General features: G+C 40.7%; 2 protein-coding genes across 4 annotated transcripts; both read right to left on the bottom strand.

Moving 5' to 3' along the window:
- Positions 1-32,698: 32,698 nt before the first annotated feature.
- On the bottom strand, positions 32,699-105,108 carry LOC124863508 (leucine-rich repeat-containing protein 4B-like). Of its 2 annotated transcripts, none has more exons than XM_047357899.1 (3): positions 104,838-105,108; positions 50,412-50,946; positions 32,699-35,746 (listed from the first exon to the last, which is right to left on the bottom strand). In XM_047357899.1, exons 2-3 carry the CDS (start codon positions 50,661-50,663, stop codon positions 33,812-33,814), a joined length of 2,187 nt encoding a protein of 728 aa, XP_047213855.1. In that variant the 5' UTR covers positions 50,664-50,946; positions 104,838-105,108; the 3' UTR covers positions 32,699-33,811. The 2 variants fall into 2 exon arrangements, with proteins under 2 accessions (XP_047213855.1, XP_047213857.1); XM_047357901.1 differs by lacking the exon at positions 104,838-105,108 and adding an exon at positions 83,890-84,144.
- Positions 105,109-110,857: 5,749 nt separating this feature from the next.
- On the bottom strand, positions 110,858-141,656 carry LOC124863507 (mediator of RNA polymerase II transcription subunit 25-like). 2 transcript variants are annotated; one of them, XM_047357897.1, is made up of 20 exons: positions 141,499-141,656; positions 139,155-139,326; positions 139,025-139,070; positions 138,788-138,912; positions 138,622-138,720; positions 138,403-138,523; positions 137,119-137,275; positions 135,948-136,069; positions 135,722-135,797; positions 133,777-134,027; positions 132,007-132,108; positions 128,797-128,879; positions 128,379-128,436; positions 128,168-128,275; positions 124,656-124,832; positions 115,074-115,187; positions 114,856-114,927; positions 113,190-113,351; positions 112,969-113,089; positions 110,858-112,321 (listed from the first exon to the last, which is right to left on the bottom strand). In XM_047357897.1, exons 2-20 carry the CDS (start codon positions 139,295-139,297, stop codon positions 112,218-112,220), a joined length of 2,241 nt encoding a protein of 746 aa, XP_047213853.1. In that variant the 5' UTR covers positions 139,298-139,326; positions 141,499-141,656; the 3' UTR covers positions 110,858-112,217. The 2 variants fall into 2 exon arrangements, with proteins under 2 accessions (XP_047213853.1, XP_047213854.1); XM_047357898.1 differs by lacking the exon at positions 114,856-114,927.
- Between the last annotated feature and the right edge of the window lie 2,523 nt (positions 141,657-144,179).

Genomic DNA, 144,179 nt, shown 5'->3' with positions numbered 1-144,179 from the left:
TGCCGGTCTCATTTCCAATGAGAAACAAACTTCTTGGTTAAAGTAAACAATTTTAAATCTACATTTGCCTTTAGTTTAATAAATTTTGGTTTATCATACAAAAAGTTGATGCAAGATTGCAGCTTAAAACACCAAGACAAAATACGTGACTCATTATATAGTGAATTATGCTGTAAATACAGCTATTGTTTAATAAATTAAGATACAAACCAGGGGTCACCTACAACCCTGAACTTTTCTTAGCAGCATTGATTAACCTGTTAACTGTTTATAAAATTAACCCCTTAAATGAACCCAGAATTATCGGTCCCATTATTTGCAGACCGCTGGTGGATGTGTAGAACAGGAACCTGAGGGGATAAATGGTGGGATCGGAGGTCAATCAGCAAGCAAGCAGTAGCTGGAGCACCCAACAGTCAGTCAACAGAGTGACTGACGTTAACCAGACACAGAGGGTACCTCCAGACACATTAGACAGCATGACCAGCAATCTGACAGTGGTTGACTGGGGTCGGATTTTTGATTACCATGAAAGGGGTTGAATTTCCCAGAATGTGGGGCATAAATTAAAAATCTCTGTGCCAGATGGTGTCTGTGGATGCCCTCATGTACCTGAGGGTTGAAGGTACATACTTAGGAACAAACATGGAAAAACAACAACGTCACGTCTGCTTTGGGTCAGATTTACCTTTCACTAATTTGTACCCGTTTTGTTCTCTCACATGTTGCCATTTTTTGTATCCATAGTTAGTTTCATACCCATCCTTTATCATTGTGTATTTATTTTTAATGGTTAAGTATTTTTAATTATACTGTAAAAATATTGGAATCTGACATACAGTTGAAGCTGGATGTTCACTGTCTGACATAAATCAGACTAAATCTTTCTCTGTTTTCGGTTAGCAACATTATTTCTATTTTATTACTTTCTCGAAAGTCAGAAGTTTACATACACGTCCTTACTATTTAGTGTCTTTAAACAGTATGGGTCAAATATACACTGCTCAAAAAAGTAAAGGGAACACTCAAATAACACATCCTAGATCTGAATGAATGAAATATTCTCATTGAATACTTTGTTCTGTACAAAGTTGAATGTGCTGACAACAAAATCACACAAAATCATCTATGGAAATCACATTTATTAACCAATGGAGGCCTGGATTTGGAGTCACACACAGAATTAAAGTGGAAAAACACACTACAGGCTGATCCAACTTTGATGTAATGTCCTTAGAACAAGTCAAAATGAGGCTCAGCATTGTGTGTGGCCTCCATGTGCCTGTATGACCTCCCTACAAAGCCTGGGCATGCTCCTGATGAGACGACGGATGATCTCCTGAGGGATCTCCTCCCAGACCTGGACTAAAGCATCCACCAACTCCTGGACAGTCTGTGGTGCAACGTGACGTTGGTGGATGGAGCGAGACATGATGTCCCAGATGTGCTCAATCGGATTCAGGTCTGGGGAACGGGCCAGTCCATAGCTTCAATGTCTTCATCTTGCAGGAACTGCTGACACACTCCAGCCACATGAGGTCTAGCATCGTCCTGCTTTAGGAGGAACCCAGGGCCAACCGCACCAGCATATGGTCTCACAAAGGGTCTGAGGATCTCATCTTGGTACCTAATAGCAGTCAGGCTACCTCTGGCGAGCACATGGAGGGCCATGCAGTCCTCCAAAGGAATGCCACCCCACACCATTACTGACCCACTGCCAAAGCGGTCATGAAGGATGTTGCAGGCAGCAGATCGCTCTCCATGGTGTCTCCAGACTCTGTCACGTCTGTCACATGTGCTCAGTGTGAACCTGCTTTCATCTGTGAAGACCACAGGGTGCCAGTGGCGAATTTACCAATCCTGGTGTTCTCTGGCAAATGCCAAGCGTCCTGCACGGTGTTGGGCTGTGAGCACAACCCCCATTTGTGGACATCGGGCCCTCATACCATCTTCATGGAGTCGGTTTCTAACCGTTTGTGCAGACACATGCACATTTGTGGCCTGCTGGAGGTTATTTTGCAGGGCTCTGGCAGTGCTCCTCCTGTTCCTCCTTGCACAAAGGTGGAGGTAGCGGTCCTGCTGCTGGGTTGTTGCCCTCCTACGGCCTCCTCCACATTTCCTGGTGTACTGGCCTGTCTCCTGGTAGCGCCTCCAGGCTTTGGACATTACGCTGACAGACACAGCATACCTTCTTGCCACAGCTCGCATTGATGTGTCATCCTGGATGAGCTGCACTACCTGAGCCACTTGTGTGGGTTGTAGAGTCCGTCTCATGCTACCACGAGTGTGAAAGCACTACCAACATTCAAAAGTGACCAAAACATCATCCAGAAAGCATAGGTACTGAGAAGTGGTCTGTGGTCCCCACCTGCAGAACCACTCCTTTATTGAGTGTGTCTTGCTAATCACCAAAGATTTCCCCCTGTTGTCTTTTCCATTTGTACAACAGGATGTGAAATTAATTGTCAATCAATGTTGCTTCCTATGTGGACAGTTTGATTTCACAGAAGTTTGATTTACTTGGAGTTATATTGTGTTGTTTAAGTGTTCCCTTTATTTTTTTGAGCAGTGTATTTGTATTTTCCACTCTGCCCACGGATTGCCATCAGGGTTTTGCAGCATTGGCTTTTTTTGTCTTAAAGCATATTACTTTGGCTTTAATGTGCTGGGTGATTCGGTTCTTACTGCATGATATCCTCTATCCTATGAAGTTCACCAGTCCCTAATGCAGGAAAACACCTCAAGAACCTGATGCTGTCACCCCTGTACTTCACAATAGGGATGGTGTTCTTCAGCGTGTTCAGGACATGTCCTAAACATAAAGATCTTTGTTTCTGTGTACATTTGCTGGTTTTTATGTTCCTTTGGGAATAACGGCTTCTTTCTTGCAGAGTGACCTTTCAGCCCACATTGGACCAGGATAATGATGCTTTCTTAAGACCTTCAGCCAGCATGTTCACAAAGTTTTTTGCTGGCTAAATTTGCATCTTTGAGGCCAAAGCACGTACATCTCTTGGACACAGAACCCGTCTCTTCCTGAACAGTATGATGGCAGGACCTTCCCAAGCTCAATTAAATATGTGGCACCTGTGGGCATCTGCAGATTGGACGCACAGATGAAGACAACGCTCTTTCTGATATCTTGTCAGATTTTTATTGATTGATGTCACAGGAAGCAGTGTGTTGCCATTCATATACACCGACAGGTTTACCTCAATTTAACTCAGATGTTGAAATCAGAAGCTCAGAAAACCAGGACATTTTGGGGATTCACAATGTAAACCAAAAAATCCCTAAAAGTCCTGGTCTCTTACTATTCTGGCATAAAGAAAATAGAAATAATTTTGGTTATCCTACTTGACCTAAAACGTGTAAAGTTTGGTCTGGTTTGTGGACATAAGTTATAGTTATTTTCATTATATCCAATTTGTTTTACTCCCCATTTGGAGTCACATTACCAAACTTCCCTAGAGTATGAGGAGAAGATAGAAAATTGTTTCAAATCCTTGGTTGTCAGAGCGGGTCGTCTGGGCACGAACTGATCTATGGTCAGTTTGAAATGTCCTGCAGCTGAAGGCTCCATATCACACCTGGAAAAGTTGGGTCTGAGATGACCAAAACTGACCCAAAGGAGAGAAAAGACCTCAAATTTTGTCAAGATTAGAAAGGAAAAAAAGGTTGAGATACTGAAATACAACATATTATCCAGCTGTTTGTTCAACAGGTAATCTACTTACTTCTATGTGGCCACCTTGTTTTCATGCCTGAGTCCAGCTTGATTAATTATGAATAAAAAAGCTCAGTCAGCTTCTGAGGTAGGTCTTCCTTCCTCCCTACCCTCCTATCCTTCCTTCCTCCTGCCCTCTGTCTCTGTCCATCTCTACGCGTCCACCTCTCTGTCCGTCTGTCTGTCTCACTCTCTCTCTGAAGGACAGAGGTATTCCCACCTTTCTCGGTCACCATGGCAATGCTGCAGCAATAGAAGAAAGATGGGCCGCAGGAGGAAAAGAGGTGGTGGGTAGATGGGGGCGGTTAGGTTGGGGCGTGTGAACAATGCTAATGCTACTTCACCGAACATCGACTGTGTGTTCCTCCATCCCTCCTTTCCCACTTTTATTTTTATTTTTCATTCGTATCACTTTCCTGCCTTACTCATTACTACTACTCTTTTGCTGGCGTCCTTTTCCCTGAGGTTTTAAAATCTCAACGTCCACACAGTGCTGTCATTATTATTATTAGTACTGGGTCATTTAACAGGCAGCACTGGGATCCCACTGAAAACCGGAGTAGTGCCACTGGTTCCTTGGTGAATATACACCAGCATCCATCAATAACCCAGTGCCTCATTATCAGTCTAATGGAGAGGTTGCTGCTGTCACACCGGTCTATACATAATGTTTACTTATTAGGCCCCGCCACCATGTGTCCATGTGTAAACAGGGTTGTAAAGAGGGTCTGCTCCAGTGTCTGCCGTCTGCATGCACACACACACACGATCCTGCAGGACTGCAGCTGCTACTGCGCCTAATTGATGGAGTGAAGATGCTGGTGGGACTTACAGGAAACGGATTCACCTCAATATCACATTCCCTGCATCTACAATGCCAAGCAAAGGTATTCATAAACCTTGAACTTTGTCACATTTCATGAATACATTTTTGCATGGCACTGTAGCTGCAGCGAATGTGTGATGCAAGAATGCAACATCGAGGTTAGAGGTGGAGGAAAACATATTTTGGGGGGAGATTTATGTTATAAACCAACACAAAATGCACACAGCAATGAAGTGGAAGAAAATAAATATATTGTTCTCAAATCTGATTCAGACACTTTGTTCTGATGTCCCTACTTAAAATTCCAGTAGAATCAGTTCGCCTCAGAAGTCACCCAACCTGTCTGTAAATTAATCTCTGTAAAAGTGCAGCTATTCTCTGAAGGCTTTATAGGTTTGCTAGTGAACATTGTTGAATAAACAGCATCAGGGAGACAGCTCTGAAGACGTTTGAAGCAAGGTTAGGTTATAAAACAATATCCCAGGCATTGAACATCTCACTGTTCTGTTCAATCAGTCATCAAATTAGAAAGAGTGTAGCTGCAAATTACAAACCTACCACACCATAGCCGTGCACCTAAACCGACAAGCCGACTAATGAAAGCATTAATCAGAAACTCTAGAGGAGCTGCAAAGATCCACAGCTCAGGTGGTAGAATCTGCCACCAGGGAAAGTATCAGTCATACACTTCATGTAGAGTGAGAGACTCCACATTACAAAGGATATTCATAAGTAGACAGGTTCACAATCCATATTGAAATAAACCAGGTTTCCTATATTCAGTTAGAGGTCAAAACACCAGAAGGTACAAAATTTACATTTACAAATGCAGTGGTCCTTTCTGCAGTTTGCTGCAGGCCCAGTAGGGGACACAGCAAACATGTGGAAGAAGCTAATCTGCAGATTAGACCAAAATGTTCCTTTTTGGTCAATATACAAAACACTTTAGATCACTCTGAACACCTTCTCTTTGAGACATGGTGCTGGTAGCATCATGCTGTCTGATGCTATCCTTATTAAAAACAGGGAAGCTAGTCAGAGTTAATGGGAACACGGATCAAGCTAAATCCTGGAAAAGAAAACTGTTAGAAACAGACTTAAGATTGTGTCAGAACTTCCAGCAGGACAACTACCATAAAATACATCCAGAGCTACAGTGGAATCTTTTAGATCAAAGCATATTCACGCGTTAGAATGACCTAGTCAAAGTCCAGACCTAAGTCCAATTATCACAGACCCTCTCCATCCAATATCACTGAGCCTGAGTTTATTTGCAAGAATAAAGCAGAGAAAATGTGGTCTGGAGATATGCAAAACTGATGGAGACATACAGCACCCCACAATGGTTTCTTTTGTTTTGGTGTTTGGTGCTGCAGCATTTTCTCAGAGCTGCAGGTTGCAGAGTACATGTGTTAGAAAATGTAAAAGCACACATCTTAGGAAGCTCCATATGTAACAAGGGGACATGCAGAAAAGAGTCAGAGCACCTCTTCCCTGTAGTGGCCATGACAGTCATCTCTAATGTGGAAAAAAGCCCTGAGAACACTTCTTTCTGCAGAGCTGTGCAACAAGGCATGGAATGCTGATTGCCTGTCTGCAGGATAATAATACACCCTTAATTGCGTCACGTTTCTATAGATTCTCTCCCGTTTACTCTACATAAGCCTGAAATGCTGAATATAACAGATAATTATCCAACGTTGGAGCCTCTGATCCGATCAGCTGAAACACTCTCATCTCTTTCTGTCGGGAGGCCTGTTAGGTGTCATAAATTGTGGGGAGTAGTTTGAGGACTCAAGCCCATTTCCGAACTGGAACCTATGATGGTGTGTCATCTCACATCAACCTGCGGGAGCTACAGCCTCCTATAAAGAGCTGCTTTTAATGCACACACAGTCACACACGGCGGCAGGCAGGCTTGTTTTATGTTGATGCTTCTGCCGGTGTCTGACAGAACATATGCTCGCTCTCCGGGGGGAGAAAAAACAACATCTCTTCATGGATAGCTGTGCATGAAATACCGTCTCTCGGTGAATCCTTGATATAAATTACGTCTTGTGTTCTTTGCTGATTTTTTTGACCTTTTCTTGGGAAAACATATTCTCTGCTCGATCTTACTGCAGAGTGCTTCAGTTCTACCTGCTCTGCAAGCATGTGGCTCAGAGTGTTTATGTGTTTTCATTATGATATGAGGTGTTTAACTGGGAGTTTAATTGAAAATAGCTTGTATCAGGGTTCCCGGGCAGGGTGGAAAACTTAGGAATTTGATTTCACTGCTCCAGGTTTGATAAATATGGAAAAAGTAAAAAAGAGTAAGAAAGTAAACTTGATTTTCCAGACTTTATTACTTACCTCATGGTCTAAAAGTTGTTTTCCTTTTTTTTTTCCTGCTTTTTCTGTCCCACCTTGAAGTCTTCCTTTCTTCCTTGTGCCCTTGTCTGTCCTTACTTCTGTGTTTTTATCCTTGTATCAAAGCTCTCTTCTTACTGTAGGTCTTCCTTCACTGTGTCTTTGTCCAGTATTTTACAGCAGCTCACAACTATACAAAGCTGCTCAGAATTAAATATTTCTCTTTTTGAAATAACATTTTAGTTTGGAAAACATCCACTGAGGACCTTAAAAATGTGTTTAAATAATTATGAAAATCACCTGTAACTGTTTTGTTGCTCTGTGCTTGTGTTAATGAAATGTTTGCCTAGTTTGCTCTCACATTTTGGGTACTTTATATCCACCAAGTGTCAATACATAAGGGATCAGGAGACACTGGGAAATTTTAGCCATGTTGTTGCTCTCATGCACAGTGAAAGGTTTAAAATCTCACATAATTTGTTGAAAATGTGCTTTGAAGGAAGCAAGTTTGTGTATCATGTGATCTTGATCAACAAGGTTTTCTGGAAGTCTTTGAAACGTTTTGCTGCTTTTTGTATCAATTTCACTCACTTATGGTGTCTGATCATCATAGTGTCTTGTGCAGCATTCCTGAAGAAAGTTACTTGAAGCTGATACCTAAAACTGAGAGAGGCATCATACTTCAGTACATCAACTCTTGGTGCTGAAATACAGTTTATGGGCATTGGAAGGATTTTCCCATGCCGCTTTCCCAGTCTGCTTTTTGCAGAGAAACACAGGCCAATAAGGCTCATTTTAACTGGTCAATTAGTAGAATTAGCAAAGGAGAGGCTGCAGTCAGGTGCTCAACAGACATGCCATTCTTGTTTGAACAGCATTACCTTGATAACTACTATACTAATTGGTTTATCTAGTAATCAAAAGGAAAAATGTGGCAGTCTTCTTTCAGCCAACTGACCAGCAGTGTATAGCAATAGTTGGGTGAGGGAGAGCGTTGCTTTAGTCTATGATCATAACACTGGAAGGACTCCTTTTCAGATATCTCATTAAAAGGGCTTTAAACTGTAGGATTATGATAGTACAGTAATAATAAAGAAACTATTGACAACAGTAGAGTAATCTAAAACCAATTTAAATACAAAAGCATGGAAAAATTGCACAATACTTGAACGTAAAATCAAGATGACTGAAGCTTCAAATAGAGACCAGTCTGTGCCTACAGTGCTGTAAAAAAGGACTTACCGCCTTGCAGATTTAAACATTTTGGTTTCTTATCATCATTATACACATTTTTGAATTACACAACCTGAGTAAATACAAAACCAGATGATCATTTCAATAAATGGTAACAATGGTAAATGGACTGAACCTACAGTTTAGAGTGTCTCTCCAGTCATACCGACCACTCAAAGCGCTTTACATTAGAGCCACATTCACCCACTCGCATTCACTAACACACACACACATTCATACACCGATACCCAGTTTGGTAGGCAACGTGAATTAAGTTAAGTGCCTTGCCCAGGGGCACACCCACAACTTTCGGATTACAAGATAACTACTCTTCCCACTGAGCCATTAACAAAGGAAAAACACAGACCAAACCAACCTGGACCTATGTCAAAAACTAATTCATGAATTAGCTGTAATTAACCACATTTCTTTTCAATTTCACAAGCCATCCACTTGATTACTGCCAAGTAGAACCTGCCTGACAACATGAAGTAGGCAAAAAGATCTCAATGGTGTCCCAGTTTAAAGATATCCAGCAACATCAGTTTTGAAAGTTTTACAGACATTTAGAATACTCGTACTCGTCGTCTTCCGCTTTATCAGGTCGCGGGGGCAGCAGACTCAGCAGAGACGCCCAGACGTCCCTCTTCCCAGACACCTCCTCCAGCTCCTCCGGGGGGAGCCCAAGGTGTTCCTAGGCCAGCCGAGAGACATAGTCCCTCCAGCGTGTCCTGGGTCATCCCCTGGGCCTCCTCCCGGCGGGACGTGCCTGGAACGCATCCCGAGGAAGGCGTCCAGGAGGCATCCGGTATAGATGCCCGAGCCACCTCAACTGGCTCCTCTCGATGTGCAGGAGCAACATTTAGAATATTTTAAATATAAAGCATTCCATGAAGATGTTGGAACATGACCTTAAACAGGCCTTTTATGTTGGAAATGTGGCTGAATTTCAACAATTCAGCAAAGGAGAGTGGGTCAGAGTTTCTCCACAGAGATGGTAAAGACTTATTGCCAGTTTTTGCTGCCAAGGGTGGTACAATCACTTTAACCCTTTTCACATAGATCCAGGTTAGTTTAAAGAGCTTTTTTCTCCTAATAAATGAAATCATAATTTCAAATGTACTTCTTTGTAATTACTCAGGTTATCTTTGTCTGATAATAAAAATGCTGTAATGATCTGAAACATTTAAATGTGATACAAAAGCAAAAACAAGAAATCTGCAAAGTGGTAACTAGTTTTTTACACCACAATAGTAATTTACATATCCTGTCACTGGCAAGGTTCAGTTATGCATTCACTTCGGTCAGCATTAGAAATGGTCCTCTGGCTCACCTCCTCCATCACTGAGTGCATCAATAATAATTTTTCTCCATTTAAAAACAGCAGACTATGGAAAAGCAGTTCCAGTGATAATGACAAGTGTTTCTGTGTCTTTATAGCTTGCACAAACACTGACCGCCTGCAGGAAAAGCATCTAGGGAACATGTGGAAACTGCAGCGTCTGCCATTGGTGTGAGTGTTTGCCGATTAGGGGATGAATGTAAATTTTTGCCCTAACCTGGGTTACATGGTCCCCAAGCTGGTAGGCACCATTCTACTTTATCTTTACAGTGCAAGCATAGGGAGGGATGCATGGCCTTTATCCTCTGAGGAGAGAAAAACAAGTTGTTTTCAACACCTCAGAACAACCTAAGAAGAGATTTTTAGGATACTATTACAGGAATAATATTTTTGAACTATGCACCATGTCACAGTTAATTATGCATGTATGTAGCTGTATGCATTTTGCACATATTGGTTCTGTGCAGGTATGGAGCCTTTATACAATATGCAGGATGTGTCATAGGCTGTACGTGTCCTCCTGTCTTATTTCTCTTTCTCTCTCTAAGTCGAATTACCTTGCTCCTGCAACCTGCTTTCTAATCAATAACTCATCTTTTGATGTCGATCCCCTTCTACCCCCAAAGGAAAACAAATGTCCTTCCACAGGACAAACAAAAAGAGCGGACGAAAATGAGAGTTTAAGAGCTAAGGAGATTTTTGAGAAAATACTGTAAACCCAGCGAAATACCTAAACATCCTTCTGCAGAGAAGAGTCGGGAGGTGGGAGGCGGAGAGGTGGTGGGGAACGGATTAAAGGGGTGGGAAGGGGATGGATGATTAACCCCTGTCTCCAAGGTTACACTTTACAACAACTGTATCTGTGCAGAGCGGGACAGTGGCAGCGGTGCCGCCGGGGTGACACGGCCCGTTCATCACCTGAGACCGTATTAAAGACGACAGACACCTTTTTCTGCCTCTGACCTTCACATCCAGCACTGATGACAGCCTTGACCTCCAGACAGAGCTCACCATGCCATTGGAAGACCAGAACAGAAAACCTGAGATGAATGGCTCAGAGGAGAAGCAGGAAGAGGAGGACGTGGAGGAGAGTGACGTCCAGTGGATTGCCAAAGTGTAACAAGAGACCATGAGACCATGATAAATTATTTTGAACTTTTTCCACATAAGTGACACATCCTGTAACGCTCAACTGAGAAATAAAGAAATCTGTTAGAGGGAAACATCTAAACAAGAAAAAAAGCTACAACAACCTGGTTGCATGAGTGTGAATCAACATTTTATTGTGGCGCATTTTGATTTAGAAATGATTCTTCCTGTGATCACACTTGCCACCAGTCATAGATCTGATTAACCTGAAATTAAGTTCTGCTTTCAAAGTAGGAATTTCTGTTTTCCTTTCCACTGTCACCATAGGCTGGGTGATATGATGCAAGCTGGGTCTATTTGGATAAAAACATTTAATTGGCAACATAAATGAACTTAACAGCTTATATAATTGACTTTGAATATGTCTATATGAACGGAATGAATGGACATTTTATGTCTGTATATCCATAAATTGGATGTAAATGACATGGAACTTGTACTTAAACAATCTTTATTTATTTAAATTTGTTGACTTCTATTTTTTAACTAAAGCCATGATTCAAAAAGAGGTTCAAATGGGTCAAAAGCATCTCATTGTAAAAAGGCATCAACCAGAAGAAGGGTCAAAACTACACAACATTATAAAAGTTGATTGAAAGACGAGATGGAAACTGGCCAGGGGATACTGAGAGAGGTCGACTGCAACAGTGAATTAGCTAGAGAAATTTCTGCTCATTGCTTGTGTTTCACATGTGATGGAACTCCTCTGCGTTCTCCGTGTGTCCTGAATTTTGGGCTGCAAAAACAAAAAGACCACCTTAACCAAAGTAAAACATGGTGGTGGCAGCATAATGCTCTGGGCCGTCCCAGATCCCAACTCCAAATCAACATCTACATGAGAGGAAAATGAAAGGTTTGGAATGACCTGAATCCTGAACTAAATCTGTGGGATCACCTGAAGGTTTGGAGGGTTTACCTCAAATAGGAATATATTACCAAGTCACTCCTACTAAAGAAAACTGCTGTAGTTGCTTGTAGTGCTTCAACAAAGCATTGGTTTAAGGGTTTGCACACCTGTACAACTAGGTTAAAGCACATTTTAATTTTCTCCAATGAGATTTGTTTGTTTTGCAGTTAAATTATACAAGGTATTTCAAATAAAAGATGTAAAATGGCTTGCAAAATATTTATTTTATATCACAAAAGCCTTAAAGCATTTTAACAAGTACCAATTCCTTGAAACACCTTTCCTACTTAGCTGCACATTTCAATTAATCTGAGTGTGCTATTTTTAAGAATTGTGCAATATTTTTTCTTATGCCATACATTTTCCCTTAATGTACAGTGTCTTTTTCTTATTTTTTATGTTTTTTACCTTTGTGTGTATATGCATGCTCCCATTTGCCTTCCATTTTACAGCTGATACCCCTGAATTTCCCCACTGAGGGACAATAAAGGATTTTTCTATTCTAGTCTTAAAAGCATGCTACTTCCTTCTCATAAAGGAATGAGGTGCAAACATTTGTTTCACTTTTCTTTGCTTTTCTTCCTCCCCTCAAAGTTTGCACTCCATCCCTTCCCGCCTGTTTGACCCAAACCGGAGTGGTCCGACAGAGTCTCCAGTCTCACTGTTTTGTCACATTTTAGTAGCCTGGATTTCTTGACGTCTCTTCTCATCTTACAGGTACTTCCCTCTCCACCCTTGGATCACGTTGAAATGAGAGTCGGTGAGGTGAAAATGAGAACTGCAAAGGGACTTTGCATAATCCACTCAGTGAGACTGTGGACTGCACCCTTGACAGCGTTCATGCAGTGGAGGTATTGTCGCATCAGCATTTTGAAGTTTCCACAAAATTGCTTCTGGAGAAAGGAGCACTTGCATTTGTTGATAATTTTCTGTCAAATCTCATGCTCAGCCTTTTCTTGGAGCTACATGCATGTGCGATTTAAATCTATGGGCTTTAACATGGACCGTGCACAAATATAATGTGAAACAGGACACTGTTTCACATGATATCTGGGGGGCAAAGCCATGATGTTTCAGTTTCTTTTCGCTGTTTCTAATGCATGCTCCCACACAAAAGATGGAGGAGTAATACATAACTTGTAGCTGGATTACAATAATCTGATTAGGGAATTTACAGAATGTTTGGCAAAAGAGAGAAAAGCCTAAACCTTACAACTTCTGGCTATGGAAAATTTAATATATCACTCCTGGTTTCCATGTAAAAGCAATTTTGAGGGAAAAAGTTGGTCTGAAAAGAAGACTTGACCCTATAGATGGTTTAAAATAGATCATGACCAAAAGAACAGGGCCACTTTGTTAAAAATAGTTCACTGTTAGCAAACACTATGGCAGCTGTGAGTTGTAACCAGGAAAGCCTTGTTAAGGTTGCTCTACAGTGAAATGTCCACAATAATTATAATTGTTTATTATCAAACCAAAAGGATTAATCTGAATTATCATTGTTTTTCATCCTAGACCTTTTCCCAGCAACATAATGAGGCGCAATGTTGTTTCAACGTGAGCATTTCCATCACAAAGGCAACAGAGCAAATATCATAGAGCTAAATCTTAACATTTGTTAGGTGGAAAAAAAACATTAAACCCAAGAAATAGAGACTAAAGTCAAATCTTTGATTTTAAACATAAAACAGGAAACAAATGGTTTATACTGTAGCTTTTCTTTCTGTCATTTTCAGACTTTAGTGAAGTTCCTTTTTTTTATTTATCTAAGATTTGTTTTTCATCCTCAAATCTTTTTATTTATATATTTTATTTGACCACTTTGGTGCCAATAGGTCATGGGAGAGGACTTTTCTTAGTTTTGTCCCAAAAATATATTTTTATGCCTAAATCTAATGAAGGAAACAAGACAAAGAAAACATAGAATACATATAGTTAACTGAAAATGGGAAAATAGGAAGGTTAAAGAAAAATGCAAAGTAAGGCAGAGGGTTGGGTTCTATGATTATAAATCCGGCAAATTCCCCAAAACCTCTCTTTTACTGTAAGGACTTACATCGGCTGGAAGAAATGAAGCTGATCCAGATTCATTTATATGCTGTCTCAGATTCTGCTCAGATGAAGTGACTTTTATTTCCAAACCAGACATTGGAGCACAGGGTAAATTGGACTGAACCGATTCAGAGGTGAAGGAGGATGGCACTAAAATTAAGCACTTATCTGTTTTTAGTTTGCATGCTTAAACACTTTTACTATTAATTAACAGATTGCAGAAGATGATACCATTTTTGTTCTTGGTCAAAGAGTGGGGGAACAGAAACGTACATTTGACCCCCTAGTTTTAAAACTGGGGAATCAGTTGCTGTGTTTGCTCCATTTGAAGGTTTGAATGGATCCGGTGTTCCACTACCAGCAGGAAAAACCTCGTTCCTTCTCCTGGATCCAACATTTAACTGGCCTGGCTTGAAGCACCTTCTTGCGGTGTTAGACTGACTGATGTTTGCACCAAGGTGCCAGAGAGGGGGTTGAAGTCAGCGGTTGGTTTTTGTAATGATAAACTAGGACTGGGCCCATAAGTGCTGATGAGTCCTAAGCAACGCCTTAGGCTCAGCCAAGAAAATACATACAGGGGTGTGCACACATTTTATATCCACTGTAAGACTCCCTTTTTTAATAAAAGGACCAAATCAATATAGCATAGCTGATTGAACCAAAACAGCTCAGGTAACTCAACCACCTTAATGAACTGAGATCTCAGCCAGCAGCTGCAACTGTTTCATTTTTTGACTTTGCGACATCAGGTGATTGTATAGGCAGGTCATCAGTGTTCTCGCTGACTAAAGCTTATATTATAAAAACATATTAGTTCGGTTGAGATGATCCCTCAAAGTGCTTCTTCCAGAATCCTCAGCTGAGGATGAAAAGCTCCCCATGCTGACTTTAAATGATGAAGATTTCTCTGCCCGAGGTGTACGGCAGCAAAAATCTCCTCTGAGTTAATTAAAAGTCCTGTTCTTCATCAAAATCCTACATCAGGGGTTTCGCTTCTTTAACTGTGCTCTCCTTGGCCTGACAATACCTGCTGAGTCCCACAAGCAGATTCTTTAGCTCAGTGAATGATTTGCTCCTCAAATCTTAAAATGTGAGGCCAGAAGGGAATCATTTTAACCCCAGTCCTTTCTCTTTTACAAACACACACATTGTAAGACTGATAAAAGTAACCTGGAGTCAGAAGCATAAAGAAGCTGACCTCATGGCAAACCCCGCAGCCGGCATGAGCTAAGTGATCATCGCAGGCTACAGCAACAGCCCACAAACACAGCACTCTCTCAGACAGACTACACACCCACATGCACAGGCAGATTCAGGGTGCAGGCGTAGGTCAGCGGCTCGGGTCGCAATCACATCCTGCAGCCAGATGATCCACGCCCGCCGCAAAATGGGTTTCCTTTGAGAAACACTCTCACACACGCATCAACACAACGACTGCAAAACTGACACGAAAACAGCGGAAAGAAGAGGACAAGCAAGACAACTCAATTTGAAATTTGTGAAAAAATGTTTTTTATTTCATAAATTTCTCAGTATGGCACATGAACAGAGATTGAATGTTCTGAAAAAGATTTGGCACAGAACCTTAAAGCAGAACAAACCCGTCCCCCCATCTCCAAAAACACACACACCTACTCACACAAACAGAAAAACAGACACTCACCCCTTTTAACATGTTGCTCCAGTGTTAATATGCACATCTGTGGTTATAACAGGTTAAAACACAGTTTTAAGAAACAAACACGGAAACAACCATAGTCAATATTGCAGAAGAAAAACCAAAGTGAAACAAAGAAGCAGATGGAGGCCATGTTTAATTGAACAGAGGGAAGGAAATATCAGAGGCCTTGCTTTGTTATCCGTTTTCCTGAGAGGATCGCATTGGTGCAGGAGGGGGCTAATGGGAGCATGGGAGCGCGCCTGCGTGTGTTTGTGGGGATGAAAAGCATAACTCGACATCTAGCTGCAGGGGGGTGGAGGTGGGGGTTGAAAAATGGCAGAAGGAGGTAGCATGAGGTAGATAGAGCAGGGCGGAGGAGGAGAACAGAAGCTCGAGAGGGAGGAAAAGCAGGATAATGCGAGACGTTCCCCTGCGAGCAAAAGAGTATATGAGTGTGTGACTCAGACGGAGAGGGAGAGAGGCCGCGACTGAGGCTTTAGCTACATTTTGGAGGGGCAAGAAGGAGAAGGAAAAACATAAAGCGGATGAGCAAGAGTAGTGAGCCTCGCTCCTCCTCTAAATCCCCCAGGTTGGGGACAGAGAGGAATAATTTCCCTTCTGGCTCTGGGTGACATATAAGCACAGCAGCAGCCCTTCCTCCGTCATGTCTTCATATGAGCCGTGCTCAGACACACCAACATGGATACTGTGCAACAACCAAACGCATATGCAAACATCTGCCACTCAAAAAAACTAAGAAATACACAAATATCCACCAAGAACAAAGAGGTGGGGCATGTTTGGAGGCTTTCCCTCCAAACCAGTGCTAGAACATGACTGGCACCAGTCCTCTGAGTTTTCACATGGTTGTGATCTCCTTCTTTAGTTAGTTAATGCTTCAACATTAACGAAAAGTTGGAAAAACATGAGCTCCCTGGTTGTCTTCACGCTACTTATGGTGAAATCAGCTGTCATGAAGCTCAAGACGTCGTTGCACCGCAGGCTGCTGCAGTTACAGCCCATAATTTCTGCTGAATCCATGTATACTATATCCAACCATTTTCCTAAGCGCTGTATTTAGCTGCTCCTTCAAGTGTTGCAAGGTAACAATATGATCAGAGATCTGCTTGTTGGGATTTTGAAACGGTCACAAAAACCTCCTTTTGCATAAAACAGCGGAAATAAATCAAGTCGATGATATTAGTGCCTCCGTTTGTGAAGACACTAAGATAAATGATATAATCTGTGTGGTTAAGCTGTCTCCATGTGCTGTGATCTTCCTCAGCAACTCCGAATAAAACTTGTAGGTTGCAGAAAACCGCGAACTGGTCAAAGTGAATCGAGAAGCAGAATTTTCAAGTCTTGCTACGGATTCTCAATTGGATTTAAGTCTGAACTTTCTACCAGACAACAAGATCTGGAATCTGCTAGTCAGGGTAGTGAAACGTTCAAAAACACCAATTATTATAAATTAAGCTAACGATATTATGGCATCAGTTTGTGGCCGTATTGACAAATAATACAATTTGCGTAGTTAAACTGTCTCTGTGTGCTTTGATCCTCCACAGAAAATCTGAATAAAACTGACAGATCAACTATACATTGTGGATGAGTTTATGGGGTTCATAGTGAGGTAATGATGCAGCTCAGAGTTGGCTCTGCAGACTGAAAGACAACATTAGTTTTTAAGTCATTGGATTAAATCTCTTTCAGATTTAGGTTGGAACTTTGATTAGGCCATTTAATCACATGAATATGCTTTGATATTAAACATCAATTCCAGCACTGACTACATTTAAGGTCGTTTTCTTGCTGGAAGGTGAATCTCCACCCCAAGCAGGGTTTCTGCAGGTTTTACCATGTCAAATTTAAGACTTTTTAACACCTTTTTGAGACCATTATGAATTAAATTTAAGACTCATATCCCAACATAAAAAAGTAAAGAGGAAACAATTCCCCGATATCCTCATTTGTACTGTAGGATTGGTGCCTAGTCACCGTGTGAAGCACCCAGAGCACCTCCGCTCTTAATGTTGGCTCTGACCCAAAAGCGACATGGAGATCGCTTACCGGACTTGCGGTGTTGCTGTGTGAGTCTCGCCTGGGCAGTGTGGAGATAGTGCTGGGCCCGGGGCTGGATAGTTGGCAGAACTGGCTGATGGCTGCCGTTTGCTGGAGACCCTTCACAGCACTTAAATGCTTTTCACTCTTTGAATGCGACTCTAACGCCCGTAAACCCATCGTTCCAAGTTTAATTACTTTTTTGCATAAGAAGCAGCAAGCATCAAATACGTTGTCTGAAATTGGTTTTAACCAAGCCTTAAATTCATGTTTTTACAGCCAAGAATGGCTAAACTTACACTTCCCCATAGCCGACAAAGTTGTATGTCTGTGGTATAATCCCAACGAGACTCGTGCCAATTTAACGAAAGCTGCATGTTGGTCTTTGTAGTTGTAATACAGCAAAATTATATGTGGAGTAGCGAAAGAAAGAACTACAACTCCACGGGGAGCAAAAACAAAATCTATAGCACCGCGAGAGCTCTTTAGCGAGCAATGCAGGTAGCGTTACATGGATGTAGGAAAATGAAGACCTGTTTAAACATTACTTAAGACCTAGAACACAAACTTCAGTGAATATCTGACTTTTTAAGGCCTTACATTTCGGTTTTAAAATTTAACACTTTTTAAGACCCCACGCATACCCTGCCCAGTCTCAAGTCTAGCTCAGCCTCTAACAGGTTTTCTTCAATGATTGCCCTGCATTTAGCTCCATCCATCTTCCCATCAACTCTGACCGGCATGCCTGCCTCTGCTGAAGAAAATCATTCCAACACTATGAAACTGCCATGTTTCTAATAGGGATGGTGTTTTCAGAATGTTGTGCAGTGCTCTGTTCGCAGTGATCCTCCACAGGGAGAATTTTAAACATTTCCTGAATGAGACATTGACAATAACATAATGACCTGGTTCCGAGTTGGCTGTAAGGTTCTAGAAAACCAAACAGCTCAAAATGGACGGCGGTCAATCTCAATGTCACCCCATCTTCCCACTAGCTGTGATAAGTTTCCCTGTCCCTGCATTCCCACAGCATGATACTGCCACCACCATGTTAAACTGAGTGTTTTGTGGGTTATGTGTATCGTTAGTTTTCTGTCATACTGAAACAAATGTTATAATTTCTGTTGCTAAACTGCTTTCATGCTCCGTAATCCTCCACAAAAAGTCTTATTAGAACAGACACAGGATCAAACATTTACTGGACATTTACAGGGAAGTAATGATGTAGTTCCAAGTTAGCGCTCAAATTGTGTAAATCCAAACCACAACTTATACAGAACCAGATAAGAACTAGTGCTTGTCCTGCTTTTGGGGGGAAAAGCCTAATTGTCCACGAGTTTAGACCCATGCATGCAAATTTATAAAAATAGAGAGTGACAGGATGTCCTCCAGAATCATCTTTCACTCCTGCTGCCATCCCCGTCTTTTCTCTTTCCCTATTTGTGTCTGCCCTGTTCTGCATTGTCCCTCATTTACTTCTGGGCTTGGAGAGAGGGGAAGCCTGAGGCGACAGAGGCTGTTGCTTGGTAGCCAGACTCCCGGTAAATGTGGCTTGACCAAGACGAGGGGCCGTGGAAAATAAAAACAGCTCAAAAGCAGCTCGATGCAACAGAGATCTGTGCCATGCCAACTAAACATTGCTCGTGGCGATTCATGAGCATCCGGGGTGAGAACGTGAGTCTGTGTCTCTTAGACTGTAAAGAGAAATGAGAATGACCATGAAATGAGGCTAGCAAGGGCCAGAGCAGATAAATAAATAAGCACCAGGGAGGGAAGTCGTTTCCCTTACCGGTCGACACAAAAAAAGGAGACAAAAAAAAAAAAGACAGGTAAAGAAAAATCCATATTGCCAGTAGAAGTTTGGATGGTGGTTCATGAATGTTTCTGTCTGCGTCTCAGAAACCTGTTCACCAAGAGGAGACTGTAGCTCTGATTCAGAGCTCTGCTGGGAAAGCTTATCTGGGTCAAAGATGATTTTGCTCCAGTTTCACCTTTCAGAGACTAGACAGCCTCTGAATTGTGCAGATGACAGCAAGTGGAGGTTTGACCTTATGTCCTTCAAGGCCTCTGCCACACTGAGGGACAAGTAAGGATCAAACAGTTCTATTATCAAACCACCAGCCTATATGGGTTAGAATCCCAGTATGGAGTTTGCATGATCTCCACATGTAAGTGTGGGCTTTCTCTGGGTACTCTGGTATCCACTGTCCGAAAACATGACCTGTTAGGTTTGTCTCCACCAGAGACTCAGTCATTTGCCCATCCTTCTTTGCAAAACAGCTTAAACTCAGATGGATGGGAAGTACCCGAGCATCAATGGTCTAGTTATTTGATCTAAAACTGTTCTATTAAAGCTTTGGCTGTATATTTAGGGCTGTTGTCCTGCTGGAAGGTGAACCTCCGCCTAGTATGAAGCCTTTTGCAGCCTCTAACAGGTTTTCTTTCAGGATTGTTTGTCTTTAGCTCCATCCTTGTTCCCAACAACTCTGACCAGCTTCCCTGTCTCTGCTAAAGAAAAAGAAAAACCCACTGCATAAATGCTGCCTCCACCATGTATCACATTGTAAATGGTGTATTCAGGATAATGTGTAGAGTTTTTCACCACACATATGGGAACATTCAAGAACTGCTTTTGGCTTTATTTCTGCCTTATTCACAAAGTGGATGGCAGTAAATACACGCAGAGGAAACCTATCCACCAAGCCCAGGAGATTATTCTCTTTTTAATCACAAAAACAATGCTGTGAGATAGAGAAAAATGTTTTGACATTTTCTAATAATTTTAATTAACCCCCCAGGGTTTGTGTTTTTGAAATATTATCTTTGCAAAAATTTGGCTTTGTTGATGCAAATGGCATAACATTTGGCCAGATGTGTGTTTTGGGGTGAAAATGAATTTTTCAAGTTTTTATTTCTTCACTCCTTTAGATACCTTTTAGAGCAGCCTTGTGTCCATTCAGCAAACTTTCTTGTCCTACCAGCTCCCATTCAAAAAGGCATTTTTTTGAAAACACTACATATGCTCATATATATTAGTTTTATCTTAAAAATATCAATTTCGTGTCTAAGGGATTACAGATAGTTAAGAGCCAACTCCAAGCCCTGACCTGATGAGGCATTCCTCAAAACTTAAGAACAGAAAATCACACTGAATTAATGTTTAATGTTTGTTAAACAGCAGAATGATGAATCCTATTAAACTGACTCATTTAGAATAAAAAACACGAATTGAAGCTAAAAATGTCTCAGTTGAAAAATATATGTAACAACTTTCATAATTATATCAGAATAAACTACTAAACTGTACATCCTTTTAATTTTCCCTTAATAAATTAAAATGGGGTCTTTGATTTCCAGCCACCTTTGAGACAGCCGAGAGGGGCAGAGACGAAGGGGACGGATCTTCTTTACAAACTTAATTTATTTGGAATCAGTTTAATAAACTCTGCATGTAAGGCCTTTCAGCCTTGAGGTTTGCATTGTGAATTTAAAAAAAATAACATGATTATGTTAAACAAGACAAGTTATTTAAATAAAAAATGATTTGCAAAAACAATCAGGATCAATTAACCTGATTTTTTATGCCAGCAGCTCAACTGTCACTTGTTTCTTTCCTTCTTCTATTGTGCCAAAATTACATCCAACCTTTTCCAGCACTTATATTTTTGTTGCCTTCTGCCTAAATCAAATGTTTTGGTTTTGGAGAAAGAGGAGCTACAGACCTGACAATGAGTTACTTGCATATACATAAATATTAGGGTTTTCCCCTGAATGCATGCATTATACCTCATTGAAATATATGAAAATGGTGTTGGTACAAAGAGACACTGTTTGCTCTTTTTTAGAAACAGATCTGCTTTACTTTTACTTTCAGAATCGGATGCATGTGCACACTAAGGGTTGCAAACATATAGCATCCGCAAATGGCTTTGTGCATCTACTCCATGTAGACAAAACAGTTCACATTTGGTCTCATCTGACCAGAACTTCTTCTTCCACATGTGTCCCTTACAGGACTTGCTTTCTTCTTGGCACTACTCTAAAAATGCCAGATTTGTGGAGCATAAACCTAATATTTGTTGTAAATTACTAATTCTCTCTCCTGAGCTGAGGATCTCTGAAGCTCCTCCAAAGATACCATTGTCCTCTTGACTGCTTCTCTAATCAATGCTCTCTGGCCTTGGCCGGTCTGTTCAGGTGGAACCATGTCTTGGTAGGTCTGCTGTTGGTCCGTCCTCTCTCCATGTTCAGATGATGGATTGAACAGAGCTCTATGAGATGTTGTCTTATAACCTAACCCTGCTTTAAAATTTTCCAGACCTTCCTCCCTGACCTGTCTGCTGTGGTGTTTGGTCTTCATGATGCTGTTTGTTCACTGATGCTCTTTTTTGCAAGGCACTTTAGGGGATTAAATTAGAATTAAATGAGAATGAAACCTTTATACTTTGATGTTTATCCTAGACTTGTAGAAACAATGTAGAGACAATTTTTTTAAGTTTTGGGGGATGGGTGGTACCTCAAGTGAATGGATATGAAAAAGAAACAAATGTTCATCTCGTTTCTCATATTCTTTTGTGATTTCACACCAAAAGGTTTCTATTGAATAGCAAAAAATGAATGGGCCTTGCAGTTCCATCAGTTCTGGTCACTTTCTCCACAACCTTGTCCATGTTTCTCCACTCCAAAGCATTGAAAACTTTAACCCGCGTCCACCTTCTAACAAGGATCAAACACAGCAGAGCGTAATTATGATACAGAGAGAAGAAGAAACCGAGGAACATCACGGATGGATGGCGAGAAACAGGAAGCCTGTCGTCTGAGAGAAGCACAGCTGCTGGATCAGCACGTATCTAATAGTTCAGGCTGCTTCAGAACCTTCTAGTAAAAGTCCAGAAATCCACACACACGCATACCAGAATACAAGCTTTCCGCAGCTCTGAGGTGCGTTTTCCCCATCCCAACAACAGCTGAACCAACAGGGATTATTTTCCAAAAACAAGAGTGGATTTAATCTGCTCCTTGGGAGAAAAATGGGCTCCAAATGTTTCCGGACCTAAGAAAAAACACAGTCTTTTGAACATGCCAAGATCAGCTTTTTTCCCCCAGTGGATTTACAAGTTTCAGCAACACAAAGGCTGCCGGGTCTCAGCAAAAGAGATTAAAGATAACCGTAGTCTAACGTCACTTTCCAATTTAATCACTGTTTTGGTAGAAAATATGTTTTGACATTGCAAGTAGGTGCAGCAGAGGATCGCACTGTCGTGTTGCAGCAAGAGAGCCCTGGGTTTGAATCCCAGCCTTGAGACTTTCTGCATGTTCTCTTGTATGTTCTCTCCGTGTGTGCGTGGATTCCCTCCAGGTACTCCATCTTTCTCCCATAATCTAAAAACTTTTCATGTAAGGGTAACTGGCCTCTTTTAAGTTACCATGGCTAAAGGTGTGTGAGTGAGTGCATGGTTGTTTGTCTCTGTGTTGTCGTGTAATAGACTGCTGACCTGTTCAGGGTGCATCCCGCCTCTCGCTCAATGACTGTCCCTATAGAAATAGGAGCACCAGCCCCCAATCTGTTTAACTCTGTCACTGTGTTCAATATAATAACAATGTGGAGGTCAATCAGGACGAAGGCAGCAAGTGTTTCACATCCTGGTAACAACACATTCATCTCTGAAAATTTGAGCATGCTAGGTCATTCCGGACAATGCTCAGAAGAGCGGTTTAGTTTTAGAAAATGACTAGAGACAGAGCAACTAGTCCACAAAATGAAAAGCTCTGCTATAATGCTAGTGAAAGCTTTAAAAACCACCATTCTAGTTGACTGAAGAAGACTCAACCAATGATCAACTCCAAGGTGATTAAAGAACTCAACAGTTAGCTGTGAGTACTGTAACAACTAGGAGATGTCTATGTGAAGCCAAACTATCAATTAGACACCCCACAAAGTCCTCTTGTTAAAATGTGCGGAAGAGGTTACAGTTTGCCCAAGAACCTATTGACTGGCCTATAGAGAACTGAGACAAACAAGCTGTTTCTGATGCAAAACCAAGAAATCCTGAGGAACCGTGGAATGTAGTCCAATCAATTTTGGCTGGAAGACCTGCTCAGCCAGAAGCTGGTTGACGCTTTGCAACTCGGATGTAAAGAGAGATGAAAATGATCACCCCCAGGTGGCCAAATTAATGAACTAGTGGGTAGTTTTGGTTTAACCCACAAGACAGAATAGCAGTGTTCAATTTCCAACTGACCAGTTGGGGGCAGTAATGCACCTGAGTTCCCGTTCTGCTTATTTAACGCGATCTCTCCGACAGCCGAGCGGAAGAGAGCTGAGCACACTGCAGCATGCTGCTGTCACACTTGACATTCGTTCAAAGCAACGCTCGGTTTATGAAGCAGGAGGAAGTGTCTTCCTGAAAGTTGTCTCTGTGCACTTGAGCTGCAAAGCAAACAAGTTACGAGACAAATGATCAAAACTGAGGGGAAGGAAGCTTTTCCTGGCCTGCTGTTTCTGTAGACTCCTCCCAGTGAGAGGCAGGATGCGTGATTACTAAAGATATATTGGTAACACACTAATTTCCAACAGAATTGGGTCAGCCTTTCACATCTTGTAACTTAAGTGTTCCAATCACCTCTATGGCAACAGGTGTGTAAAATCTCTCATCTAGGCATGCATACTGCTTCTACAAGCTGGGGAGAATAATCCACAGAGGTCATTAACCTTCTGTGGCTGCCACAGCCCTCCAAACATTATGTGGCCTTCTGATGAACACATAAACAGTGATTCAGAGAGCTCCGTGGAACAGGTTTCCATGGTTGAACAGCTGCTTCCAAGTCTAACATTACTGATTGTAATGTAAAGCGTCAGATGCTCTGGGGTGAAGCATGCTGCCACAGGACTCTAGAGCAGTCTGGCTTATGCAGACTACAACAATAATAATATACTAGAACAAATGTAGTTTGAATTGTAAGTTCATATGCTGGGAGTGTTTCTTAACTTCAATAAGAATTAAATTATTAAATATCCCAATAAATGTGGATTCTTTTTCTGTTGAAATGTCGAAATTTCATACATTAAACACATAATTATACGAACTATTGAGGTAAATGAAGTAAAACAAGAGATTCAGCAAAATCAAGAACAGAAGAACTGATTCTGGACAAAAACCTTTGGGAATTTGGAAAAATAAAATGTAAAAACCACAAAAATAAAAAAATGTCATAAAAAGGTACCAATTTTCTATGGGCCTAAAGTACACATAATTGGTATATTGTTACAATCTTTCATATTACTTTTTGGTGGACTTAAAGAGAAATGACTGAATAAAACTGATTATCTAATGAACAGATTTAGCTTAATAGATTTGTTATATAACCAATACAAATAAAAAACAACAAATGGCTGAAACAAAAGGTGGCTTCTAAAGACTTTGAGTGACTGGTAAAGTTTTTCCATTGGCCTCCGTATCTGGTAACTAAAATTTAAATTTTCCCTCCTTGATGAGAAGCAGTTCTCGGAAACATACGTCTAAATATTTCTTCAGTGACTTTTAGGAAAGCATACTTAGGTTTATACAGTCAAATGTTTAGTTTATGAAGATAAATGCAAATACTTTTTTTGAACAGCGTAATATTCATTTTTCCTCACTTTCTGAAGAGTAATAACCAGATCCAATATTTTTTTCCTCGTGTTTTCATGTGGAATAAAAAATGCAGTGTTCCTACAGCATAGGAGTGTTTGGAAATAAAAGCTTCAAATAATTTCAAACAATACTGCGATTCACTATCTCCACTAAGCAGTATTTGACAAAATCAAGCTCCGTGAGCATGTCCCATTTTACTATTTTAGATTTTGCAGCTGGCTACTATTTTGCAGCTCAGATGCCCTTTGACCCAGACAGGAGAAACTCTTCTGGAATGAGGCGGCACTCATCCCGGCCCGCCAACGGCCACTCGAAGCTCACAAGGTAACAAACATGGACGTCTTGTGACCAGAGGCATGGTTTCCAAGGCGACAAGGAAATAAGCCATGCGCCAATGTCTTGGCCATTCTCAAATTAAGGACACCTTCACAGGGCGTAAAGCACGCACCACGTGAGGTGAAACACAAAGACAGCAGCAGCAGCTGAGAAGTTTGCATTAATCTCCTCTGCACTCGGCTGCAAATCGTTGGAGAACACTCGATCAATAAATCACTCACTCATTCCCTGTCAGAGAGAAAAATGCGTGTGTTTGCAGTTCTCACATGCATGGTAGGCCGGCGGTTTAGGCCAGAATTTTCACTTTCACGGTGACAACACAGAAACAAACGTTCGTGTCTGACAACTTTATTTTACATGATGTGACTGAGCAGAATGACTGGGGCACAAAAAAGAAACTGGTGTCATCAAATCAGCATCAAACCAGTATGACGGTGATAAAACCGGGCTCTGACACCCGCAGCAGAGTCCATAACGACCACAGTGAGGCAGGACTATCGCTGATGACGGTGCTAACTGGGGAGGGATGGCTTGGTGACACAGTGGCACAGAAACACTTCTGCACCTCTTAGAATCACAGCAGCCGTCATGTGAGAAGACAAGCTGCAACATTTGGCTTCCAACAAGCATCCTGATGGCCCTGTGAAAAATAATAGCAATAATGATGCATATAAATTACAGACGGTTTGATGCTCTTGGCCTCTGCAACGTGGAGAAAATTAGCACTGGTGCCTCAGCACATGCATCATTGACACCATATGTATCAATAATGCATTAAGCTCTGCTATCGCTTCACTGCTATTTTGAAAGAGGAGGGTGTTGACGGAAAGAAATTAAGTTGTGCAGGGCTCACACAGGGCTCATAGAGCTGAGGTTAACGTGTTCAGTGCAGCCCTCAGGGACCGGCTCAGCTTGGGTTTGTGCCGCTGCTGGCCACAGCGAGCGGCAGGACGGACCTGGAACGCTATCACATCTCAGATTACCTCACCCGCCATAAGGGAGCAGCTTTAAATCATTTTCAAATGTAATGTTATGTCAATGTTATGACTAAACACTCACATTACTGTCAACACAATTACAGAACGAGTCACAACAATCTCAGTTTGGTGAATCAAGGAGGAAATCCTAATGGACGAGTCAAGCTAACAGCTACGGAGACTGAGCTCAAATCCTGGGCAGATTTTAATAAACATCAAACTCCAGAAAATGTAAAGTAGTTTAAAGTAGTTTCCCCTTTTTGGGAAAAATTGTTCATGCCTTAAAATCTCCAATATGGTAGTTCATGCATTTTTTGTAGATAATGTCTCAAAAGTCTCTAGGACAAATTTATAAAATTATTTGCATTTGCTAAATATGTGCAAACCTGTGTTTGCCCATCCTTCCAATTCTGAACCTGGATTCAAAGACAGATCTGCTCCTAAAGCAGCTCTACCAAGCAAATAAAAGCTCTCTTTGCCTGCATTCAGTTTTGGTATTATGCATGAATGTAGCAGAAAACCCATTTAAATTTATGTTTATTCATGTGAAGTAAAGTCAGAACACATACATGCTCAAAGATCAGAGCTCTTTGCCTTCGCTGGTTGTGTGGGAAAACATACCACCTGCTGAAAGCTGGTCTTAATTTACAGGCTTGAGAAGTGAAAATAAACAACCAACACTGCTGCTGGTTTTATGATAATAAACAGGTCAGAGATATCACAAAAGGCAGAATTTCTCCTCTCTTCTATTGAGGTGTGCCGGGTTTTTCCAAATAATAAAATCATGCTGAATCTTTTCTAAATAGTTAGATGAGTTAGATGAGGGACAACAGTAGTTGGTCAAGGTAATAAAGTGTATTTGTATAAACTAAATGAATTGTTTTATGTAAGCTTTGCTTCTTTGCAATCTGCAGCATCACTTATTGATTTGGAAACACTATTCCAATGGGATTTCTTGTGTCAGATTCTGAAAGCTTTGAGGAGTGTCTTTAGTAGTCAGCATCTGGAGTTCATTTTTAATGTGAATAATAATGACAATAAAACTACACATTCTGTATTTCTTTAATCCTTGTACTGTATCTGATGTGTTTGTGGTTACAGAAAGGACAACTGCTTTCTGAAACTAAAATAAATGCAATTTTCACCTGTCTGTCGTTTGCTGTATTTAGTCTGATCTGCTTCCTGAATCTTCTGCAGAAATAAAGCAAATGGCGTGCACAAAACTGCTGCAAAAAGTAGAAGGTTGCATGTCCCCCAGGCTGTCTTTACAATAAAAATATTGTTTAAATATTTTTTTCTGTTTCTTCACAAAACAAAAGAACAACTTGGACTAATATACATCCCTTTAATTTGAGCTCAATTTAAATATAATCCAGATTTTTTGGGGGGACATAAGCTGACCAAAGTTGGACTCAAGCAACAGAAATATAGTTGGTGCCGTTATCACTGGCACCCATGCTGGTCAGAAAAATAAGTCATAAGATGCAGAATATAGATGCTGGATACCGATGTATAACTGCCTGACCTGTGGTCTCGCACACAGTGGACAACCAGTTTCTGTCCTAAACGTTAAATAATCGGGAGTTTTTCTTGCATAAAGTAGCTAAGATTTGCCGCTGCTCGCTCCTACATACAAGACTTTTTAATGTTGCCCCGATAAATTGGTAAACATCAGCCTGTTTTAGTTAAAAGCTACCAGAAAATATTAGCACCACCCATAAACTAAACAATTTGTACAGTTTTGCAGATAATACTATCTGATGCAGATAAATCCACATCACTTGTATCAGTAGCACAACCTACATTGCAACACATTTTCTGTTTGAAAAGTGCAGGCAATGAGCTTGTGTTGCTTGTTTTAAGCAGGTAAGATGCTGACTACTTATTAGTACTCTACAGAAACAAAATATTACCAAATTATCCCTTTAACTGCAATTAAACTGACTAATAAGCACATAAGCTTCACCAACAGGTGTTTCTTTGTTATAAACAATAACACATATACTACACAATCCACAATATATGGCGAGATTAAGAAAACCTTTAATCAGTTTTCCTAATATGCAGAGGGAGAGAGTGAGCAGCAGCTTAAGCAGTAAAAAAATATCCTGTTTTTACTTAAAACGTCAGTGAGAGGATCATAAAAATTAGCCTGAAGCAAAGAGTGAGAGCTGGTTTAAATGAGGGATCTAAAATGGAGGTCTAACCGCCCCTCCTCCCTCTTAATGTCCTTACAGAACCGAGCCAGCAGAAGCCCACCTGAAAACTCACACAGTGGGCTGTTCTGCATCACCCTGGTATAACATCTATGTTGTATACAGCTCCAAACGTCCAGATTTCTAAGTCTTACACAACAGCACAACAAGTTTGTTTTTAACCCGAAGCTGCATCTGCAACAAACGCTCTCTCTCACACAGCTAAATTCTGGTGATTCTTCACCTTTTCCCTGAACGAGCGGGCCCCTTCCTGCACGGTAAACACAGCACTTCCATTAGATTGTTTGGAGCGTGTTCAGTGCTCCGTGACTCAGACACTGCAGCAATGTGACTGCGTGTCTCCAGCCTCAATAACATGGCCTCTGGTTTGTGCCACTTCAGAGGTGCCTGTGGGGCTGCCTGACGCTTTCAGACGCGATGAGCTACTGCCGGCGTTAGGGCAGGAATTTAGGGGTAAATAGCTTTTGTAACAGTCCTTGCTTTTAGTCTGTGATGTGCACAAATACTGACAGAAAACCACACACACACACACACACACACACACACACACACACTCCTACCCACAAGCATGCTCACATGATAATTTCTGTTATTTGCACACAGCCAGATGAATATGGAAATAACTTTGGGGCACGGGGGGCTAGTATCTCCTGTGCTGGGAGAAGGAAATGTTAATAGCTTGTGCAGGGAATGAGTGTTAATCAAAAGTGTAAGGTGCATAAATTTGTTTAGCAATGGTGCGGAGCTCATGCTAATTAAAGGGATGGGGCTCTGTGTAGAAGTTTGGCGTAGACAGCATCTCACCTGCACTCTGAGTTGTCTTGGTTATGATAAACAGGAAGAAATGTGGATAGTAACTGGAGAGAGCACAGCCTAACCCAATAATTTCAGAGCAAGGCTGATCTTCACACCACTGTCACTTTTGCCTTAAACGGTTATTTACACGGAAGTGAAAAAAGATTACCAACTACAAGTTTCCACAACTTTTCCTACTCCAAATTTGGACTTTTGCCATATTCCTATTTTTTTTATTTCACATTTGGAAAAATGTCACATTATTGATGTAGGTACAACTATTTAATGTAGATGAAAAGCACAGACTATAAAACTTGACGAGTCTAGTAGAAAAAACTAAATAAAACTGAATATGACTTTTATTAATAAAACTATGTCCTACTTCAGAGTACAACAGAAAACAAATGGCACATCTCTTATAGGACTGAATTAATGGGCAACTTTTTAATGATATACAAATGATGCACATATGTTACAAATAGAAAAATGGTCTCCACTTGTTTTCTACTTTTACAAAAACCTAAATTCCTTCACTAAGTGTTAATGAGCAAAAAGTATAAATGGAAATATTTTACACAAAATACATTTAAGTTTGTTCCTTTTTCCTATTCTGGTCCAGAAATGGAAAATACTAAAGCTAATTCCACTTTTTTCCAGACTAAACGTTCCGAAAACAAAACATGTTAAGCTTAAGAATCTTAAATAACTGTGGTGCAAAGTAATGTAGCGTAAGCCTTAATGCCTGATGTCTGGAAAATGTAAAAGTAGAGGTGGAGGCAGATCTTTTGGTTATCAGGGTGCTCTCCTGTGGAACCAGCTCCTACTTCTTGTCTATGAGGCAGACCCGTGTCTACATTTAGGACATGGCTAAAACTTGGATTCTGATAAAGCGTACATCTTTACGTAGGCGTCTACAGACCTAGACTGATGCATAATTTCTCTTGGCAAATATTCTTTGTCAACAGCAACGGTGTTTGTTTCCAGTTCCTGCCCCCTCAAACCACAATAAGTGCAGATGGCCACTCACACTGAGCCTGGTTCTGCTGGAGGTTTGGTCAAGTTAAAAAGGAGTGGTTCCTCCCCACTGTCGCCCCCATGCTTGCTCAGGATGGGGGATTGCAGAAAAATCTATATTTTGTACATCCTGTTTGCTTTTCCTTTAATATTATGCTTTTTGGGAAACCACAAGTACTGGGAGGGACTGGAGTATTTGGACTGGATTATTGTGACTGAAATAAACTGATTGAAACTGGATTTGAATCAAACATGTAAAGTGCCCTGAGATTACTTTTTATTATCGTTTTGTACTACAGTCCCTGTAAAAAGGCCAATTGTAGAGTTAAACATATAAATGATCATCAGTAAGTGTGATGACCACCTCTAAAAAAGCAGGAGGTTTGGCAGTTTGTTGGTCTGGAGCACACACAATGCCAGGAAGGAAAGACATCAGCAGTAACCCATCAACCTGAGGAGGGTTTTAGTACTATCCTGAAGTACACTGCTCGGCAAGAAAGATTATTCACAGGTGGAAAACAGTTAATCAGAGCAGCTTAAGTCAACACTTTTTGTATTTTTCATAGCATTACTGTTGCATTGTGCTTAACATGTCCCGTACTCTAATAGGTGTTCCTTAGGGAATGTTACTGGTAAGTGTTTTATTGTAAATAACTTTAACATCTATGAAAATAAATGTCTGATCCTCGAGTGACAGCAGCGTAAAGATTTAAAGGATAGTGTTCCTATGAACTAGCATGATTTCTTTGTCTAGATCGAAGCTGTTTTAGGATGGGAGAAATCTGAGTTAGGCCGTAAGCTCGAGCATCTTTCAGTTAATTCAACCTGGGTGTGACTTTACGGCAGGTAAAAACTGCTCAACAGAACCTCATTTAATAGATTTTACAGTACAGCGTCGACATAATTCACTGGCTTGTAAAAAAATAGATCTTTGGGTGTAAAATGGTGATCATTATGGTGGATAAAAAAACATGATGTTCTGAGCTGTCTGGTCTCATCTGTTTAGCATTCAAAACCCAAATCAAGATGCTGTCGCAGCAGCAACAGTTGCCAAGGAAACCTGATAGCAGGATGCTGAGGGTCGGGGTGGAGGATAAGGAGAAAGAGAGGGAGGAAGAGGAGGAGTTGAGCACAGAGGGGTATGTTTAATATGAGGACACGGTTCTAATGCTTAGGTTGATTTGCTGCCACTGAAGGAACACCGGCCGACTCCTCGAGATGCGGCACCTTTAGAGCAGCATGCCGAACAAGCATGTGGGTGTGGGCGGGGTTGACCCCGCTTGGTGCATTAGTGAATTGTCATGGCAACGAGGCGTTGACATAGCAGAATCACACTCTGAGCACTATGGTCAACGATGACATTCACAAATGTACACAGCGAGCCTTTTCCCATCCCCCTGTGCAGAAATAAAATGTTAAAAAAATAAATAGACCCGGTGCCGCTGACCGCTTCACATTCGCTACGTCTCATCAAGAGGAGCCAAAGAAATACAAACAGGGATACAACAATTAAAGTTGATCAGATCATAAACCAAATTAATAATCAAAAGCAACAGCCAACCAGATTTCACAGACTTCAACTGCCTTTTTTATGTGCCAAGTGTTTTTTTTTTATTTTCAAAGTGACCTCTGCTAACAGAACATCTCTCATAATTATAACCAGCGTAATCAGCTAATAATAATAACAATATTACAATAAAGTTAACACGTGATTTAAAAAAAGGAAACTAGATAAAAAACAAAAATGAAAAACACTTATAATAATTTTGCTTCATTTTTTTTGAAAAGAGATCTATAAGATTCTATATTTTTTCATTTAGTTGTCCTTTTTCTTTAGAAAAAAATTCACCCACCACTGAATACTGCACTAAATGCCACATCCTCCTTCACAGAACAAGCATCTCTTACCTTTTAAAAAAGGGTTCGTCCATTTTTGCCCCCTGCTGCCATCAAATCCACTCCTTACACTGAGATACAGTTGGGAAATAATCCTCTGCAAAAAGGTGCAGTCTTCCTCCTTAATGTCAGATAGCATGAGGGTCCCATCAGATGGAGTCAATGAGGGTGAAGCCGTTTTATGGGCCAGGTCATTTCCTGTTGACGCTTACAGAGGTCATTTTGTGGCATGTTGAATCTGCCCAATGAAATCAGCGTCATGTACAAATGAAAAAAGTCACTTCTCAGTTATTTGTGGGCACTAGCAGTAACAATAACAGTAATAATGATAGCATAATAACATTAATGTCATTTCATATCTTTAAGATCTGAAATTATTTGTTATTCAATGTCCTAGGATTTTTTCTTTATTATCTGAAACACCATTTTAGATGCAGAGTAATGCATGGATGACAAATATAGCTAAATTTGTTATCATTATTACTGTCATGATTATTACTAATACCAGAGTGCCACTATATGAATAAAACATTAAAAGCTCCTGTTGTGTTTCATGGTTTTGCAGCAGAGAGTAAAAGATCTCCCATCTCAAAGGACCCTGTTTCTGGGGAAAACAGTTGTGGCTACAAAAAAATTCAAGACCAAAATAATTTCTTTTTCATCACTTTGTCAGGTTTGCTTTGTAGCTCCGCTCTTTCACGTGTATCCAGAAGAAGAGCAGTCAGTCGCCTTTCTTTTCGGAAGTTCGGAAAAGTTGTGACAGGACTTGGGCTAGTTTTCAAAATTGTTTATATATATATATATATATATATATATATATATATATATATATATATATAGATATATATATATATATATATATATTCTTCAGTTGTCGTAGTGGTCACTCATTAGCTTCATAATTATTTATTTGAATGAAAATATATTTACGGTATATATAATATGCGTCTTCAGTTCTTTTTATATATCTCTCTAATTCTTGTCCTTTATTTCTTCACGATATTTCCACTCTTCCAAAGAAGACAGTAACCAGTAAAGTGTAAAATAAAAAAAACTGATAAAGAGAGGAGCAAAATCACTTTTTGTTGTTCCGATATTCCAATCAGTCTGGCTGCTCTGCTCTTATTTCGCCTCATCCGTGTTTTCCTGAAAACCTGGGAAAGCTCCACTTCGCTCACACAAATCATTGTTTGTTATTCTCTGCCTTTGCCAAACACTAATCTGACAACATGTTCAATGGCCAATATTATGTCTCCCTCCAAATATATACACTGAATGCATCTGGAAATATATGAAGCAATCTGTATACATCCTTGAAGGGTTCACTGCACGTGTGCATTGTTCATCTCTGTCCGCTGAGAGAAAAGGCTTAATCTTGAGCTTTGGCAAAGACCATATCAAGCTGCACACAATGAGTAATTCTGACATCTGGGACTGTGCGAATGCTGTTGGTGGGATTGGTCTACTGTCTCCTTTTGTCTTACTATCTGGTAGCAAAGGGCCACCACAAAATAAAGGTTATGTATATCCTTTCTGAAATTTGTCCATAAGGACATTGGGCTACAATCACTTTCAAATAGTCACTTGCTCATTCTCTTTAGCATCGACTCTGTCTTTCTTCAGACGTCTACCTTTTTTTAGATTTGAGTCTCTTGCACATTTTCCTTTGAGCCACTCTTAAAAAGTAGTGGCTCGTTCTGGCCTTTTCCCATCAGGCCTTTCAGAGAACTGTGTAGACCCAATTGAGGCAAGCCTACGGTGGAGGGCAGAGTGCCACCAGTGGACATCCCTCCACCAGTGCTGGGTGGAACCTGGGAGCAGGATATGCTCTGTGACTGAGAGCACGGCGAGGGGTTGTTGTTGTTGAGGCCCACACCTGACCCTGTGCCCATTCCCAGGCCCATCATGTTGCTGTTGAAGTGATGTGTTTTGTAGTAGTGGTTGAGGTGCTCTGATCGAGCCAGGTTGGGTAGGTTCACAATCTCTGGATGGTGCAACCTGAGACTCTGGCCCCCTCCCATTCCACTTCCTGCGCTTTGTGTTACAGTGGAACCTCCGGATATTCCACTGCCCCGCCCACTGGCCCCGGGCCCTAGTTCATCCTCCACATTGATGATCTCAATGGCACGTGCAGGACCATGATGTTTGTGCAGCTGATGCTGCTTCCTCAGCTTGTAGAACACCACCAGCATCACTGCTGCCATAAAGGTGATAGCTACGAAGCAGCCAATGATGATCTTGGTGGTCTTCATCACGTCATCCAGGCCAGAGAAGCCTGGCTCCGTGAACGGCACAGTGAAAGTAGGTAGGGTTGCTAGTGCAGAGGAGGATGAACAGCCAAGAGTCCGAGGGGATTCGGTGGTAGGAACTACTTCTGACAACAGGTCAGACGGAATGGGAATGGTGGTCTCATCAATGGCAACCTGTGCATAATCATTAGCTCCTCCATTATCGGTTTCCACAGTAACAGTTGTAAAAAAGGTGTAGTTGACACTGGCATCAGCAGCAGTAACATTGAGGACAGCAGTAGCAGTGGTGTTTCCAGCAGCATTAGTAACCATGCAGGTGTACTGGCCTGTATCTCTCAAGGTGACATTTGTGAAGTTCAGTGTGCCATCATGCAGAACAGATATCCGCACCCGGTAAGACCCATGGGTCATTAGCGTGCCGTTGGGCGTAATCCAGTTAACGGAGGTTGTAGAAGTACTTGTGCGACACTTCAGCTCAGCAGCCATCCCTTCAGTGACGTTGAGGTCAGTAGGAGGCTCCACAATGACAGGAGCAAAGCAGGTGAAATGACTCTGGTCAAGTTCTCCGATGTACTTGCCCTTCAGGACTGGAGGAGCATGGCAGCGGGCACAGCAGGTGGTGTTGCTGGGTACCGTTTCCTTCAACCACCAACTAAGCCAAAGTACATCACAGTTGCAGACCCAAGGATTATGATTGAGGTGCACCCTCTCCAGCTGGTGAAGGGGTGTGAAAAGATCATGAGGCAGGGAATGCAGGGAATTATGGGACAGATTGAGCTCCTCCAGGCTTTTTAGGTCATCAAAAGCATTGCGCTCAATGACAGAAACCTGTGAGTGCATTAGCCACAGCTTCCGAAGAGACACCAGTCCTTGGAAGGATCCAGGACGAATAATCTCCAAACGGTTCCCTGACAACTCCAGTTCTTCCAAGCGCAGAAGGGGAGTCAGTTTGGGAATGTCTTTGAGCCCACACATACCCAGATTCAGGTACCGTAGATTGACGAGGCCAACAAAGGCTGCATCAGAGATGTATTCCAACTTTTTGAGCTCCCCCAGGTCCAAGCGACGCAGGGAGGGCACACGGTTGAAGGCATAACTCGGGAGGGTCTCAATGGGGTTGTTGCGCAGCCACAGCTCTCGTAGCTTGCTGAGGTAATCAAAGGCCTGTGTTGGCACCAACGTGAGCCGGTTGTCAAAGAGCTCCAGCGTGTTGAGGTTGGGGAGGCCATTGAATGCTCCGATTTCAATCTGTCGTATCTGATTCTTGGAAAGCTGGAGGATTTCAAGGTGTCTCAGCTGCTTGAAGGTGTCAGATCTGATGACCTGGAGGGGTAGATGAGATGAGAATTACTGGAAAATATATGGGTGGGTCCATGTAATTTACAAAGATAGTTATCAAAAATTATAAAAATCAATGTTTTTGGTTGCCAAACAAGACAACTGAGTAAATTATTATTTAACATAAACAGAAACATGGTGGAATTTGCTGTATGTGGGTTTGTATACTTGAGGTTAGATTTAAATAATTTTAGAACCTGGTGAAGACCATCCATCCCTCCCTCCCTCCCTCCCTCCCGATGTCCAATCCGAGAAGTAAACATGGTTCAGTATTAACGTCTCTGTCTGCACAACTTGAGGGAAAAAAAAGAAAGCTCATGTGATGAGGAAGCATGGATCTGAAAAGTCATCAACTTTGTCCACAGCATTGAAACTGATTCAAAGTAAGCTAACATGTAGCATGAGGTCTTTGGAAGAAGCTGCTTTGTCTATTTTGCATCTTTCTGTATTCTATATAATAACAAACCAAGAGAAGGAGGTCCGGGGTTCTTACATCTGTTGCACTCATATCCTGTTCTCAGAAAAGCAGCAAAAAACAGATGCATAAAAGACTGTTTAAATGGGCTGTGTTATTATTAGTGTTAGCTGTACAAGAATCTGTTCTCTATGATGAACATGAACAAAACAGCACACCGAAGTGATATATTAGCAACTTTCCAACATTAGCAGCAGCTGCAGTAAAGGGGTTTGTTTTAGGACTTGATCATATGTAATGAGCTGTATTTTGTTTAGCAAAATCTCTTTTTTTTTAGTCTGTCACAATAATCATACACATGCAAACATGTCCTTTCAAAGCTTGAATATGTTCAAACATGACCACTTTGGTCATGGCTCCACTATTAGACGAAGCTTAACGTGTGGATGCAGCTAGTGTGTGTTTAACATGGAATTACTTACCAACAGACAGGGAATTAAGACAAATGTGGCTGAAAAATCAAATTTTTTAAGCGAAGGCCTGACTGCCTTCTCAACCAAAAACAGAACATTCTTACCTAAGAATAGTGAAATACACAACTACGTGCTCTCAATGATTTAAAAGCATAAAAATGCCACATCCAGATCAAATTAAACCATATTATTCCCCCCATAAATATACGTAATAAACATACGTAAAAAGAGGATATTTCTTCAGGTCATCTGCCCAATCTTTGCTTTTTGAGAGATAGATGTCTCACATGTAAAAATGTTACCCACTAACAGAGTACATGTGACGCATGGGGTTGAGGCATTAAGGGGATTTATAAAAAAGTTATTTTTTACTTTTATGAAGGAACATCAGTCCAGTTTAGTCTGCAAGGAATTTCATGCTTTAGTTTTCACTAAATTAATCTGTTTATCCCATATTGTGCTTTAGTTTTTCTACTCCTTTGTGTTTACTGGTGGAAAACTATTTCAGCATGTGCTGTTAGAACAACCAGTTTTAGCTGACTTTAAATGTATCTCACTATTTATGACAGAAGTTTAATTCTTGATTTTTCTCCACATTTTTTTCCCTATTTAGACAATAAAACCTACTGTTTTCATTTTCTTTACACAAGTTAAAAATGTTTCCTCTCTGAAATATATGGACTTGTGTTTTTTTATTTCATGTGTGCCTCTGGACAGTAACTGAACCCCCGCTGACCGGCTTCATCGTAACTCGTGCCCAGCCAGGCGACCCATTTGTCAGGCAGCTGCCACCACACACAAACTTGACCTTTGTGTAGTGCATGTGCAAAAGGTCAGGCATTGCTCAGTGCTCACACAGCAACAACGTCATCATGGATAAACTTCACAAGCCTTCGCCTGAGGAGGAATCAACATAAGAGTACTTAAGCAGAATATGCAAAACTGCATCGCTACAAAGATTAAATCTAAAGTTTTGATTGTGATTCATGAATTTAAAGAAAATGTCCTCTTTACATAATTATATAAGCAAAGCAGGTTTCTTTGTTTTTTATATTTATCTTTGATATGTGACTAAGAAGCTAGAAACTTAAACATTTGTACTGTTTTTCGTTTGATTTTCAACTTCTTAAACAATATTGTTTTAGCTTCAGTCCAATAAGGAGAACCTTTATGGAGCTAAATTGGGGCCATAAAGTTTGTTCAAAAGAAAAAAAATTTGAACCCGAAAAATAAAAGTTTGTTCAAAAGAAAAAAATTTGAACTTGAAAAATTATTTTGAACCTCCCCCCCAAAAAAATTTGAAAACTGGAAAAAAAGTTTTGCAACTGAAAAAAAACAAAACAGATGTGAAACTGGAAAAAAAAAGTTCAAAACTACTTTTCAGATTCAAGTTTTTTTTCGAACTTGCAGATTTTTTTTTTCGACTTCAAACTTTTGGCCCTGTTTTGGCATGGGGGGTGAGGAATCATCAGCTCAACACAGCAGCTGAACAACATATTCCCAGCTGTTGCATTCAGGGACCGTGGGAACTGGAAATGTCTGTAATACATCATTGATATTCTATATATATGTGATTGGTTTTGAAAGATAACATGCTTCACCGATAGAAGCAGCTTACATGAATACACGACGCGCATCTCAGAGGAGAAAATATGATCTTGACAGATTTGCACAGCATTTTAAGTCCGTGTTGGATATTTCCCATGCTCTCAACATAAAGTAAAAGAACCGCCAGACTAAGCAGCAGGAATGAAGCCAGATGCAAAACGAGCCAGTATTTTCCGAATATCCTTGCATAATTAAGCCTGGACTTGTTTTCACATGGACTGGACTTGGGGTGCATTTTTGATTAAAACGCGTTTGGTCTCCATTTAGTGAAGTGACTCACAGGCAGGGTCAAACTGGCATACGGGGCAACCGAGGAAATCCCCAGTGGACCGCTGGCTTAGGCATTTCTTATTTTGTGAATGTTTAGTTTTTAATAACCGCCTTTCACAGACGCAGGGTGCTGGGCCGGTGATTCAGCTCGTGGGCTGCACAGACGCAGGGCGAGCGCGGCATCAAGTACGGAAGAGGCAACAGTTTCTGCGGCGCTGATATTTTTCTGGACCATTGTGTCCTAAACTATGCCATATCAACCTGTTAGGGAAAACCTTTATTTATATGACTCATAGCAGTTTTTCCCATTTATACCATAATGATATAAAGCATAAGTTCTAATGTTTCCTTTTTGTTACAATAGGACAAGAATGCTCCTCGACACACATTACAAGGATAAATGGCCCAAGGTTTGTCATGAATGACCTGTGGCCGGGGCACTGGGTTTGATGGTGGAGCAGGCTGTAACTGGTTTGATTAGAATGCAGCAGCACACTTAGATTAAGGATGGACACCCACTATTAAACAACTTACCAGATAGACACACCAATGGTGACACATAGTCTACTGATAAACACTGAGGGAGGGCACATCCATTGCATCGGAGTGCCAGATATAAAACTACATGTGACCTTCTATCGAGGCTCTTCCTCATCCTTTCACAGACGCTACAGTCCAAGACGAACCTCGGCGCTGATCTCTGTAATCATTCCTCTGCCTAATTTAGATTAGAGGAACTGAAAGTTAGAAACTGTTTGAGAGTCATTTGTTTAAGAGTCAGTGTTAGATAGAGTGTGATCGCTTCTAGGGACCAAAGATCGGAGAAACTCCGAGAGGTCTGACCGCCAACAGGGTGCGGTAGCTCAGACAAACCTCTCCTCTGCTCCAGTCAGGCAGATCAGCTCTGCTGCGCACTGGCGAACAGCTGATCTGTAACACATGACCATGTGCTGCAGGGCGGCCAGCTGAGCTGACAATGAAGGGCAGAGATCAGAAAAAAAAAAGCCCGGGCTAATAAAACAAGCAGTGGCACTATATATATATATATATATATATATATATATATATATACCACTAAGCCAGCGGTCCACTGGGGATTTCTCCGGTTGCCCCGTATGCCAGTTTGCCTGGCTGTGAGTCACTTCACTAAATGGAGACCAAGAGCGTTTTAATCAAAAATGCACCAGAAACCGAAACCCGAGTCCAGTCCATATGAAAACAAGTCCAGGCTCAGTTATGCAAGGATATTCAGGAAAATACTGGCTCGTTTTGCATCTGGTTTCATGGTTTCATACCGTCGCTTAGTCTGGTGGTTCTTTTGCTTCATGTTGAGAGCATGGGAAATCTCCAACACGGACTTAAAATGCTGTGCAAATCTGTCAAGATCATATTTTCTCCTCTGAGATGCGTATTCATGTAAGCTGCTTCTATCGGTGAAGCATGTTATCTTTCAAAACCAATCACATATATATAGAATATCGATGACGTATTACAGATATTTCCAGCTCCCACGGTCTTTGAATGCAACAGCTGGGAATATGTTGTTCAGCCAGTGTGTTGAGCTGTCAGTCATGACTCAGCATCCCGTGATCTGAAGCCCCGCCCCCCACGCCAAAACAGAGACAAAAGTTTGAAGTCGAAAAAAAACTTGAAAAGTAGTTTTGATCTTGTTTTTTTACAGTTCCACATCTGTTTTTTTTTTTTTCAGTTGCAAAACTTTTTTTTCCAGTTTTCAAATTTTTTGGGGGAGGTCCAAAATAATTTTTCAGGTTCAAATATTTTTCTTTTGAACAAACTTTTATTTTTTAGGTACAAATTGTTTTCTTCTGAACACACTTTTATTCTTCAGGTTTAAATTTTTTTTGTTTGAACAAACTTATTTTTCTGGTTCAAATATTTTTCTTTTGAACAAACTTTTATTTTTTATGTCCAAATTGTTTTCTTCTGAACAAACTTTTATTTTTCAGGTTTAAATTTTTTTTGTGTGAACAAACTTTATGGCCCCAATTTAGCTCCATAAACCTTTGTTGAACATGAATAAAGTAGCTTGCAGAGGGTTTTTATTAATCTTCTTAATGCTGATGAATAATGAGGCAATAAAATCCAAATCAATACAATCTCGCTTCAAAAGAGCACTTCACCTTGTTTTAAAGATTACAGACAAATTAAGTTTCATTATTTGCTTTTCTCGCATTAAAACTGTACTTAGACACAGTAAATCAGACCTCCTAGCATGTCAGCTGAAGAGGAGTGACAGTGACCATGTCAGCCCTTCCTCCCCTCAGCCCACACATGGGTTAATTGTGGCCATTAATTTACACTGAGTAGGTGTGTCCAAACCTTTGCAGGTTCAGAAAAAACAAAACAAACTTTGAGCTACAAATAGAAAACTGAGGGCGAAGAAGTCAGCAGTCTCAAAATAAACACAGCATCACATTGCAGTCAATAAGAGAAAGGACCAAACAAACCTTTAAAACTCGATATTTTGGTTTTAAATAAGATTCTTTATAAAGCTTACTCTGCCTGAACTTTTTCACATGTTGTCACGATACAGTATAACCAGAAACTGCAGTGGATTTTATTGGAATTTTATGAGAGACCACCACAAAGTTATGACATGGATGGGAAATACAGTAAATAATCTAAAAAGTGCGGACTGAATTTGCATTCAGTCCCCCTGACTCAATACTGTGATGAACCCCTTCTTCACTGCAGTTACAGCTGCAAGTCATTTGGGGAATGTCTTTACAAGCTTTGCACTTCTAGTGACTGAAATCTGCCAAGTTTAAGCTTTGCAAAAAGCTCAGACTTTCAGTTTTTATGTTTTTTAGGATTTAGGTCTGGGCCATTTTAATACGTGAATGTGTCTAAATCATTCTATTGTAGCTCTGGATGAAAGTTTACGGATGTTTTTCTGACATTTCTATCACAGTTTAAAGTCTTCTGCAGCCTCCAACACGTTTTCTTCCACCCTGTATTTAGCTTCATCCATCTTCCCAGAAACTCTGACCAGCTTCCCTAATTCTGTAAAAGAAACCCCCAGAGCATGATGCCAACTCTACCATGTTTCACAGTGTTTACAGTTCAGGCTGATCTGAAGTGTTAGTTTTTCTCTGCACACATATTTTTGCATGTAAAAAAAATTTTTATTTTGGTCTCATCTGACCTGTGAACCTTCTTCTACATGACTTGTGGCAGTTGCGTGCATAACTAATATATTTCGTGTCGACAAATTTTCCCCCCTGAGCTGTTAATTTTTGCAGCTCCTCCGTGGTTGCCTATATAGCAAACATTCTAATTGCCAGGCCTGTGAGTTTAGGTGGACATCCATGTGTTGTAGGTCTGCAGCTGGTCCACCCTCTGTCCATGTTCAGATGATGGATTGAACAGAGTTCTGTGAGATGTTCGGTGCTTGGGGCATTGTTTTTGGGCCTGACTCTGCTTTATACACAACTTTCTCCCTGTCCTGTCTGCTATGTTCCTTGGTCTTCATTATGCTGCTTCTTCACAAATGTTCTCTAACAAACCTCTGACACCAGAACCAGAACAGCTGGACTTTTACTGAGATTAAATTACAAACAGTTAGATTTGATGAACATATTTCATTTAGGAGTATCAGTGTTAAATACAACTGAAAGCCACACTTTTCAGATTTTGATGTGTAAAATACAGATTTTACTATTTTCTATTCACTTTATAGTTTAAGTCCCAATAAAATACAAGGAGGTCTGCAGTTGTAACATGAAATGGGGGGAAAAAAAGAGTGTGAATACATTTGCAAGGCACAGTACATTGATATTCTGCCACACAGTGAAAATAAATCGCTGAAGAATATCTAAAACCTGGAGTCCACTTTATTGTAAATCTAACAATGACAGAAATATTTAGTTGCTCAGTTGACAAACAGTCTCATTAAAACCACTTGTTCAGTGGACAGAACACGTAGAGGAATACCAGTTAGCTGTGTTTCTTCCTAGATGGAGGCCATTAAGATATGTTAAATTCTTAAATAACATCAGTCTGACCAAGATAATCTTTTCAAGTTTATTAAATTTTTTCCATTTAACTGGGGCTCAGTTTCACTGAAACTGTGTTTCTCAAACTGACTTTCCTTGACACGTTCTATCCTTTAGTAAAGCAAAACCTCTTCCTTCTCTGTCTGGTCGAAAAATGAACTTTACCGTCGATGCTTTTCATTCCTCATAGTCCTGTCATACGCTGGTGGAAAGGTATGGAGTAAATGGACTCACTGTATCAGAATCTGTTGCCTTAGCAACAATATTGGTTTGATTGAGTTACATAGAACGCTTTAAGGTCTAGGGCCCTGTTCACGCTAACACAGATGTTTCAATTTCTTGCTGAGTTTGCATCTTGCATCCATGTGAAAACAGAGCAAATCATATGTCTCTGCAGTGACAAAGTTTGCCCACATTTATGGCATTATGCATGCCTTTAGACAAAAGTTTGCTCAGATTTACTTATATTTATATAAATACAGCCAGCATAAAACATTCTAAAAGAACAGAGCTGTTTGCTCAATTTTGTGCAGTTAATAAAACAAATTACCTATCAGGCTTTCTGTAACAAAGCAGAATGATTACCTTAATAAATACTTAAAGGTTTTAATTTTTTATTTGTTATTATTCTCTGATGCTGTGCTAAATCACACATAAAAACACAATAACTTAGCTGTGATGAGAATTTGAAAGAGATAGAAAAAATAACCTAAAAATAATGAGTCATGTAAATAATGCACATTGGTCTATGAGGTTAAATTACATATTCAACCTGCCTGCCATAAACCTCATTTGGGCAAGTTCCAGTTTAGGTCTATATGTAACCCTGATTTAGATATTCTGTCTGTTCAGACCAAATTTAGACTGAATAGTTTTACTCTTAGAAACTTCTAAGAGTAAAACTATTCAGAAAAAAAGAAATCCCAAGGAATCAATAAAAATTTATGATTTTGTTTATGTAGATATGCTGTGTCAATAAACTTCCTCTCCACCACCAAGGCAGATCAGGAGTTTAGTAATTAATTAATCCATTAATTCATAAAATTATTTTAAAGAGCCTATTGTAAAGGAATTACTTAAATGTGTTGCACACCAATAATTTGAGTCATGCAGCTCAACTGGTTAAAACAGAATATGCATTTTGACAACAGGACATGTCATATTGGACACACAGGACACTGTTCAAATACCGAACTACATACAATAGCTTGGAAAACTATTTGCACAATTAACCCCTATTCAAAGTCCTTAGTCACCTTTTATTCTTTATAAGCAGCCAACTCTATGATATTTATAGTTTAATAATAATAATAATAATAATAATAATAATAATAATGATAATAATACATTATTGTTCTTCTTCTTATTATTATCCTCATTATTATTATTATTATTATTATTATTATATAATTTTCATTAGAATAAATTATAATATTCATATTATAATAATGTATTGGTGCACTTTTAATAATGTACTCATATATTACTGTTTTATTGTATATGCCATTATCATTACTATTATAACTTGTTATTAGGAGAATTATATTATTGTTATTATTGGTTATATAATTCTCATAAATAGGTACTTAACATTTAACACACTGTTTTTTAAAGGGTTTCACATTTACCCCTTAAATATTCCTTTATGGCAAATTAAACTGCAGTTATTATCATTAGAACTAAATGTAAATAAGTGGTTTGATTTATTTTTAAAGGTATCAAAATGAATTTTGTACTGGGTGTGCTCTCTCTTAATTTTTGTCTTAGTAATGACCAATATTAAAAACAAAAATGGACAGGTATTATTATGAATGAAAACTATTCAGCAAAATCAACTGTATATAAATATTGGTGCTTCTTTGATCCAGAAACGTTAAACTAAACTAGGCATACATGTATTTTTCACCTGTCCAGGTGCGCATGTGCACACAGATGGCGTTCTCTGTCCGTCTGCTGTGTTCAATTCTTGCGTATTTTAGTCCTTCAGCAGGAAGCTTGTGATAGCGCACCCAAACGTAACAAATGGAGCAATGTCATCAGTAATTGCGGGGAGCAGTGTGGAGCAACAAAGCTCACGTGCGATCAGAGAAATTAATGAAGAAGAAGAAGACAATGACAGACATGGCGGAACTTCTTCTTCCACATCCTAGGTTGCATTTAATGGTCTCTCTTTGACCATCTCAGTCTACGGTGGGGCCTGTTTTATGCCTCTGTCTGAGAATGTACATTATAACGACATCCTCCAACATCGTCATGTTTGCTATTATCTGAAACTTGCCTCTGAATTTGGAAGCTAACTCAGACCTGCCCTCTAGTGGCTACGTTGCCTAATGGTGCGTTCACACCGAAAGTGGATTCTGCGATAGGAGCGGCCAATTTACATGTTATCCCTATGTAGAGGCGCGTTCAGGAGCGGAGCGGCGCGAGGCGGTGCGAAGGAGACAAAGGACGCGGTGCGAAAGGCGCGCCGAGCGCAGCGGGAGCCGAGCGAGAGCGATGGACGAGTAGAAAAATCTGAACTTTTTCCTAAATTTGCGTCGCGTCAACCAATCAGGAACTGGATGTGGCTATAACGTAGGGTGAAAGACCGCAGCGGAGAAGAAGCGGTTTTCAGTGAAGATGGAGGACCAGATCATAGTGGCGGTGTGCAGCAAGCCAGAGTTGTATGACTCAACTAAATACTTTTACTGAGACAAGTACAGAAAGGACCTGGCCTGGTTATGTTTAGGCACAAATGTCTTATATTTAGGAGATGTGGACATTAAAAATCGGCTGTTTTTTTATTGAGCTGAGATTTATTTACTCACCGAAGACAGACGGACAGGCGTTCAGCAGCGGAGATTCAGCGCCGGTAGTTGGTGTCCCGGAGGCCGATTCGTCTCCTAACGCGGGAGAGCAGATCTTCGAACTGGTCCCTGGATAGACGGAAGTACCGCTGAAATCGACCGTCATCCAGATGCAGCTCCTGGAGTAGGTGGTAGTAATCTCTGAACTGTTTCCGTCCCTGAAGAATCTGGTGAACCCAAGGACGTCAATGTTTTTCGGCTCTCCACAGGTAAATACCGTAATTAGGTCCATGAAATCCATGTCCGCCATGTTCAGTTGAAACCAGCAAGCAGCAGATGGAAGCTCCTCCTATTTGATGACGTGACGAAGCATTGCCGCTTGTTGCCAAATGGCAACGTGGAGTTCACGCGGAATGTCAAGCAGGCAAAAGCACACAAATGACACGAAATATTCGCAGTGCCTTCACACCGAACGCGGATTCTGCGATAGGAGCAGCCGAATAACATGTTATCCCTATGTAGAGGCGCGTTCAGGAGCGAAGCGGCGCGAGGCGGTGCGAAGGAGACGGAGGACGCGGTGCGGAAGGCACGCCGAGCAAAGCGGAGCGATGGACGAGTAGAAAAATCTGAACTTTTTCCTAAATTTGCGTCGCGCCAACCAATCAGGGACCGGATGTGGCTGTGATGTAGGGTGAAAGACCGCAGCGGAGAAGAAGCGGTTGTCAGTGAAGATGGAGGACCAGATCATAGTGGCGGTGTGCAGCAAGCCAGAGTTGTATGACTCAACTAATTACTCTTACTGAGACAAGTACAGAAAGGACCTGGCCTGGTTATGTTTAGGCACAAATGTCTTATATTTAGGAGATGTGGACATTAAAAATCGGCTGTTTTTTTATTGAGCTGAGATTTATTTACTCACCGAAGACAGACGGACAGGCGTTCAGCAGCGGGGATACAGCGCCGGTAGTTGGTGTCTCGGAGGCCGATTCATCTCCTAACACGGGACAGCAGATCTTCGAACTGGTTCCTGGATAGACGGAAGTACCGCTGAAATCGACCGTCATCCAGATGCAGCTCCTGGAGTAGGTAGTGGTACTCTCCAAACTTTTCCCGTCCCTGAAGAATCTGGTGAACCCAGGGACGTCGACGTTTGTCGGCTCTCCACAGGTAAAACACCGTAATTAGGTCCGTGAAATCCATGTCCGCCATGTTCAGTTGAAACCAGCAAGCAGCAAATAGAAGCTCCTCCTATTTGATGACGCGGCTAAGCGTTGCCGCTTGTTGCCATTTGGCAACCCGGAGTTCACGTGGAATGTGAAGCGAGCAACAGCACACAAATGACGCGAAATATTCGCAGAATCCACGTTCGGTGTGAATGCACCATAACAACCAATGCTACCTTAATAAACGCATTGAAAGCAGGAGGGCAGGCACAATGTTAGAAACAGCCCTACCAATTAGGGTGTGTAAAGGGAGCAGAAACGGCCCTTCAACTGCAGCCAACACTTTAGAACATTGCACAAAATCACTGCACAATTAAAAACGTATATAACATTTTAAATCTTTTTAAATCTTTAAAAAATCATCTGACTTATTTATGTTTTTTTTTCCTCATTAAATAAAAGTTAAATTGTGAATATCATTTCTTTTGCTTTCTGGAAAGCACTGAAGAGCATTTGTTGAGATCCAGCTGGAACACAGTAAGTTAGTGGAATTAAAAGTGCCTGAAGATGTGTGGCCTGAACCTCTCTGTAAAACACTCTTGGAGTCAGAGCTCTGCATTTTCTGTATGTAGAGCAGAAGAATGGGGAGCGGGTGGGAGGGTGACAGGCAGCAAGAAGAGAAGGCGAAGAAGAAGGAGGGGTGAGGATGTTAAGAGGGGGTGGAAGCTGTCAAGGCTTTACTCTCAGGGTACTCAGTGGAGGAAAAAATAAGCCACAGAATCTAGGATGCCTTCAGGTGTTAAAACATTTTTAGATTTTTAATCATTTCAAGTGGAGCTGCAGGATACAGTGAACCGAATCAAATTTTCTGGGCTGAAAACAAGATGCAATAAATACAGTTATTATTTCTTTCTGAACCCCCCCACCCCCTCCTTGTTAACAGCTTCCCTTTAAACCTCACATTCTAAATCAAGTGGTGTGATGTCCCATTTATGCTCTGCTGACATCACATAATGTTTAATAAGATTTGGAGCACATTGCTAGAGATGCTCTGGAAAATTTTTAGCTATCTCAAGGATATTTGTGGCTTTTTATTAGAGAAGATAAAATGTAGTGGAAACTCATCTAAAATCACCAAAGAACAAAGCACTGTCACAAACATGAGGATGGATACAATTACACCCAAAAAACTGCAAAAGAAACATCCCACATTGTGCACAAATTCAGTTTTCTTACACACACACACATATAGATAGATAGATAGATAGATAGATAGATAGATAGATAGATAGATAGATAGATAGATAGATAGATAGATAGATAGATAGATAGATAGATAGATAGATAGATAGATAGATAGATAGATAGATAGATAGATAGATAGATAGATAGATAGATAGATAGATAGATAGATAGATAGATAGATAGATAGATAGATAGATAGATAGATAGATTAGATAGATAGATAGATAGATAGATAGATAGATAGATAGATAGATAGATAGATAGATAGATAGATAGATAGATAGATAGATAGATAGATAGATAGATAGATAGATAGATAGATAGATAGATAGATAGATATACCACTGCTCAAAAAAGTAAAGGGAACACTCAAATAACACATCCTAGATCTGAATGAATGAAATATTCTCATTGAATACTTTGTTCTGTACAAAGTTGAATGTGCTGACAACAAAATCACAAAAATCATCAATGGAAATCAAATTTATGAACCAATGGAGGCCTGGATTTGGAGTCACACTCAAAATTAAAGTGGAAAAACACACTACAGGCTGATCCAACTTTGATGTAATGTCCTTAAAACAAGTCAAAATGAGGCTCAGTATTGTGTGTGGCCTCCACGTGTCTGTATGACCTCCCTACAACGCCTGGACATGCTCCTGATGAGACGGTGGATGGTCTCCTGAGGGATCTCCTCCCAGACCTGGACTAAAGCATCCACCAACTCCTGGACAGTCTGTGGTGCAACGTGACGTTGGTGGATGGAGCGAGACATGATGTCCCAGATGTGCTCAATCAGATTCAGGTCTGGGGAACGGGTGGGCCAGTCCATAGCTTCAATGTCTTCATCTTGCAGGAACTGCTGACACACTCCAGCCACATGAAGTCTAGCATTGTCCTGCATTAGGAGGAACCCAGGGCCAACCGCACCAGCATATGGTCTCACAAGGGGTCTGAGAATCTCATCTCGGTACCTAATGGCAGTCAGGTTACCTCTGGCGAACACATGGAGGGCCGTGCAACCCTCCAAAGAAATGCCACCCCACACCATTACTGACCCACTGCCAAACCGGTCATGCTGAAGGATGTTGCAGGCAGCAGATCGCTCTCCACGGTGTCTCCAGACTCTGTCACATCTGTCACATGTGCTCAGTGTGAACCTGCTTTCATCTGTGAAGAGCACAGGGCGCCAGTGGTGAATTTGCCAATCCTGGTGTTCTCTGGCAAATGCGTCCTGCACGGTGTTGGGCTGTGAGCACAACCCCCATTTGTGGACATCGGGCCCTCATACCATCCTCATGGAGTCGGTTTCTAACCGTTTGTGCAGACACATACACATTTGTGGCCTGCTGGAGGTCATTTTGCAGGGCTCTGGCAGTGCTCCTCCTGTTCCTCCTTCCACAAAGGTGGAGGTAGCGCTCCTGCTGCTGGGTTGTTGCCGTCCTACAGCCTCCTCCAAGTCTCCTGGTTTACTGGCCTGTCTCCTGGTAGCGCCTCCAGGCTCTGGACACTACGCTTACAGACACAGCAAACCTTCTTGCCACAGCTCGCATTGATGTGCCATCCTGGATGAGCTGCACTACCTGAGCCACTTGTGTGGGTTGTAGAGTCTGTCTCATGCTACCACGAGTGTGAAAGCACCACCAACATTAAAAAGTGACCCTTCGTGTTCATCATATGACCCTTAAGACCTTGTCAAGACCCTGCAAAGACCATTCAAGTTCAGATTTTTTTAAACTGTTGGCCTAATCTTGCTGATAAATTTATTAGCTTCCTTTTTGTAACCTTATTAAGATGTTAGGACAGACTATCTAATTGATTAAAATAGGAAAGAAGAACCTGCCAAATTAATGTCCCACAAGGCTCTGTTCTTGGACCAGTCTAGTTTAGACTTTATATGAATAAGATTACACAAATGTTAATGTTTAAATGGAAGCAAACACTTGGATTTTTCCCACATGCAAAAAAGTCCAAAAAAGCATCTTTGATTTTCACGTCATCTTTGAAACGAGGAAATATTTGATTTATTGAATGCAAAAAAAAAAAAAAAAAAACTGTGTATGATGTTTTCTAAACAACCAGAAGTTAAATCACACCCCTTTCAAAAGAGGTAAGACAAGGTAAATTTCTGTTATTCTGGATTCCACTTTATCTTTCAAAAAGCATGGTTAAAACATTTCTAAAACTGTTACATTTCATCTTAAAATCTTTAAACAGAAAAGACCATATGTAACAGTTAGTGCTGCTAGGATGTCTCTTCAGATTATAGGAAAGGCTTGGTATGGATGGTCTGCACCTCTTATTAAACGGAGGACGTGAAAGAGCGCGAGCAACAACTGCTGTGCTGTTGGCAAAATGTCCTAAATATTGAAAAAGTTTACTATAAAATGTATTGCTATTATCTAAGGCTCACTTTAAACCTATTGACTAAATCTGGCAGTTACAGAGTAAATTTGTAACAACCAAAGACAGAAAAAACAAGTAGCTGGCTGCTATGGTGATTCCTGCCTTTTCTAAGGAGCAGCGAAGGGGGGGAGCATATATTGTCTCTTTTTTCATCACTAATAATAACTTGTGGCTCTAATATTCCGCCACTGTGCGGAAATGATAAGTCACATGGAAAAGAAAAGTAAGCGTTGAACCTAACAAATGACTTCATCTCAGCAGTATTTACCTGTATCGAATTTTCCTGCAGGTTGAGGTATCGTGTGTTGACTGATATGCTTTCAGGCACCTGATCCAGGTTCTGCCTGGTGCAGATGACTCGGCTGGCCTGGTTGGAGCACGTGCAGAGGGAAGGGCAGGTGGAGGAGGCTCCCGCTAACTCCGGCCCGTGGAGGATGAGAAGGAGCCGCAGGAGCAGATGGACCAATAAAAAGAGGAAGGGGGAAGGGCCGGGAAGGCAGGTCAACGTGGCGTTGCGCATGGCAACTGGGACATGACCCTGCTCTTTAATCCGAAGATACAGGTGAGGTGACTCCACACTGGTGGATTTGTGGTTTATTTCCCCTTCGGTCCTCCAGTATCAATTTGTTTCCTCTAATTCCACATCCTCTGAGATCTCATTTGTCCTCTGTCAGTCTCTGTTTTCTCCTCTTGTTTCTTGAACATAGAAGTTTGCAGATAAACAGATGTTATTCTCTTTTTTTCTTGGGCTGTCAGGAGATTTGAGTGAGGCGTTTTGTGAAGTGAGAAGAGCCCAGGAGTTACTGTGATGAGCAAAACAAAGAGAGAGAGAGAGAAAGAGAGAAGCAGATATTAGAGACAAAACTCAAACTGCACTTTGTGTCTTCACCAACACACATTGAACAAAACAAACAATAGCGAGACGTCTACAGTACAGCTTATCAGGGGAGGGATTGTCAAAAAAATCTGTCAGAAGTATTAGAACTTCTGTGGCGCTGCTCACATCAAATCCCACATAATCCCTGAACAGATATTCTGCCAGTAATCAAATCCCTTTGCGCAGTAACACAGGATTCTGGTGTTTCTAATTGTTAAAAGGTTTAGACTACAAAAAATGCCAAGTAAATAGAAAACGTGTGGTTTTCTGACTGAGGTAAACATTAGAGAGACACCATTTTGAAGCGTATGTGAAATGCATCATTAATTCAACCTGAACTATTAAAGCAGATAAAAATGACTTGTGCAGTCCCAGCCTAGACTGGTTGTCTGCTTTGTTTTCTGAGAAAGAGAAACGTCTGAGTATTTCCACCTGATAAACAATTACAAGGTTTTGGCAAAACTTTCCAATTTAAATGTCCGGATTTCTTATATGAACTTTTTAATTTTGAATTACAAGGATATAAAGATAAAAGGTGTTTTATTTTCAGATATATAGGAACTTTTTTGGGCTACACACCTCTGTATAAGTTTACATCATTGACATGAATGTCACTTCAATTTTGTTCTTTTAACCATTTTTTATACAAGTGAAATAAATATACTAAATAAAACACCAACTTTTAAAGGAATTGAACTCACAAGTTTTCAGTTTTTTTCACATAGGGACAAAATTATACATACACAATTTTAAATGCATAAATATCTACTAATATTTTATTAAATATATCCTTTTAAAAGGATACTTGGGATATTCTAACTCAACCACAAACTGGAAATACTGCTTTAAATTTTCAGTATGGTTAAGGTCTGGACTAGAACCTTAATGTTTGCTGCTTTATCCACTCTGTAACCCGGTTAGATTGTTGCTTGGTTTGCGATCCTTGTCCTGGGAGAGCATCCAGCGATGTGCAAGCTTCAACCAACCAGCCATGGATTTGAGATGAAGGTGAAGAATTTGGAGGTAGTCCTCATTAATTATTCCACCCCACGATAAGACGGTGCCACCACCATGCTTGAGAACTGGTTTGGTATTCTTAGCCTTCTCCAAGCATACATAATGTCATTGGACCCAATCAGCACAGTCTTTGTCTAGTGTGATCATAAAACCCCTCTTTAGAAAGCATTTAGCTTGTCCATGTGGGCAGCTGTAAATCTCAGGAGTTTGGTTGTTTTCCCCATGCATATGTGGGTTCTCTCTGGGTACGCCAGCTTCCTCCCACAGTCTGAAAATATTCATGTTAGGTTATTTGGTCACGGTGAAATGCCATTAGGTGTGAGTGTGTGTTCTGTAATAGACTGGAAACCCAGATCTTCACTGCAGTTTATGGACTAGCCCTTTATTTTGAAAATTGTTCAAACCAGTGAGTGCTGTCCAATAAATCCTTTTTTCGCTGGCAAACAGAAACTACCATGTAATTATGATCAATGAGAAACATTAGGCCTTGGTCTTGTTGACTAAAGACATTTTTAAATATTTAGCACCTTTTATTAAAAGATTTAGTTGAAAGTATACTGTATGTGGCACGAAAGTAAGGACGTCGGTGTTTGGTTGATTCCAGTGCTTCTCGGTAATAAATCTTAAATCATTGGTAGGCCTGTTTATCTCCCCCTTAATGGTGCCACATGTGTAAGACTAATGCGTTAGTAGGTTGAGAAGCAGAGCCGGGTATGTTGGTTATGCACATGAAACACTTGCCAAATCCTAGTCTGGCAATGGAAACATTAGATGGATGTAGTATGATAGTTTGGGATGGTGCCTCCCTTGAAGGAAAACATGGCTTATTATGACTGGAGATAATCTCAATGCAGAGAGACATCAAGATGAGATAATTGAATCAAATTGAGTCCTATCTCTCCACTCATAGGGACCAAACTCTGTCCTCCAAGATGATAAACCCCTCAGAGTGACAGGAGTGGAGAGGATGGAGAGACCTGTCTCCAGTTTGGACTTCAACCTAAGTTAAAACCTGTAGGATTAACTTGGGTGTGTTGTTTTTGACCGGGGTGACCAACCCAAACAAAATGGCTGATCTGTGACAGAATGCTGGTTGAGGAATGGGATGTCATCCTACAGCACTGTGTGACCAAGCTGGTGAGCAACATGAGGAGGAGCTACCAGGCTGTTGCGGTTGTGTGTGGTTCTCTCACACACTGCTGAAGCCCCTGTTTGCTAAATGAATCCATCTTTAAATTCCTTGCATGTTGTGGCTCTTCAAACCTCAATAAAAACATCACCCACAAAAGTCAACAGCAGAATAAGCTGTTTGGCAGAGGACATCTGGTAAGGTTCAGATAGGTCCAGCTCACATCCTTAACTTCCCTGCTCAATCCCAAAATGCTTTTTCCTTGCAAATCAGACATCATGTGATGGAAAATAGACAAGATTTCCAATGGTTTAAGACTTCTTGCCAGGAAACACTGTTACAACATAGAAATTGTTGATTAAATACAAATTCTCTTACTTTCTGAACCAAGTTTATCCATATATGTTAATCATGTATAGATTAGGAAATTCCACAAATAATCTATTGTGTTTTATATAGTTACTCCATTCTGGGAAGAAATGATCAAATTAATCAGTAGAAGTCCCAATAAAATGACATTCACGCCCTTGATTTCTAGTTTATGTGTAAAATAAAAATAAATAAATTCAAAATGCCAAGTTTCTTATAGTAACTGCATTACAAGAAACAGTAGGTGTTGAGAAACCCACTGAACAATGTTCTGCATCAATCAGAAATTTAGTTTTACAATGCAGGATTTTAAAGGAAATCTGCTGTCCTTACTCAACAAAAAATAAAAATAAAAATGACGTAGTGAACAAAATGAAAACACAAAATCAGTGCCCATTAATTAAAAAAGGCAAACACAACTCTGTTGACAGGGAGCAATGGGGTTGCTGAGACATTTGGTCCTAACTCTGAGAACCATTAATAACATCACTAGCGTGAGGTAGAGACTTTCAGTCATCTCTGCCACGGTCTCATTTGTTAACACTAATTATACCAAGGTATAACAATTAATACGACAATGATAGATTGATGTTCGAACCTGCCACACTTATCAGCTGCAATTAAACTCAGACTCATTAAAGGTCCAAACCCTGAAAACAAAAAGCCCACCCAATCCCGTGGCATTTCCCTGCAGCAGACACAGAGCTGGGACCAAAATGCTAATTTAATTCTTGCGCCGAGCACGACATTTTATGCTCCTGGGGCCGCAGAATGGTGGTGAATAGTGCGCTCCACATTACTGCTAATAGATGACCAGTCAAGTCCGACTCCAGCAGCCCTGAGAAAAAGAAGGAAGAATCTGCTCCCCCCCCCCTGCAGGTTATTTAGACCTGAAGAACCCCAAATAAGGGCATCCAGCAATCTGGATCCGGCTATTAACGATGATGGCTATAATGATGGCACCTCGACACGCTAACCCATTTGACACGCTGAGCATCCTTAAGAAAGAAGACGTGGGTTGGGAAGCGGGAAGGGGATGAGAGAATGTGAAGAAGAGAAGGATTATTAATCTGATAGATGACTGTATGGCTGCAGGCAGAGGAGGGAATTATCAACACTACAGTAATAGATGAATACTGAACAGCTGCGGAGAGAGAGGGCAGGAGAAAGAAATGGAGATGGAGACAGATGGAGGGAAGGCTGGGTGAAAGGGATAGAGGTATAAATAGTGGAAGGAGCAGAAAGGAGATCAGTAGTAGAAAAAAAGAGGAAAGGAGAAGAGAAGAGGTATTAATATTAAAAATCTGAGGGAGAAAGAGGAGAGGAGTGAGCAAGGCTCAACAGAAAGATGAATATAAAACAGGCAGAGATGGAGGGAGGGGGACGACAACACAGAGGGGCACATAAAAAAAAAGAGACAGAGGTATAAGACAACACACAGGGATGAATATGAAACAGGTGGAGTTTTCTTACGTGTGCCGGGGGGGACTTGGAGGACAGGTGGGCTCGGATTGGTGGGGCACAACTGATCAATAATGCGTACGCTGAAGTTCAGTGACATTAAAACACACACAAGGACACGGCGATAAATCACACAGGCGACATCATCTCTGTAGAAGGGGAGCTGGACGGCTGTAGCTGCAGTGGTGGGACTGCAAGCGCAGAGCCGGGCTGCGCCGCAGCAGTCAGCGGGGACGGCGGCTGCTGCAACATCTGTATCCTGACATGCACTCCTGCATCCGCCACCACTGCCACCGCCGCTGATGGAAAAAGTGTTGCTCTGTGTAATTTTTGGACCACTTCTTTCACATGTTTAATTTCCAGACACCGTTTTCTCCCTGTCTCTCTCTCTCTCTCTCTCTGCAGCAAGGTCTAAGTGTCAGAGCTATTTCAGGTAGACATCATCTGAGTGGAAAGGTGTAAAAAAAGAAAACCGAGGATAAGATGGTGGCTTAGATGTTGGGAGGAGTGAGTCCATCGCTGAGAATGAGGCTAGTTGGTGCTGACAGCACGTTAGAGATTGGCTGATTGCTGTCACGTTATAAACAGTAAACACTTTTACTCCACATCTTTTCTCTTCCTTTTCTCCATTCAATGCTGAGAAAAAGCGTTTTCTCTCATAGATTTACTAGTCTTTCATTTTCCTTTCTTTTATTTAAATGTTTAAATGTTTCTGATCATAAAACTAATTTTAAAATCAAACAAAGATGAGCAGAGTGAACACAATTTGATCTGTTAAGGGAAAAAGCTATCCAAACCAACATGGCCCTGTGTAAGAAAGTAATTTCCACCTAAACCTTATAACTAGTTGTGCCATCCTCTGAGGCAACAGTTGGCATCAAGCATTTATGATAACTGCTAATTACTGTGTTACATCATTGTGGAAGAACGTTTTACATTGTGCAACACTAGAGAGTTTTCAAGCACCAAAAGGTCGGATCTGAGTCCTGACTTTGACTAGGCCACTCCTAAACCTTTGTCGTTTTTATTAGCCATTTACAGATATACTTGCTGTTATTGCTCGGATCATTTTCCTGCTGCATATCCCAAGAGCAACTGGGATTAAAGGGTTAGTTTGGATCTTTTAAAATGAGGATCTGTGAAGTTATTGTGCGTAACCTGTTGTAGAAGAACCACTCTGAGTAGTGGAAGCTAACAGGTTAGTGTGATGGATATCATGTCTTTTAGCTGACTTTAAACAAGTCAAACTTAAAATGTTTATATCAGTGGGACAAAATATTGTGTTAGCAAAAATTAACACAATTTTACAACAGATCGTCATAACATTTGGTGCTGTTTAGTTCAGCTGAACAATGTCCATGCTCCTATGTAGAGTTACCTTGGTCGCGCTTGTTCGTTATATCAATCCGCCACATGAGCTGCAACACAGTCCGCCTAAGCTCTGCCAACAATGGAGTAAACTTTGAGATTTTGTGTCAGGCTGTCAGTTGTGCAGATGGTATGCTCTTCTGTTTAGATCTGCTTGTTATTTAAGAAATTATCCCAGCGGCCGCACAATCAGCTGATGAGGCATATTTGTGTGGCGTATATCTGCTTAGCTTTTAAGCTTTCCGCCTCTCTAAGGATGTACTTACTCTTCCGACAAGCTTGTGGTGATATGACATCTTTCTGCTACAGTTAAAGAAACTGTTCCTGAAACTTTAGAGAACCTCGCTTCCAAAAATACAAACTAATCATTTCCGGTCCCAGCCAGATGGCCAAATATCCTCCGGCAGTGAATGAGCCCCAGGCCATCACACTACCACCACCATGTTTTACTACCTGACTGTTGTGTCAGTTAGTAAAACATTGTGTCCCGGGTGACTGATGTCACCCGGGACACAACCATGTTTTACGTTTGTCTAATCAGTCCAGTGAATATTTTCCCAAAGGTCTTGTCGATCATGAAGATGTTGGTGAATATGAGGTGAATACTTTATCAGGATTCCAAACAGCAGTCAGCTGTGTTGTGTATGATGTAATTCTGACCCAAACAGAGGTGCTGAGCCTCCTATGATAGGTTATTGATGTAAAAAGACTATCTAAATAACAGAACAAAGCAAACTGGCCAGCAGGGACAAGATTAACCCGGGGCAGAGATGAAGTAATGTTTCATCTCTACGAAGGGGAGTCTGAAGTCTAACCCACTGATTCCACTCCCTACCTTTTATAACCAATCAGCCTGACCAACAGATTCCAACCTCCCAACGTTTCCATCACCAACCATTGTAATTTTGAGTGAGTGTTGAAACAGGGAGACATCTGCAGGACACCGGCCCTGGAGGACTGACATCAGACTGCTTTCTTGATTGTACAGGTCTAGTAGTAATCAGGTCTGGGTGTGGAAAATGAAATTGAACCAAAAATGGGGTTAATCATAGTTAATTTGGGATTTAACAAAGTTCACACTTTGACATAAGGTCAGGTTGGTTGGGATTTATAAAACCAAAGCCAAATTCCTTGCTTGTGTGCACAAACATGGCCACATAAAGCCGATTTGGATAACTTTTTTACCATTTAAGAAAATACTCATTTAGAAAACTGTTTTTTGTATTTACTTAAGTCTGCCTTATATTAAAATTAGTTTGGTGACCTAAAATATTTAAGTACGACAAAGAAAGAGAAGAAATCTGTTTTGGTGGACCTACTTTTTTCACAGCACTGTATAGACAGGACAGAACACGCTCCGTCTCTCCAAACTCATTCTCCCCTCCCTTTCCAGCAGCCTCACAAATCCTTTCCCCCTTCTATCATTCCTGACCTCTGATCCCTCCCCTGTTTGGAGCACTGTACTGTCCATTGTGGGGGGTAAATGCTGCACTGACCTTGTAGTTTGATGAAAAATTAACCTGCAACAATGATGCATATTAACCCCTAACCCCCACTCCTTCTCTTACAAACACAGTCACACTGCAGCTTCTGTCTTCTCCCCCCCTTTTCGTTTTCTCATTCCTCTCTCCACATTTAAATCTTAGCCGGCAGAGTTACCATGGTTACCTATTCACCACAGTCTCCCACTCCGTCCAGCTGTATCCCACCGACTCTGCATCCTCCCTTCTCCTCCTCCCTTTCCCCCCTCATTAGCACTCTATACACACAATCATACACAAGAGGCCTGAACCAAAGTCTAAACGGCAAAAACTATCTAAAAAGCCACGAGGAAGCGCCGCAGCAGGCCTCACCAATGATTTCAACAGCGATGTGATGCTGCTGTCCGCACAAATTTCAACCAGCAGCACATCACATGCTCAAAGTCAATGGTATATTTAGGGTTTTAATAAAAAGACATACCATGCATGATTGATTGCAGTAAGTTGATTGGCAATATGTGTTACTGTTGCTTTCTGCTGCAGCCCCCCCAGGGGTGACTAAAGGTTAAAACAGCCTAACTAACCACTTGGTATAAACATCAGCAAAAAGGATTATCTTTTTTTAAGTGGAGATGCAAAAAGTGTAACTTTAATACTGTTACAGAAGACAGAAAAACAGCCAGTTTGTAGTTATAATTCCCCCGCTAATATTTCATCCACTATACAGTGTATTCTAAATCAATCAAGTTGTACATTAATAGTTGCACATCAGTCAGAGCCAACAAGGCCAACCCTTAGTATGCTAATGCTAACGCTGCCGGAGAAAAGTTTTGATTTTCCAGGATTTTATCACAAGCTGTACACTGACTACTTCACATTGTATAAAAGTGTCATATCTTCAGTGTTGTCCCATGAAAAGATAAAGAAATATTTACACAAATGTGAGGGGTGTACTCACTTTTTTGAGATGCTGTATGTTAGCCTGGCATTTGGTGTCTGCACTGAAACTGTTCTGGGCCAGTACAGGGCCACCACTGTGTTAGCCCATGTGTGGGCCATCACTTGAAAACCTGATCTGGGTCACCAAAGGCCCGTCGATCTTTGGGGTGTGTTGCCGTGTATCACAGCATTGTATGGGCCAGAACTAAGTCAGAACGTTTTGCTACGTGGGTGTACAGCAGTACATTTCCCCAAATGTTAAGCAGATCACCATAGCTGTGTAATTTGTATTTCGGCCCTCTGAATCCAAAGATACATTTTAAATCAGTCATTTACTACGTAGTCAATGAATGGTCCAGTGACTTAGCCACTTTGTAGTAGTGCTTGAAATGCCAACTGGAATTTTTATACACTGTATAGTCCACTGCACATGTGGCACAATAAACGTAGTGTATTGTTTAGGGTTGGACAAATTTTGATTTTGATCTTGATTACGATTTGTGTTTTCAAAGCATAATGATCTATATTTGTTACTTCGCAGTTTACTCTTGTACTGTTTTGTGCTGTGAATCCAGCACCACTGCCAGCGTGTCACTCTCCTGTAGAGTCCTCCCACAGTCCCAACCGGTTGCGTTTTCTTCAGCACGAGTTGTCTTCAGCAGGGCTGAAGGCTAAAAACGAGAGCTGTAGAAAAGAAAGGTCAAACGACTTCAGTGGTGTGGAAACATTACGGGTACACAGGATCAGATGTGGAACAAGTAGCAACAGTGCGCAAACATTGCTATGCTATTGTAGCTGCATCACAGAGTAACACTACAAACCTGTTCAATCATTTGAGGTGTTCTCACAAAGTGGTTTATGATCAAGCAATGAAGGAGGAAAGAGAGAAAACTTCTCGATTCCTGCTTCAACTTCACAGACATCCATTCAGGCCACCCTTAACAACGTGACCAAATATTCAACCAGCAGAAGTTCAACACAACATATATGATTATATTTTTCTTTTAATTTTTATTCGGTACATTTTTGCACTATATATCCCTCTTTTGTTATTTGGCAGTATTTGGACTTTATGTGTTAGTCAACACAAAGTTTCACTTTATTTATCAATTTTTTTCAAAAATCTTTGAAATCCTAAGGTAAACATTGTTTAACAGCCATTGTTTACATTCAATAAATGCATGTTATCAAAGTTAATGAATAATCTTTTTAAGCAATCGAGATCTCAATTTCAGTCAAAATAATCATGATTATAATTTTTGCAATAATCGAGCGGCCCTAGTATTGATCACAACAGACCACAATAAACGGCAATCTGAGCCAACAAAGCTAACATCTACTATGCTAATGCTAATTTTAGCATGCTAACATCCAAAGCTAATTATTAGGATTTTTCAGATTTGTTGAAAAGATTCAAGCACAATAATTCCCCAAAGTCTTAACTGTCCTTATCATTGATAAGAACAGAAATAAAAACGGAAATAACAATCACAACTATTTTGTTATAAGGCTTGAAACTCCAACTAAAATGTTGATTCCCTGTATTAACTGCTATAAACTTGTTATGTGGTATAATGAAAGCAGTGTACTGATGTGGTCCATTACATTTTTGGCCAAAATAGATCACGATAAACTGCAAACTGCACTACCAGTGTCGAATTATACTAACTCCAAGGTTACCTGGCAGATCCAAACATTCACATCTAATTCGGGGATTTTTTTTGCCTCGTTAAAAATAATCAAGCACAATTATTCCTCAATCCATCAATTAGTCCAAGCAGATCATCATAGAGGTTGACAGAAATAAACATTACACACCTGAATACCTGTATGTAAATTCACTACAGTCAATATATAGGACTATAAAGGAAATAATTCAGTTGTAATGCTTGAAATTAAAGTAGTAAATTTTATCCACTTTGTCGTCAGCTAAACGTTTATCATGAGGCACAGTAAAAGTAGTGTATTGATATTGTTGTTCATTGCGGTCAAAATTAGTCGCAACACATGATGTACTCTGGTCTGACCCAGCAAAACCAACCTATAGTGTGCCATCGCTAAAATTAGCCTTCAAGCTATCATTAGCATTGCAGCACAGCTGATATTCACATGAAGTTAGAAAGGTAGCAGTATAAAACTTCTCTGAACCAATTCTACAAAATTGGTGGGACTGATTATGATCTGCCGTCATGCTGAAAACACATTAGGCAGATAATAATTGTGAGTGTGTTCAAAATGGGTGTTGTTGAGGATACTGCTATATTATGGATGATTATTTGGCACCTAAGCCAAACTCCAGAAATGATTTGTATTCTGTGTTCACTGGATTGGCAAAGTTGAGATTAGTTGACATTATAATTAGGGGTTTTTTACATTTGTATTTATAATATCTAACATTTGTTCAAAATCCACCCACAGACCCAACCTGAAAGTGTCATTTTACGGGTTCAACAAGTCTTTCTTTAAGTTTTCATCAAGTGTTTTTAAACAGCTTCCTACTCATGGGCACCAAATGTGTTTTCGTCTGTTAGCCAAACCAAAGAGTTTTGGCTTGTTTGAGTATATTTTGATTCAAGCAATCAGAGCTAATTAATTTGCATATTCACAGGCTCAAATTGCACAAGCTGAAATGTTAGGTAAGAAAATTAATCTCATTTTATTTTGAAATTTGATATTGCAGCTGTTGATATTTGCAACAAATGTTCGGTTTTTCAAAAACACTTGCAGACCCCCTTCAAGGGAATACTTTCAACCTTGTCATGTTGTGTTTTCACATCTAATTTATTTGACCAGGAGTCTCAAAAACACAGGCTTCAAAGAGGTATGGCCTCACATATAAATAGAAAAAAGTGTTATACAACTGCTATGTTAAACTTGTCAGATGCAGGAGCATTGAAGGAATTTTTACACAGCCATGGAAGCAAAAAGAGGTAAACTTACAAATGATCATAAAATGAATGACTTGTATTTGTTTTTTAAAATGGGGGTTTTAAATAACAGATTATAAAGGCCACAAACTGCCTTTTCTCAGCTGCTCTTATTCATAATTTATTGTCATTCGTTATAATACCCTTTTTGGCTAACTGTCAGCCGTCTTGCAGAGAAGTAAAAACATTTCAGTTTTTTAAATCAAGCATTAGGACTCGATTATGGAAAATAATCTAATGGGGTTAGAATCCAACACTTTATGTGTTTTTTCCATAGCAGGGAAACTTGCGTCGTTTTAATTTATTTTCCACAGAAACGGCAAATGTAAACAAAGAAAACGGGAGAACATTGTGCAAAAGATGCTGGAAGCCAAATATATTTACCTCTATTATAGATATGAGAACATACTGGAGATTAGTTTGGAGAAGGGGGGTATAAAACACAACAAAGCGTAATTATTTAATGTCTTCAAAACAGTTCGCAAATTAAATTCAGGGAATAAAACCTAAAACCATAGATGTCTTGTGCATTCTTCCACATTCATTACCAAGCAAGAAAAACAAGCCAAGAAAATTTGATTTAGTTAAGATTTCTCCCAGAATATATAATAAAGTTTCGGCTGTCTAAGCGATACTTAGTTTCCTACAATACAAATGCAGACAAATGTGTTGGTACCCTTACAGCTCATTGAAACAATGCTTCAGTTCTGCTAACAGTGATTACATTTAACTAATGCGTGGGCAGATTTGTTGGTCCACCTAAAAAGACTATTAGTCCTTGCACTAAAGTCGTTTTTCAGACCTCGTGTTTAACCTTAGAATCACAGGCATCTCTAAGCTTTTATGAACCATTCTGGATCGTTTTGTATTGTTTGCACTACACTGAGCATAGACCAGAGAAAGCAAATCCGAAAGCTCTCTGAGGAGCTTGGAGAAAATGCCAAATGTTCATGTTAAAGGTAGAGGCTACAGGATCATCCCCAAGCAGCTTCATGATCCTTTGACCACAGTTCCCAGTATTGTCAAGTCCCAGGATATGGAAGCAAGAGAACATGCAAAGCCCAAGTCCATCAAACTGATTCAGCTATTCAACTATTCAAGCTGAACTCTATGGTCAGGTTCTTCAGTTTATGATCACACCATCTGACACATTTTGAACCATAATGAGCACCACTGAAGAAGATGAGAGCTTCACTATTGACATATAAATGCAAAAAATAGCCTGGGATTCACAGTCTCCGAAGTTCCAGAATATTCTTCAGACTAATTAGACAAAACTGGAGCTTCTTGGCCCCTCACACCAACTCCGCACTTACCGGTCACTTTATTAGGCACACCTCTTGAATTGCTTCTTGACACAAATAATGACATAAGTAGAATCTTGAAGCAGCTAGGCTACAGCAGCAGAAGACCACACTAGGTGCCCCTCCTGTCAAGAACAGGAAACTGAGGGTACACCTCCTTTCACAACAGGCAGGAATAAGGCACACATCTCTATGTGTTTTTTGAAAGGACCGGTGTGGTGAGGGGGTAGATGTCAGCCTGCTTTGTTACATCACTGTCATGCTAAGTGAGGTACTTACAGCCCAGCATCAGCTGACTTGTAAAGGGGGAAGCCAGCTTTTCAGGTTGAGGGAGTCATGTAGAGACGATGTATGATTTGTGCAACCAGTCAGCTGCAGGACTTAAAAGCTCGGCCAACAAGACGGCAAGAGATTTTATGCATAGTGCTGACATTGTCCCACACCGCCTGCGCCTTTTCTGAAAACAGAGCTGTGCAGGATATCGACGTCTCCACTTGCAATTTGTGAATGGACGAAGGCTGCTAGAACAGGCTAATGCACCTTATTAGAAAGCCCAGAATATTTCCCACACCTTTGCTACAACTAGTCAGTGTTCAGTTTGTATAATAGTTTAAATTTGTTGTCCCCTCAAAAAACCTCAACACACAGCCATTAATCTCTAAACCCCTGGCCACACCCCTTAGTGAAAATGTCCAAATTGTGCCCAAAGTGTCAATATTTTGTGTGGCCACTATGATTTTCCAGCACTGCCTTAACTCACCTGGGCATAGAGTTCACTAGCTGCACAGGTTGCCACTGGAATCCTCTTCCACGCATGACAACATCACGGACCTGATGGATCTTAGAGATCTTAGAGACCTTGTGCTCCCCCACCTTCTGTCTGAAGATGCCCCCGCAGATGCTCAATAGGGTTTAGGTCAAGCTTGGCCAGTGCAGCACATTTACCCTCAGTTTCTTTAGCAAGGCAGTAGACGTCTTGGAGGTGTGTTTGAGGTTGTTATCATGTTGGAGTACTGCTTTGTGGCCCAGTTTCCAAAGGGAGGGGATCATGCTCAGCTTCAGTATGTCACAGTACATGCTGGCACACTGGCTCAGAATGAGACTTTTTTTCCCATTCTGAGCTCCCCACAGCAGCCTCAAACCACGAGACTCCCACCACCATGCTTGACTGCAGGCAAGACACTTGCCTTTGTACTCTTCACCTGGTTGCTGCCGCAAACGTTTGACATCATCTGAAGCAAATAAGTTTGTCTTGGTCTCATCAGAGCACAGGACATGGTTCCAGTAATCCATGTCTTTGATTTGGCTGTCTTCAGCAAACTGTTTGTGGGCTTTTTTGTGCATCATGTTTAGAGGAGGCCTACTTCCAGGATTACAACCATGCAGAATCCTGCAGTAACTGTGTAAAAAAAACGCCATTGCTGACAATTGTTGCCCACTCACCAGAAGTAATTGACGTGTCCAAAGAATGAAGAAGTGCCAGAACGGAAGTCGGTGGCATATAGGGAATTGAGGCAGTGTGCGGTGTATGGTCTGAGATCTGACCCCTCACCCCTTCAACCTCATGCAGTCAATTTCTTTGGTCAACCGCCTGAACAACAAGGTCTGTTCTGAGTGGAACCTGTCCTGCTAAACCACGGTATGGTGAGGGGTGTACTCACTTTTGTGAGATACTGTAATTTAACACAGCTGAAATACCCATATGTACAAAACTTTACTCATATTTTGTGGCTAAAGATCCAGTCATTAAACTAAAAACACTAAATGGCAGGAGAAGGAAAGAAAATTTACCCCACAGCACACTGGTCATAACAGGACTTTCCTGCAGATGGAAGTTACATGAACTAAAAGTAACACAAGATTTCCAACGAGAAACAACAAGAAGAGACAGTGAAACATGCAGCGAATCAAGCAGACAGGAACAAAGTCCTTCTCTCCAGTTTCCTGTCTGCACATCAGCATGGAGGCCCATCAATAATGAGTTGGCACACACCAAGATGGCAGCTCATGCAGCCTCAAGAAAAAAAGAAAAAAAAAGATGAGGAAAGCTCATCATGTCCGATGTGTGCAGTGGGAAGAGAGCCACGACCTTTTCTGATCGTGGTGACATGTCTCCAGTCGGGGATGTGCTTGTAAAGCTTCAGGACTTTAGATGGAAAATCTGCTCTTAAACACCTCCATTTCTAAAACTAGGAAGTTGTTTAAAATAATGACCAAAAATAAATGCGGAAAAGCGTCTTTATTCACTGTTCCACAGCTGCAGCTGCTTTATCGGGGAGAATTTGTGTCATGGTAGCTGCTGATTGGGTCAGTTTATTCAATCAATCTAATCAATTCAAATTTGATTAAAATTCAGATAGCCTTGGTTGGCGTCGAAGAAGATGAATATCATATGCACGGATTGACGACAGCATCTGATTCTTTTAGTCTGAACTAAATTCAATGACCAGATTCCCTTGAGAGCAATTAGGTGTTTTGCTATCTCGTGAACCTTTACTACCCTATATCTGCTGCTTCAGAGCTTTAAAAACAAAGAGGAAAATAAAATTCTGAGGCAAATTGCCTCCTTTTATCTAAACAGCATCAATATTAGCAGTAACAGTCCAAACAACAAATGATAATAAAAAACGATTCTGAAACAGTCCCGGAGAATTTGTAGTGCATGTCTTGTGCAATGCTTCGAGTCTAATTGCTTGCAACAGGCGGTGAGTTACAGAGGGGTGATAAAGAGCGCGGGAGTAAGGACCCAGAGTCACTTTCTGTCTTCCTCCCTTCATTGCTTCTGCCTTTGGCTTCAGTGTGAATGACAAAAAACACAAACTGACTGTCTCTACACCTTGAGGCATTGCCAGGGGGTTACGTCTCTGAGGACACGTCCCGGGGTTTATCATTTTTATGGAGATTCTTTTCAAATCCATTTTTAGGACATGTGTTTTCTCTTCTTTCACCAGTGGTTACATCATTACACATCTCCTGTGTGTCCATGGGAAATAAAGATTTGAGTGATAGTGATCGACGAAGGCAACTATTTATACATGACTTTAGCAAAATTCCTTTGCTTGATGTGGCCAACAACTTCTGTTTTCCTAGAAAGTGAACCAGGCTGCAGCTTCTCCAGTTAGCATAGGCCTCTTGGGTCCTTCTGTCCCCTGTCCTATCCGTGCCCAGCCTGAGCTTTTAGGTGTAAGATCATGCAATTAAATTAAATTTTGCACAGTTGGAATCTATTTGCCAATTAGGTGACTTCTGAAGGCAATTGGCTGCACCACATTTATTTAGGGGCATCAGATGCATGCCACACTTTTCAGATCTTTTTTTGGCAAAATATTTAAAACCATGCATCACTGTCTTTGTAAATCCTATTCAACTGCTACTCTGTATTGATCTATAACATCAAATTCCAACCCTAACTAAAGAGGTAACTTATATAGTTTTAATTTATCAACATTTTAACATGTTGCCTTTGGATATATTTTATTAAAAGTGCATGATAACTAAATTACACATTTTTTCACTTCAGTCTTAATCTTTCTTTACCAACAATGAAAGGATTTAGCCTATAATTGAGTAATTTCATTAAAGCACTGTCACATTGATGCCTTGCCTTACCAATTAATGCCACATAATGAGGTGATTAGCTCATTTTAAATGGAGAAGGAGTACTGGAACTGAAGATCAGCCAATCCCAACAAACCACAGCCAGAAACTTCAGCATTTCACCAGATGGAGATGAAAAGCTGCTTAACGCAATTACAATATTTTGTATTTTGGTGTAAAAAAGAAATAAGACATTTTAATGCCACAGATAAGAAACCAGAACCATCAAAACGTAACGGGGTGGCTCTCCAGTTTTTGGAGAGCAGAATATACAATAATGTGCAAAAGAAATGTAGTACTCTCTTATTTCTTCAGATTTTACCTCCAGGCAGCCATAATTTCTTTCAGCCTTTTAAAGTGAATGATATGAATAGTTCTTTATAGTTTCTGAACAAATTTCAAAGTTTGCCTTCATTTTGTGATATATTTTCTTCTTCTGTCTAGCCCTTAAAATCTTGGAAGTTTAGAACAATGTGTGCAAAATGTTTGGATTACTTTGCAGATAAAAAAAAAAGATCAAGAAGTTATTTGGTTTGGACATGTTTGCTAGATTGTAGAGTGATCTCACGTGACCTTTATTGTGAATTGGTGCTCTATATAGTAATTATATTTTACTAAATTAAGCAGTTAGGAAAATTTTGCTTTAGCAACACTTAGATAAACAAAATATGTAACAGATGGCTTTTTTAAAGCCCGGCTCCATGTAAATCAATGACATTTTTGTTTCTTTATGTCTTTTCTTATGTTGCGCTGACCTGTTTCAAGGTACAGAGCCTTCCACTTGTACTGGGTAAAGATGTGTAAAAAGACTTGAAATAAATGAAATTTTTATCGCAAGAGCATTATCTATGGGGTAAGAATGCTGTCAAAAACATTGTGTATGTAAAGACGGAAATGTGTGCATGTTAGTCAATAGTTGTACATAAGTAAAATCCAAAAGAGGTATTGTATATTTTCTCTATAAAAATACAAAATAAAATGTTACAGCTTCAAGAAATTACAAACACAAAGTTCAAGTTTACAGTTGTGGTTTATTCTTTATGAATACAATATCCTATAACAGTTTGTGAATACGATTTATTTTCTATGAGAATACGAATTTACATCAGCGACTTGGTGTCACGTGATCTCAGGCTGGTTAGTGGAGCACAGAATTAGTCGATTCGCGTTGCGCATGCGCTGTCACACTCAACATCGCCAATAAACGTAGTGCCGGGATGGGAGATAATTCAGTCTAAAAGGAATATTAGGAACAGAGGGGAGATGGGGGGAGAAATCAAGAGTATTATAAATAAAGCATTGTTCTTATTTTTATGAAATACAAAACTAAAACATAGAATATAGTGGGTAGAGTTATACAATGATGTACAGTAGGTGGCAGTATGCACCTCTGAATTTGTTGCGAACCAGCAGCAGAAGAAGAGAAGAAGCAGCAGCAGCACTAGCGTCAAAAGAACAGACCAAGAAACTACGGTACAAAGCCAGGTAATGTTAAAAAGTTTATATATGTCTTAATGGCGTTAATATATGCTCTTGGTCCATCATCTTGGTGCTAGTGCTGCTGCTTCTTCTTTTTCTTCTCTTCTTCTGCTGGCGGTTCGCAACAAATTCAGAGGTGCATACTGCCACCTACTGTACATCATTGTATAACTCCACACACTATATTCTGAGCCTGAGATCACGTGACACCAAGTCGCTGATGTAAATTTGTATTCTCATAGAAAAGAAATTGTATTCACAAACTGTTATAGCATATTGTATTCATAAAGAATAAACCACAACTGTAAACTTGAACTTTGTGTTTGTAATTTCTTGAAGCTGAAACATTTTATTTTGTATTATAGAGAAAATATACAATACCTCTTTTGGATTTTACTTATGCACAACTATTGACTAATATGCACACGTTTCCGTCTTTACATACACATTGTTTTTGACAGCGTTCTTACCCCATAATGATCTCACAATGAAAAGTTTAGAATAATGTTTAATTTGAGTTAAATTATTAGTTGGAAAAAAATCTCATGTTAAGAAATAATTGTTTTGTTGAAACTCAGCGGTGATACCGAGGCCGGTTTTACGCAGAGACAATCACAGACCCCCGCCTTGCCTCTCCCTCCTCCTCCTACACTTTAAAGGCAAAACATAGTCCTGCTAACTTGTCTCCGTGAACGCAAACTGGACGTCCGCCGGATATGTCCGCCCAAATCTTAATTTTTACGACCGCCGACACGGTTTCGCACAATGACCTCGTATGCCTAACATTAGAGTATGGCCAGCAATCAGTGCCACAAAATTTTACTTTAACCACGTGTCTGGTTCAAACGTCACGCAAAAAAAGCCATTTTATAAGTCTGGACGGGGTAAAATAAGGCAAAAATCCAATTAAAGTGCCGTGTTATGTGGCTTTTTAAGAGCACCTACTGAAAGCTGAATAAATAGGACATTGAAAGCTGTCGGGCCTAAAAAGCAGTGTTCAATGACCAGAAAAAAACACAGTTTTTTCGGCATGGGTGCTCTTAAAACAGCACATTAAATGGCACTTTAATTGGATTTTCGCCGTATTTTACACTGTCCTGACTTATAAATGCAAGACGCCCTTGGTGACATTTCAACCAGACGTGTGGTAAAAGTGGTGTTTTGTGGCACTGTTGGCTTGCCATATTAGAGCGCTGCTGAAAACATTCTGGCTCAATGTTTTTGAAAAAATGGCTGGAGAGGGGGGCATTCCAGCACAACACCTGCTGAAAAACGTGCATTTTCTTCTAATCAGCCTCCATGCATGCTGGCATTATGCATTGCCTAAATGTTTTGTACTCATAAAATCAGTGATTTTAAAGCCTTGTCCAGGTTTGGACTGATGTTTGTCAGGTTTAATGAAGAGAGAATGAGAGGGAGATATAGAACCAAAGAGACAAGTTAGACCATTTCATTCATTTCACTTCATTATTGTTAAAATCTGAAGAAGAAAAAGACAAAGCATGGCCACAACCATTTTTCTGAATGTGTAGTAACTCTCACAATAAAGTGTTTATAATAGAAGCAAACATACAGTATTTTACAATTCCAGCTTGCTGGCCTAAACTCTGTTCTTTGTAGGTAAAAGTGAATTTTCCTCAAGGAGCTTTTTTCATGCAAGAATTTCTACTTCAACAGTTGAGGAATCATTTTTCTAGGTAGTTTACATTACAGGCTAATATATGTCGAAGGCTAAATATAATCCTTTATGATATAGGGCAGCAAACAAAAAATGACAAATAAATAGGAAAATGTTACTTAGCTGTATGTTTGATTTTAGTAGCATAATAGACCCAGTAGATTCAATGTTAACATTTACTACGTAAAGTAGGTTTGTGATTGGAAATGAAAGGCGGGTCTCAAGTTGAGCTGCATGAAAGTGTGGTGAGTTATATTGATATCGTTAATGGTTCATTATCAGTGTAATGTTTCAACTCTGTCAGAAAACAGTCAGTAATGTTTACGGTTTTCTCACCTGATTCACTGAGTCTCTTTTGATTACGATGCACAGCAGAATATTGATGTATTTCATTTACAAATGTTGCAGCATAATGCCAAAAAAAAAAAACGAGGCTAAAAAGCATAAATATATTCTTCTTCTTTTTTTGGCTTAAGCACCTGCCTCTAAAAATGTTTGTGCATGTTCTGACGAGCACCAGCTTTTCTGCCACACTCTGACAACTATTTTAATATAATTTTCCCTTGAATAATTTCTAAAAACCCTCCAAATGTTGTGAAAAGCAGCCCAAATTTTAGCAACCCTCCCAAAGCTATTTTTATCCAGCCCAATGTGTTCAAAAGAAGCCCAACTGGGGGGAAAACCAGTCCAGTCTGGCAAATTGCACAGCACGACACAGTTTATCCCAGTCCCATAAAGAAAACACTAACCAACAACAACAATAAACATGCTGGAGTATAATGTGTATGCATGATGATACCCCCTTCCCATTTCTGCATGTTCCCTCATATGTGCATGTCTAGAACCAGCCCTGGGTGATAAAATCATTTAATGTTAAATTATTGCAGCTAAAGTGGTTTTTCTATTTAACAAAAAGCAACACGTAACTTCAGGCTTCCAGTGTCCTGCTGAATAAACATGACATGTCACTTAGCCACTCTTCAAACTTGGAAAGATGAGAGAACCTGCCGTTAACAGAGGTGTGCTGATCTTCATTAGTCTGAACATGGGTATGAGAGACAAACAATTAATTTTAACTTGCCTGTATGAACAGTCAGAGCTTTTACAGCTACCATCCTCCACACACAGTCAGGTTAAAACTCTCTGTCAGAGTGTTGCAAGCATTGCATCCCCAAGTCTCAACAACCGAGTAACAATCGATGGTTGCTGTTTACAAGCCAGCTGGCTGTTTGGGGGTGTAGAACCACCACAGTTAGAGAAGAGTGGCATCTGAAGAGTGACCAAGGCTGAATCCCACTTCCCTCTAGTCTCGCCCTTTTGCACTTGATTCAGAAAGAAGTATAAATATTCCGCTGAGAAATGGGACGCTCCTTTCAGAACCATGATTAGCTCTCATTTTGTAAACATTATGTGATTAAATATGCTCATTTAAGGATGAGTAAATACATAAAGGCCAAAATACAGCAAAATCTATTTTAACATAAAGAAATGTTCCATTATGTATTGCCAAAATACTAATAAGAATATACTACTTTGTATAAAGTTTCTTCAAAATAGCAACAAATTCATTGAAATGAGTTCAGCCCCATTTTATATTCCTTTAAAAATAGAAGATGGTAGAAATCACAGCAGGCTTTTTATAAGGATGCTATGTTAGATATACCTGGAGTATCCTGATTACTAGTCAGACTGCAAATATACTGCAAATATGGTATGCCAATACGTTATATACTTAGTAGAGTACATGAAGCAAAACATTACACAGTATTTCCTGATTTTGTTCTTGTTGATGAGAAGAAAAGTGCAATAAAACATTCAATAAATAAAATATTTGTTGTTAATTCACAATAAATAACAATGATTTTAAACATAACATTACAGTACTGCGATGGAATGGCGACCTGTCCAGGGTGTACCATGCCTCCCGCCCATAGACTGTTGGAGATAGGCACCATCTTCCCCGTGGCCCACTATGGAAGAAGCGGTTGAAAATGACTGACTGACTGACATTACAGAGTACTTCATATTATCCTTAGAAACATGTTAACTGAGAAAAAAAATTACATTTATCAGGAGATTTGCAGCTCTGACCCCCTTTAAATGTGTGATATAAGGTCATTTGTTTTGCTCTCCTCATACACCACTGATACAAGTAGGACAACCTACCCCTTAGATAGGGTGTAAGGGGCAAGTTGTGAAATAGGATTCAGCCCAAGTTTCTATAACAACCATAAGACGCTTTCTACATGCCAACTGGCTAATAGGGAGACAAGTCAGCAAAAAGTCTTTTCTATCCTACCATCACAAAAACGTAACCAGAAGTTTGCTAAACTGTACTGGAACTTTAACTCCTTTTGTCAGATTAGACTGGGATTGATGTTTTCAGTGAAGAAACACTCAAAACTATGAGATTGCTGCACTGCTGCTCGCATTTAACTCCTTTAACCAGCCCAAAGCATCACACCCGGTAGGTCTGGTGTACAACAAAGGATTACAGGGTTGAAAAGCACATCATGCTCATTGGTAAGTACAATGGAGGCCCTGGAAACCTTGACACACACAATTACCAAAAAATATGTTAGGTGCATCCCAAACAAGTTTTCTTTTAATTGCATGAATAGTATGGGCAGCCTTTTGTAAATGCCTAAGTTTAGTTAAGGGTCACACAAACAAACAACCATGTCCCTGTTTGGTGGAAAGTAGATGCTACAGTTTGAATGGGAGTTGGGGCAACTTCTGGGGTGTTCTGGGCAACAAAAGCTCAAAACAAGCAAACGGTTTTGCTTGTGTTTCGGGAGTTTTAGGACTTTGAATATCATGCCACAGATGTCAAACAATTACATGATGTGGATGGCAAAATTAGAGAAAACAACTAAAGTAAAGGAACCAAAATGTGGCACTTCAGTCTGGCTGCTCTGAAGAGGATAAACAAAAACAAGAAGATCATTTCTCAATGATCTATTAATACAAATTATTCAAAAGCTATTTTTTAAAAACATATTTTTTTTATAAAATTGCAACATATAACTACAAACTTTTCAAAAATGCAAGAAAGAGTGAAAATAAGCGGTGTCTACTTTTCCCCAAAAGGGGCGGTGGCCACTGCACAAGGATGTTTTGAATCTATCTGTATAGGAAAAGACTGAGGTTTGCAATAAGTAAAGCTAACCACGCTAAGCATGCTAATTGCTAATGTAAAATGCTAATGGCTGTTTAAAATGTCAGCTCAGTCTTTGTTTTGAATTAGTATAACTCTGCTTTACAGTAAATGCTTCCTCGCGCATGCACACAGTGTGATGTCACCTCTGCTTTTATATAAATAATTAATAAGAAGAAAGTCTGGAAATAAATATTTTGAATGCGGATGATTATTGTTCTAAAAGAGAAATGCAGATTAGCTAAAAGGTTAAAACTTTACCAAAACTAAAGTTTGGTGATCAACCGCAAATCCGATTTGCGCATCTCGTAAATTAATGAGTTGCTGTGAGGTGTTTCCCGTTCCCAGATGTGTTCAGACTGGGGTGCAGCTGGTTCATCGCCTTGCTGCACAGTTCGTAAGAATGAGACATATTTAGAACATGATAAATCAGCACTAACCCCCTCAATATTGGTCGGTCAGCATGACAGAAAACCAACATTTTACTTAACAGACTTCCCCTTTCAGCCTACATCATTATGTTGGTCCTAACTTTAGGTGCTGGGAAGAAACAGCAACTCATTCAGAAATTATACAACATGCAGAGCACTCACCAAAAATAAACCGGGCCACCTCAGCAGCAGAGGTTACCGGATTTAGGCAAACACGTGTAATTTGTTTAAGTATTCTTCGGCAGTCGTGTCAAACCATAATCCTGCCATAGAGACTGTTCCACTTAAATCGGCCCATTATAATCCCATCCAGACCCGTCCACAGTCTGTTACCAACCAGCATTAATTCTGAGCCCAGTCCGTTCATCTAGCCTCATTTTATCCTTCACTCTCAGCCTCAGCCTGGTCCCTGGAGAGTCTATCACACGTAAAGCTTACGCTCTTCATAGGCACTTATACACATTTAAGGCATGTGAGTAACTGCCAGGCAAGACTGGCTTCAGGATCAAAGGTCGTGGGGCTTTTAGATGAAAGGGGAAATTCGACTTCAAGAGAGAGAAGCCTTGATTTAATAGAAAACAACTAAGACAAAAAGGGAGGAAGAGGTTTGCTCTGCAGAATCACGCAAAGGGCTTTTCTCTGTTTAATGATCAGGGATGGAGGACAGAAGGTGCTCGTGATGAAGGAAACCCCGCAGTCCTCTGCTTCCTTCCCCCGGCGTTTTCTCCTCTCACCCCCGGCCCTGATAGCAAGAAGCAAAGAAAGGAAGCCGGACGAGCTCGGGCCTTGCTGATGAATGAAGCCCTGACGTCATGGGTCCACGAACACAAACACTGACTGTAGGCAGTCTGACTAACATCGTACAAACAGCCTTTGTGTTGCCTTAGTTCTACCTGATTCATGTCTGGTTCCCAGGAGAAGAAGCCCCCGGATGACTGAAATAATCATCTCAGATGTTAGCTCAGGTGAATCAATGACTCTTAAGGCCAGTGATGTGTTACAGCAGCAATTCAAGGGAAAACACCACCACTGTTCTCACTATTGATTTTTATTCTTTTCTTAATATCGTACGCTGTAATTTCATCCACAATTACAGGTTTATTGGAACACATTTTTGCCTAACGTCATGTTTTGAATCAATGCTCGCCTGATGGCTGATATCATTATGAAGCAGGAAGGATGTAATGCAAGTGACAGGGGCGGAGGTGAAGAATTTCAAGCACGATTCTTTCCTTTTCCAAATGAAATGAGCCTGGAGCACATTGAAAGTGAGATATGCATCTGCGCAGACAATCACTGCGTCTGCTGCGCTCTTCTCCACCATGAGACACTGTATGTTTTACTCTAAAACTGATCGCAGATAGAAAGTCTTATCGCTTCACATGTGGTGCGCAGAATTAGTCTCAAATGAATTCTCTCACGTTCAAACCGAATGTTTTCTCTCACCCCTCTAAGCTTGTCTGGCTCATCCGATCCCATCCTGATTAAATTAGCTTTTATCAAGCAGTGGGCAGCATGCAGGGTCCTCCTGGCTGCATCATTTAAGGATGCCATGCAGGACACAGCAGTTAACACAATCACATTTCTGACTTTAAAACAAAAATCTGAAAATTGCTTAAATATGTTTGTTGGAATTTCATGTAGTTTAATCTACAATGAGATTTCATATCAGTTTGTTTGTTTTATAAATAACAGATAGCTGAGAAGGTTTTGTTTCTTTTTATAATTAACGTTGTGAATTTGTGTGCCCATGACTTACAGTTAACTATAATAAAATAGTGATAAAACAGAATTTTTTTTTTTCATTCTCAGTTTGTTTATTTAAACTACACATGTATTTCAGTTTATGTAATAATTAACTTTGAAAGATTTGCCTACTTATTCATGCAGCTTATTTTTGTGTATATTTTTATATATTAGTTTTATTTTTTGTTTCCTAGTTTATGTATTTAGTATATATTCATTAATTCACTTACTAAAGAATTGTATTTATTATTATTAATTTATTTCCTTTTTATTTATTTTATCTCTAAATTTATTTTATTTATGTATTTTAGTTTATAATTCATTAAATTAGTAAAACTATTTGTTTTCAACTTTATTTATATATTTAAGACATTTATTTTTTATTAATAAATTGTTTCTAACTTTATTAATTTTTTTGTTTATTTATTTATTTATTTATTCAGTCTAATTAACTATTTATTTAGTTTTTAGTTTTATTTTACAAAATAACATAATTTATTTCCAGTTAATTAATAAACAATTTATTTTTTCAGTTTATTTATTTCACTTATTTGTGATTTATTTTATTGTTTTTTTATCCTGTTTAATTTTATTTTCATTTATTTATTTAATTGCTTATTTATGTATTTTTTTTGTCAGTATTTGATCCAAATAAAAAAAAAAGAAACAAGATAAAATATTAAAACCTACACCTTTAAGGAGCTCATGCACAAGGTGAGTAATAAAGCAAATTTTAAACAAATTAAGATTGATTATTTCCAACAATATAAGTTGGTTTCTTTAATTAGTTTATTTAAAATCTTATGAGATTCAAGAATGTTGGTGGGACATTATGTTGAGGTTTGCTTCATGTCATTCTTGATTAATAGTTCATATTTTTACAATTTATTGATTTTTTTAAGCTAATGAGAACCAGAAAACTGTGTCTGACACATTTTATTGTAACATTATTACAATAATGATGATATCTCTTTGATTGGAATTAAACCAGTTTTTACTCTCCTTACTTATTAAGCACCATAATGTGATCTTATTTCTTTTTGACAAACAGCCAAACAATCATTTTAGCTGTTGCAGCAGAGTTACAATAGCTGCTTATTTTTAGAAAACTGCAGAACAGCCTTATTAGTCTTTTCTAAAACTGTATAAATTGACATCTCACATTTCATTCACCGCTCATCCTTGTCAAATAGGATATACTTGAGCCCCTTTCTGCATGTTCTCCCACCTCGCCTTCCCACTCAAACCATCCAAAGACACACCTCCGTCCTCATTAGGATGCAGAAGGCACAGAGAAGCCCTGATCTATTCAGAACTGCTCCTAGCAGACCGGGGACCTCCTCCTTATCCTTCAGAGGAGGCCGAGAGCTGCAGATTAAAAGTCACTGTGTTCATCATCCTGCTGAAGCACTCCCATTAACGGACATTACTTTACCTCCACCCCACATGGTCGAAGCCTTAAATGGGAGCTCCATTCTACTTGTCAGTAGGTCCTAGGATGAAAGGCTTTTTAATGGGAACATCTTCCCAATCGCAACATCAGCTCTTAACTTCAAACATAATCCAGTTATCACCATTTGTTCTGTAGTGCTGCTGGTCAGGAAAACCGATTTTGTGAACAATTGATCCGTATTTAGGGCTGATGAACTGGTTTCCTACTCGCTGAGATGGTGGAGGGGGGAGCTGAAACCAGCCCCTAATGAAAATGTCTCTCAGCCATTTACAAAGCAGTTTAAATGGCACAGCTTTGGGGTTGCTTGGAGAGCTTTCCTCTGAGTGTTTGTTGCTCCCAGCTGTTTTCCTGAAGAGGGCTTGCTTCAGCATTTCTGGGCTTCATGCACCCTTCACTTTCCTTTTTCCCATCATAAGAAAACACGTGTGAGGGATTTCTCTCAGGGTCAGGGTACGATCTATCAGCTCTGACTCTATGATATGCTGCATATATTTTCTGTTTTTTTTTTTTGTTTTTTTTGTTTTGTATTGTTGCCTACCAGTAAAAACTGGTTGTGAGTCCGGACGTCTCTCTTAGTAGATGGACAACAAATGAGTCGAGGGTAGATTGTACAAGAAAAACTGTCTGGAACCTTGGTGTTTGGTGAAAGAAAATGCATTATTTATGGGTCCGATGTAAGGGCACTATGGCTCCGTGCCCAGGGTGCCACAGCCAGGTGGGTAAGCACTGCAAGAAAATATGTCTTTACGCTGCAGCTGGCTAAAGACGCTGAAGTTGGTATCTAATTTGTAGGTTTTATTCAAGAATCTGGACATTTGATCATTTCTGACATGCAGTGTAAAATACTTACACAGGTTAAACCATAACTGGATCATTCTACAATTGTCACAGTGGGATTTTGGGGTGGACCGAAGCGCAGACAAGAGCTCGGGCGCAGCATTTCAAGCAGTTTTAACTTTATTCAAAAAAGGAAACAAAAACACTGCAGATGTAAACCAGAGTCAGAAATCCAAACTTACAAAGTTTCTGCAGGAACATGCGGAACTCAAAGCATGGACGAGGGCAACGAACGAAGGTGAGAGACGAGAGGAACCAGCAAAGGGCAATGAAACAAAACCAACTAATATACAGAGGAGAACAAAGGCAGGTAATCAAAGGAACTAAGAACAGGTGAGACAAGGAGGCAGAGGGAGCAGGTGAACCTAATAAAACTAAAGCATGAGGAAAGGGACTAAAGACAAGACAGTAAGCAGACCTAAATGAAACTATAAACCAAGATAAAAAATAAAGCATAAGAATCAAGGAAAAAAAATGAACTGAAGGAAACTGAGAAACTGGAGGGAACACAAGAATCTAAGAACTTAGTAAAACAGAAACCATAAAGAAACCCCGATTACAAAAGTAAACAAACTCAAACCAACACTGATAGAATAAAACTAAGAATGAAGCAGAGGAAACGAGGACTAGAATTAAAGTAAACAATAACTAAAGCTAACCTATAGAGGAGAGGCTGGAGAACAAAGATGAACTAGGGGGAACAAAGGGAACTTAAACCAAGTAATAACTAAAAGGGGAAAACAAATGACGAGAGGAGTAACAAAAAAGAAACTAATAAATAAGAGTGCCAGAGAACTCTGATAAATGATAATAATCATAATAAGGAAACCCTTCTAAGAAAACAGGAAAGCGACGCCAAGGGAACTAGGAGCGAGGAGGACACACTGGGGGGCAGAAGATAACTAAAGCAGAAAACCACAACAAACATGAATACAAAACACAAATAAGAAACATCTAGCTAAAAAGGTGAACAAAAACACAAAACCAAAAGCAAAGACCAAAATGTCGCACCACGACAACAATGAACAGTGAGTATTTAAAGCACAGTTAGAGATTCATGTAAACTTGATTTGTGAAAACCCAAAATGACATTTTTGTAGAATGTTTGGGCTTTAGGGTCACTTTAGATTGAGATTATGGTGCAAAAAGCTATTTATAGATGGGTCAACAGTGGCCTGGCGTGGCAGTGGGATGTTTCCGTTTAGTTTTTTTTCAGTGCCTTGAAAATAAAACTTTGTTTCATTTTGCCACATTACAAGCACAAACGTTCACGTATTATACCGTGACGTTATGAGACAAACCAAAACAAAGCAGTTCATAATTATAATAATTATATATTCGAAATAAGAAAGTAAAGATCTGGAAAGTGTGGCATGTATTTTTATTCAGTCACCTGAGTCAGTTCTCTTTAGAACTGAGTTTTGCTGCAATTACAGCTGCTAGCCTTTTGGGGTGTGTCTCCACCAGCAGATCCAAGCACTGAAATCTTTGCTCAGTGTTTAACCGCTCGACCTCAGTCAGACTGGATGGACACCATCTGTGAACATCAGTTCTCAAGTCTTGCCGCAAATTCTCAGTTAGGTTTGGACTTTGATTGAATTTTGTCTTTTGATTCAGGTGTGATGAAGCAGAGAGGCATCTAAAATTTGCAGGGCAGCACATCTCAAGGACAGGAGTTGGAGACCTAAACCTTTCCATGTTAGCCCTGGCTGTATGTTTGGGGTTGTTGTGGTCCTGCTAGAAGGTGAACCTCCACCCCAGCCTCAAGTCTTTTGCAGCCTCTAACAGGTTTCATTCCAGCATATAAATCCATTTTCAACCAACTCTGACCAGCATTCCTGTAGCTGCTGAAGAAAAGCATCCCTACACCATGATGCTGTCACCACCATGACCCACCTCTGAGATGGTGTGTTCAGGCAGTGTTAGTTTCCACCAAACACAGCATTTTGCATGCAGGCTAAAAAGTAACAATTTGATCTTATCTGACCAGAGCATCTTCTTGGCTCTCAGGGTTGTGAAGTTTGCTGACCCCTGGTTTAGATTAGCTAATTAGTGAAAAAAAACTTGCATTTTGCAAAGAATGGAGAAATGATCCATCTCTAGATGTATAATTAGTCTATCTAATCTAATCTAGCAAAGCTGGTAGAGACATGTCCAAAAGACCTGCAGGTAGAACCGCAATGAAAGGTGGTTCTACATATCCAAACAATATCCAGAAAATATTCATCCTGAGGCAGGTTTAGGATAATAGATAACCTATAAATATATTTTAGAATTAAATACTGTGCTGTTTGTTTAGATCTGACATTTCTGACTGTGTTTCCAGACCATAAACGCATCATTAGTCCATATTTTGACGTTAGCGTCATAATATTACAATCGGGTAATTATCAGAAACATGAAAATGATAAATCGACCATAATGGATTTGATATAACAAATTATGGACATCTGAACAAGCGTGTTTTCCTTTTTTAACATTACACTACTACTTCTGTTAAACTATTGCATTCAGAATAATTTTCTAGTTGTTGAAAGCATCCTGAGCTTGGCAATAACCGTAATTATAAATACTCCCACGCAAACGTTTAAAGGACGCTATCCAACTTGTTTGTGTTGCTGAAACTTCTGTTCAACAGTCTTTTGGTAGCATTTGCAATTCTCAGACTTTGCAGCAGAATCACAATTACTTATATATTAATCAGACTTATATATAGCTTTCAAAGCAACTCGAAGTGCAGAAGAAAACATATAAACAAAACATAAATAAATGGTTAATTTAAATACAAGTTTTTTTAATAGATGAGTTTTGAACTTGACCTTAAAACTGCATGCATTGTGAGTGCCATCCTCCTTTTTTTGTTCATCAATATTAATCAGCCACCTTTCTAATGAAATCCACATCCCTCATAATATTACCCTTCCCACATGATGCAGGAAAAAAAAGAAATGATTTCACAAAAATGTATCCCAATGCCCAGGAAGCAATAGGAGGAAAGCTCTTAACTATATTTTTACGCTCCTTGAATCATGAGCTTTCATGCAGTCACTGAATCGTTCAACTGGGTTTTAAAATGCAGGGGCAGAATTTATTCTTCTTGCTGATGAGTGTTGCAGGTTTAATGCACTTTCTGTTGAAAGCTTTCCTGGGTTTAGACGGTGCAGAACAACCAGGATGAGCACTGTGATTGCTAAGTACGAATCTAACAGCTGCAGCCTGGCTGCAAGCCCATCCACATACTCCACTAATTGGGCCGGAGAAGTCGGTGCATTGCAACAAAGCAGTGCAACAGCAGCACTTAAGAGTAAACAGGTGCAATTTTTAAATTAAACACTGAGATAAGTCTACCTGACTTAGAGCTTTCACAAATAACTGCTTCGGATGAGTGCAGGACAAGGGCATCTTTCTAATTAGAAGAGTAATTATAAGTGTTTATTAGGCGTTAAAGGTCAATGGCAAGGTCGTTCTGCACATGAAGGTGCTAAACCTGAATATGAAGCAGACAAACAGCGAGTCCAGTAACGGAATAATAAAAATGAAAAGGAACAGGATTATCAAAATCTATTTTTTGTATTTGATTTACCATTTTGCAAAAAGGAAACAAAGTTGAAAATTTAAACATGGTAAAAATGCAAAGATCAGAAAGTGATCGTGATATCCTGTGCAAGAAAACAAAGAAAATGAGATGAAGATATTGTTAGGACTTCAGATGTAAAAAAGAACATTATCTTTAGCTCCACTAAATAGAATCATGTCTTTAATTTACAATCAAAAGTACAAAATAGACAAAAAATTCTCAAAAAAGGAAACTTTTTTTCATCTGTTTTGTTATCAGAACTAAAATAATTACCAGAACTGAATATCTGTCCAAAGTTTTCTCAAAAAGTTCTGTAATTATTAACTTAGGTGCAGGTGTAATGTATTTATTCTGGTATTTATCACTACCTGATTAGTTTATTTCCATCGTGGATATAACATGTTAGGAACTGTTCTTAAAAAATATCATTGTACTGGTTGATTAGCTATAAATAATTTGACATTTGAAATTTAATATCATTTTATCTTAATTTTCTCTTGAGTTGTATAAGTTAAAACGATCTCCCAGCTGTGCCATTTAATCTTCCAGCATGGTGGCCTGATGTTGGGACCAGTGGGTACAGGATGACATCCTGGCTCACATCCAGGGTGTCACCTTGTAGTTGGGCGGCATGAGCTGTAGGAAAATATGCTAATGACAATGAAGTCTGGTTCTGATTTGCAGCTTCCAGTTCAAAGCTAAACTAGAGGGCTATCTAAACTTCTTTTGATCATCAGATTAAAGAAGCTCTAAAACATAGTTTTAATATGTTAGTATCTGAAGCATTTTTGTAATACACAGTATGCTTTACTTTTTAAAGTTGATCACATGATCCAGGAACTTTTAGTCAGTAAGCCGTGACTTCCTATTAACTTGGGGTAAAAAGACGGCGTAGTACAGGGACCTAATTGTTTACAGTAGTCTTCAAAATGGGAAAGACAAGACAGTTCAAGTAAGGTTCAAGTATGTTGATGTTCATAAGTCAGAAATGAGCTACAAGAAATGAGCTACTCACCTAAACTTGGCTTTGCCTACAGTCAGAGTAATAATGAAAAGGTTTGAAACAACCGGATCTGTGATACAAGAAGTTAGACCGAGTTTGTCATGTCACCACAGACAGAGATCAGGATGATAAGAAAGTCAGAAATAAATCTTCAAGGCTGTTTGAGAACTGCAACAAAGAGTTGCTTTCTGGGGTCACCAAGTCTCCATAATAACATTTGAATGCCCAAAACTAGGTTTAAAGTAACCCGTTTCTTCTGACTGGTAGTAATATTCACCTTTGGAGTGGCCTGACTTGAATCTGAGAATCCATGGAAGGAGTTAAGATTAGGGTGATGGCAGGGAGGTCTTCCATCCTAAATTGTTAAAACACCCGTGGGAACATGCAAAAGGCTGTGCACTCAGAAGTTATGAGTTGGAATGATATAATTACAAGAACAGATTGAAATACCTTTTACATTGTTTTTATTATCTTTTGACAGATTACTGATTACAGTTTCCTATCAGAAACAAACTTCTTGGACGAATCAAAATAATTTTAAATCTAAATTTAAGAGCATAAATAATTTGAGGCTTGCCTTTATATCCCAACCAGTCGGTTACTATTTGTAGCAGCCTTTACTATCCTAGCATCACGCAAAGGTGTGGAGTTTGCTAAACTCTGCTGGGACTTTAACTGGAACCACAAGCTTTGGTCAGATGAGAGTATGATTAAGCTTTTCAGTAACACTCCAGGTAAGTCTGTAGGGAAACAGAGGATGAATATTTGGAAAATCAGTTCATGCCCACAGTGAAGCACGGTGGATGATCTATTATGCTGTGGGGCCTGTTTCTTGTTTCCTGTCTAATGTGGGGCATCCAATGCATCTGCTGAACTTTACTCGCTTTTGTGACTCTCAGAAATCAACAGCACTAATGATGCCACAACTTCTACCTTTTGTTGCCATTCTGGCTGTGTCGGCTCCTTGCAGATCACATCCTTTAAAAACTCATCTCAAATATAAATCAAATATAAATCATTTTGTTAACCTTAACTGACCAAAAACAAGAAAAGTTTAGTCCAATTTATTGTCATAAAATAAAATGAGAAAGGTTATGCCTCTTTTTATACATTTGTAAATATCTGGTTCCATCTGAATTTAAGAACTGGGATGCTGAAGTATTATTCAGAATGCAAAACTATGATTTCATGCTGCAGAATTATGGCAAAAAGAAATATAACTAAATTCCTTCAACCGATCCGTGTTAGAAAGAAAGAAAATCAACTTTTGTGCAGAAGATCTTAAAATATAAATATTCAGGCAGGTTGATGCAACAGGGCAGAGGTGGAAATGCTTCTATGATGCGTCCGTCTGTCTCTGCAGCTACAGTTCCCCGACTGCACGCCAGAGTTTTATGTAGAAAGGCTTGTCTTTCTCAAAACAAACAAGGAGCATGTGCGTGCATGCGTGATAAGCGCCGTTCCCTTGGCCCCCATCCATTCAGGCCTCGCCCCAGCCTTCGCTATGAGTGACACTCTGACTAACACACACACAGATAAACTCTCACACTGACAAACACGATAAGGCTTTGCCCACAAAAACACTGACGCCGACTGACTGATGGACGTCTCCATGGAGACCCCGTCACAGAGACCGACACAATGTCTCCCGCAGCGGAGCGCCAAGCCAGCCGAATCAGAGAGGTGAGGAGGAGGAGAAAGAAGTGGAGATGAAGAGTGGGAACATGCAGCACAGCAGCGGACTGATTGCAGAAACATTCCAGCACGTGCACCGATGCAGTGATCATCTTCTCTGCCCTCTGATCCATGCCCCTCACACCTCAGTCTCACCCCATCTCTCACACCTCTCCACCACTCTGTCCTCCTCTCTTTCTCCCCCTTCTCTCCCTACACCTAAGGCGTGTTTATATCCATACCTCAAATCCTCTGCTGGTTTCTCCACCCTTCTTTCTCTGCGGGTTCTTCTCTCCACCCCTCTCTCCATTTCTCTCCCGCTCTCCCACGCTGTGCGAAATGGAAGCTCTTGCAGAGACCTGGGGTTGCCATGGTAACCTGCCATAGTAACCACTCACCATCTTGCGTCTCTCCATCACGTCAGCGGGGGCTCGGGGCGTCCGTGGCCCTGCTCTGCAGCTCCTAAAGCTGGGAGTCACAGCTTGCTAAACTGACAGAAAAGTCCCCCCACCCCCGCTCCCTACCGGACAGAATCTGCCGTTAGGCCTTGGAAAACTTTAAATGAGCACGTTTCTGATTGGACAAATGACTGAGTGATACCTGACAAAACAGTTCTTACATTGCCAGTTGCAGGTCGCCACAGGTAAGATTAAATTGGCTATAAATGTTCTTTTAACATTTTATTTAAAGTATTAATTTAGCACTCGCTTTAGGTCTGCATGACAACCAAGAGGGAATTTGAGCCTGAATGCCTCATCACTGCTACCACAAGAGAAATGAGCAAGCACAGACACTGATGTGCAGAAAGTCACTAACAGCATCTTCAAAGTACTGTGTTGGACCCCCTTTTGCCTTCATGGCACATTTTCAACCAGGCATTGGAAGCGTTCATCAGAGGTTTTGGTCCATATTTACATAATAGCATCACAGTTGCTGCAGATGCTTCAGCTACACATTCATGATGCAAATCCCCACATCCCAAAGGTTCTCCATCGGATTGAGATCTGGTGCCTAAGGTGGCCATTGGAGTGCCATACAAACTTATTATCGCCTACAGCTACTCAATTTAAAACAATTATTTAAGCCTATGGTCCAGTTAGGAACCTACAAGAAGTTACAGCGAAACAATTACTTTAGAAAAAAAATTGAATACAGTCTAAGAAAACCATAAAATTCAAAAAAATACAGAGATTTATTCTAGTCCAGAGATTTATTTTAGACAAAGAGAATTTTTATATTTATTTTCTGCCCTGACTATTAGGGGCTTCACACCTGTATGATCCACCTGCAGTCTGGATGACAAAAGAGTGAGTGGCTCCAGCTAGGAAAAAACTGCTGCTCCCCCTGTGAGGCCTTTGGGTCCATGGCAACACTCGTAGTCTCGAATACGAACCATGCCTCTTTTCATACGTTCCCAAAAGTCTACAGCAACGCCCAATTTTCTCAGATTTTTCTGAAACATTTGCAAGAGGGGTCAAAATCTGCTTAATAAAGTCCCTAAGTTGACAACAATGGTTTGACGTCCAAAAGTGACAGAGGCACACATGAATGTTGTTTGAGAGGATTATATGGCGCATTATCCTGCTGCTCAGGCAACATTTACATACATACCTGACCCTTATGGGTAAAAAATGGACGATCCCAGATGGAGTTGTCTATTGGTTACATAGTAGACCCATGGTATTGCCCTATGTATGTTTGATGCAGAATAACACCGGTGAAAAAGTGGGACCCATATGGGTTTTAATTGTGTTGCACAAATTGAACTGATTATCTTATCAACCTAGCAACTACTTTTACCATTTTACAATATACAAAGGATATCCGACTTGTTTTCCTGATATGGTTTGCATTTAGTGAGGGTTCAAGGGGTCCAGCTTCACGTGCTGGCTGGATTGAAGTAGCCAGCAGAAGATGGGTACAGTCTGGTCATAAAAAGATAGTCATGGTCAGCAACAATATTCAGGAAAGCTGTGGCATTTAAAGAGTGTTCAAATGGTACTAAGGGTACTAAGAGTGCAGAGAAAATATCCCCCAAACCATTATACCACCACCAGCCGCCTTAACCACTGATACAAGGCAGGATACAAGGCATGTTTTTTAACATCACATTCATTTTCCCAATCTGTTGTTTGATTTGGTGAGACTGTGAATTGCAGTCTTAGTACCAGTTCTTCTCCTTCCTGAACCTCTGCCATAAACAAGGCATTTTCACCCACACAACTGCAGCTCACTGAACATATTCTGTTTTTTTGACCATTCTCCACATACCTGAGAGATGATTATGAAAGAAAATCCCAGTAGATCAGCAGTTTCTGAAATACTCAGACCAGCACATAGAGCACCAACACCAAAGTCACTGAAATTGTCTTTCTTGGACATTCTGATGCTTGTGCTTGAACTTTAGAAAGCCGTCTTCACCACATCCAGATGCCTAAATGCATTGAGTTTTTGCCATGTGACTCACTGTTTGCGTTAATGAACAATTGAACAGGTGTACCTTATAAGGTGTCCACAGGGCATATGTTGTAGAGAGATTTGGGGTGTGGGAAACAAACCATGAAGGTGTGATAGGTTTGGTGGCACTGAGAGGAAGCAACCTCATTGTACTGTCAAATCTGAGATTTATCACGTTGACGGCATGGATCTACACTTACTCCCTCCGTGCCTCCCTTGAGGTCCCCCGGCACCACTGCTGGCATGTCTCTTCGCCTTCCTCTGGAGCCGCCATCTCGCTGTGACATCAGCGCTGCCCCCGAAAATACAATAACCTCCAAGCAGATACAAAAAGGACATTTGATTACATGTCATCTTGTGCGACAGGGCGCCTACGCTTCTCTCCAGGCATCGCATTGTGATCTCTTAGAGCGCTGTGGAAACCAAACCTGGCTCTGTCATGCTGAATCATACGCACTGGGAAAATAAAATTTAAATAAAAAAACAACGGCAGCAGGAGGGGAATAAAAAACCTGTTAAGCATCACACTTTGGTCATCAGGGTTATAATTTCATGTTTACCACGTTCATTCACATTTGTTTCATGCCATCTACATCATCAATATTTATACTGTCATCATCAGCAGCAGTATCAGTATGACTCTACTGTTGCGCCTCCAGCTAGCGGAGCCAGTCAGCGAGGCAGACCGAGGAAGGCCCCAGCCTGACTCTGCATTGCTGTAGTGAGCTCTTATGCCATCACTGACCTGAAACAAACTCCCTCAAGACTCTGAGCCTCCAGAGTGCCAGCAGTAGCTGCAAAGCAGGGTGGTCAAGCCTGATTGCCTCCATAACCTAATCACATTTGCTAATACACAGAGGAAAAAGATCTCTTCTTCATACAAAGCTCAGTATCAGTATCTGCTCGCTGTTGGGGCAACTTATTTAAAACATCAGCGTGCAAATCTGTTCCTGGAAGTTTTACCCAACCTTTGCTGTGTATAATGTTTGACATTTCTCATAAGACAATGACAAACTCATGAGGAAGGAAGAGTCTCCTCAGTTCATTTTCCAGGCATGCCTCTCTTTTGGTCATGATGAGAATATATTCCTCAAGGGAAATCTCACCATTTCTAATTATGTCAGTTCAATGGATTATAGCATTCATTTTATGCAGTTAACCATTACCATTCCTCCTACTATTATTCAATAATTAATGCCCCGGCCAGCCATCATGATCCCCAGAGGGCCAACAGCCAGGCCTAGATGGGAGACTCAGTCAAACCGATCATGGCTAATTGTGCCCACCCAACCATCACAGGCAGCTTAGCATTTGTGCTGCAGCTGGGTCAGTGCACATGCACGCCGCTGCCCCCTGGTTACTGCCGATCAAAAAGTGAAAAATCATCCAAAAAAAGCATATAAATCAATGTCCAGGTTTGAGTTCTTGGGAATATATGGGACGCAAACTCAGGTTGTTTTTCAGTGACCCACTTATTCACTATGTAGCTCATTACATAGTTAGTAATGTGTAGTGGTGTTTTTTGTTTTTGCTTTTTTTTACCGTATCCTGTCCAGCAGAGTAGCGCTCAGAATTATTGTCTGAGTGCCAAGAAAAAGCCAAACAGATTTACTTTCACAAGTGGAGCATTATAGCTAACGCTCTAAAGCTCTGCGTGATATTTATAAAATAAACTTTATTAGAAACTGCTTTGGGATTATTTCTCCATTGTTATGGACACAGAGACAGAAACGAAAAGGAAACAAAATAAAAAACACGAAAGAGAGAGAGGTGGGACAACAGGAAAATGGGAGAGAAGGAGAAAAGAATGGAGGAGAGAAAGAAGGATGAAGAGAATACAAGATAACACCCTGCTTGCTTCTACATCTGCAAAAACATTCATATTAACAATTTGTTTACCAAAAAGTGCACAGTACTTATGAATGCAAGATGTATTGCGGCTCAATATAGAACATTTGTGTGTCTGTTAACACCTGAATCTAAATATCTCCATAAGTATTTTCTCCATAACAATATGCAATGGCGAGTGTGAGGAGCCACACACCGGCCCCCTTGGACCTGGGACAGATACAGAGGAGATCTGAGCCATAGAGATCCAAAGGACCCCCAGAGCACAGAAGCCCCAAGAGAAACATTGCCGTGACTACTGCAATCCCCCCAGAGAAGAGCAGGGGAGAGCCCCAGTGGAACCACCCAGCAGCCACAATGCAGAGGCCCCAGGGAGCAGCAACAATGAGCCCACAGGCCCCCCCAGCAGCCATCTACACCCAAGCAGATCCAGCCATTGACCCAGAAACCCGAGACCCCGCGACATATCACTCCCCAAGCAGAGGCCCGACAGAGCCCAGAGCTCACTCCTGGTGGCAAGCAGCCACCAGGATACATACTCTATACTCCCAGGTCCAGGTGCCGATACCCCATAGGGGCAAACAGCCCCCGGACCCAGGAGGTAGTCCCCTTCCCTCCGGGGATGGAGACAGGCAGACCACCCCAGCACCTGAACCTGGGCTAGGTTAGCTTGGGCTGGTGCCTAAACCCAATGATCCCCATCCTCATCCGGAGAGGGGGCCATGTACAAAACAAGGGACTACATGGTCCAAACCAGCCCGCCAACCAGAGCCGCCACAGGATGAAACAGTCCCAACCCCCCAATGAAGTCTGATCCTAACCCCACGAGCCCCCCACCCCCAATGAACCCCAATGTGAACTTCCCCACAGGGCCACCACTGAGCTGGACACAGGTATCGAACACATGCCCCCGAATCCAAACAGCATTAATCCCCTCCCCACAGCACCTGGGCACACCCCCACAGGTGAGCTCCATCTCCGAAAAGCCGATGAAGCCACACCCACTGTCACGATGTGGTTTTGGATCGGACCAAAGTGCAGACAAGAGCTCAGCAGGATCATCTTTGTAATTCAAAGATTTATTTACAAGGTCAAAAAACGTAGCAAAATCACTGCAGGTTTCCCAAGGCAAGGCGTGGCAAAAAAAAAACAAAGCATAATCATGAACGAGGTGTGACGAACACAAGGAACCAGCACTGAACAAAGACACAAAACCAACTTATATACTGTGAGATAACAAAGGCAGATAATCAACGGAACAGGGAACAGGTGTGACAAGGAGGCAGGGAAGCAGAAGGAACAGGTGAAAACAAATACAAAGGCTGAGGATGGGCAAAGTAACTTATAAACAATAAACAGAAGCACAGACCAAGCAAACCTATAGACAAAGATAAATAATCAAATGGGGAATAAGAAAACTAGAATAATCATGGTTAAAGTAAACAGAGAAACTAGAGGGAACATAGGAACAACAATAACAACCTAAGAACAAACAAAGAACCCATAAAGAAAACCTGAATACAAAAGTAAACAAACCTAACCACACTGACTGAAATAACTGGAAAGGAAACAGAAAATAAACTAGTAAACAAGAAAAGTGCAAAGGAACAAATAATAAAACACAATTAAACACAAAGATACTAAAGAGAAATAAAACTAGAGAATCCAGGGAAGACCAAGAACTATAATAATTACAATAATAATAATAATAAACCATACCAAGTAATAAGAAAACAACCATAAAAGAACTTATGAAGAAAGCACTAAGAGGCGGAAGAGAGAAAAGAGAAAACATGATACAAAAACCGAAATAGAAACATCTAAGCAAAGAGGTAAACACAAAGCCACAGAGTCCAAAAATGTCACTCCATGACACCCACAGAGTGCAAGCTCCACACACAGCCCCGCTCCAAGCACCCCGCCGCCTCCTGTCCCCCACCACACAGCACACCGTGACGGCAAGGCAAGGGCCACGCGCAAAGATACCCCAGCCCCTGCCCCCAGGTGCAACAGGCCAGACACCACCGAGCACCGTGCTCCATTTTGCTCCATTTTATGCACTCCAGCAATAAAGGGACATGTTCACTCATAAATGTTGAACAGTACTGATTGATTTAAAAGATATAAACAAATAGAACTGTTGATTAACTGCCTATTACAGCCATTATCACCACAGTTTAAACTTGTGGCAGCCACCTGTGGAATTTGAGATTAGAATTAGTGAGAAACCCTTTGACCTTACCAGATGGAAGTCTTTGGGCAAATGTTCCAGTTAATCTTTCCCAACATGGAGCTCAGAAACCCTATGGTCGTAATAAAGATAAAATGCAACACTACTACAGGGGGTTTCATCGTTACTTGCACCTGGACCTAGACGAATGTATATCACATGCCTGTTTAGGTGTACGCTTGGTTGCTCCAACGTACAAGGAAAAACGTTGGCTGTTTGGAAAGTCGTGACATGGAAAACTAGTTAATGTTGGGGTTTGACATTTTTGGACTTTGGTTGTGGTTTTGTGTTTTGCTTACTTTCAGCTTGATGTTTCTATTTTGGGTTTTGTAGTTATGTTATTTATTCATTTCTGTTTTCTGATAGTTCTGCTCTGTCTCCTGCCTCCTAGTGTTTTGTAGTTATTTCTCCCTTCGCCCTTAGTTCCTTTGGTGTTGTTTTATAATTTATTACTTAGAATGGTTTTCTCTTTTATTATTATTATTATTGTTGTTGTTCTCTAGTTTAGTTCCTCTTGTTAATCTCTCTTTCTTCCAGTCCCTCCTGATAGGTTGGCTTTAGTTATTGTTTACCTTTGTTTGGTTTACATTTAAAATAGAACAAAGAAGCACTGATCCAGGAGTACTTTCTTTGGGAAGGAAAAATAAATGTTAGTGGATGTAGCTCCTTTAGTCGTTTCATCTAGAAAGAAAGAACAGATAAACTTTGAGCCAGTTTTCAAGGATAGAGTCTGAAAGAGAGCACATATAATTAGTTACAGTAAAAGCTCAGTCAATTGCTATATCTAGGAGAGAAAAAGGGTTAAACAATAAAAGACAGGGCCATGTGGATCATCTGTAGAAGGTGAGCATTAAGTTGTTGCCAGCAGAAGCTTGGACAATGCCCCTCTCCAGAAAGGTGTCACATGTAGACACAGAGTTAGGCCAGGTGTAGCTTCTAGGAAGAGAAAAGAGAGAGAACATAAAGTTAAAAACTGAAATAACAGCAAATAATGCAAAATTGGAGAGTAGTGTGAGAATGTAGCGAAGAGGGTGAAAGTGGTCGTTATGTCCTCCAGCAGCCTAAACCTATAGCAGCATAACTACACAGATAGTTTCAGTTCAGATTATTTAGTTAAACGGCGCTTATTTACAACAATGTCGTCTCAAGGAACCCCACAAAGGGTCCGGGTACGGTGGGGCTGCCGGGGAGACCAGACCAAACCACCAAGTCCCAGAGCCCAGCCACCCCACAACGGGCCACGTGTAGGGGCACTATGTTAAATAATAAACTAATAAAGTGTGTCCATCTAGAGCCCATTGATGGTCATTGTTATACTAAAAACCACAAGGATTGGGATACCTCTCTCTGTCAGATTGACCATAACCATTGGAAAAGAGAAGGGGCCATACAGGTATCAGAAATGGAGGGTGTGTTTGCACCTCAACCATAACTGAGCCGGTTTAGGCTAAACCTGACTCCCCCTTACTCCGTCCAACAGGGAGGGAGGAAGGCGGAGGTAAAAAATAAGGAAGATAGCCTAAGCCACTCTAACTATAAACTTTATCAAAAAGGTAAGTTTTAAGCCTAACCTCAAAAGTAGACAGGGTGTCTGCCTCACGGACTAAAACTGGGAGCTGGTTCCACAGGAGAGGATACTGATAACTAAAGGATCTGCCTCCCATTCTACTTCTAGAGACTCTAGTAACCACCAGTAAACCTGCAGTCTGAGAACGAAGTGCTCTGTTAGGAATATACGGAACAATCAGATCTCTGATGTATGATGGAGCTAAATCATTAATGGCTTTATATGTGAGGAGGATAATTTTAAATTCTATTCTGGATTTAATAGGGAGTCAATGAAGGTAAGCTAAAATATGATAAATATTATCTCTTTTTAATTTTCATCAGAACTCTTGCTGCAGCATTTTGAATCAGCTGAAGGCTTTTAACTGCATTTTGTGGACATCCTGATAGTAAAGAATTACAATAGTCCAGCCTTGAAGTAACAAATGCATGGACTAGTTTTTCAGTGTCACTCCTGGATAGGATATTTCTAATTTTGGCAATGTTCCGTAGGTGAAAGAAGGAAATCCTAGAAACCTGTTTAATATGGGATTTAAATGACATGTCCTGGTCAAAAATAACACCAAGGTTTTTTACTTTATTATCGGAGGCCAATTTAATGCCATCCAGGTTAAGTGATTGACTAAGCAGTTTCTTTTTTAAAGACTCCGGTCCAACGTCTGTCTTGTCTGAATTTAGAAGCAGAAAATTTGAAGTCATCCAAGTTTTTATGTCTTCAAGACATGCTTGTAGTCTATCTAACTGGTTGAGGCCATAAGAATATCATTAGTGACTTTCAGCAGAGCTGTTTCAGCGTTATGATGAGCTCTGAAGCCTGACTGAAACTCTTCAAACAGGTCATTGCTATGTAAATGCTCACACATTTGATCAGCAACTATTTTCTCAAGAATTTTAGATTAGAATGGAAGATTGGATATAGGTCTCTAATTTTTCAAGTCATCTCGATTAAGTAAAGGTTTAATTACAGCTACCTTAAAAGCCTGTGGTACATATCCATTTACTAAAGATAGATTAATCATATCTAAAATGGGGCTGGTAATCAGAGGGAACACTTCCTTAAATAATTTGGTTGGGATTGGGTCTAACATACAAGTTGAAGGTTTAGATGAAGCTAATATTTCTGATAACTCAGGAAGCTTCACAGGATCAAAACAGTCCAAACACAAATCAGGTTCTGCAGTTATTTCCAATGTTGTCTCGCTTGCTGAGGATGAAGTAATCATCTTCGGGAGTATGTCAAAAATTTTATTTTTAATACAATCAATTTTATTTAAGAAGAATCCCATAAAGTCATGACTGCTGAGAGCTAAGGGAATGGATGGCTCAACAGAGCTATGACTCTGTGTAAGTTTAGCAATTGTACTAAAGAGAAACCTAGGATTATTCTTGTTTTCTTCTATTAATAATGAGAAATAAGCTGTTCTGGCTTGGCGAAGTGTCTTTTTATACAACAGTAGGCTATTTTTCCAGATTAAGTAGGAATCCTCTAGGTGTGTAGAGCACCATTTTCTCTCAAATTTTCTAACATTGTGCTTTAAAGTACGCAGATCGAAATTAAACCAAGGAGCCTGCCTCTTCTGAATAATTACCTTCTTTTTCAAGGGGGCTGCATTGTCTAATGCACAACGTAATGATGAAGTAACACTATGAACAAGACAATCAATTTGTGAAGGGGGTGAAACAAAATCATTGCCCTCCACTGTGCTTTTCTGTGTTAATGAGGAAATTAAAAGTGGAACAGATTCTTTAAAGGTTGTTACAGCATTGTCTGATAATGATTTACTATAATGAAATTTTCTTTCAGGTGTGGAGTACTCGGTTAAATTAAACTCAAAGGTTATTAAAAACTGGTCAGACAGAACAGGGTTATGAGAAAATATTGTTATGTCTTTACACTCAATGCCATATGTCAGCACAAGGTCCAGAGAATGAAGACAAAGGTGGGTAGGTTTGTTAATGTTTTGTGCAAAGCCAATTCAGTCTAAGATAGCATTAAATGCTATATTTAGGCTATCACTTTCAGTGTCAACATGAATGTTAAATTCCCCCACTATAATAACCTTATCTGTATTTAACACTAAATCAGATAAAAGGTCTGAAAACTGATTTAAAAATTGAGAGTGAGGGCCTGGTGGATGGTACAAAACAACAAACAGAAGTGGTTTTAGTGCTTTGAAATTTGGATGAGGAAAACTAAGGATTAAATATTCAAAAGAGTTGTAGCTATTGATTGGTCTGGGACTAATCAATAAATCGGACTGAAAGATGGTTGCTACTCCTCCTCCTCGCCCAGTATTTCGAGGAATGTGAAAATTTAAATAATTAGTAGGAGTTGACTCATTTATAGTCAACATGCTGCAGCCATGTTTCTGTGAGGCAAAATAAATCAATCTAATTGTCACAAATCAGGTCACTAACTAGCAAAGTCTTTGAAGAGAGAGATCTTATGTTCAGTAAGCCACATTTAATTGTTTTATTTTTCTTTTTAGTCTGAGTTGTGTTTATTTCTATGAGATTTTCCTGATTTTCTCCTTTTAGATTATTTTTTAATCTATTCAATTTTGGCCGTGGGCGAGACACTGTCTTAATAGGGTAATGGGTGGGTAGCAGTACAGAAGCTGCAGAGTGGAGTATTAAACTACGACCCTGCTTCCTGGTCTGAACACTGGGTTGTCAGAGTTTTGGAGAACTAATAAATTCGGCCAGATTCCTAGAAAGAAGAGCTGCTCCATCCAAAGTGGGATGGATGCCGTCTCTCCGGATCAGACCAGGTTTTCCCCAAAATGTTCACCAGTTATCAATGTAGCCCACATCGTTTTCTGGACACCACCTAGACAGCCAGCGGTTGAATGACAGCATGCGGCTAAACATGTCGTCACTGGTCAGATCAGGGAGGGGACGAGAGAAAATTACGGAGTCCGACATTGTTTTGGCAAACTTACACACCGAAGCAACACTAACTTTGGTGACCTCCGATTGATGTAACCGGGTGTCATTACCTCCAACGTGAATAACAATCTTACTGTATTTACGCTTATCCTTAACCAGCAGTTTCAGGTAGGATTTGATGTCGCCCGTTCTGGCCCCTGGCAAACATTTGACTATGGTCGCTGATGTCTCTAGTGCCACATTTCTGACTGTGGAGCTGCCAATTACCAGAGTCAGCTTCTCAGCGGGTGTGTCGCTGAGCGGGGAAAATCTGTTAGAAACGCAGACGGGTTGGTGGTGACATGTGGGATGGGATCTAGGACTATGCTTTCTACATACCGTCACCCAGCCGGCCTGAGGCCCCGGCTGCGTGGGCTCTGCTGAAGGACTGCTACGGGGAGCTACCCTCGGTGGCTCCGCGCTGGCTAAGGGGCCTCGGCTATCTGCTGGTTTTTCAATAGTGTGGAGCCGGGCCTCCAATTCCGACACCCTCGCCTCCAAAGCTACAAAAATGCTACATTTATTACACGTACCATTATCAATAAAGGAGGCAGAGGAGTAACTGAACATCTGACACAGAGAGCAGGAGAGAGGAGGAGACTCAGAGAAACAGCACAACAGGTAGCCATGGTGGAGCTAAAGCTAAGCTAGCGACCCCTTACCACTACTAGAAAAACCGTGTAAGACACAGAGAGTCCCCAAACGTTAAATGCAGCAACAGAACGTATGTGTTTTAACGTGCTTATGTATTATAACAAGTAAGAGATATCACAGTAGAGAGAAATCAGATCAAACAAGAGAGCCTTCACACACCAAACAATCCACCGACTGCAACAGCAAAACAGGAAGTGACGAATACGCCTTACCACACCTTCCAGCAGTCAGCAGTCTAACTTTCCGCCAGTGTAACTTTCTTAGCAGAATTATCCCTGGAAACCGGTAACGCACATAAGAGTTTCACACAGCCACAGCATCTCCTGCGTAAGTCCACCCCATACAGAGGATGAAAGTAATGGACAGATTACCTCCTTGTTAATCAGTCCCTTCCCCCATGCTTTAGTCTTTGTATTAGTTTCACCTGTTCCTTCAGTCTCCCTGCTTCCATGTCACACCTCTTCCTAGTTCTTTTGATTATCTGTCTTTGTCACCCTCTGTATATTAGTTGGTCTAGTTTCATTGTTCGTTGCTGGTTTTTTGCGTCAACTTCCTTGCATCGAGTTCCCTTTGTTTTTTCGTACACTGCCAGACCTGAACCCTCTGTTTCATCCTGCCTACCTGTGAGTTTTGCCTTTGTTTTGATTTAAATAAATCATTGTTCTGCCTCGCCATGCCGACTCCTCACCTGTCTCTGCACTTTGGTCCGCAACACAAACCTCCACATATGACAGTACAAACTGTTGCTGTGAGGGCAGCGCAGAGCCCCAAGGATCCTGCAACCAATCCTCCAGAACTTCAGCACACAGCCAAGCCTCCAGATCCAGTTTGCACTGAGTGGACGACAGACGCTCCAGCTCTAGTTTTTGCTGGAGGTCAGACTTCCTCCACAGCTACAGTTCCAGAGTTCAGAGGGGGGTTCAAGGATGAACCGCCTCCCATCCAAGTTCCAGAGTTCAGAGAAGGGTTCATGAATGAACCGCCTCCCATCCAAGTTCCAGAGTTTCAAGAGGATCCGAGGGTGGACTGCCTCTGACCCAAGTTCCAGAGTTTCGAGAGGGGGTCGAGGCCGTACCGGCTCTAATCCATGTTTCAGAACTTCAAGAGGGGTTCGAGGCCGAACCGGCTCTAATCCATGTTCCAGAGCTTCGAGAGGGGTTCGAGGACGAACCGCTTCTAATCCATGTTCCAGAGTTTCGAGAGGGGTTCAAGGATGAACCGCCTCTACTTCCTGTTCCAGAGGGGTCCAAGGGTGGACTGCCTCTAATCCAGGTTCCAGAGTTTCCTGAGGGGTCCGAGGGTGGACTGCCTCTGACCCAAGTTCCAGAGTTTCGAGAGGGGGTCGAGGCCGAACCGGCTCTAATCCATGTTTCAGAACTTCAAGAGGGGTTCGAGGCCGAACCGGCTCTAATCCATGTTCCAGAGCTTCGAGAGGGGTTCGAGGACGAACCGCTTCTAATCCATGTTCCAGAGTTTCGAGAGGGGTTCAAGGATGAACCGCCTCTACTTCCTGTTCCAGAGGGGTCCAAGGGTGGACTGCCTCTAATCCAGGTTCCAGAGTTTCCTGAGGGGTCCGAGGGTGGACTGCCTCAGATCCTAGTTCCTAAGTTTTCTGAGGGGTTCGAGGTCGAACCGCCTCTACTGCCTGTTCCAGAGGGGTCCGAGGATGGACCGCCTCTGATCCTGGCTCCAGAGCTCAGTGACTGTGTTACTGGCCTGACTGACTGTGTTCCAGGCATGACTGACTGTGCTACTAAGCCTGACGCCGAGGCTTCTGACTCCCAGCCTGATATTCAACCTGACTACAGGCCAGACTATGGGCCTACAGACTATGACTTTGACTTTCAACTTGACCTCAAGCCTCTTGACTATAAACTTGACTTTAGACCAGACATAGATCCTGATTCTGATTTTCCAGAGCTCCAGTCGGGTCCAGGGCTTCCTGAGTTCCAGCTGACAACTAAATCTCCAGATCACCGACCACGAGGGTCTTCCACGCTCCATGACACACTACTGGACTTCCTGCTCAATTGCCACAGGCCGCCCAGACTCCAGCTCCGCCGATTTTGCTGACGCCGGCCTCCAAGCAAGCCACTTAATGGGTTCACTTGGCCTCGCTGCAGGCCTCCTGACCATCAGCTCCTTCGCCGCTGGCTTCTTCGTCACCAGCCTTCGGATCGTCCGCCCTTATTTTGCTGGTCTCCTATACCTTGTTTTAGTTTGAGCATGGAATTATGGACTCTATTTTTTTCCCCCTATTGTTTTTGGACTCTTGCCCTCCTTCCAGGCCCCCTCCGTGCACCCTGGTCGAGTTATTTTCGTTTTGGACTTTGTCTTGTGCTCTAGAGGTCGTCTGGTCTCAGACCTTAAAGGGGTACTATTTAAAACGCACTGTTTTAAATAATGTCTTTAAATTTGCCTCAATACCTATAACTGAAATAGAATTTAACTCTTGAATTTTCTAAATATCTTTATCTGACAAAAAGATTTGATTTGAAAATAATTGGTATGAGTCCATAAAACAGAATAAAAGCAATTATTCTGTTTTTACACCATAAAACTGTGCAGATTACCTTTTGGTTATTGTTCTGTTGTAAACAGGCAGTTGAGAGAGAAAAGCAGACCCAGTGATCATTAACCCATGAAAACCATGATTCCTTTAGTTGTATCCCCACCCTCAAAGTTGTAAACGTTATGGAAACACTGAGAAATGTAAAAAAAAAAAAAAAAAAAAAAACAAAAAAAAAAGTTCTTTAATTTCCTGGACTTTTAGGATTTGGCTGCTAAAACTGTGTTTAACACCATTGTTTTCATGTCACAACAGGACAATTAATTTAAGATATGCTACTGCAATATTAGCAATCCTCTAGTAATCCCTTTTGCTTGAAGCTAAACACTCCAGTAACATTTCCAGACTGTGATTATGTACAGTACCATGCCTGTGATTTATTTTATGACATAGAAACCATCAGAAGACCAAATAAACAGTTTATTGCAGTAGCTAACTGAATGTTATTATATGCATGGTGGCCATTTTGGATTTTGAGGTTGGGGTTAATGAGAAACCTCAAAGACCAACTTTATTTATTTATTGTTTCATAGTGAGAGAGTTGGAAATTCAGGCTTCTAGGCATAAATTGAATGCAATGTTAATGCAGGTTGTAGCATTGTGTTGGCGTTTTCATTCACCTACTAGAAATTATGTCACACATAAATTACGGTAATATTTTGATGTAAAATAACCAGGTACACACGTCCTACAAGTCTAAAATGTTTTCTTTTAGGATTAGACATTTAAGAGGTTTAGATATAGTATTTTAAACGTTTATATATTGAAGTTGAAGCTGCTTAAACTGCAACATGAAAATAAAGTCACGGGAAACATTTATTAGTGTTATTGAATATTTACTATAATGTTTTTAGCAAAAAAGAGAAAAATCTTTTGTTTGTTCATGCGACACATTACTGGAATTATTTTTGCTCAATATAACAAAGTACTCCCCCAGTCTACAGCCTTGTCCTCTGTTTAGGAGACTTAATGTGGCTACAGGGTAATTTTGTGAACATTTATAACAGAGCCTCAGTCTCATGTAGGGGGGGGGCTCATTGCGCTGCATTATTAAGGGACAGCTGGAGGTTGTTCCTACAATTCTCAGCCTCTTTTGGCTGATCAGTGACTCTCCCCTCACCCTTCAACCTGTGCACATAAGCAAGTTGTGCTACCATCAATCACTGACAGCCTTGCTCTATGAAGAGATCAGCAACCAGCTTGGCCTGATTAGAGCGGTTCAAGTGTCATCTATTATTTCAGTCCCTCTCCCCCTCACCGTTTTATGCACAGAAGTGAACGTAGTGACTGTATGTGCTGAAAGCACATGCAGGCGCTGAGACTCAGACACAGATTTAGCGTAACAGTTATTCTCAGTTATTTAAAGCAGCAACATAAACATCTTTTGTCCTTTTACAGTCAGAAGAGCTGCACTTTCACCTAATTGAAACCATGAGTCTTTATTTGAGAGATTCACCATCTTTGACATGGGGCAGTGAGTAATCATTTATATGCTGGACACACCTCAAGACCTTTATCACCTCGTCTGTTTGTTTTGGGAGGATTTGCAGCGACTTTTCAGATTCTCCTCCAGAAATAATCCCTAATAGCTTGGAATTCCTGCAGCGTTGGATCTGGAGCATAATCTCAAAGTCACACCCTTCCATCCAGGACAGGTGAGGAGGTGTAATTTACCATGTCACCACCAACCTGCTTGCTTGTTTTCATTGAGCTCATTGGCCAAGCGTAAGTAGTGTGCCACAGATATTAAAGAGCAGCCTGGCTTGAACCCTCAAATGACTGAAAAGCCTCAGCCGGCGTTTCATTTGTGACACAAGAACGGTTCACCACAAATTGACAGTTAAAATGAGTGGGAGGGCTGTGTGCTGTCTCTAATGAAAATATTCTTTTGATACTGCTTTGTTTTTCTGCTGCTCACCTTCTCAAGAAGATTTGAGCATTAATTGTAAAAGATGGGGAATTTTTCAAGCTTTACTAAAAAACAAATATTTTGAAATAAGAAATAAAACTACCACTCTTTTATTTTTTACTTTGGTTGGTAAAAGAGAAGAATCAGAAGAAGAAAGAGAGAATAAACTGAATAAAACATTCCATCTGTGCCCATTTTAGCCACTCCAAGCTCACCTATCTTTAGGAATAAGTTTCATACCATGCATTTTATTTTAAGGTTTAGCATGACTTACACCTTTGGATGATAAGACTTTATGTACAGTAAGTCGACATGAATATGACAACCTTCACGGTATTACTACAAAACTTTAAAACAAAAATGTATAACATAATCTAATTGATTTTATTTCAAACATCAGAGCAAGCATTATTATTAATGAGGTGTTACTGATTATTATAAGCATTATTTATTCTTGTTGTGATTTTGATCCAAAACCTTATCAAAATGAAGAGTAAGGACTCTGGGAAGGAAACTGAACCTTTTGGCTTTTCAGCTCTTTATAGAGTAAAACAATATTAGCTGGTTAAATAATAAAGCTATCCGCTAGGGCGGAGCCTGCAGTCAGCTGCTTCATAGACATGCTGCTTGTAGCTGGTGTTGTGCTAACCAGTCTTTGGATCTGGATCTGTCCCTCTCAGAGCATCTTTGCTCTACTTTCCACTTCAGTCAACCAGCTGGATTTTATGATTTAGCCAAAATGAACCCTTAGTTTAGCCTTTAGAGAGGCTCTATTAAATTAATATTTAAAAAGCTGTTTTTTAAATATGAAGAATGTTTTGGTTTTTTTCGGTTGTTGTACCATTTTATTTACACCAATATTGTTAGCTTATCACCAATATTGTGACTAAGCTCATTGTTGTTACTCTACTTTGTCACTGGGATGCTGTGATGAAGTCCAAACGTGGTAATTAATCCTTCCTCCCCACCAATTTGTTGCTATGGTTACACCAAAAGGCACTTGGCTGATCAGTCCCTCGTGGCCACTTCTCTGCTGCTGGAAAGTTGTGTAATGTATGTACACACAGACAGTCACATGGCCTGATCAGCCTTGCAGACTTTGCAGTTTTGCATCATATGTTAAAATGTCTATTTTGATTGAAGAAGCTGTTTACTCTGAGCGACATTACATCTGGAGAAACCAATGTAGTTTTGAAAAGAGTTGTAAACAACAGCACAACGTGGACCAAAATACGTCTTTCATTGTAGCTTTCCTAGAGATTCTGATGGAAAAGCTGATAGATTATCCTATTGCTGCAAAGCTTTGGGCATCCCCTTTTTAATCTACTCCCTTAGATTAGAATATGTCATACAAGTCTGGTTTAAACAATCTTTCTCTCAATACACTATATTGCCAAAGGTATTCCCTCATCTTTTTTCACACACAATTGAACCTGAGTCACATCCAATTCTTAATAGACATGGTTTAATATGATGTTACCCCACTATGTGCAGATGTAATAGCTACAATTGCTTTGAAAGGGAACTAAGAGTCCAGACTTTACATTTGACATAATGCAGTCAGGAAGGTACTGCTCGCCTGGGAACTGCCAAACCCAGACGTGTCCATTGCCAGCCAGAGAGGTTAATTTGTCACTGCAGAAAACACGTCTCCACTGCTCTGGAGTCCAGTACTGGAGTGCTTTACACCACTGCAGCCTATACTTTACATTGTACTTGGTAATATACGGCTTGGATGGAGCTGCTAGGCCATGGACATCCATCCCATGAAGCTCTCTGCAGACTGTTCTTGAATTAATCTGACTCCCACATGATATTCAGAAGTCTGCATAGCTGGATTCTGCAGAAAGTTAGCAACCTTTGCGCACTGTGGCTCCCCCCGCTGTGATTTTACAAATTACTGTCATTCCCAATTGTTTCCACTCTGCTATAAAGCCACTAACAGCTAACTGGGATAGTGAGGAAATTTCACAGCTGGACCCATTGTACAGCTGGCATCCCATCATAGCACAATGCAGAGATTTAAAGAGCTCTGAGAAAGACCCACTTTTTCACAAATGTTTGTAGAAGCAGTCTGCAAATAATTTTGTCAATATAGTGTTTCTGAAAGTCAAACAAATTCTTGGTATTTTTATGTCTTTAATCAGACTTTAGAAAAGAGGATTCAGTTTCTGATTAACCGTCACTTTATGTGTGCAGCTGAGGAGTATAACTGTTTCTCTTGCAGAAAAGTAATTCATGTATTATTTGATTTGTATTAGATGTGGCTTTTTGACACAAACTTTAGTAAACAATTAGATTTTTTTTTTTTAGATTAAATATTTCCAAACAGCTAAATTAGTCTTTTTTAGTAGCTTTCTTTCAGCCAGGTGGGCAGTAGTGCACAGAAACAGGTTGGGGTGGGGCAGCACCACTTCACTCTATGCAGAAAGGTTTGCAGTTTCGAAACCATACATTTTTAAATCCTCTGTATATCTTCATACTGGTAGGTGGTGCCTGCCTAGATGTAAGGAATGAACAGATCCTACTACTAAGATCAGATTCTCAATAATCTAGCCTGAAATGGGAATGTGCTCCCCTTGTTTGTCAAAAACAAAAAAAGACAACTGGCTCACTCATAAATGGCTTCCTTGTAGTGACCCGTCTTGCTTTGAATTAATTTCAGCTTAGGTAACTCTCTGGTTCGAGGAGCAGGAGAAAGAAAAGTTGAAGATCAACCAATTCTGGTGACATTTTGGCCTCGCTTTTCAGCACAAACACCTCTTGATATCTTGAAACCGTGTTTCCGCTCCCTAGGCTGGAGGACCTTGCCTTTAAATATGATATTATGTGACAAGCTTTCCATGAAACTGTGGCCTTGTAGTGACTGGTGTTGCTGCTGCTGCACGCTTCATAATCGTCAGATGACAGAGACTCACTTCTTCCCAGCTGAGCATACAGCACATAATATGCATGGTTTTACAGTCAACATAAAAACTTACCATCATCTTAAAGCTTTACCGCTTCGGATCTAGTGAAATAAATTGTAAAGTGCAGGCCTGTAAATGTTATATGTCATGGCCTTTCTCTTGATGGTGGAGCTAGAATGATGTTTAAGTTTAATAGTACTGCAAAGATCAGAGAGGGGGCACGAATAAAATCTGTAAGATGCTAAATTCTAGCTGCAAAACAGTCATCCTTGCCATTTTATCAACATTAGTTTTAGTTTGAGTGTTTAAGGGCTTCACTGCATAACATTGCAGAGGCATTACTCTGATACCCCTGAATAAAATTGAGTGCACGCAGTTGTCTTTAGAGGGCACTTACTCATTAAATAGCATTTATGGGTGTGTAATCTGATCTAAGGATAAATCCAGCTGTTCTCTGAAGGTTTCAGAGGTTTTCTAGAGAACATTAGAGAACAAACCGCATCATGAAGACCAAGGAACACAGAAAACAGGTCAGGGAATAAGTTGTTGAGACGTTTAAAGCAGTATTAGGTTCTACAACACTGTCACAAGGTTTAAACATCTCACAGAGCTCTGTTTAATCCATCTTCTGAAGAGTTAAACTTCTAAACATTTTTATATTTTAGATTAGCCGCCCTTTGCTCTGATTACTGCTTTGGTCGCTTGGCGTTCTCTCCATGAGCTTCATGAGGTGGTCACTTGAAATGGTTTTCCAAAAAGTCTTCCAGAGGTTCATTGAGAGACGGTCAAAGGTCAATATTTCAGTCACCCAGCCGGTGAAAGGGAGACTACTTTAAGAAACCTAAAATATACAACATAATTAAAGTTATTTTACAATTGTTTGTTGTAACATGAAAAAATGTAGGAAGTTTAAGGGGTGTGAAAACTTTTGCAATGCATCCAAGGAAACAGCAAACTTGTGGAATAAGCTGCTGCAGTCACAAGAGACCCAACTTTAACTTTTTGGCCTGTGTAGCAGAAAACTGACATGAACATTACCCCCTGAAAACATCTCCGTGCCAAAACAAAATGATGGCTGTATCATGCTGTGGGAATGCTTTTCTTGTTTTGTGGGAATGCAGATAAAGGGAAGTTGGTCAAAGTTGATGAGAGGATGGGAGGAGCAAAGGATTTCAGACTGAGGTGGGTCTAACCATACAGCAGAGGGGAATGGCCTATCAGATAAACCCTGATAAAATATACTAAAGTTACAGTTAAAAAAGTTGTGCAATCTTTTTCAAAGGACTGTCAATACATTCTCATCCCTGCTTCTCCCGAACCTTTATCTAGCTTAATCCAGATCTAGGGCCCCATTTCACCTCCCAACATCTCACTATCTTTATTCCCTCCCGCACAGAAAGTCATGAGATCATCCAGCTGCTCCATTTCTTTCCCAGCACTGGTCCCAGTCCGCTCGGATTTAACCCAAACGCTCCACATTAACATTTAAATTCCCCCATAACCATATCATTGTGTTACAGACAGAGCCAGCAGATCATTCATCAGCCACTAATCTATCCGCTCCTTGTTCTCAGCCGGATGGAGCCCAGAGCTTCTTACTCAAAGCTTAACTCACCGCGCGTAAAACCCCCCAAGGTGCCTGCGCGTTTCTTCCCACCTCCAAATGTGGGGTCATCGGTGTGGGCCAAGGTCTGCAGGTAGGTGAGAAGCAACAGACTGACCCGATCGGGGAGGGGTTAAATAAGTGGATTTCAGTGGAAGCTGTCAACAGCTTGCGCAACAGTGGATGCTGCTTCTGTTATGGCCCAAGGTTACACCAACTCATACAGACAGCCAAACAGCAAGGAAAAGTTTGGATTATGGAGAGAAAATATGAATATATCCGACATGTGACCGCTTGATCACTCGTGTGATTCCTAGAAATGAGCGCAGCTTGAGAGTCAGCATCAGATAGCACAGAGCAAAGACAGCTGGAGCTGCAACGCCGGAATCATCACATGAATGTGAATTTCCAAGCGTTTTAATGCGCTCGGAGAAAACGCACTTAACTGTCGGGACACAAACGCGCACATGCAAACACCAGAATCATTATCACATAAACGTGCATCATCCACACTTACCATTTTTACAAAAATCCCGTTCATAGAGTCCTAAAAACGCAATCTCGCTCCAAGCCTTCCTCAAATAAGCGCGTATTCCACTGCAGAGCCGCCGACGCTGTCCTCTCTCTCTCCCTCCTTCTCTCTTTCTCTCTCCCTCTCTCTTTCTCTCTATCTCCCTCCCTCTCTCTCCCTCTCTCTCTCTGATTGATTCCAAGTGCTGCGCTGCCACCGCTGGTATGATGGGAATTGTCTCAGAAATCTTCAGGTGGATGCAGCCACCGGAGGATGCGCTGAGGGGATGCTGGACTTATCCTGCTGCTGCTGTCTCATCATTTATGTTCAGAATAGGTGATGTTGCAATCAGCAGACAGCATGCATATCATGCACTATGGTTATAAAACTCGGATATTTGCAGCATATCCAGGGCAACCTCTGATGATGGCGTTTATGGCTTGTTATAAGGAACATTTGCTGCTTGGCAACACAGCTTCACCTGTACAAAGTACTGCTGTAACTGCAGACATAATCACATGCATGCCTACTTCAGTATGCAGGTGCATGTCAATGAACTAGAATATTATCAAAAAGTTAAATTATTTCAGTAATTTAGTTAAGATATAAATTAAATACACACAGTTACATAATCAAAGCTTGTATTTCTATTCATTTTGATAGGTTAAAGCAAATGAAAAACAAAAATGATGTTCCTGGCAAAATTTGAATATTACATGAGACTTTTAATACAGAAATATTATGGTATGGCCATGTTAGAACTTGACATGACAATTTACACTTGACACCATCCAGGAAGAGGGTAAGCCACAAAAGGGGTTTGCTAAAATCAGCTGGCTATTCACAGGGTGCTATATCCAAACATATTAATGAAGTTGAGTGGAAAGAAAAGTGCGTTAAAAGATTAGCAAATCAAGGGTCCCGGAGTCTGGAAGATGAGTGGAGAAGCACAGGATTCAAGTTACCTGGGGTCCAGTGTAAATTTCTACAATCAGTGGTGAATTTAGGAGCCATGTGATCTGCTGATGTTGGTCCAGACAGCGCTTGATTGGCCGGCGAACCGATCTGGCCTAACCCCCATCATGAATCTATGGAGTATTATCAGCAGGAAGACAAAATTCACCAGAATAAACAATACAGTTTAGCTGAAGGCCACTATTAAAGCAACCCGGGCCTCCTTAACGAACACCCCAGCAGAACCACAGGCTGATCATCTCCATGCCACGCCGCCCTGATGCAGTAACTCATTCATTACCAAAACTAAATTGACTTTTGAGAGGCACGTATATGGACTGTTAATGGTTCTGTTAATGGTTGATCCAGAGTGAAAGCAGTTTATCAAAGACTCCCCAGGGAGGGATAACAGATGAAAACGTTAAGGTCAACTTAAAGGAAAAGGGTCTGCTTGGGAGTGAGCTGTCAGTCACCTCAGCAGGATATTAAAAGGAGGACGGTTGAGTGTTTGTGGGGTGATTAATACAGGACTGATAACTCTTTTACTCCTCCTTAAAGGCAGTTCATCACAGGGACGAGTAAGGGTGAACTTCTGGTTCACCTCAGAAGACTTAAGATAGAAACTGATCATTGCGGACCACAAACGCCCAGCAAGAACTGCAGTTTTAAAGTACAAAACGTTCACCTGTTGTCTAACATACAGTGCTTTGCCTTCATACAGGTTTCCTCTGGTTTTGCTTGTTTTGTTCTATGTAAATGTTTCAGATCATCAAATAAACTTTAATATCAAACAAAGATAACCAGAAATACAAAAAAGCGGTTTTCAAAAAATGACCTGTTGTTCAACAGCATCTCAGTCAGGTTTAGGTTCAGACTTTGACTAGGTCACTCCAAAACCTTCATTTATTCTTGACTGGACTTGCTGATGTACTTTGTGTATTTGTCCTGCTGTATAACATACGTGGGCTTAAAGTTAGGGTCATAAACTGATGGCTGAATATTCTTCAGGCTTTTCTGCTACAGAGCCAAATTTATGGTTCCATTAATTACTGCAAGACTTCCAGGTACTGATTCAGCAAAGCAGCTGCAGACTATCACACAACCAATGACATGTTAGAAATGCAGGGGTTTGTTTTATGCTGGATGAAGCAATTGTTTCTGTCTTGGAGCTTGATCTTTTTTTTTATCATAGAATCGTGAACTCTAACCTTAACCGAAGCAAGTGAGGCCTGCAGAGCTTTAGATGTTCTGGGATTTGTTTTGACCTCCTGGATGAGTTGTTGATGAGCTCTTGGAGTATTTGTGGTAGGCCAGCCACTCCTGGGAAGGTTCTCCATTGCTCCATGTGTTCTCCACGTGAGGATAGCTGTGTTTCATTGAGTCCTAAAGCCTTAAAAGTTGATTTGTAATTCCCTCCAGACTGATACCGTAGATGTCATTGACTTTGTCTCTTGTCTGTTATTAAATTTCTTTAGACCAGGGCATGATGTGCTGCTTTCAACATCTTGTAACCTACTTCATGTTGTCAGAAAGGTTCGTTTTAGGTGATTTCTTGAATCTACAGATCTGGCACTAGTAAGTGACTTGTGAAATTATATTCAGCTTACCAAAATATGTTACTAATCACAGTTAACTTAAGATATAACAAGAGCTGGGGGGAGCAAATGCCATTAAAGCTTTTCCTCATAATAGATTAAATCATCAATTAAAATCTGCGTTTGTATTTCTTCAAATGGTCTTCGTGTGATATTAAAATTACATTGATATGTGAAACATTTCAATGTGACAGGAAGACAAAAGAAGAAGAAATCTGTGAAACAACAAGTCTGTCTCCCACCTGCTGATAGATCCCATGAGAAAGAGACAATCAGGTTTTCTTTACTGCACTGTCAGTGGTCATAATGTAATGCCTATTTGGTGTATGTACGGACCCTGGATGCAGCAACAGGGTGGCCAACCTGTTTTCACTTTGAAGACGTCTCTAACAGAGCATCACCAGCTTGTCCCGCTCCTGCTTCATCCCAACAACAGCGACTCCTGCTCTGAGCTTTTGCATTGCGTCGCTCCTTCCTCCTTTCTCCTCCCTCGCTCCCTACCTCCCTCCTTCGCTCTATTAAATTTCCAGTCACACAACAGTGCAGTGGATATCCCTCCCTTTCGCTAACTCTCACACTCTCCCCTCCCCTCCTTTCTCCACATACCTCAGTAGTTTGTGGAGGTGTTGTTGTCCTCCTGGATCTCTCCATATCCGATCTCCGACTCTTATTATTGACTTTTCTCTCCCTTCGTTTTGCTTTGAACCCCTCAATCCAGCTGCCCTCTTTCCCCCTTCCTTCTCGGCTCGTTATTTAAAAGTGCTTCCTCACATTTTCTCGTCTTCCTCCCCAACCCGCCCCTGTTTGTCTCTCTGTGCTGCAGTGTCTACCCGGGCTGTGTGGTGTGGAGCGTAACCTCCCTTTTTACTCCCTCGCCGTGATGTGTTTGTGCAGCGCTTGCTCCGTCAGCCTTTCACCAACTGATTGAGTGGACACCGCAGGCCGATAATGAATAAAGATGGGAGTCTCTGTGAGGATTAATGCGCCTCATATGAAGACAAAAAGCAGACCTTTGAGAGCTGCTCCCTCCTCCTGTGTTTGGTTTGCCGTTATGCTGGCAGGAAGAGTTGCACCGGTTCTGTCTGGCTCTTGGGTCTTGCTCAGGTCCTCCGGCTTTCACACCAGTTGCTGCACCGGGGTGCGACCTTTGGCCTGTCGCAGTGCTTTCCTGAAGATGTCCTGTTGAGAGGAAGTGGAGCAGATATGCTCGTTGCTGTTGAGAACAGGCCCCCTGCCTTTCTCCTCCAGCCACGCGTGCATCTCCTCACATGCTGGCTCCAAACTGAACTCTTCACAGCCTCCCAGGTCTAAAACTGAGGCCCTGATCCGTATCTGATGGTTAAACAGCATGCCTCTGGCTCCAGAGACCAAACTGAACACTCAGGCTGTCGTGACAGACACGCAAGGGTTCAGCGCTCTAACACTTCTTCTTGTGTACTCTGGTCACAGAGTTTTTCCCTGCAGAAAGAGAAGATGCTCCTTTAAACACAGAGCTAACCAACCTCGCATCTCCATCACTAAAGCCACTATAAAAAGCAGTTTTATCCGGCCTGATGGATCCACCCACGTTCAACCTCAACGCCAGATTGTCTTGCTCGGCTTCCTACTTTTTTTCACTAAAGTTGAGTTAAACTCTGGTAAACTGTTAGAAGGATCAAACCTTTAGTGTCCAGGATTTAATATCATAGACCATAAACTGGACCTGGACTTGATCAGGTTGACAGAACTTATGTCATGGGGAAAAGAAAGTACACCCTCTCATTCAATCTGGTCTTCACTAGCTTCAAAAACTATTTCAGTATAGCCTCAAGTGCTCAAACATTCCTCTGATTCCACACCTTCATTATTTATTCAACAACGGAGGTTCTCTTTGGGAGTGACGAGGATGGATCGGATCAGGAACATCAGTTAACCCCGTGATCCAGCAGGTTGAAGAATCACCTTTAGCACAAACTCTCCGCAGTTTCTCTGATCGTTGTGGAGAAACTTGCCCCACTCTTCTTTCCAACGTAGATTTAGTTCACATAAGTTTGCAGCCATTCATTTCTGCACTTCTCTCAGGTTGAGGTCTGGACTTTGACTGGACCATTTGAGTGCCTTGATTCTTTTCCTTTTCAATGCTTCTATTGAAGATGTGCTGTTGTATTTGGGATAATGGTCCTGCTGATGACCCAGTTTGGGTTAAGCTTCAGCTAGAATAAGTGTTCAATTTTCAGGTCAACTTGCTGACTGTAACACGCCAAGGTCAACTGGCTGCTTGACAAGTCCAAATCATCATCCCTCCACCACCGTGAGTGGCAGTTGGTATGAGATGTACATTGGTCCTGGAGTCTTGTGGTTCATGCAAAGGAAACTTTGTAAACATAAATCATTTAGGAGAGTCTGAGATGGAGGTATTCCTCTCCAGTTCCTCTGACCTTGTGGGGAATTTGCTTGTTTGTTTGAAATGTTTTACACTTAAAATAATCTTTCCTTTTGTAAATGTGGAACTGCAAATATTTTGGACAATGGTCTTATTCCTCTCTCTCTTGGCATTGCGTTAACACACACCACAGGTCCAGTTTTGATAGAGATGGTCACTCTCATGGAAATCAGTTATTCAAGTTTTTCACCTGGTTGCTACGTTCCCTATTAAAATGCATTGATGCAGCAAGGGGGTACTTAGTTTTTCCATACAGCTTTATAATTTTATATTAATCTGTTGAATGCATCATGACACGAAATAATTTGTAGTGAAAAGTTGGTGATGACCAGATCATTTTTATTATGTTCTAATTTATTAAACACTACAACTGAATGAGGGTGTACTTTCTTTTTACTGGGACTGAATTTCAACAAAATCTTAATTGTCAAAAAAAAAAAGGGCAAACTAGCCCTTTTTTCTGCAAGTTATAATCTCATCTACCATGACCATCAAACTGTGTGGCGCGGCTGATGATCTGACTGTCTGTCCTCCTCTTCCATCGTTTGCTCCTGTCAACACCTTCTCAAGCAGCACATAAAACACTGAGCCAGGGCTGCTCCTTGCCTCTAATCCTGTTTGTGGTGTCCATGGACAGGATGTCAAGGCATATTCCTGGAATGAAGGGTGTCTGCTTTGAAAGCTACTGGGTCTCATCCTTGTATTTTGCAGATAATGTGGTTCTGTTGGTGTCTTCTGGCAATGACCTTCAGAGTTGACAGGAAGAGTGTTAGGTGGCTGCGACAAAGCCTATGGCTCTTTACTGGAAAAGAGTGGACTGCTCCCTCCAGGTTTGGTGTCAGTTTCTGAGAGATCTCCAGAAGAAGTTAAACCTTGTGAACTCCAAATAAGCTGGAGTGTCCCTGGTGAGAGGGATGTCTGGGATTCCCCTCTACACTTCTTATGAAAATGACCTGACCTTTGATGAGCAGAAGACAATGACTGACCAGATAAATAATGGCCCAGAAAACTTTCTTCTTGATTTGTCACTGTGGGATACAGAGTGTACAGTGTTGATCTGTGGAAACTGAACTTTATTTCATTTTGATCTGAGAGAAAATCTAATTTAGCTTAAAATGTATGCAGCAAGACTCTTTACACTCTATATCTGACCTATAGCATTGCAATGACAGCGTGTGTAACAAAGCAGCCTTCCCTTATTGTTGACTGGCCAACAAGCGAGGTCTGTGTGTTTTCTTTTTACCCTAATCCATAATTGTTTAGACATTTTTGCTGCTAATAATAGAGAAACTGAAAAAGTTATGAGTTCAGACAGGCCGTAATAGTTCGATGGTGAGGTGGAAGCTGATGGATGAGAGAGAAACAGTGAGGCTAAGCCGGGGCTCTGAGGGGCCGGCCAGTGATTAAGGGATGGGAGGGATGAGCTCCAGCCTCTGAGGAACTAGTGTCTATCTGTGAGTCCATGTGAAGAAAAAAAAAACGGGACTGAAACGAGGGAGAGAAAGGCTCAAAAACAAGAACCCACTGTCACGGTATCTTAGCAACCGTCTCCGTCTCCCAGGTGACACACAGTCTGACATCACTTCCTGTTGGTTAGTGTGTACACAAGTGTCCAAGGAGCTGCACAAGCTGGGACGTGTTGACGTATGTCCATCCTGCTACCGTTGTGCAGCTTTCAGAACCACCACCGTCGGGTCAATGACCGCACTGCATCTGCTTTTATGGAACTCTAAATCCAATCAAATGCATGCGAGGACGCATTAAAAGAGCTCGCTGTGGGCATATAGACCAACGCTGCTCAGTGTGCGCATGCGGCCAGCCTGATTGTACATGATGCCAATGGAAACGTGGCCAACTGATGCCATCTGGTAGGACTACTTGGCACAGCGAGGCCATCTATGGTTTCTGGACATATTGGAGTAGTTAAAATTAACACTGTGACACTATTTGGCAGGAAAAGACACTGAACTATTAGTGGATCTATTTCAGCATCTCCCTCTCACCTTTTGAGTCCAAATTGCTCCAACGCAGAGCCTTAAGATCAAGTGCTTCTTCAGTTTTCTATGCTCAGTTTTATTTTATCTCTAAAGACTTAACTTTATTTTAGAAAAGAGAAAGAGCAATGTTTACTTTTTCCAACAATAAAGGTTTCTGCTTCCAGCAGCTCAGTCCAGTCTGTAGCGTGAAGGATTACTGTGTTCACGATTTGTCCATTTCCATGAAAACGTTAATTTTGCTGCCCCCAATTAACTCTGGCTGCACACTAGTGCTAAAAAAAGCTTGTTTAATTATGTTCAACATTTAAACAAGAATAGAAAAAAATGCAGAATTATAACTCCAAACTGGAAGTAAGCTGGCAAGATTCAACAAAAAAAAAAAAATCAAGGTTCCAGAGTCCGTTATGGTTCCGAATCGTTAGAGAAGATCCCTGATGACGTCCTCATCCGTGATGCTGGGGACTTGGGGCATCCCTGGCTGGGGTATGGGTCCTCGCTGACCACCAGACATCAGCATCTGACCTGCAAACAGACAGAAATTAAATGTTCTCTTTAACGCTTTCAGAAGTGCAGCTAATGGAAAGGTTAGGAGCAGGGTTTGCAGGGTTTACAGAGAAATACTTATAAACAGTTTCATTTCTGTTAATATCAGATAAAGATAATCTGAGTAAATAATAAAAAGCCATTTTCAAATGATGATTTCATTAATTAATGGGAGAAAAGCTCCAAACCAAACTGTTTGTATCACACCCTGGTAGCAATTATTTTATATCTCTGAGGGATTCTGACCCATGCTGGAAGGTTACTTGTTCAAGGTCATGCTACAGCATCTCAATTGGATTTAAGTCCAGACTTTGACTAGGCAACTCCAAAACCTTGATTTTGGTCAGCATTGGTTTTTGATTTGGAACTCTGATGCAAGTCTGGATGTTTGGATGCTTCTCTGGGTTTTTGTGTGACCTTTTAAATGGGTCACTGTTTTATGTAATAGTTTTGTAAGCTGTTAGATAAAGTCTGGAGTAACGAAAACTAAAAAGGTTAACTCTTGAGCAGTGCATATGAATCTGTCTTTTCCCAGAAATGTTTTGGTAAATTTTTCTTTTTTTAATTTAAACACACTTGTCTAAAATGTAAGTAATATCTCTATTAACAGTTGGCTGTTTGCTGACCTGCCATGGGCTGCCTCCACTGGCCTTGCATCTGAGCCCCCCCTCCTGGTGCCGGATGGACCATCTGCTGTCCTAAAGCTTGGTGGGACATCATATTTGGCATGTGAGACACCGCACCCTGCTGTGAGAACCCCGAGAGGAACATTAACCTCGTTTAGATTCTACATGTATGTATTTAAAAACTTAATAAATATTTAGAACGAGCCATTTGTTGCTCTTACCGGCTGCTGCTGACTAAGTAGAAGACTCCGAAGCTGCGGATTGGCTCCTGGATTCGGGAGACGGAGTATAGATCCCTGTTGTTGGGGCTGTCCACCCTGATTGGGTGGAGCTACACTGACCGGTGGCTGCTGATTGGTTGGTCCTGCTGCTCTCATTGTCATCTAAACGAATTAAATATGGGTCAACAAGTCTTAACGGCACAGAAATGCAAAACTCTCCCGTGGATTTGGGCCAACAGAAAAGCAGCTGGAAAGCAGAAAACAGCTGGAATGACCAGAGTTTTTTCTGGGTGTTAAAAGCATAGAGCAAAGCAGCTCTGCCCCTCCCCAACCTGTTGCTCTGCACTGCCAACTAGCTGTCTGAGAGGAGGTGACACCACTTTCCCCAAAAAGACATGTATGGAAACATTTTGACTGTGACTCTAATCAGATTAACACCGTTTTAACGCTACAGCTACAAAGAAATGGGTTCATTTTTTGTTGAGGTTCTGACACCATGAGGAGCAGAACATCCAAAAGGTTCTGGACAAAAAACGTTTGAAAACTACAAGTAAATTAAGTATTTTTCTGGTTGTAAGGAGCATAAAGTAGCGCTTTCCCTTTCACCCGTATTTTTTAAGTCATGTGTGTCATGCACAGAACAAGGGTGTCCAAGTCCAGTTCTAATTAGCTACTCTCCTGCAGCTTTTAGATGCATTCCTACTCCAAAGCACCTAAATTAAATAATTGGCTCCCTACCAGGCCTCTGCAGAGCTGAATGACATTCTGAGGAGCGAAATCAGTGATTTTATTCAAGTGTGTTGGAGAAGGGATGCATCTAAAAGTTGCAGAGAGTAGCTCTCCACGGCACGGACAAGAACATGTCATGGTGTTCATGGTGGCCAGGCATGCTTTCCTCTCCCAGCTGCCTGTTTCTGCCGTCAAAACAATCTAAATAATATTCATCCTGGTAAAAATGGAAATCAAAAGCTACCACCTGTTACAACAATTTAGTTTCAGGCCTTGAATTACAAAAATACAAGTAAGAACTAAGTATAAGGTATCTCAAAATACTCAGTTTGCCCAAGGAAGAGTGATGTTAGAGATACGGATAGGAAGAGTTAGATAGCTGACATGTTATTTTATTACCAGGAAGAATTGGTTGGTGGATGTTTGGTTTAGAAATAAGTTCTGTCTACTAAATGTAAAAACGGCTTGCCGTAAGGCCTCCAGAGAGCGGTATGACTGCCACAAATGGAGGCAACAAGGTTCACCAGTTACCTACTAGTACAATGAAAAGCCCCCTGCTGCAACCTCTGACTGTCAACACATTCACCTGAGTCCGCTCAGCTTCATCATGTGCTAAAAATACCAAAAATAAACATTAATATAGTGATAAATATATTAGAGCGATAAGTGGTATTATCTGTAAGTTGCATTTCTACCTTTAAATAAAAGCAACTTTAGTCGTGTAATTTTGCTTTAAAAGCAGTAACGTTTGGTCGACAATTTCGCAGCATCAAGTCTCATGGCTACGGTTAAAACATGCATGTAGGAAACTGTGAAACCAGCAGCCTATTGGTGATGGGACACCAGGTCTTTAGTCTGCGAGTTCATGGAAAGGTCAAACAAGATCCAAGTTAAAATGAGCCGTTGGTTGTATTTTAAGAATGTTTTTGGTTCTCACCATGCTGCTCGGCCGTTGCTGCTCCTCCATAATAGAGACCTGACTAACAGGGGGCATGCCCACCACCACAGACTGAATGCAGGAGGAGAAGAGGTGGGAGGAGAAAGAGTTACCAGTAAGGCATGCATCCAAGCAGTCAATGTGCCCTGAGCAGGCAGTGTGAGGAGGAGGAGGAAGATGTGGAGCGGGTCTGAAAGCAGAGTGTGGCTTTTATTTACCTGCTGCTGGACGTTGCCGTGCGAAACCGGCATGGGACCAGGGGGCCGGTTCAGAAAATTCTGGTTGGGGGGGACTTGATTGGGCTGCATTGGAACCCCTGCTCCACCTAATTGCTGCAAAAGCAAAAATAAAAAATAAAATGTTTTCATCCAACCTAAACCTCGAACCTCACTTATATTATTGGGATTTCATGTGGTAGACCAACAGAAAGTGGAGCATAATAGTGAAGTAGAAGGAAAATGATGGTTTTCTGCCTGTTTTATAAATAAAAACCTGCATTTGTATTCAGCCCTCTTTACTCTGACACCCATATATAAAACCCAGCACAGCCAGTTGCCTTCAGAAGTCACCTAACTAGTGAATAAAGCCACATGTGGGTGTTGAATCCAGCTGTTCTGTGAAGGCCTCAGAGGTTTGTTGGAGAACATTAGAGAACATCAGCACCATGAAGACCAGGGAACACAGCAGACAGGTCAGGGAGAAGGTTATGGAGAAGTTTAAACCAGTGCTTGGTTCTAGAACAACAGCCCAAACTTTACACATCCCACAAAGCTCAGTTTAATCCACCATCTGGAAAGAAGATGGTCCAGCTGCAGACCTACCAAGACTAAACTGACAGAATGGACAAGGAGAGCATCCATCAGAGAAGCAAACAAAAATCCAATGTAGCTCTGGGGGAGCTGCAGAGATCCCCAGCTCAGGCACTACACAAATCTGGCCTTTATTGGTAAGTGGCAAGAACAAATCCTTTGCTGAAAGAAAGCCATACAAAGTCCAGTTTACAACAAGCCACACAGTAAACATGTGGAAGAAGGTTCTCTGGTCAGATGAGACCAGAACTGAACTGTTGGGCCTACATGAAAACAAATATGCTCTGGGCATTCTTTTTTTTTAGCAGGGACAGGAAAGCATGTGAGAGCTGATGGGAAGATGAATGGAGCTAAATACAGAGCAAAGAAGAAGACCAATTAGAGACTTAAGACTGAGGTGGAGATTTACCCTACAATAGAAAGGCCCGGTCAAAGTCAAGACCTAAATCCAGTGGAGAATCTGTGGAAAGGCCAACTATTCAGACACTGTCCATCTAATCTGACCTTCAGCTATTTAGCAAACAACAATCGGAAGCAAATTTCATTCTCTTTATGTGTACAGAGCCAGAGATAAAATCATCCCCTTAAAGACTTGCAGCTGTAGTTGCAGTAAAAGGCGGTTCTACTAAATATTTCATCAAATGCTCATCAAACCCTGCAGATTTTTGTTGCAAAACAGTTTGAAAACCATGTACCATTTTCAGTCCATGCACTGCCTTGTGTAATGTGAAAAAAGTCAAGGGATAAAAACAATCCAGCGTCACAGAGGCACTTTTATCAGCTGCACCTTTAAAAAAAAGGCAACCATTTAAGAATAGAGAGAGATGTTGAATTATTAACAAGATTAGACTTTAATCACAAATGCAAATCTGTGTCAACATAAAAAAATAAAGCATAAGCTGCAGAGCTTAACCCAAACAGACATGAAGGATTCCCACAGTGAGTATCCTGTGATGAAGAGTTGACAAACAGTCAAACAGAAACATTTCTTTTGATTTTTTTCCATATTTTTTAATTTCCGAGTTAAAATGTTAAAGGCTGCATATAGTTTAGCTTCATAAGGTAAAAATATCTGGTCTTTGTGACCATGTAAGAACACTTCCTGCTGACAGTGAGACCAACATTTAGTCCACGACTCAGTCACCAACAATGATGCTGATTGTTTTTATGTTTTTAGACTTAAGGTTTCGCACCTTTTTCATCTCACATATATTAGCTAAGTTATCCATTCATAGCTTTAATTCATTTCCTGTCTGTCATCGTTTTACACCTTATGCTTTCAACAAGATTTTTCACCTTAACTTGAACATTTTCAAAACTCAGTTTTCTGATTGTCAAATCAGAAAATGTTCCAGAACCGAAAGCCTAACACACTTTAGAAATTGTTCATTGTTCTATTTTCAAGAACAGTTATAGATGCAACAATCAGGATTTTCCTGGCCAATACTATTCTCCAGTTTTCTTTAACCTTTATCTGATTTTTACTAAACTCTAAAAACTGCACGATAGTAGAGGTTGTTAGTTGTCTCCGTGACCCAGTTCTATTGGTATCGATCTGGGTTAGAACATAGTACAGTAAATCGAGGGCGTTTCCCTTCAGCTCAGCTCCTTCTTTACCATAGCAATGGTCTGATTACTGCAAACGAAGCACCGCTCTGTCCAGCCATCTTCTACTTCACCCTGACTCCTCTATACGAGAAGATTTTTTTAGTTGGAAAAATGTAGAATTTACTTAATTCTAGATTCCAGAAAGGATTCCTGGGCCGTTTGTGCAGATTACAGCAGCTCCTCCTCTGCCAGGAGAGCCGCTGTGGTCTGGGGACCCTGATCTTCAACAGCAACAGCGGAGTCCAGAATGAGATTAAAACAGACTAACAAAGCATTAACCTCAGATTGTTTCATATCGGTTATGGTTTAAAAGCCACTGATTGCCACCCAAGACTGCACAAAAATGTGTCGGTGGAGTAGATTTTAAGGACTCAAAAGGAGAGTACCGATCGGGATAACAATCTGCTTACAATTTAATAGCAGTTTGTCTTTGAAACTGAATTAAAACCAGTTTTAACGTAATAATCCACGCATCTTTAACAATCACAGCCTGTGAGATGTTTCTCTGTATCTCAGAACATAAAAGATGAAAAATATTGTAGCTTTAGAGGAAAGAGCCTTACTATCTGTGAAGAAAGCAGGCCAATATCCGGTCTTCCTTTAATTAAATATTTCCACTTCGGTTGTAGGATTTAATCAATGTTTTTTAACACAAACTCTGTAAAACACATTCATCTTGGGTGGCTGGGTTTAAATATTGTTTGCTAACAAAAACAGAAATCCTGTATTGTTATTTATATTTAACAGGAAATAAAATGCTGGGGAATATTTTATTCAGTTGAAATCTTGGACATCCTCCCACTACAAAAGGTCCACTTTTAGTCCAGGGTCAAACCAAAGAATCCCACCTCCCCAGCAGGACAGCTGCTTTCAGGGTAGATTTCCACCTGCTTTGGTCTGGTTTGGCGCTGGTTCCTGCCAGAGGGGGGGACTTTTAAGACTGGGCTTAAAACTTTCCTTTTTAATAAAGCTTATAGTTAGAGTAGCTTAGGTTATCCTGAGCTATCTCTGTAGTTATGCTGCTATAGGCTTAGGCTGCTAGAGGACATAACGACCACTTTCACCCTCTTCGCTGCATTCTCCCACTACTTTCCAATTTTGCATTTTTGCTGTTATTTCAGCTTTTAACTTTATGTTCTCTCTCTTTTCTCTTCCTAGAAGCTACATCTGGCCTGACACTGTGTCTACCTGTGACACCTTCCTGGAGGGGGGCATCGTCCAAGCTTCTGCTGGCAACAACTTCATGTTCACCATGATAATGCTTAATGCTCAACTTGAAAACTGGCTCATAGTTCATCTGTCTTTCTTTCCTAGATGAAGCCACTAAAGGAGCTACATCCATTAACATTTACTCTTCCTTCCCATAGAAAGGACTCCTGGATCAGTGCTTCTGGGTTCTTTTTGTGTCTCTGCTCTGTTCTCTCAAACCCCCAGTAGGTCGTGGCAGATCTGGTTCTGCTGGAGGTTTCTTCCTGTTAAAAGGGAGTTTTTCCTCTCCACTGTCGCTACATGCATGCTCAGTATGAGGGATTGCTGCAAAGTCAACGCCAGTGACTGTCCACTGTCTCTACATGCTCATCCGGGAGGAGTGAATGCTGCAAGTCACTGACTGGATGCAATCTGCTGGGTTTCCTTAGATAGAAAAACATTTTATCCAATTTGAATAAATAACTGAATCTGACTGTTCAATGGTTAGGATTAATTGGAATGTATGTACCTGACTTGAAATCTGAATGATTCGATTGAACTGACTTTGTAAAGTGCCTTGACACGACATGTGTTGTGAATTGGCGCTGTACTACCCCAGAACACCACTTGAGGTTCTGTAGAAAGTTAATGTAATGGAAGCAGACGTTTATATTTATACAGCAAGTGAAAAACAACTTGAACTGCTTTTCACAAGACATCTTTTTGTATTCCAATTTCTGGTAAAAAAAAAATAAAAATAAAGTGCAAAATGAATCCTTAATTGGTAAAAAGTAATCAAACGCTTTCGAAATTCTGCCAGTCTGCTGTTTCTGTACACACCTTCTGCTGACGTAAACTATATTAACAGCACATATATTTTCTTTATGCAATTTACTGTGTTACCAGTGTTGAAAGCTTGCAAGACGGCATTTACACCCACTTTGTCAGGCAGCAGATGGAAAGAGAAAAACAAAATGAAGATTTAACATCAGGCCCAATCCTGCAAGGTGTTTCACACAAACTCTGTCTCAGTCACTAAAATCTTCTGCAGAATCTAGAGGATAATAATAATAATGAAAAATATCACACAGAAAATGGCACTTAAGCAGTAACAGAAACCAGAAGCCTCCCGCAGGGTTCTTCACATTCACAGTTTTTAAGGTGCATTTTTCAGGTGTTTTTGTGCCCCACCATGTGATTAAATGTTCTGAAACAGTGTTTATCTCAAAAACCATAATTTTACTTTTTATTCACACAAGACCTGATGGCACATATCGCTCCGTCAAATAATCGACAAAAGCGTGAGGAATGAAGAGTGAATAAAATAGATGATGTGTCTCAAAGTTAAATTTGTCTCTGCTTACATAAACAGACCCAAAGATCCAAACTGTCTCCTCCAGATGGAAGGAAATCAAACCGGATGTTCAGGAACCAACAAGGCTGAAACCTTTTATGAAGCAGAAACTGCTAAAACGCAGGTGTTACTGTCCATAGTAATGCCATTTCAACATCGCGATGGATTGAGAGGGCGTGGAGCAAACTGGAGAACATTCAGACAAGGCATTGTTTGATCCACAATGCTGACTTGTGTTAGGAGGATTCCCAAGACGTTGGTGGTGGCGGTATCATGGTGAGGGCTGTTCTGACACCAGTGGAACTGCTGCGTTGCATAAAGTGGGTGGAATAATTAATTTGACCTCAACTCAAAAGCTAAATATTTAAACTTGGACATAACTGGATGATCCAACTGGACAGTCTTAAATGACCAGTTCTTCAGAGAGAGGTCAAATAACCGACCAGAACTGTTTCAGAACCTTACTGATGGCGACAGGAAGCATATAGGAAAGGTAACTTCCTCAGTGTCATTTGACTAAATATTACTGGTTTAAATATGACTCTAACCCTGTATGGATTAGAAAACAGTCTGATCTGTGCCTCCAGCACGAATAATTAAGAACAAATTAAATAGTTTCATATAACTAAAATCCAAGCACATTAAACCTTGAAAAAACATAAATGTTTATTTCACATATTTACACACACAATAAAAACACAGCTAGGTAATACATTTTTTTTTTCCAATTGCAGGATTTCAAAAAATGAGCTTAGAAAAAGCAAACAAAAAAAATATAATAGTGCTTTGCGTGTTTTGGCCAGAGATGGGCACATATGAATTTGAGTGAGTTCCCATTCTAACCCAGAGGGTTCAAAGGGGACATATCATGCTTTTAAATCTTTCCTTTTCAGTCTTAAATCATCCAGTTGTGGTCTATATGAAGTGGAACTGCAATGCTTTGGTCTGAACTCCTTGTTCTTGCAGCTCCACAGGCTTCTCTTTTACCTGTTCTGAGGTGCGTCTGAGAGCAACTCGTTTTGGCGCCGTCTCTTTAAATGCTACTGGGGCACTTCACAACACGCCCCCCTACAGCTCAAGGTGCGCTCAAATTAAACCCTTTCAGCCATCCATCTAGCGGCACGGAAACAAGACAAAAACGGCAAAAACAATAATAATAATAATAATCAAAACACGCAGTACGGTTCTGTTTTCAAGGAGCTAAAAGCAACACACAGCGCTAACATAGGCAGAAGGCACGACGCTACTACTATCAACACAAAGGCCAGGACGTCATATCCACACACAATAAATTCATGTCTAAAATAAAGTTTGTAGTCAGAGTTATTTGCAGCTTATTGCTTTGCTGTGTTCGTTGTTTCCATAGACAGAAGGAACTGACCCCTTAATCAGATGAAGTCTTTCAGCAAATCCTTCTTGATACTGAAGGATGCAGAAGAACTCGTCCTTGAAGTGAAGGAAATAGGAATAGCCCCACTGATGTGGGTAGATTTCCGCAAAAAATAAATTTTAACCAGTTCTGCAGCAAAAACTGTGACGTAACAGTTGGAAAAACATAACAGATGATAGAGAAAACTGAATGGACTGAAAAATATGACTCAAACAGAAAATAAAGATCCCGATATAAAGATCTCCGCAACACCTGGAGAGACCAAAATCTACTTTTTTGCACTCTTACAGTATCCAATTACATAACAAAATGTATTTGGAGGCTAAAATAGTGGATTTTGCATGATACGTCCCCTTTAAATGAGGTTGGCCCACCCTTTGCACCCTTAATAGCATCAGCTATTATAGCTGCATCTTTGTACTTGACACATATCTCATGTTTGTAGACTGTGGCCATGAAAGTACTGGAACACCTGAATTCAATGATGTGGAGGAGCAATTATGCTCTGTAGAAGCAGAGGGTGACGCGATCTTAAATGTACAGTTTTTAACCCAAAATGATGCCTGAGGATCTTTAATAAACTCTGAGCACAGCAGTCTACTCTAGTCCTCTTCTCATACCAATTCTTTGAGCTTTACTGTTGCCAAGTCTTCCTAAAATCCATGCAGCGTTCTCTTATTTTACTGCAGCGATACAGAATACACACAAACATCTCTGCAGGAGGAATCTGATTAAAAATAAAACCCAGAAAATAATAAAACAAGAAAAATAAAAATGGATGAGCTAAAGAAGAAACCTGATCGTTTGCCTTCTGTGATGTCATCAGAGCCATGTGCGCCTGAAGGCTTGTTTTAAGAGGGTACGTTTTATCTTGATTACGGAACAATTTCCAAAAAAAAAAAAAAGGTGCAGTATGTGTTTAGAAGAAAAACTATATTTAAAGGTGAGTTTGATCGATTTCATAGAAAAATCCGGAAAGTATCTTTAAGGATCTAACCTCCGATTCTTAAAAAATGAAAACTAACAGCATCCAGATGCTTTATCTGCACAGCCCTTCAATTTTAAAAGAGTGTTGTGATAGGCCTGTGCTGGATTCTGTGTCAGGAGACACAAGGGGAAATGAAGGGCATTTCATCTCCACTCCCAGCAAAAATTATTAACTTCAGGCTCAGGAAAGCGTGATGGAAAAACACTTTCACTCATCCATCTTACTGAATCTGAACAAATCACCCAAGGATGGTGCTAATACGCGCTGCGCTCTCTGACCAACAGCGATGAAACACATGGCTCTGGGTCTTTTAAGGAAACTAACAGGGAGGAAAAAAAAGCTCGTTTCTCCTCTGCCGTCTATGATTCATCTCCACCTGTCAACCCACTAACCTGTTCGATCTTCGATGAAGAGTCTGCATCACATGAAACGCCATAATATTCTATTGTGAAAAGAAACAGAGAATGCTCCTGGAGAATGCCACTCTGAGGGCTCTGCATAGAGAAATCGTAACCACTGGTTCAAATTGAATTTTAATTATGTTAAGATTGCTGTAGCACTTCCTTGTTAGCAATGCAGCACTGAATTTGTGATGATACACAAGAGGCAGAGGTAGAAAAAAGCTTTCATTAAAATTTCCTGTCTTCTGCCTTCTGTAAATGTCTCCATACTCATTCACACATGACTTATGAGTCACATACTGGGCCTCTCGCAAAGACATAAAATTAGCAGGATGGTTAGACAAGAGCTATCAACACCGATATCAGAGCACGAGGAGAAATGTAATCTGAATCATGTAAACTCGCCGAGCAGCTTTATTTTTAAAGAGCAACATGCTGCCGCCCTGGCTGCTCGCTGCAATGTTTAACAGCCGTGCAGCACCTCTCCTCCACGCGAGAAGCTGGAGATGAGCCACGTGATGGAAAAGGTGGCTAATCTGGTGGACCCGTTTTAAATCAGCCCATCTGCAGGGATGAACACAGGACCAGATTCACCTTTAGCTCTGAGGCGAGAACGAAGGAGCGTCGCCGTCAGATTTCTGCACCATGTCCAGGAGGACTGGAGTCTATACAGCCTCAATGATTTATACCCAACTCTGTTCTGTTTGATGCTGAAGGACACGTTTTAAACGGGGCTCCGCAAAGACCACAGAGTTTAGTATATAGTACATACTACAAATAAAAAACAATAGGGGTAAAGAAAAGACCGTTTGAAATTATCTGTAAAACCTAATAAAAATTGAATTACTAGTAAGGAATAAATTAGGACAATCCCACATTTATTCTTTTTAAACATGGTTTGCATTGTTTGAGACATAGTGAACACCAAGGTGAGACCCAGAGAGCTGTCTGATGCCGTCAAAAAAATAGTGAAGCAGTTTCAGAGTCTAATAAGGGATTTAAAGTGGTCTCAAAAGAATTTGAAAGCAGCCATTCCACTGTAGGGAAATAGTCTACATCTGGAGGACGTTTAAAATGACTGCCAACATGCCCGGCTCTGACTATTCAAGCAGGTCTACCTGGAAAGATAACCATAAGATGCTAAAAGAAGTCTCCAAAAGCCCTAAAATGTCATCACAGCAGGCCCCTGCTACTGTTGATATGAAAGTGCAGGTCTGTGCAATCAGAAAGAAAAACACAAGTTTAAATTTCACGTGAGATGTGTAAGGAGGAAACCTTTGCTCTCTAAGAAGAACATTAAGGTCAAACATTTGCCCCAGAGAACATGGACCTCTGGAATAATGCTGTTTGGACAAATCAGTCTAAAACTGAATTATTTGGGGCTGCACAGTGGCGCAGTGGGTAGTACTGTTGCCTCGCAGCAAGAAGGTCCTGGGTTCGATTCCCAGCCGGGGGTCTTTATGCATGGAGTTGCATGTTCTCCCCGTGCATACGTGGGTTTTCACCGGGTACTCCGGCTTCCTACCACAGTCCAAAGACATGCCTGTTAGGTTAATTGGTCAATCTAAATTGCCCTTAGGTGTATGAATGAGTGTGTGCGTGGTTGTATGTGTGTTGCCCTGCGATGGACTGGCAACCTGTCCAGGGTGTACCCTGCCTCTTGCCCATAGACTGCTGGAGATAGGCACCAGCTTCCCTGAGACCCACTATGGAATAAGCGGTAGAAAATGACTGACTGACTGAATTATTTGGACCAGAACAGAGGACATGTTTGGCATAAACCAACTGCAGCCTTCCAGAAAAAGACCCTCATACCAACTGTAAAGCATGGAGGTGAAAGTGTCATGATTTGGGCATGCTTTGCTGCAGCAGGACCTGTCCAGCTCTCCATCACAGAACTGAGAGAGATGCTGTGGGTTGACTCTGAAACATGCAAGAAACCCCTCAAACATCTCACAGCTGAAAAACAGTTGGGCAAATAATACAAGGACTATCTGTGAAGTCATTTCAGCCAAAGGGGTTTACCACAACTTGATCACTTTCCCAGCCCCCAGCCACTCACCGCTCTGTGCTGCTGGACCTGCTTGTGGTTGGTGATCACTTGCCGGATGCCGTTGACGAAGCCGCTCTGGTCATTGGGGATCAGGCCCATGAATATTTTCTTCTTGGATGAGTACAGCAGCATTAGCACCCGCACCTCACATGGTGAAGTTGTGTGGGGAAAGTGCACGCAGCCTGCCTATATATATGAAAATAAATATGTATAAACATAAATACATCCATACACAGATTTTAGGCCTGTTTTTTGTAATTTAACATGTTAATATGAAGACAATCTATAATAATCAAAATGTTTTGTGTATTATAGTGTTAGGATTTTTCAGTATGGCACCATCACATTTGTCTGAACTGTAGCACCTAAATTCAACCAGAGCTTTAAGGTCCACAGCTAAAATGCTGTTAGACACTTCCAGATCCTGGCTTAAAGGAAGAGCTGACCGAGCTTTCTCTGTGGCACCAAACCTGTGGAACATCCAAGCTGCACAGACTGTAACTATTTTAAGGCTCTTTGAAAACCCACTTATGTATTTTGGCTTTTAGTTGTAGTTAAACAGAGTATTTGTATCGTGTTATTTGGAGAAGGTGGTAAACTCCTTCTGGGCAGGGTCAGTCTCTACCTGAATGAGCTTAAGCATCTTTGGTGTCTTGTTCACAAGGGATGATAGGACGGAATGAGAAATGGAGAGACGAATTTGGGCTTCGTCTGCAGTAACACAGGCGGCGCTCGAGTTCTGCTGTGGTGAATAAAGAGCTGAACCATAAAGCAAAGCTCTCAATTTACTGGTTCGTCTACGTTCCAACCCTTACCTATGGACATGAGATACTCAGCCTTAGGCTACATTCACACAGCAGCTTGAAGTGACCTAAATCCAATTTTTTTGCCCTTATGCGACCTGTATCAACACCTTTCATGACAGTCTGAACGACACAGATCCAATCTTTTAAACACAACCCCGCCAGCTGGATATGTGGTCCTAAATCTGATACGTATCTGATCTTTTCAAATGCGACCTGTGTCTGTGCGGCCAAGTCGCATTCATCTGACCTGTACGTCATTGATACTCCACAAACGTCACTATTCTGGGTCCTGCTACGCGGAACCAAGAAGAAAAACAACAACCAACATTTCCATCCATATTTACTTCCGCAAACACCAAGCGCATGTGACGTCATTGCGTTGTCTACTGCGCATGCGGGACGCTTGAGTTGTATGAATGCAGTTCACACAGGAGATCACTACAAGTCATATGTACAGGGGTTGGACAATGAAACTGAAACACCTGTCATTTTAGTGTGGGAGGTTTCATAGCTAAATTGGACCAGCCTGGTAGCCAGTCTTCATTGCTTGCACATTGGACCAGTAAGAGCAGAGTATGAAGGTTCAATTAGCAGGGTAAGAGCACAGTTTTACTCAAAATATTGAAATGCACACAACATTATGGGTGACATACCAGAGTTCAAAAGAGGATAAATTGTTGGTGCACGTCTTGCTGGCGCATCTGTGACCAAGACAGAAAGTCTTTGTGACGTATCAAGAGCCACGGTATCCAGGGTAATGTCAGCATACCACCAAGAAGGACGAACCACATCCAACAGGATTAACTGTGGACGCAAGAGGAAGCTGTCTGAAAGGGATGTTCGGGTGCTAACCCGGATTGTATCCAAAAAACATAAAACCACGGCTGCCCAAATCACGGCAGAATTAAATGTGCACCTCAACTCTCCTGTTTCCACCAGAACTGTCCGTCGGGAGCTCCACAGGGTCAATATACACGGCCGGGCTGCTATAGCCAAACCTTTGGTCACTCATGCCAATGCCAAACGTCGGTTTCAATGGTGCAAGGAGCGCAAATCTTGGGATGTGGACAATGTGAAACATGTATTGTTCTCTGATGAGTCCACCTTTACTGTTTTCCCCACATCCGGGAGAGTTACGGTGTGGAGAAGCCCCAAAGAAGCGTACCACCCAGACTGTTGCATGCCCAGAGTGAAGCATGGGGGTGGATCAGTGATGGTTTGGGCTGCCATATCATGGCATTCCCTTGGCCCAATACTTGTGCTAGATGGGCACGTCACTGCCAAGGACTACCGAACCATTCTTGAGGACCATGTGTATCCAATGGTTCAAACATTGTATCCTGAAGGCGGTGCCGTGTATCAGGATAACAATGCACCAATACACACAGCAAGACTGGTGAAAGATTGGTGTGATGAACATGAAAGTGAAGTTGAACATCTCCCATGGCCTGCACAGTCACCAGATCTAAATATTATTGAGCCACTTTGGGGTGTTTTGGAGGAGCGAGTCAGGAAACGTTTTCCTCCACCAGTATCACGTAGTGACCTGGCCACTATCCTGCAAGAAGAATGGTTTAAAATCCCTCTGACCACTGTGCAGGACTTGTATATGTCATTCCCAAGACGAATTGATGCTGTATTGGCCGCAAAAGGAGGCCCTACACCATACTAATAAATTATTGTGGTCTAAAACCAGGTGTTTCAGTTTCATTGTCCAAACCCCTGTATATGGAAATGTGAATGACCATGCAAAAAAAAAAAAAAAAAAAATTATTCTAATTTCACAAAAAAATCGGAGTTGAGCATTAAGACCCGCAGTCTGCCTTAGAGATGGGGTGAGGACCTCAGTCATTCAGGGAGAGCTCGATGTGGAGCAGTCCGCTGAGGTGGTTAAGGCATCTGATAAGGATGCCTCCTGGTCCCACCGGGAGGAGAGCCTGGGGAAAACCCAGAACTTGCAGGAGGGACTATATATATCTCGTCTGGCCTGGGAACACCTTGGGATCCCCAAGAATGAGCTTGAGGATGTCACAGTGGAGAGGGATGTCTGGAGTTACCCCTGATGCGACCTGTTGCCCCTGCGACCCGATATGGGATAAGCAGTGAATCAAGGAAGGAAGGGCTAACTGTAATACTTTTACTATTAATACTATTTATTTTACTCTTTAACTGGTGATTTTATACCTTGTGCAACACTTTGATCGATTCTTGTACTTTTTAAATAAACAGAAAAAAAGATGGACTTATTTATGTAACAATTTTTTTTTTTTTCCACATAGATCCTTCTTCTAACAAAATGAAAATAAATGAAAATTGACAACAGAACAAAAAAAACTTGCAAAAGAAGCTGCGTCAGCTTCATAAACCGAGTACAAAATGGTATAAAATCATAATGTGTCTTCAGTGGAGCACAAATTGAATTCTGAGACACAGCTCAGCTTGCCTAAATTCTGCCAACGCCTGGCTTGTTTTAATACTGCACCTTTAGAACTAGGTTTAACTATAAAACAGAAAATTTTTATCTGAAATGGAAGGACATTTAAAATAATATGTTGGGCAAGAAACTTCCTTCTGAGTTTTTAATATCGATTACTGGAAAAAGGCGTCATGTTCAGGCCACCTAGTGGTCAGAGAAGGAACCTGTGTTTAGATTTGTATTAAAGGAACAACAGAAAAGAAAGCACGTTTGAGGTTTAGCAAGAGAGAAATACTCACGAAACCATTGGCCATGATGCGATAGAGCCCCCTCAGGGACTCCATGTCCTTGTTGGTGAAGAGAAACTGAACCATTCGAGAGTTTCTGAACAGGTGACCTAATGTCGTCTGCAGGGAAAAACAACCAAGACAGGATATATTTAGCCATCATTTAAGATGTTTTTGCAGCAAAAAAAGACAAACAGAAAGCAATAAAATAAAGCAGGTTTACCAGTAACTGCTGTGGGATCAGCTGCATAATGAGCTTTTGTGGCCACTGGTCTGTGTTGCTGCAAGGAAACAAAAGCATTATCTTCATTGAAATATGCTTTTGAAACATAAACACTGACAGCACTACCAGGACTTTAAAAGTTTGATCAGGGTTATATTGTCGAGTAAATTTCCCAGAACGTGGCACATCCAGATGTTAAAGGCGCCAAACGGGTGCGTGAGAGCACCCACACTAACTTTGTATAATCTGATCTGTAAAGAGTCCAATACCTGTCTAAATGGATGGCACAGAGATCATGAGATTCAACCCAATCCTGCTCAGAGCAGCTTGTAGTTTACAGTCATCAGTCCTGCATTCTGAAGCCACAAGGACCTCAAAACTGACCACAATGGTTCTGAACCTAGCTTCAGCTACTCACAGGTTTTCTCCTTGGTTTACGTGAACTTGACACGGCAGAGAACGCGTCAGCTTGGTTGAATCCATAGAAGAGGCCTTGGGCTTCTGCAGGGAGGAAAAACAAGAAGAGAGAAACAAATGGAAATTTGTTTAGTAGGTCTGAGAAATTGAAATGTGATATGTAAAGCTTTCGAATACAAGCTGAATTTTAACATAAATACAGTATAATTATTCTTCTTTGCATTAAGAGTGGAAACAGGTGAGGAGTGAATTGCAGAACTGAAACCTGGGAGTCGGAGTGTTTCTCCGGCACGGTGGTGAATATCTCTGAGGAAAAAAAGACATGTGGTTCGTCCAGCACAAACCTTTGTCAGTGACCCCAATCAGGACAAGCAATTACAAAAAGTCCCAATGGGAGAACTGCCAAGTCTCATCTTCAGGGCATCAATACAGAATAAATGATTAATCAATCACACATTAGTCAGGTCCACTGTACTCAATTACAGATTTATTGCGCTGAAGACAAATGGGTAATTTATTTTAAGTGTGGGCTATGGCAGAGAGGACATGGAGCAGAGACCCAGAGAGTAACAAAACAATCGTTTCGCCTAAATCAGGGGCTGATTGTTGGCGAATCCTACAGAGAAAAACCCACACAGATCACAGTGTTGATGCCGCTGTACTTTAAAAAAACCTCCATCTGATCCTTTGTTTTTTCAACAACTACTCTCTCCAAATGACTTCTAGATGCAGCAGTGTAATTCTTCCCCACAATACAAACTGCCATGGCAAACAATCCTTCCCAAACAGAGCGATAGTGGATTGAACTGGAGAAGGAAGCTGTAGATTAAGAGCAATGTTTCATGTTCCCAATATGACCCATATGGCTGTTTATAGATTTAGACTTTACGCAGCTTCTCAATCTTATCCCTATCCGTTTAACTGGCTTCGATAATTCTGACACACAGATGAGGGAGGATGAGACTGCAGTCGATGGAGACGATTGATCAGACTCTCGCCGTCCAGTGCGAACACATATGGTGTCCCTCATGAGTGTCACATAAACGCCACCCGCATCAAACGTCTTGGTTCTGCACAGTAAACTTGATCGATTTGACCTTGTGCTAAACCAGTGAAAATAGGACAGCGAGAGACGTGTGATTAATCAAACTGTGCAGTAATCAATAATGAGGGGTTATTAGGACGTTGCACTATGGTGGCTTCAGGAAATCAGTGATGATTACATCATGCTTTCCCCACCTGCAGCTTTCATATTAATCAAACACAACAGGGTGTTAATGTTTTAGAAAAATAATCCAGAACCGATACCATATGCTGGTATTAGGGTACCGAGGTCCCTAAAGACACCAACATATTCTACAGTTAAAGTCATTTTAAAAAGGTGCATCTTGACAGATTAAAATACCACAGAAAAGCTCATTTATTTCAGTAATTCAATTCAAAAGTGTCAAAATTCACAGAAATAAACGATGAAAATACAACTCCAATTCCAGTGAAGCTGGGACATTGTGCAAAACGTTAATTAAAAACAGAATCAACCTGATCAACTTTATTGGTTTTTTTTTTTTGTGTGTGCAAATATTCACTCGTTTTGAATTTGATGCTTGCAACACGTTCCAACAAACCGGGGCAGGGTCATGTAACCACTGTGTTACATCACTTTTCCTTTTAACACTCACTTCGCGTTTGGGAATTGAGGACTAATTGTTAAAGCTAATTGTTGCTTGATGAACAACTTCAGTTGATAACAACCCAGATAATCCTCTTCTTCTTTGGCCCGGATGAGACGAAATGCGTCTTTGAAATGTGGACTCCTCAGACCACAGCACACTTTTCCTCTTTGCGTCAGTCCATCTCAGAGAAGCTGGCGGCGTTTCTGGGTGTTGTTGATGTGCGGCTTTCTCTTTGCATGGTAGAGTTTAACTTGCAGATGTAGCGACAGACTGTCTGAACTGACGATGGATTTCTGAAGTGTTCCTGAGCCCACGTGGGGATACCTATTACAGAATGTCGGTTTTTAATCCCTAAATTGCTTGCAGTTGTACTTTGAGTAACAATGTAAAACTGTTGGACTATTTGCTCACGGAGTTGTTCACAAACTGGTGAACCTCGCCCCATCCTTGCTGGTGAACAACTAAGCCTTTCAGGGATGCTCCTTTTATACCCCATCATGACACTCACATATTTCCAGTTAACCTGTTCACCTGTTCCCAACAGGTGTTTTTTTTTCATTCTTCACCTTTCCCAGTCTTTCGTTACCCCTGCCCCAGCTTTTTGGGAATGTGTTCCAAGCATCAAATTCAAAATTAATGAATATTTGCAAAAAACAATCCGTTTGAGCATTAAATATCTTGTCTTCGTAATGTAATCAATTGCATATAGGTTGAACAGGATATGCAAATCACTGTATTCTATTTTTATTTACGTTTTACACAACGTCCCAACTTCATTGGAATTGGGGTTGTATTTTCAGCGTTTATTTCTGTGAACCTTGACGATAATGTTTTACATACAATGAAAAGCAAAAACTTCAAAAATTAGAATCTCATATAAAATCATTAAAAAGGGATTTTTAACAAAGACTTTTTATGTTTTGGCCATGTTATACCCTATGAAATCATGGGGAAGACTTCATAGTTGTCCAGCAGGCAGTCAATGACCCTCTCCACTAACAAAACAAGTCTCAAAAGATTATTGCTAAAGATCCTGGCTGTGCAGAGAGCGCTGTATCCAAGGCTTTTAATGGAAGGTTAACCGGAAGGAAAAACTGTGGTAGAAAAATGTGCACAGGCAACAAATGTAACCACAGATATATTGCTGTAGATGAAATGTGCAATGTATTAAATCAATTAATTTAAGTTCAATTTTAACTCACAACATGTTAAAAATCATATAGTACTGGATCCCAGCATATTAATGGAAAACTTTGGAAAAGGAAAAACTGTGTTGTCCGTTTGCCGATGGCACCCTTCTAAATAAGATTGTTGATCAAAATAATATAAATAAATGTACTAATGGCATAAATAAAACTATAAAACAGATAGATAAATAAATACTGCAGCATAAAAAGGTGAACAAGCTGCAGGCTTAACTGCACCCTTGGGAGGAATGTAAAGCAAAGACCAACCAGAATGATTTCTTCACCAAGTATTATGCTTAGTATGAAGACCAGATTAGTTTGCTAACTCAAAATCTCTTTGTTTTGTGGTACCTCTTGCCACTCCAGAACACCGGTCCAGGCCACAACTTTATTTGCCACCAGTTGAGGTTGTCCAATTGGGTTTGCATTGCCTTGACCTCCGGCAACACCAGCCTAGGGGCAGAAGAAAGGAGTTCACATGTAGACTGTAGGTATATACACATTTTAATTAAAGAGAAAATGTCATAAATTTGGTTTCTGAAGAAAACAAAACCTGTACTTTTGTGATCTTTTGGAGAAAATGGAACATTGTTGGGTTCTGATCAGACAGCAGCGATCACATTGAAAATTCAGTCAGATATTAAAGTTCAGACAACATTTGAGTCTCCAAACACTCCCAGAGGCTGCAGAAGCATAAATTAAAGATCTGGTTGTGTGTTTTTACACCTAAAAGCTCATTTTGGATTGAGTTGTCCTTCTTCCAGAGACACATATTAAAAGCAACAGACAGTTTAACAGTTAGGCAGTCTCGTTAACCTGCTACTGCTCCCACTTCAGTAATTAATACAGACAAACACTGCATCTGTGTGTGCTCACTAAAACCAAACCTGCACCATGGAATCAGCTGCAACGCTGCAGATATACTGGGCTGCCTTTACCTAAATATCATCTCCATGACATCTGTTTCCAGTTAACTGGTGCATTAACTTCCATCCCTACTCGACTCTACATGCTGCAGACAACCTGGTTATTTTCTGGACATTATTCATCTTTTGTTAAAGCAACTAACATGGCAGCATTTTAGTTCAATAAAAAACTTCCCACCAGGGGACAATAAAGTGGATTATCTCCCGTTTAACACGGTGAAGTAAGCTTTGCACTGAGCATGAGGAACATTTTTACGACTGTGCCTCTAAGCATGTAAGGAGCAGGTTTTACAACAAGTACAACAATTGCATAAACATTTCATTTCATTTCAAAAGACAACTCGAATCCTAATACCTTACAAGACATACACATCACCCTGCAAAACTATGCATAACCCATTACAACCACAAGTAAAAACTATTTTAATGTGGTTTTATGAGATGGTGGTTTTACAAAGTTTCAGATTCGGGGAGGGTGAATACTAATGCATGCCGCACTTTTGTAATTTAAAAACATTGAAAACAATCAATTTCATTTGCCGTTTAACTTCACAATTATGCCCCACTTTGCGTTGATCTAAAACATTAAAACCCTCTAAAATACACTGAAGTTGGAAGTTTTAATGGGACTTCATGAAAAAAGAAAAAAAAAGGTCAAGGGGTACAAATACTTTTGCAAAAATACTGCAGGGGAACGTTTCGGAAACATTTTGTTCGAAAAAACTAGTACAAGTTGATGTGTACAACCACTGAAGAGGTGGTTATCTTAGCGAACCAGGACGAACCCCAACAGCCTTAACATTATGACCACTGGCAGATAATGCGACCAACTCTGCCCTCATTATTAGTTATTTAGACAAGCCTGAAACATTTTTTATAGACCAAACAAATACTAAGTTACACGCAGAAAACCTGGTGAAGAAGATGACAAAGAATCAGAGATGTTCTCCTGAAGGTCCAAAATGGATTAAAGGACTAACCTCCAAATAACTCTCAGATCCCAGGGGAATTTACGGATGTTTTTTCTTTTACTTCGACTAACGAAAGGATTGGGAACTTCCTAATGACAGGTGTCTGATCATAATGTTATGAGCTTAGTCAGAACACCCATTTTTTTCACATTGCAGAAGTAACCTATATTTATCCATTAAACCCCACTGATGACATAAAGTATCTTGATTCTAAATGAACTTACGATGTTGGGCTGTGCCGACGATGCCGTGGGCTGATTTGCTGTGGGCTGCTGCTGTGGCTGCTGCTGTGCCTGCTGATTGGCCGCTGGCTGTCCCGGGGGTGGAACCGGCTGCTGTGGATTGGGAGGAACCTGCTGTGGCATCATTGGCGGGTTCACTGTGGTGACTGTTGACATGTTGGGCTGACTGTGCTTCAATCCAGGAACCTGAGAGATGGGCGGCTGATTCGTAAATGGAGGCCCACCTACACCGACTGGAACGAGGACAGAAAACAAGCCCTATGGTGATCTAATGTATCCATGCTGAGTCATCATGGTGTAGACACCATAAACTGGACCATGCAGCCAGATGAAGGTATGTGTTACTCTCAAGCAATCACCACTCATTCAGAAGAGGGCACAAATGTGTTTTAACTGTGCGGTGTTAAGTGCCAGACTTAAAACATAGAAATGTGTAGAGGAAGATTCTATCCAAAGCACTCCACACCAAAGCAATGTAGGACTGGCTGGTGATGATGACCAAAAAGCCCCCTGATCTTTTTATATGAGCAGTGTGGAAAGGGTTCAGGTTCCTGTTGCTTTAATGGCCATGGCAGAGTGTGAACGTTGGACGATGGTGATATATGGGAAGCCATAGGGATCATTTCATTTACAACGTTGAATGGGTCAGAGGGCTCCATGGGGGCACAGTTGCTGGCACTGTTGTCTTGCAGCAAGCAGGCTCTAGCTTTGGATCCCGCCCTGGGGTCTGCATGGGTGGGTTCTCTCTGGGTACTCCAGCTTCCTCTTGCAGTCCAAACCATGACTGAGAGGTTAATTGCCCTAACGTGTGAGGGTGTAGTTGTTTGTTCTGTGCTGCCCTGTCTTGTGTAGCTATATATTCTCAGGCTATGTCACCAATATATTTGCTGATGCTTGTTGTTTAATGGGGCAGCAAATGTTTTAGATGTTCAGCTAAAGTTATTGCGAAACTACAACGTAGTCAGCTTTTTATGGAAAACTTGCATTTTCATTTTTTGCAGTTTCTACATAAACTACATACTATCCGGGGTCTTTGTCTGAAATGAACCCAAAGCAACAGGACATTATCACTGCTTCATTAAGCCCCCCTTCCACTACTACCTACTTGGCTCATCTTGACTCAGTTTTTAAGGTTTTCCTGTAGGTACCAGTATTGGCTTCAGAAGACTGCTGGTCACTGGTTGGCTAAGGCGTGGTATCAGCGGTTGAGTCATAAGAGCGACTTCATTATGACAATCAAACCTCGCCAAGTAGGTGTTAATGGAAAAGATCCATTAGCTCTTTGTTTATTAATTAACCAGATGGATTTGTTCTATACTGTAGGTCATTTCATCATCGCAACAACATCACATGCTTTTCTGATATCAGTTTTAGAACACATTATCTTTATTTTGTTTATGTTTAAATTGGAAAAACTGTGACCAAAACACAAAAATGTCTGTTCGAACCAATTGGCATTCAAAGGTTTCATTTTACTGTATCCATTTAAGCTCTAAAGTATGTGGCTTTTACTGTGTGTCTGAGTTGAGCTTAAAACAGCACTCGGTTTCTCACGTTTCTTTCCAAGCGGACATCATTTTCCACTTTTTGATAAACAAATAAAATATGATGCGCTGCTACCAGGTTACAGCACAATATTGCTGACCAAGTCACATTTTTGATGTAATTCTTGTATGTTTAATATGTTGGTTTTTTTTTTTTTTTAAAGTGCTGTTCAATTATATACATCGACAACCTTTCCAACAGTTGCGACTCTGGTAAACATCAAAAACACTGCAGACACAGTAGAAACATAAAGAGTTGTCTAATGGGAAAAAGGAAGAATGCACAACAAAATCCCAGCCATGGTCGATAAACCAAGAAGTGCAAAACAAAGCTTGGCAAAAATTAATTATTCTCAAAAGCTTAGCGCCTCCTGTTAACTTACAGCGATTCTTCTGGTTATTGGCTGCATCCACGGCCATCTGTGCAGCCACCTGAGCAGCAGACATGGGGGCCGGATTCTGCAGGAAGCAGATTAAAGGCACACACTGCAGCGTCAAACATTTTACAGAAGAAGACATAAATACCACGTTCTGAGAGTGAGCCAAAAAGCAGGTGGCGGGAATTAGCGTGAAGGGAGCCTTATACGTTGGCGCCTGCTCGCCCTTTACCTGATAAGGGTGTGTGGGGTTAATGGGTGGGGGGGCCTGCGAAGGTCCAACAACAGACTGGCTGCCAGGCAGCTGCTGAAGAGGCAGGACTGGTTTGTGTGGTGGTCCTCCGCCTGCGGAAACTGAAAAGATGCTTTTATGAGAGAAAGAAAGTGTTAAGGCTCATGTGTTCCTCACTTCTACACACTGGAAAATGTGGAAGTAACAGTTAAACTAACTCTCTCTGTGTGGCCACTAAACCTCACAGGAATAAGTAAAGTGCAGAAGAATTGTGAAAAAAGCAACTGAGGTGTGAAAATGAACAGCAACTACATAATACAAAAGAATCCTCAGAGTCCATAAAATAAAGACAGAGGGCTTGTTTGAGAAGTCTTCTGGTGGACAATTAAAATCACCATTACAACAAAACTGGGTTTGAGTTTTTACAGGAAAAGACAGGGTGTGTCAGCTGAGCAACAAACATGACAATAACAGACCTGCTGGTGTTTCTGAAACATGAACACATAAATTCACTCACTTAATGAATGAAGGAATAATAGAGTTTAAGTTCTAATTCAAACTCGTATCTTAATTAAGGGAATTAAAAATCCCTATATGAAAAGGAGACTAAACCACCAGAAAACTGTTGGTTGTCTGCTGCGGCCTTTTTACAAACGATGCACAGCGTAATTAAGTGAGTGATCACGGTATATATATTGAATGAATATTTCTAAACTTGGAGTCATTTCTTATTATTTTCACCATCCTATTAGCACTTTTAGCTCAAGATATTTTACGTTTTAAAGCTTTTTTCCAGTTTTACTGACCAATTAAGGTTTTGTTTTTTAAAAGCTTGCTTCTGAATTATTTATACATTTTGTGGGAATCAAACCTGTTTTAATCCATTTGTTTCAGTCAATGATCCTTGCATTCTGTGCTTGTTAAGTTTTCAGCATCCTTCAGATTTTCATCTATCATTGTATTGGTTTTGTTTATTTATTTTAGCAAAAAGTCTCGACCATGGCGACGGTGGAGTTTCTTCCTGTAATCGGTGGGTTGCCGGTTCCAACCCCCGTTTTGTCTGTCTCAGTCGTTGTGTCCTTTGGCAGGACACGTCACCCTCCTTGCCTGGGCTTATTTTAAATTAAATTGGTGCATAGTGTTGATCTGGGCTGTGAACTACGTCTCTCACCAGGCAGGGAGATGCCTCTGACGAGCACCATGTGGAACGGATCCTGGCTGTAGTCGGGATGAGGTTCTACAGAACCTGCGACCGGAGATGCCCATTCAAACAACGCCCTCAGAGCCGGCAGCTTCCGAGGAGCAACCACGGAGAAGTGAATTCCTCTCTGCAAATAAATTACAATACAAAATATATGTAAATATATAAAACAAAAATTACTTCACTCCTTGCTGATCATTAAAAAATATACATATAGAATCATTACCTCAAACACAGCAACACATTTACTACGTTTTAGCTCTAAGCTATTCTGGGCTCCAATGTCCAAATTCAAATTCATTCAAGCTATTTCCAAGTAGATCCAAGTGTATCCAAGTAGAAATGTTTCATGTCATTTTAAACTTACCAAAAGCGTTTTATCGTTAAATATCTGATCTCCAAACACGTGAAAACTCCCAATCTGAAGACAAATCCTGTTCACCTCATGCAACTATTGCTGTATTAAAGCTCCACGAGGATTCAGGTGCTTGCAGTTTTGCAGTCAGCGGCTCAAACATAAAGATCCTGTCGGCTATGAGTAAATGGAAGCACAGCATTCCAGATGCAGCGGAGGTCGGATCTGGGAATGAGACCACACGCCTAATCGTGCGTCACCACAAGCCGGTTGTGACAAAGCTCACTAGGATAGTAATAATAATAAAAATAATAATAACACAATTTCTCTGCCTTAAATGCATAAAAATCATTGCGCAACGGTCAGGGTTTTCTTGGCTGTTTTCAGGATTTCTGTTTATGCTTTTTCCAGGTCTAATGTGCCGATTCCAATATTTTTCCCTAAGGACTAATTCATTAAAGCAAAAATGAAAGTCCTGCAGGTTCTCTGGTATTAGTTTATAACCCAACAGAAAAGAAGGTATTGCTATAGCATAGTGCACTGTCCTTACAGCCATTCCCAGACTGACGGCTGGCGAGAGTTGCTTCTCTAAGGGCATTCCTGATGTTTCCGTGGCACAACCACAACTGTATCTGCAGAAGAGGCAACACTGCGGGGGATCAAGTGTGTAAATTAGCAGCATGGGTGTACGTATTTGTTCCACACACAGCTCTTTTTTATTTCGGCTTCATCATCTTCCTTAAATTCTAACAGCGGGAGCCTGCTGTGTGGTTTTTTTTTTTTTTTTGTTATAGTTGAAGATTGATCTTAATAAATATAAATGTTGGAAAATGTTTGAGGCAAATTCAAGACATTTGAAGCCTTTAATAACAGCAAAAAAAATGAAAAGCATCTCTCACATCTCTGATGATTTTGACCAAGTTATCTGCTGTGAAGCCAGTGTAGCTGACACTCTCCACAGCAGGAAGCAGATATGGAGGAGAATTACACAGCAGCACACACACCTTGTGTGTCTGACCTCTGAAACAGTGCACAAAATGCCAAGTTAAGCTCAAATAATACACAAATTTGAACATATGAAGAAGTCTGTGTAGTTAAAGACAAAAATGGCGCCTCACATTTGTTCTCTCATCTTTTTAAAGTCGTCAAAAAGCTGCAAGGCCACAGAAAGTCCCTCTGCAATCAGACTGCAGCTTTCAGCTCCACCCCCCATAAACCTGTTGGAAAGATGAATCAGCACACCTTTGATGATAAATATTGGTCAGTGTTAGAGAAGTTATTTACTGGATGCTGTCGATCCACGACACAAACTCAAAAGCAGAGCTGGTTGGTGCGTGACACTGGACGTATGACTCAGGAGCACAGTCCACTGTGTTGAACACCACCAGACCGTACTGAGTTCCTCCGTACTGCAAAAAAACAAAGGGCGCAGAGATGCTCACCTTCAGGGATTTCCAAATCCTCTTCAACAAATACTCAAATCTCTGGCAGAATATAAGGACAGATAAGAGGAACACTTACATCTCCACCAAAATCTGTTTCTGCAGGGGGGCCTCCATTGAAATACCTTTAATGGGCCAAGATCAAACAAAAAACAGTGTTAATTCGAAAGCTGGAACCGACCCAACAGCTTGTATTTTCAGGAACTTACTCGATAGCTGGAAGAATGTAGTTTTTCCTTAAAGACTCAAAGTACGGTCCCAGGTTGGCCGTCCCTTCGATGACAAACACCACATCAGCAACCTGGTTGGACACAGGCTTGCTGGGGGGCTCCATAACTGCTGCCGAGTTCATTCCAAGAAAGGAGGAAAATAAAATTTCATCTAGATGGAAACAGAGAAGAAAGAATGTTACACCGCACCACAAACGTATTCACCACCTCTTTGTGTTTTTGTCACATTAGAACCACAAACCTTAATATATCTGATTGTGATTTTGTATGACAGGCCAACAAAAAGTGGTGTTTATTTTCTATAAACAAAAATCAGAAGAAAAAAAACATGGCGAGCATTTATAATCAGCCTCTTTGACTCTGATACTCCTAAAAGCAAAATAATTAGTCAGTAGAAAACCAGAGTCAGATTTATTTGCTACATCTGTGCATATACCACAAAACTCTTGCAGGTGTAATTGCAGTGAAAGGTGATTCTGCAAAGTTTAGATCACACATAAAATCAGCTGTTCATTTCCCCCCAAACCTACAGAACAAAACCACCATGAAACAACGTGTTTGCTTCGGTACTTTCTTGACGGTCCTTAAGCGAACCAGCGTCTGCAGGAGCAGGGAGCAGGCAGAGAGCAGCTGCCCGTAATCAGACTGCCTACATCGGATCAACGGGAGGAGGGTCGCTCTGAATCCATGGAGCACGAATATCCAACCTAAAACTAACTTCACCGCGGTCAAAAGTCTGCGGTTTTGCACTTTAAAGTCCTTGTCCTCGTTATTGACATGGCTGAGACACACAGTTTCTCATGAAGCCCAAAATGGTAACTTCTTCAGGCAAACCTTGGAGCTTCACCAGTCAAGACAGCAGAGTCTCTCCTCTCCACTTCTCCAGCCTCACATCAGAACCCCTGAGCCTTATTTTATAAGTTCTGGCTGGGCTGTGGTCCAGATAATTATCCCAGTGGACAATTTTAGACATTAAAAGCATAAATAAGACATTCTTGCATATACATTAATACAAACATTATTAGTACTTTGTTTATGTTTTTATTTTCTAACTATTTATTCATTTATTATTGTTTCACGCAAATTACTTTAATGTGACCATGTAACACAGTAATGTTAATAGCAGCACAGCACTCTAAACTGACGGCAGTAGGCAGAGCTTCAGCCACCATGGCTCCAGTTGTCAATGGAAACACAACTGGTACCTTACCGAGTAGAGAGAAAGGCCGAGTGGACCAGAGCCGCACCAAATAAAACGAGCCAGTGAAAAAGGGGCATTATTGGACTCACTGGGGCCAAATACAGATGCAGGCCACACTTTTTAGATTCTTACTATGTATAATATTCCCTCCATTTCCCAATTATGGACCATTTTGTGTGGTCTATCTCATAAAAGCTGGATAAAAATATATTGATTGAGTTTGTGGTAATAAGGTGACAAAATGTATAAACTCAATGAAAAGTATTTAATGCTTAAAATTATAATCTAACACTGGATTCTGATGTTTCTAAATATAGTAATTAAATCCTGCTATAATAAAAGCTTTGTAGCTTTCTATTATGTATGATCTGAATTAATCAGGTATCGCAGGAAATGTTCTCAGTCCTTTACAGCAATACAAATCATTTAGAAAATTACTTTAAATTTACTGCATTTTGCACACCCTATCAAAGAAAAAGCATGGTCAATAAAAGTTAAATTCAAACATTGGAGATACAGTTTATGCCTACCTTCTTTATCTGCATCAGAATTCAGATAGACTTATTTTATGCTGCATTGTTGTTTTTACCAACAGAATAAAATTACTAATTACAAACTGCTCTGAAGCACCTCCAGGTTTGACCAGACAATACACTGATTTATTCAAGCAGGACACAATGTAATGAGGTCTAAGCATCGGAATCACGAAATTCCATGTTTTCAAATAAAACAAAAATTCACAAAACCTAAACTTTGTTTCAAAGACTCAGCAGGGCAGTGTTGAATGATGAACTCCAGGTTTGATCAGTCAACATGGTTCAGATTTTGAACCAGAGCTGATCAAATGTTGTCCAGATTGTTTATTGCTTCATTTCCCTTTGGGATTAATAAAGTATTTTTGAATTGAATTAAAAGCGAGGAGCCGTTTATCAGTGTGACTAACTTACCGTTCAGGGCATTACAAAACTAGCTTTAATCAAATTCAAATTCAAGATGACCCAAAAAGCTGCATCAACAACAGATGTAACTCAACAGAGCATTTAGCTTAATGTGAAAGCTTTGGACAATTCAAGTCTAAACTGTTTCCTTATATCATAAAACTAGAGAGCAAAGAGGACTAACCTGGTTTTTCACGGCTTTCCGTTGCAACGGAGGATCAGTTAAAGCTGAATTAAATCGGTCCGAACTCAAATTGGTCGCAAAGCAATGAGGCTAGCGTTAGCATAAATAAAATAACATTCGTTTTATTTTTATACGGAAATGACGTAGTGACCCGCCCACCAAGGCGGAACACTTCTTCTTCTTCTTTAGAGTAAAGATGCAACCAGAGACGCAGTGCTTCCACCTACAGGTCAAAACCCTAAAGACTGCTGCAGCGACACGTCAACGTGCCCGCCATATTGGCAAGGGAGATTGCAGCTCAAATAAAGAAGCTGGCGGACGGGGATTTCCGTTTCAAAAAGGCCTAAAACAGGGTTGAGGTTTACATTTTAGAAGCAAAACAGTTTTTGAAGTTAATAAATAAACCACAAAGTGGTCAAAGTGTTGGCCTCTTAAGAATCAACTTAAAGAAGTATGTAGCAGGAAAGGGTGAAACTCTGAAATCCCTGAAATATCATGTCATATAATATGAAAATGAGAATAAAACATCTAATATTTAAAATTATTATTTGAACTAATATGTATTATATAACTATATATTATATTGAACAAAGATTCTTATTCTTATTCTATTTTAATTAGTAGTACTTACTGCACTTTATTATTATACCATCATATTTACAAAGAAACATAAAAATATGTTCAATACTATTAATTTACAGAATTTTTTATATTCAACAATTTAAGTAGTTTAATATGTTGCAAATTCTTTTTCAACTGTCTTTTGGGTTTTACTGACAATCGTCCATATAATTATAATAATAATTACCACAGTCTGTATGCAAACGTACTGACAATGACATCCTATGAACATAATAGTTATGTAAATATATGATATTTTAGGTGTAATACAATTAATGTATTAAAGCATCATTTAACATGTAAAAAAAATCACATTTTGACAAGGTGGAAGTTAGAATTAGATTTGACAACTTTGAATAGGCTTTGTTTTTCTTTCTATAGAAAGTATTCCTAGCCCAGTGCTTCTGTGTTTTACTCTGTATCATTCCTGGACAGTCATTGTCAGACCCTTTGTTTTCAGTAACTCTATGTGCACTTTGTTTTTCATTCCTATAGAAAGTATGTCTGGCTCACTGTTTCTGTGTTTAGATGTGTCTTTACAGAATGCAGTCATTGAATGAGCTACTACTGAGCTATACTTTATGTTTTAAATTCTCTAAAGTATTTTTTAGTTGTGTGTTTTCTCAGCGGGAGTAAATGTGGAAGTCATTACTGCCTTTGACTTGGTGTAAATTTGTTTTTATTTTCCCATAGAAGGTAATCCTTGCTGACCATTTCAGTGTTTAGCTGTTGTTAAACTGAACTATTGACAGAGCTACTGGAACAATTAACTCTTTGTACTCCTTGTTTTGCACGGAACTGGACTGTATGCAATAGCATCTGAATCTGACAATATTATTGGATTGTATTAGAAGAATTGGACTGATGTTGACTGAATTAGATCTATATAATTTCACATTGAACTGAGAGTAACGTATGTTGTGTTTGCTTCATCTTCTCAGCAGCAGTCATAAAGAAGGGACGTTTTTCAGGATTGCCAGTAGATGTCAGCAAATATCTTTAATAAGTCAAGTCCTCCATCAAGCCTCTGCTGAGTAACCTCCACAAACACTCCAGAGGCAACAGGCATGACGAGTAAAGTTTCTTTAGAAAAAACTATAAGTTTTATGGCAAGTGATCACAAACTGAACATCACTTTGGCAGATTTTTATGTTTTCATGTAGTCTACAACGACGTCTAATCATGTTCAGTTAAACTCGGGTCATTTTCCCACAGACAGAATTTGTAGCTGTTGTGCAAATCTCTACAGTCTTCTTAGCCTTGTATAAGCTCAGAGGTGTCGCGTTTCATAATATCTCAAAAACATCTGGTCAGAACACTTATACACGCCTAATTCTATACATAGCACCTTCATCAGCAAGTCAACAGATCAGTGCAATAAACATGCAGCTAAATATGTTTTTAATTCATCGGCACACTCTTTAATTTTGGTCCAGTGGCCTGATCCCCCACTGTGGCAATGCCAGCCAGCCAAGCTGCTCAGTTCAGCATTCAACAAAGCATCTTCAATGCTCATCAAATTCAAAACCTCCCACAGACAATAATCGGCATTAGTTTAACCCAAATTCTGCACGCGGGAGTAAACAGCCGTGGGCACGACTCGGCCCCTTCCGGCAGTTGATGAGTAAAGTTTCTATGTAAACATTCAACCTCCCACAGTGCTTTTGATTCTGACCTAGCAACATGGCTAAATGAAACTGACGGAATGGCTCACACATTTTTGTATGTGCGTGATTGTGCCTGCAATGCGTAGGCACCTCTTTGAGGCTCTGATGTTTTCTGCTGCTTGGAGATATACCGTCTTTCTTTGAACTTCAACTCACATGATGCAAGCGGTTGCCAAGCAATTACAGAAAACCTGCTCTCTAGATGTGTCTTTGGAAAGCCAGACAATGTTTACCTCCACTGCATTTTGTAGGGTTCTTTTTGTGTTGTCAGGAACTGACATGAAATATGAATGAAAAATATTGTACACTGTGTCTGCAAGGTCCAGGTGGTGTGGTGAAGACAATCCATCCCTGACCATTTTAGCCAGCTGGGAGGGCCAGATGGTCTCCTCA

Source organism: Girardinichthys multiradiatus, chromosome X (assembly GCF_021462225.1).
Source record: "Girardinichthys multiradiatus isolate DD_20200921_A chromosome X, DD_fGirMul_XY1, whole genome shotgun sequence".
NCBI classification, from domain to species: Eukaryota; Metazoa; Chordata; class Actinopteri; order Cyprinodontiformes; family Goodeidae; genus Girardinichthys; species Girardinichthys multiradiatus.
This window is presented reverse-complemented; position numbering and strand designations above follow the sequence as displayed.

Bases quoted from the DNA above. Each gene is read 5' to 3' on its own strand.
- LOC124863508 (XM_047357899.1), bottom strand. From the start codon at position 50,663: ATGCGCAACGCCACGTTGACCTGCCTTCCCGGCCCTTCCCCCTTCCTC. The intron at 35,747-50,411 runs GTAAATACTGCT...CTACCCCTCCAG, and splicing joins TGCAGGAAAATTCGATACAG to GTCATCAGATCTGACACCTT.
- LOC124863507 (XM_047357897.1), bottom strand. From the start codon at position 139,297: ATGAACTCGGCAGCAGTTATGGAGCCCCCCAGCAAGCCTGTGTCCAAC. The intron at 124,833-128,167 runs GTGAGTATTTCT...TCATATATATAG, and splicing joins GCATCATGGCCAATGGTTTC to GCAGGCTGCGTGCACTTTCC. The intron at 113,090-113,189 runs GTAAGAGCAACA...GGGTTCTCACAG, and splicing joins TACTTAGTCAGCAGCAGCCG to CAGGGTGCGGTGTCTCACAT.